Raw genomic sequence first — 112,811 nt, 5'->3', positions numbered from 1 at the left:
GAGATTGCCGGACCCACATTTCTATCTGTGGGCAGGACTACCATTGAGGTAGTCACAGATGTGTTTGAATTTACCCATATTGACTGCAGGAGGGCAGCTGGGTTAGGGTGGGTCTTCCCAATGACTGTTTTATAGGGAAGCTCAGGGTGCCTGACGAGGACAAGCCATGGACATCAGAGTGTACTGTCCTTGTCCATTCCACTTTGATACGTTTCGCTAAGAGAAAAAAATAAAATAAATAGAGACTTCTGTTTAGGAGCCAAACAGAAAGTATATTGGCCTACGGGCATATATGCCTCGCGACTGGCATGTCTGTCCAGGTTGCATCCTGCAGGAGGTCTCTTAGACTCCTTTTGAGTGACATTTTAGTCAGTTGGTTAGTTAGTCTGTATATTGTTTTGTCTTCTCTTAGGAAACTCTGGGATGTGACGGCTGTCTATCCTCATCGATGGAAACAGATGAAGACCTGCGGTAAGCAGAGTATTCCTCCCCCAGGGGCAATGCTCTGGTTTTGCTTGTATGGAATGTTAGTTGTAGGGACTTACAGCTAGGTTGTGTTAAATGTACAGAATATATGTTTGTGTCATTTGTACTTTACTTACTGATGTTATTCCTGTATTCCCCATTTTCACTCAGGAGTATATTAGGAAAAGAACAACAGGAACGGTCTGCAGTGAAATCTAGCTCCACAGGATACAGTACTCAATATATACTGCAGCTAACTGAATCAACTGCCTGCCTGTAGTATATTAGGAACAGAACAACAGGAACGGTCTGCAGCGAGATCTAGCTGCACAGGATACAGTACTGAATATACTGCAGCTAACTGAATCAACTGCCTGCCTGTAGTATATTAGGAGCAGAACAACAGGAACAGGCTGCAGCGAGATCTAGCTAAACTGGATACAGTATACTGAATATACTGCAGCTAACTGAATGAACTGCCTGCCTGTATTATATTAGGAACAGAACAACAGGAACGGTCTGCAGCGAGATCTAGCTGCACAGGATACAGTACTGAATATACTGCAGCTAACTGAATCAACTGCCTGCCTGTAGTATATTAGGAAGAGAACAACAGGAACGGTCTGCAGCGAGATCTAGCTAAACTGGATACAGTATACTGAATATACTGCAGCTAACTGAACTGCCTGCCTGTAGTATATTAGGAACAGAACAACAGGAACAGGCTGCAGCGAGATCTAGCTGCACAGGATACAGTACTAAATATATACTGCAGCTAACTGAATTAACTGCCTGTAGTATATTAGCAACAGAACAACAGGAACGGTCTGCAGTGAGATCTAGCTGCACAGAATACAGTACTCAATATATACTGCAGCTAGCTGAATCAACTGCCTGCCTGTAGTATATTAGGAACAGAACAGGATCGGTCTGCAGCGAGATCTAGCTGCACAGGATACAGTACTGAATATACTGCAGCTAACTGAATGAACTGCCTGCCTGTAGTATATTAGGAACAGAACAACAGGAACAGTCAGCAGTGAGATCTAGCTAAACTGGATCAAATGCCTGCCTGAAGTAGATTAGAAATAGTACAGCAGGAACGGGCTGCAGTGAGACATACCTAACTGAATAAACTGCCTGCAAAAAGTAAATAAAATGACACACTCTCTCTCTCTATAATGCCAGAACACACTACACAGGGCCGACGTGCAGGCGGCCTTATATAGCGTGGGGCGTGTACTTAACCCCCTGAGCCACAATTGGCCAAAGGCACCCTGCCTTTGGCCAATTATGGCTCTGTTTGCTTACGGCGCTGTTATTGACCAAAGCATGCAGGTCATAGTGCATGCTTGGCCAATCATCAGCCAGCAAACCACTGCGCAGTGCATTATGGACCGTGACACGACCGCTTGAATTTGGTGCGAATGGCCCATGATCTTCGACGAACGATCAAACAGCCGATGTTGGACTCGAACTTACGTTCGACTCAAACTCGAAGCTCATCCCTATTTACCACCAATGTAAGGAGCATTCTTCCCACTGGCCACTAATGTAAGGGGCATTCTTCCTACTGATCACCAATGTAAGGGAAATTGCTCTGATTGACATTCTTGCCAGTGATCATTAATGTAAGGGACGTTTTTTTCGACTGGCCACCAATGTAAGGGACATTTTTCATTGATCACCAATAAAGGGGACATTGTTGCCCCTGACCACAAATATAAGGAACATTTTTTCTACGGACCACTAAGGGATTGTGCTCATTGACTACCAATGTAGATGACATTCTTGCCAGTGATGTAAGGGATGTTCTTCCCAATGGCCACCAGTATAAGGGACATTTTTCCACTGGCCACCAATGTAAGAGACATTCTTGCCACTGGCCATCAATATAAGGGGCATTCTTGCCACTGACCACCAGTGTAAGGAAGAACATTCTTCTCACTGACCACTAATATAAAGGAGACTGCACTTATGGACTACAAATGTAGTAGACATTCTTGTCAGTGATCATCAATGTAAGGGACATTCTTCCCACTGACCACCAATATAAGGGGTATTCTTCCACTGACCTCCATTGTAAGGGACATTCTTGCCAGTGGCCAGCAAAGTAACAGGCCTTTCTCTACTGAGCACCAATATAAAAGGGACAGTACATTTGTGTGTCCCCATTTGACTATGTGACCCTGAAATATTCCTTAGGCCACCAAGGAATCATTGATGAAGTCAATGAAAATGAAATGATGTAGCCTATGGCCACGAGGAGGAGAACCAAGATGGCAGCAATGGGAATATCCTGTGTGAAAGCTACACGTGTCTTTAAAACATAAGCCGATACACATGAGGAACCGAACCTTCTGGACTCTCCTTCTCACCAATGGAACCCCAATGGACGACTCTCTATGAACCGAGCCTATTCTAATCACCAATCTTCCAACAAGGATGGTCATTTGCAACCAAAGAAAGGGAGTCAGAACAGAACATTGTAAAGAATGGAGCCTTCTTATTTATTTCGTAAAATCAGAATATATATATATATATTTTTTTTTTATTACAGGTATTTATACCAAATGAACACACAATAAAATGGAGCTTTAATGGAAGCCAAACCTTGCACAATTAAAGTGAAAAATATTTAGATTTTATTTTTAAACTTATAAAAAGTTCCATTGATGCAGGAGAAGTCATGATTGGGTTGGACGTTCCATTATTCGTCTCCGCTACGTTTTGCCATTGCTTCTTTGGTGTATTGCTACGGTTGTATCGGCATTGTCATGGTTTCCATTATGTTACTCACCCTTGTTGCCTATCTGGCTGTCAGGATTGCTCATGTGTTGCCATATTGCCCATGGATTACCACAATTAGTGTGTCATTGGAATGGGTGTGTTTTTCTGAGGGACCATATAACTATAATTCATTCCCTGAAGGACACATAGCCGTCGAATCACAATTTAGTATTTTTAGGGCACTCAGAGGGGAACGCCTGAGTATCTACCCACCCAGATAATAATCTGAGGTTGAGGGAATTACAAAAAAAGTTTCCTGGTGTACCTATATCTCGAGGCCTTCTAGGTCTACAAACCCATCACGCCTGTTTTGAGGGTTTCCCACTCTCCCCGCCCTTCCCCTTCCCCTTGCCCTGTAAGCCAGTGTGAGTTTTCTGATGTCTGAGAATGTCTACTCTCCGAACAAAAGATTTCTCGCACTCCGAACATGGAAAAGGGCGCACGCCCGTGTGAATTGTCCGATGTCTATCAAGGCCTCCTTTTTCATAGAATTTTTTCCCACAATCTACACATGAAAAAGGACGCACATCCGCGTGACGCCGCTGGTGTCTATCGAGGCTTACTTTCTCAGTAAAGCATTTACCGCACTCGGAGCACGAATAGGGGCGCTCACCCGTGTGATATCTCTGGTGTCTAAGAAGGCTCGCTTTCTGACTGAAAGATCTCCCGCACTCTGAGCATGAAAAAGGACGCTCACCCGTGTGAATTTTCTGGTGTGTAAGAAGGTTTCCTTTGCAAGTGAAACCTTTGCCACACTCCGAGCACGAATAGGGATAGTCGCCTGTGTGAATTCGCTGATGTAAAAGAAAGTCTGCTTTTAGAACAAAACATTTCCCGCACTCTGGACATGTATGGGGACGCTCACCCGTGTGAACTCCTTGGTGTCTAAGGAAGGAGGTTTTCTGACTGAAGCATTTCCCGCACTCTGAACATGAATAGGGACGCTCACCCGTGTGACTCCTCTGGTGTACGAGAAGGTATGATTTCTTTATGAAACCTTTCCCGCACTCTGAACAGGAATAGGGGCGCGCCACCGCGTGTACTTTATGATGCCTAAGAAGGTCTACTCTCTGAGGGAAACTTTCCCCGCATTCTGAACATGAATATTGACGTTCCCCTGTGTGAATTCTTTGGTGTGTAAGAAGTACTTGTTTATTACTGAAACTTTTCCCGCACTCTGAACATAAATGGGGACGCTCACCCGTGTGACACCTCTGGTGTGAAACCAGGCTTCCTTTCTGATTGAAACACTTCCCACACTCTGAACATGAATAGGGCTGCTCACCCGTGTGACTTTTCTGGTGACTAAGAAATTCTTCCTTCCTAGTGAAAGAATTCCCGCACTCTGCACACGAATAGGGACGCTCACCTGTGTGACTTTTCTCGTGTCTAAGAAGTGCACTGCTTTTAGTGAAACATTTCCCGCACACCGAACATGACAATGAACTCTCTCCCGTGTGAGCTCCTTCATGTCTCGAGGATGATTCCTTGGGATTAGATAGATCTGTTGATCGCTCCATACTTTGAGATCTTGGATGAGTATCTGAAGTTACAGCAGATGCCTCCCGGAGATTGGAGGGATCCATTGCTCTCTGTTTTTTCTGAGCAATAAAGTTTTCTCCCGGAAACTGTTGCGTGATGTCATCGGTTGCATTGCAAGATAAATTAGGATTTCCTTCAGAGATATTCTGGAGATCGAATCCACCTGTTGGAAAACAATTTTTTTATGTTTTAGAAGTGTTCTTCATACCTTACATTCAGAAATCATGTGCGTTCATCTAGGACTAAACATCTGACCACAAAATGTTGAGTTTGCATTTTGTAGTCGGTTGCTGTGGTCTCTCAAGATTGAGATCCGAAGAGCTGAGAAATCAAACCTAACCCATCACAGAGACACCAGAAATGTGAGGAGAGGCCAAAATCAACGAAGCCTAAAAAAGAAAGAATGATCTGGTGAGCTCGGCATCACCGAAAGACCTGGAGAAGACCTGGAGAGGACCTGGAGAAGACCTGGAGAAGACCTGGAGAAGACCTGGAGAACTTCAGAAGACAACTCTTATATAGGATTGCAGAGGTCCTTTAAATGTTGAAGATAAACTCCTTCAGGACGTCTAGCCAAGTCAAGAACACTCTCCAGGTGGTAGGAGGGTCATTGTCAAAGTCTACAACCAAGAGAAGACTTCATGAAAGCCAATACAGAAGGTTCACCACAAGTTTCCTACAAGTTGGTAAGCCTTGAGAATAGGAAGGTAAAAAGTTTGCAGGAAATGTTCCCCAAAAGCTTATCCACCTTATCGGGTTCATCTGTCCAGAGAACATGTATGAGAATGACTGGAAGAGAAGAATATGGAGAAATGGCTCGTGACCCGAAGCATTCTGCAGCATATGTGGAACATGATGGAGGCTGGGCTATATATGGATACCAGAGAGGTTATTCGTGTTTATTGATGATGATGACGATGATGATGACGATGATGATGACTGCTGAGAGAAGCAGCAGAATTAATTATGAAGTGTATCTGCTCAGATTTAAGTAAATACTGGAAGTCACCCGACTTCGACCCAACTGAACATGCATTTCACTTGTGTGACAAAAGTGAAAGGTAGAAAGATCAACAAACAAGAAATAACTTGAGAGCCTCTCTAGGAAGGACAGTACTCCAAATTAAAAGGACATTTTCCCCACTGACTTCCAATGTAAGGGACATTCTTCCAATTGGCCACCAATGTAAGGGACATTCTCCCCACTGGTCATCAGTGTAAGGGACATTCTTCCCATTGATCACCAATGTAAGGGGACATTCTTCCCACTGACCTCCAATGAAAGGCACATTCTTCCCACTGATCTCCAATGAAAGGGACATTCTTCCCACTGACCTCCAATGAAAGGGACATTCTTCCCACTGACCTCCAATGAAAGGGACATTCTTCCCACTGACCTCCAATGAAAGGGACATTCTTCCCACTGACCACCAATGAGGCGGACGTTATTCACACTGATCAACAATGTAATGAACATCTTGCCAGTGGCTAGTAATGTAAGGGGACATTCTTCCCACTGACCTCCAATGAAAGGGACATTCTTCCCACTGACCTCCAATGAAAGGGACATTCTTCCCACTGACCTCCAATGAAAGGGACATTCTTCCCACTGACCACCAATGAGGCGGACGTTATTCACACTGATCAACAATGTAATGAACATCTTGCCAGTGGCTAGTAATGTAAGGGGACATTCTTCCCACTGACCTCCAATGAAAGGGACATTCTTCCCACTGACCTCCAATGAAAGGGACATTCTTCCCACTGACCTCCAATGAAAGGGACATTCTTCCCACTGACCTCCAATGAAAGGGACATTCTTCCCACTGACCTCCAATGAAAGGGACATTCTTCCCACTGACCTCCAAGGAAAGGGACATTCTTTCCACTGACCTCCAATGAAAGGGACATTCTTCCCACTGACCTCCAATGAAAGGGACATTCTTCCCACTGATCTCCAATGAAAGGGACATTCTTCCCACTGACCTCCAATGAAAGGGACATTCTTCCCTCTGATCACCAATGAGGCGGACGTTATTCACACTGATCAACAATGTAATGAACATCTTGCCAGTGGCTAGTAATGTAAGGGGACATTCTTCCCACTGACCTCCAATGTAAGGGACATTCTTCCCACGGACCTCCAATGAAAGGGACATTCTTCCCACTGACCTCCAATGTAAGGGACATTCTTCCCACTGACCTCCAACGTAAGGGACATTCTTCCCACTGATCTCCAATGTAAGGGACATTCCTCCCACTGATCTCCAATGTAAGGGACATTCCTCCTACTGACCTCCAATGTAAGGGACATTCCTCCCACTGATCTCCAATGTAAGGGACATTCCTCCCACTGATCTCCAATGTAAGGGACATTCCTCCCACTGATCTCCAATGTAAGGGACATTCCTCCCACTGACCTCCAATGTAAGGGACATTCTTCCCACTGATCTCCAACGTAAAGGGACATTCTTCCCACTGATCTCCAATGTAAGGGACATTCCTCCCACTGATCTCCAATGTAAGGGACATTCTTCCCACTGACCTCCAATGAAAGGGACATTCTTCCCACTGACCTCCAATGAAAGGGACATTCTTCCCACTGATCACCAATGAGGGGGACGTTATTCACACTGATCAACAATGTAATGAACATCTTGCCAGTGGCTAGTAATGTAAGGAGCATTCTTCTCACTGACCACCTATTTAACCACTTTAAGGACCTAATTGTTAGATGTGTTGTTTACAACATTTTTTTTTTGCTAGAAAACTACTTAGAAGCCCCAAGCCTATGGCCACGAGGAGGAGAACCAAGTACATTGAGCCTAATCACTCTGACCATGAGGAGGAGAACCAACATGGCAGCAATGGGAATATTCTATGATAACTTCACGTAATATAAGCCGATACACATGAGGAACCGAACCTTCTGGACTCTTCTTCTCACCAATGGAACCCCAATGGACGAACCCCTATAAGAGGACAATGCAATTTTTTGCCCCCATTTGAGAACCAGACTCATATTCGTTAAGTCACAGATGGAGATGGCCTCTAAATCACAGATGAAGACCAATGAATATGAAATAAGGGAGCCAATGGGAATATTCTATGTGATAACTTCACGTAATATAAGCCGATACACACGAGGAACCGAACCTTCTGGACTCTCCTTCTCACCAATGGATGAACCCCTATAAGAGGGCAATACAATTTTTTGCCCCCGTTTGACAACCGGACTCATATTCGTTAAGTCACAGATGGAGATGGCCTCTAAATCAAGGATGAAGACCAATGAATATGAAATTAGGAAGCCTAATCACTCTAACCATGAGGAGAACCAAGATGGCAGCAATGGGAATAGGAACCAAACCTTCTGGACTCTCCTTCTCACCAGTGAACCCCCAATGGACGACTCTCTATGATCTGAGCCTCTTCCAAATCACAGATCTTCCAAAATTTATGGTCATTTGTAACCAAAGAAATGGACTCAGAACAGAACATCAAGTAAGGTGAGGAGCTTTCTTATTTATTCTGGAAAATCAGAATATGTACAGCATTTATTTTTCATTACAGGTATTTATTACAAATCCACGCACAATAAAATGGTGCTTTAATTGAAACCAAATCTTGCATAATTAAAAAGTTTAAAATGCTTCGATTTTATTTTGAATTATACGAGGCGTGACAAATTAATTCCTGGAATGGACTGTAAAAATAAAATAATTTAAAAAAAAGTTAGCTTACCCGCACACTACCAGCTGTTGTCACTTTCAAAGTCGCCCACCTCCCCCTTTGTCACGGCACGCTGGATGTCCAAGAACATCATCGTATCTGTGTCCTTTGAGGACATTTCTTAACATTTGGAAATAGACAAAAGTTGCTGGGTTCTAAGACAGGGGAATAAGGTGTTTGGTCAAGTTTTGAAATGGATTGCTGGGTTCAGGAACTCGCAAACGCTTAACGCATCATGTGCAGGAGCACTGACGAGGTGGAGAATCCACATGGGCAGATATATACCTCGGTAGATGGAATGACAGAGTAAAAGAAGAGGAGGGAGGGGGGGGGGGGGGAACGAGACGGTGTAATGAGTATTATGCCGCGTACACACGATCGGAATTCCGGCGAGAAAAAGACCGATGAGAGCTTTTCATCGGAAAATGCGACCGTGTGTACACTCCATCGGAATTTAGCTGTCCGAATTTCCACCAGCCAAAAACTGATAGCATGTTCTCAATTTTCCCGACGGAAAAACTTTCTAGCAGTAATTCCCATCGTGTGTATGCAATGCCGACACGCCAAAAATCACGCATTGCTCAGATTCAACTATGAGACAGAAGCTATTGGCTGTTGAACTTCCTTTTTCTAGTCACGTCGTACATCACCGCATTCTAAATGATCGGAATTTGATGTGACCCTGTGTAGGCAAGACAGCTTGAGCCGAATTCCATCGGGAAAACCATCAGAGCTTTTTCCCCCCCGACGAGAATTCCGATCGCGTGTACGCGGCATTAGAGTAATAGATAATGATAACGAATTCGAACTCAAAAACACTGAAAAATTATGTGTGAAATATATGTGATCGTTGGTAATGGTAATGGATCGTTGGTGGGGGTGGGGTCAGATATGTGCTGGGAGGTGCTTTGGGAGGGGAGAGGGTTAGTGCTAGTGTGGGGGGTCAGATATGTCCTGGGGTTGCTTTGTGAGGAGAGAGGGCTAGTGCTGGGGGGGGGGGGGGCAGAGTCAGAAATGTGCTGGGCTTGCTTTGGGAGGGGAAAGGGCTAGTGCTAGTGAGTGGGGGGGAGGGTCAGATATGTGCTGGGAGGATGCTTTGGGAGGGGAGAGGGTTAGTGCTATCGGGGGTCAGATATGTGCTGGGAGGTGCTTTGGGAGGAGAGAGGGCTAATGATAGTGTGGGGGGGGGTGGGGTCAGATATGTGCTGGGGAGTGCTTTGGGAAGGGAGAGGGTTAGTGCTAGTGAGGGGGGGGGGGTCAGATATGTGCTGGGGGTGCTTTGGGAGGAGAGGGGGGTGCTTTGGGCCGGGGAGAGGGTTAGTGCTATCAGGGGTCAGATATGTGTTGGGGGGGGGGGAGTGCTTTGGGAGGGAAGAGGGCTGGGGGGGCGGGTTCAGATGTGTCTTGGGGGTGCTTTGAGAGGAGAGGGGGCTAGTGATAGTGGGGGGTGGGGTCAGATATGTGCTGGGGGATGCTTTGGGAGGGGAGAGGGTTAGTTCTATCGGGGGTCAGATATGTGCTGGGAGGTGCTTTGGGAGGGAAGAGGGCTAGTGATAGTGGGGGTGGGGTCAGATATGTGCTGGGGGGATGCTTTGGGAGGGGAGAGGTTTAGTGCTAGTGCGGGGGGTCAGATATGTCCTGGGGTGCTTTGGGAGGGAAGAGGGCTAGTGATAGTGGGGGGGTGGGGTCAGATATGTGCTGGGGGGTGCTTTGGGAGGGGAGAGGGCTAGTGCTAGTGAGGGGGGGGGGGTACACAGAGGGCAACGCCTGAGTATATACTCCCCCAGATAATCTGAGGTTAAGTTTCCCGATATACCTCTATAGATTTTCTAAGTCTACAAACCTATCACGCCTGTTTTTCCCACTCCCCCCGCCCTGTAAGCGGGTGTGAATTTTCTGATGTTTGAGAAGGTTCGCTCTCCTAATAAAAAATTTCCCGCACTCTGAACATGAAAAAGGATGCTCGCCTGTGTGAACTCTCTGGTGTTTATCAAGCTTTTGTTTTAGATCGAAAGATTTCCCGCACTCTGAACATGAATAAGGACGCTCATCAGTGTGACATTTCTGATGTCTATTAAGGTCCCCTTTATCACAAAATTGTTTCCCGCACGCTGAACATGAAAAAGGACGCGCACCCGTGTGACGTCTCTGGTGTGCAACAAGGTTTCCTTTCTCAATGAAGCCTTTCCCACACTCTGAACATGAATAGGGGCGCTCACCCGTGTGAGATCTCTGGTGTCTAAGAAGGCTCGCTTTCTGACCGAAACATTTCCCGCACTCTGGACATGAAAAAGGACGCTCACCCGTGTGAATTTTCTGGTGTTTAATAAGGTTTCCTTTGCAAGTGAAACCTTTTCCACACGTGGAGCATGAATAGGGACAGTCGCCAGTGTGAATTCTCTGATGTATAAGAAAGTCTGCTTTTAGAACGAAACACTTCCCGCACTCTGGACATGTATAGGGGCGCTCACCAGTGTGACTTGCTTGGTGCCTAAGGAGGCGTGCTTTGTGACTGAAACATTTCCCACACACTGAACATGAATAGGGACGCTCCCCTGTGTGAATTTTCAGGTGTACAATAAGGTTTGGCCTTTTAATGAAACATTTTCCGCACTCTGGACATGAATAGGGGCGCTCCCCTGTGTGAATTTTCAGGTGTACAAGAAGGTTTGGCCTCTTACCAAAACATTTGCCGCACTCTGGACATGAATAGGGACGCTCACCCATGTGAATTTTCTTGTGCTTAAGAAAGTCTTTTCTCTTAGGGAAACTTTTCCCACATTCTGAACATGAATAAGGACATTTTCCCGAGTGACTTCTCTGGTGTGTAAGAAGTACTTGTCTATTACTGAAACTATTACGTAAATAGGGACGCTCACCTGTATGACATCTCTGGTGTGTAACCAGGCTCCCTTTCTGATGGAAACACTTCCCGCACTCTGAACATGAAAAGGGACGCTCACCCGTGTGACTTTTCTGGTGACTAAGGAATTCTTTTTTCCTAGTGAAAGATTTCCCGCACTCCGGGCATAAATAGGGACGCTCGCCCGCGTGACTTTTCTCATGTCTAAGAAGCGCACTGTTTTTAGTGAAAGGTTTCCCGCACACTGAACATGACAATGAACTCTCTCCCGTGTGCGCTCCTTCATGTCTTGAGGACGATTCCTTGGGATTAGATGGATCTGTTGATCTCGCCATACTTTGAGATCTTAGATGAGGAGTCTCTGGAGTTCCATCAAGTGATACATCAGATGCCTCCTGAGGATTGGAGGGATCCATTGCTCTCTGTGTAGTCTGAACAATAAAGTTTTCTCCCGAAAATTGTTGTGTGACGTCATCATTTGCATCGCAATTTGAAGGTAAATTAGGGTTTCCCTCAGAGATGTTCTGGAGATCGCATCCACCTGTCGAAAAACAATTTTAAAATACGTTTTAGACGTGTTCTTCATACCTTACATTCAAAAAAATCACGTGTGTTCATCTAAGACTAAACATCTGACCACAAAATGTTGAGATTGCATTCGATAATCTGTTGTGGTCTCTCAATAAGAGCTCCGAAGAGCCACCAGTACAATCATTAGCCTGAGAAATCAAACCTAACCCATCACAGAGACAGCAAAAATGTGAGGAGAGGCCAAAAATCAACGATTCGGTAGAAGCTTAAAAAGAAGGCGGGAACTGGGGAGCTCGGCAACACAGAGAGACCTGGACAACCCCAGAAGACAACTGTTGCTAAAAGATTGCAGAATTCCTTTAACCACTTCAATACCGGGGGGGGCACTTAAACACCTTCCTGCCCAGACCAATTTTGAGCTTTCAGCGCTGTCGCACTTTGAATGACAATTGCGCGGTCGCGCTACACTGTACCCAAATGAAATTTGTATCATTTTTTTCCCACAAATAGAGCTTTCTTTTGGTGGTATTTGATCACCTCTACGGTTTTAATTTTTTGCTAAACAAATAAAAAAATACCGAAAATTTTGAAAAAAAAATTTTTTTTTTTGTTTGTTTCAAAACTTTGCAAATAAGTACGTTTTCTCCTTCACTGATGGGCACTGATGGGGTTACACTGATGGGCAATGATAAGGCGGCACTGATGGGCACCGATGAGGTGGCACCAATGAAGTGGCACTGATGGACACCGATATGTGGAACTGATAGGCGGCACTGATGGGTGGCACTGATGGGCGACACGGATGGGCACTGATAGGTGGCACAAATTGGCACGGATTGGCATGGATAAGTGGCACAGGTGGGCATGGGTTAGGCGGCACAGGTGGGCATGGGTAGGCGGCACAGGTGGGCATGGGTAGGCACTGATAGGCGGCACAGATGGGAACTGATAGGCGGCATTGTATTATAATATATTGTACTAATGGATGCCAATCAGTGCCAATCAATAATGCATGCCAATCAGTGATGCCCATTGTGGGCACTGATTGGCATCCATTATGGGCACTGATTGGCATCCATTGTGGCACTGACTAGAATCCCTGGTGGTCTAGGGTGGCATACATTGTCCTTGGCATCCCTGGTGGTCTGGTGGCGTCCCTGGTGGTCCAGTGTGGGCATCCTCGGGGGGGGGGGGGCTGTGCTGATAATCGATCAGCACAGACCCCCCCTGTCAGAGGAGCAGCCGATCGGCTCTCCTCTACTCGCGTCTGACAGACGCGAGTGAGGAAAAGCCGATCACCGGCTTTTCCTATTTACACTGTGATCAGCCGTGACTGGACACGGTTGATCACGTGGTAAAGAGTCTCCGTCGGAGACTCTTTACCGAGATCGTAGTTGCCGGGTGTCAGGCTGACACCCCGCAACAACGATCGCCGCGGGGCGCGCAGCGGCTCATAATCCTGATCACGTCATATGACGTCCGGTCAGGATTATGAAACCACTTTGCCGCCGTCCATTTGCTATAGGGCGGGCGGCAAGTGGTTAATATTGAAGATAAACTCCTTCATGACATCTAGCCAAGTCAAGAACACTCTCCAGATGGTAGAAGTATCGTTGTCAAAGTCTACAACCAAGAGAAGACTTAATGAAAACGAGAGTTAGACTTACCGGTAACTCTGTTTCTAGGAGTCGTCCAGGACAGCACTAGAGATAGGCTCCACCTCCAGAGGCAGGAAACACAAACCAGATCTTTAAAGGGCGGTCTCCGTCCCTTCCCCTTCAGTCTTGTAAACGAGAACTTCCCCGGAAACGGCTTCTGTAACGACAAAAACACTTGTCCAGCATTATAACAGCATATAGGGAGGGAATCCATGCTGTCCTGGACGACTCCTAGAAACAGAGTTACCGGTAAGTCTAACTCTCGTTTTCTCTAGTCGTCTGTCCAGGACAGCACTAGAGAGGATCAACGAGAACTTACCAGATTAGGGGGGGACTACCGCTTGAAGGACCTTTCTCCCAAACGCCTGGTCTTGCGCTGAGATAAGGTCCAATCTGTAATGCTTCATAAACGTCGAGTAGCTTGACCAAGTTGTTGCTCGACAAATTTGTTCTGGTGTTGCTCCAGCTCGCTCTGCCCATGAGGTCGATAGCGCCCGTGTGGAGTGAGCCATGGGGGAAAAAGGACATTCCATTTTCATTCCTTTGTAGGCTTCTACAATAGCTTGTTTGATCCACCTTGCAATTGTATTTTTTGAAGCTTGTGACCCCAATTTTTTACCCGCATGTAAAACAAATAATGCATCTGATTTTCTAATGTTTTTTGACATCTCCAGATATTGTAAGACACAGGCTCTCACATCCAGTTGGCTGAACTCAACCTCCTTAGGATTAGTGGGAGACCCACAGAACGAAGGCAAAACAATTTCCTGTGTTCTGTGGAATTTTGTCACTACTTTGGGTAAAAACCCAGGGTCCGTGCGCAACACCAGCCTATCCTCAAAAATTTGTAAAAACGGCTCTTTCACCGAAAGTGCCTGAAGCTCGCTAATGCGTCTGGCTGTGGAAATAGCCACTAGGAACACCGTTTTAAGCGTGATCCATCTCAAGGAAGGTTCTTCTTCCAGAGACTTTTTTACCCATCCCTGTAACACAATTGACAGGTCCCATTTGGGTAAAATTTTGAAAGGAACAGGTTTAATCCTGGTCAACCCCTTAAAGAACCTGCTAACTAGCGGGTCTATCGCCAGAGGTTGATCCAAAAAAACAGACAGGGCCGTAATTTGTACCTTTAAGGTACTAATGGCCAGCCCCTTATCCACACCGTCTTGTAAAAATTCCAAGACTGTCGGGATACTTATAGACACCTTTTTAGTGTCCAACCATGAACAAAAAACTTTCCAGTATTTAACATAAATTGCTTGGGTTACCTTCTTCCTACTAGCAAGAAGTGTTTTAATTACCCTATCTGAGAGTCCCTTAGACTTCAAGAGACTTTCTTCAGACGCCAGGCCGATAACTTTAGGGTCTGTAGTTCTTGTAGCAGAACTGGACCCTGAGACAGCAGATCCTCCCTCTCGGGCAGTATGAGGGGAGGTTCGTCTGTCAGGCCCAGCAGCACCGAGAACCATGGTCTCTTCGGCCAGTACGGAACCACTAGTATCAATGTGGTCTGTTCCTGCAAAAATTTCCTCAGGACTAGAGGAATTAACTTGAATGGGGGGAAGGCGTAGCAAATGTGAAAAGCCCAGCTTTGTGCCAAAGCATCTATCCCTTTTGCCCCTGCCTCCCTCTCTAGGGAAAAGTATACTGGGACCTGGGTGTTCGCTTTCCTGGCGAACAAGTCCACTTCCGGAAGACCCCATTTGCGCACTAACATCTGGAAAATCTCCCTGTTTAGTGACCATTCTGATTCGTACACCCGGTGTCGACTCAGAAAGTCCGCCAGGTGGTTGTCCACCCCTTTTAGATGGACCGCTGAAAGCGATTTTAGGTTTTCTTCTGCCCAATGCATGATCGTACTTGTTAGCTTGATCAAGGACGGGCATCTTGTTCCTCCCTGCTTGTTTAGGTAGGAAATCGTCACTATACTGTCCGAGAGGACCTGTACATGGTGGTCCTTCAGATCCCTGGCGAACACCCTTAAGGCTTCCCAGACTGCCTGCAACTCCCTCCAATTGGTTGACCTCTGGGACTGTGTCTTCCCCCAGCATCCTTGGGCTACCTTCGACCCCAAGTGGGCCCCCCAGCCCCAAGCACTGGCATCCGTGGTGATGCGAACAGACACTGGAGGAGACCACCAAAGACCCCGTACTAGGTTCTCTTCTCTCTTCCACCACCAAAGAGACCTTTTGGTCTTTGAGGATAGATGGATAGTCCTGTCCAGGGACTCTTGTGTCCCGTCCCAGCTGCCCAGAATATTGGCCTGGAGACACCTGAAATGAGCTCTTGCCCAAGGAACTGCAGGGATTGTTGCCACCAATAGGCCCAACCCTGCCATAGCTGACCTGATGGAAATTGTCTGATTGGACTGCAGGAAGGTTACCATGTCTTTCACCTTTATCACTTTTTCCTCCGTGAGGAAGACTTTCTGTGACACTGAATCCACCAGAAAACCTAGATACTGTAAGACCTGTGTTGGTATCAGGTGTGACTTCTCTTGGTTTATCAACCACCCCAACCTTTTTAGACAAGAGATAGCTACCCTCAGATCTCCCTGCAGTTGGAGCTTTGAGGGGGCAAAGAATAAAAGGTCGTCCAAGTACGGTATGACAGCGATCCCTTTCAGTCTTAGGGGAGCCAATGCTTCTGCCAGGACCTTGGTGAAAATCCTGGGGGAAGAAGACAGACCGAAAGGCAGAGCCCTGAATTGGAGGTATCGAATCTGACTTCCCCAAAGAATCGCTATCCTCAAATACTTTTGAGAGTCTTCTCGAATCGGGATGTGAAGATACGCGTCCCTTAGGTCGAGAGAGGCCATGAAACAATTTGGAGGGAGTACTGATCTCACTGTAAAAATTGTTTCCATCCGGAATTTCCTGTAAGTTACCCACTTGTTCAGTAACTTCAGATTCAAGATCAACCGGAATTTGCCTGACGGTTTCCTTACTACAAACACGTGTGAATAGAAACCCTGATTTATTTCCTGTGGCGGAACTGGCACTAGAACCCTCTGATCTATTAAATCGCCAATTTGCGACAGCAAAGCTGACGCTTTCTGGGGGTCTTTGGGAGGTTTGGTCAGACACATCCTTGCAGGTGGGACGTGTGTGAACTGTATTTTGTAACCCTCCCTGATGATCCTCCGGATAAAAGGACTTGGAGTAGTGTATTCCCACTGTGGGAGGAACTGCCCCAGTCTCCCCCCCACAGGAACCGTGTCACTGGGATTTAGTGGTTTTTTTAGAAGAGGAAAAGAGATTGCTTTTCTGTTTTCCTCCCATCCACTGTTTCTTAGGAGTTGACTCCTTAGAGGTCTGTCCTTGTGACTGTCCCTGTCTTTGAGGACGAAAAAAGCGTTTGCCTGTAGTCTTCTTAGGTTTGACAGGAAAAGCCTTTTTCTTGTCTGCAGTACGGTCCAGGACTTTCTCAAGATCCTGTCCGAACAGAAGGTCTCCCTCAAAGGGGATGCCACATAACCTCACTTTTGAGGCTGAGTCTCCCGACCAAGACTTCAGCCAAAGTGCCCTACGTGATGAATTTACGAGGGCAGCGGTCCTGGCTGACAATTTAACAGACTCCGCAGAGGCATCTGCTATATAGCCTGCTGCTTTATGTAGCATAGGAAGGGAATCCAGAATTTCCTTTCTGGAGGTCCTCCCTTCCAAGTGGCCCTGTAATTGTTCCAGCCAGACCTCCAAGTTGCGAGCCACTATTGTCGTGGCCATTGCAGGTTTTAAGTTATTCATGGTTACTTCCCATGACCTCTTTAACAGTACTTCCATCCTTTTATCCATGGGTTCCTTTAGAACACCCATGTCCTCAAAGGCGAGATCTGTTGACTTTGCACACTGGGAAAAAGCTGCGTCTACCTTGGGCACTTTATTCCAAACACAAGAGGGGTCCTCGCTGAAGGGGAATCTCCGCTTCATGCTTTTAGGAAAAAATAACTTTTTCTCTGGTTCCTCCCACTCTTTTTTGATTGAGTCTATCAGTGTGCTATGAACCGGAAAGACCCTAACTGAATCAGTTTTAAGGGTCTGATACATCCGGTCATGCAAGGACAGGGAGACTGGCTCCTCTCTGATTTCGAGCGTCTCATAAATTACCCCCAGTAAGGCATCAACCTCCTCGAGTGAGAGCCTGTATCTGGGAGAGCTTGACCCTTGAACAGGAACATCTCTGGATGATGCCGCCTCACTTAGGCCATCCAGAGAATCAAGTTCCTCCTCCTCTGATTCGTCACCTACAACTGGGGTGGAAGCAGAGGGGACTGCGGCTGGTTTTGGGGTTTCAAGGTTCGCTAACATTGCTTTGATGGACTCCATTTCTTTCTGTACTCCAGAAATCAAATCCTTACAAGCTCCCGTAGCTTCCTTATAGACCAATTTGTCTATGCATGGTTTACAAAGGGGCTTAGACCATCCTTCTTTTAATTTAGCCATACATGAAGGACATCTCTTCTTCCCCCCTGACCTCTCTGGTTCTTTGGGCAGAGCCTAAGGCAAAGAGAAGGAGAGAAGAAGGAAGGGAAAAAACAAACAAGCCAACGTCAGCGAAACCTTTAGCAAAATAGGACGCCTTCACCAAACACCTATGTGCACCCCACCAACCGCTAACAGGATTCGCAAGACTCTTTAGTCCGGATCCTGTTTTGAGAGAGAGAGGGAGGGGGGAAAAATACACCTGGACCATTTCAAAATGCCTTTGCATTGATTAGTCCATTACTCCCCCCCCCCCCCCTCTCTCCCAGCCCTGTAGGTACAAGACACCTCTGTGTTTGCCTACCTGAGCTGGTTCGGCTCCACTGCCACTCTCCACTGCATCCATTTCGTTCAGAGCACGCCTGAAGGCTTCCCCTCGTAACGGTGATGAAGCGATGCAGCACGAACGCTTGAAGCACGCGCTTAACCGCCTGGAGGTTTTCCTTCGTAATGGCGATAAAGCGATGCAGTGCGAACGCCTCGTGGCTGCGGCTTTTTATAATAGCCGCTAAGGTCCCGAACGTCCACGCTCGCCGCGCGACCCAGAACCGGTAGTGGATTGCCGGAAGTCCTCTATCCTCCTCCTGTGATGCACAGGCCGGAACTCGAAGCCTGTGCCCGCCCCCCGCCTGACTTCGCGCCAATTTAGAACCTATTGTCAGGCGGGGAAACGAACGCCCTCCCCGGGCTTCAGAAGGAGAACGCCGGTTCGAAGCTGCAGTCAACCCGACCGGAGGACTTCAAAAACGTCCGTTAACCAACAGGTAATCCGAACTCCTTCCCTGTCTCTTATGGGCTATCCCACCGTCAGGGGAAGGGGAGCTCCTGATCCAGCCTCCTCCTCCGGTGGAGGAAACACAAAGACTAAAGGGGAAGGGACGGAGACCGCCCTTTAAAGATCTGGTTTGTGTTTCCTGCCTCTGGAGGTGGAGCCTATCTCTAGTGCTGTCCTGGACAGACGACTAGAGAAAGTAAAAATACAGAGGGTTCACCAGAAGGACACCAAGGAACTCACACCGGGCACTTCACTTACGTTCATGTATAGTGGACCTGCCCAATTGGCTCATGGTCTATGGACCCAGGTCTACAATATGTTGTGAATACTTTTTGAGGCCGATATCCCGATGCTGGCTCTACGTAACCTGAGACCAGATGGACCCAGATGGACCCAGGTCTACATTATGTTGTGAATACTTTTTGAGGCTGATATCCCGATGCTGGCTCTACTTAACCTGAGACCAGATGGACCCAGGTCTACAATATGTTGTGAATACTTTTTGAGGTTGATATCCCGATGCTGGCACTACTTAACCTGAGACCAGACTAAATCAACGATTCGGTAGAAGCTTACAAGAGAGGGCAGCAACTGGTGAGCTTAGCAACACGGAAAGACCTGGACAAACCCAGAAGACAACTGTTGCTAAAAGATTCCTTTAATGTTGAAGATAAACTGCTTGATGACATCTAGCCAAGTCAATAACACTCTCCAGGTGGTAGGAGTGTCATTGTCAAAGTCCACAACCAAGAGAAGACTTCACGAAAGTAAATACAGAGGGTTCACCAGAAGGACACCAAGGAAGTCACACCGGGAACTTACGTTCTGGTGGACCTGCCCAGTTGGCTCGTGGTCTATGGATAATTTTTGAGGTTGATATCCTGATGCTGGCTCTACTTAACCTGAGACCAGATGGACCCAGGTCTACAATAAGTTCTGAATACTTTTTGAGGCTGATATCCCGATGCTGGCTCTACTTAACCCGAGACCAGATGGACCCAGGTCTACAATATGTTGTGAATACTTTTTGAGGCTGATATCCTGATGCTGGCTCTACTTAACCCGAGAGCAGATGGACCCAGGTCTACAATAAGTTCTGAATACTTTTTGAGGCTGATATCCCGATGCTGGCTCTACTTAACCCAAGACCAGATGGGACCAGACTAAATCAACGATTCGGTAGAAGCTTAAAAAGAGCGTGGGAACTGGTGAGCTCAGCAACATGGAAAGACCTGGACAACCCCAAAAGACAACAGTTGCTAAAAGATTCCTTTAATGTTGAAGATAAACTCCTTGATGACATCTAGCCAAGTCAAGAACACTCTCCAGGTGGTAGGAGTGTCATTGTCAAAGTCCACAACCAAGAGAAGACTTCATGAAAGTAAATACAGAGCGTTCACCAGAAGGACACCAAGGAAGTCACACCGGGAACTTACGTTCTGGTGGACCTGCCCAGTTGGCTCATGGTCTATGGACTCAGGTCTACAATATGTTGTGAATACTTTTTGAGGCTGATATCCTGATGCTGGCACTACTTAACCTGAGACCAGATGGACCCAGGTCTACAATATGTTGTAAATACTTTTTGAAACTGATATCCCGATGCTGGCACTACTTAACCTGAGACCAGATGGGACCAGAGGACCAGACCAAATCAATGATTCTGTAAAAGCTTAAAAAGAGGGCAGCAACTGGTGAGCTCAGCAACACGGAAAGACCTGGACAACCCCAGAAGACTACTGTTGCTAAAAGATTGCAGAATTCCTTTAATGTTGAAGATAAACTCCTTCATGACATCTAGCCAAGTCAAGAACACTCTACAGGTGGTAGGAGTGCCGTTGTCAAAGTCTACAACCCATAGAAGACTTATTGAAAGTAAAATACAGAGGGTTCACCAGAAGGACACCAAGGAAGTCACACCGGGCACTTACGTTCATGTATGGTGGACCTGCCCAAATGGCTCATGATCTATGGACCCAGGTCTACAATATGTTGTGAATACTTTTTGAGGCTGATATCCCGATGCTGGCACTACTTAACCTGAGACCAGATGGGACCAGAGGACCAGACCAAATCAACGATTTGGTAGAAGCTTAAAAAGAGGGCAGGAACTGGTGAGCTCAGCAACACGGAAAGACCTGGACAACTCCAGAAGACAACTGTTGCTAAAAGATTCCTTTAACGTTGAAGATAAACTCCTTGATGACATCTAGCGAAGTCAATAACACTCTCCAGGTGGTAGGAGTGTCATTGTTAAAGTCTACAACCAAGAGAAGACTTCATGAAAGTAAAATACAGAGGGTTCACCAGAAGGACACCAAGGAACACCGGGCACTTATGTTCACGTATAGTGGACCTGCCCAATTGGCTCATGGTCTATGGACCCAGGTCTACAATATGTTGTGAATACTTTTTGAGGCCGATATCCCGATGATGGCTCTATGTAACCTGAGACCAGATGGACCCAGATCTACATTATGTTGTGAATACTTTTTGAGGCTGATATCCCGATGCTGGCTCTACTTAACCTGAGACCAGATGGACCCAGATGGACCCAGATGGACCCAGGTCTACAATAAGTTGTGAATACTTTTTGAGGTTGATATCCCGATGCTGGCACTACTTAACCTGAGACCAGATGGACCCAGGTCTACATTATGTTGTAAATACAGAGGGTTCACCAGAAGGACACCAAGGAAGTCACACCGGGAACTTACATTCAGGTGGACCTGCCCAATTGGCTCATGGTCTATGGACTCAGGTCTACAATATGTTGTGAATACTTTTTGAGGCTGATATCTCCACACAGTCTCCAAACTGTTACTCAAGGGCCGGATGTGGCCCTTTGCTTGCTTTTATACAGCCCTAGGGGCCCCACTGATGCCAATGATGGGGCAACATTTCTCCCAATGCACCAACAATGGGGCACTATTCCTGCCACTGACAATGGGGCACTATTCCTGCCACTGACACCAACAATGGGGCACTATTCCTGCCACTGACAATGGGGCACTATTCCTGCCACTGACACCAACAATGGGGCACTATTCCTGCCACTGACAATGGGGCACTATTCCTGCCACTGATACCAACAATGGGGCATCCTGCCACCAGTGTTAATTTTGTCTACTAAAATGACTAAATGAATACTATTTTAGTCGACTAAAATACGACTAAAACAATTGAGATTACTAAAATACGACTAAAACTAAAATGGCATTTTAGTCAAAAGACTAACACTAAATTGAAATTCGACTTCAAAATTAACACTGGCCTGTAGTGCATGTTCATACCTCAATACCTTAAATAATAACATATGCCATTTTTTTCACTGCAGCAGCATATAAGGAGTTTTGAAATTGTAGAGAAATGTTAACTAATGCATTACAATTTAATTACACCCATTCGATTTCAGATGAGTAAAATGAGTTTTAGGTCGAGTAAAATGTACTGGAGATTTAGTTGACTAAATACGACTAAAACTAAAACAATTGCAGAAGACTAAAATGGGACTAAAACTAAAATGCCATTTTAGTCCTAAGACTAATGCCGCGTACACACGTAGCAGACTATCCGGCGGACTTAGTCTGGCAGACTTTCTGCCGGACTGTCCGTTGGACTTTCCGAACGAGCTACCTGCCCACACACGGTGCTTTTGCGGCGGACTAATACGGCGTACTAAGTCCGCCGGACTATCCGCCGTACTTTTTAAATGAACGGACTCACCCACACACGCGGAGGAAAGTCCGCTCATTTTGAATGCGTCTCCAGGTAGCCGGGGCCAGCGAAGGAGGCGTCGCTGGCCCCGTCACCTGGTATGGCCTTAAAGGGGAATCCCTACGCTGAAAAAAAACGGCGTGGGGGTGCCCCCCTAGGTCCATATCAGACCCTTATCCGAGCACGCTACCCGGCCGGCCAGGAAAGGGGATGGGGACGAGCGAGCGCCCCCCCCCCCCCCCTCCTGAGCCGTACCAGGCCGCATGCCCTCAACATGGGGGGGTGCCTTGGGGAAGCATCCTCTGGGACTGTGACATCATAATGGGCGGGGACATCATCCGGCGATGTCCCTATATAAGTCGCCGCGCGCCGCGTCCCTGCCATTGTGACCGGAGACAGCGACGAGGCAACAGAAGACCCCCTCTTTGGTTCTTCTTGCCGGGCCACCGCGCCTTCTTATAGCTCTTTTACAAGCGGTGGCCCGGCAAGAAGAACCAAAGAGGGGGACAAGACCCCCCGAAGTCGGAAGAAGAGGGCGGCGGCGAAGAAGAAAACCGGGCTCCTCCGCTAGTGAAAGAGCTAGCAAAAGAGCAGAAGATAGCGGAGGAGTCTGGCGAGAAGACCCCCGAAGACGGAAGAAGACCCCCGGAGCTGTGCAATAAACTATTGTAACCCTTGTGTGTTGTTTTTTTTTACTTTTTTTCACAGGTGAATGGGTAGGGGTACATTGTACCCCATACTCATTCACATAGGGTGGGGGGCCGGGATCCGGGGGCCCCCTTATTAAAGGGGGCTCCCGGATTCCGATAAGTCCCCCGCCCGCAGACCCGACAACCAACGGCCAGGGTTGTCGGGAAGAGGCCCTTGTCCTCATCAACATGGGGACAAGGTGCTTTGGGGTGGGGGGGCCGCACCCCCCCATGTTGAGGGCACGCGGCCTGGTACGGCTCGGTCGGGTAGCGTGCTCGGATAAGGGTCTGATATGGACCTGGGGGGGACCCCCACGCTGATTTTTCGGCGTAGGGATTCCCCTTTAAGTCCATACCAGGTGATGGGGCCAGCGACGCCTCCTTCGCTGGCCCCGGCTACCTGGAGACGCGCTCAAAATGAGCGGACTGTTCTCCGGGCGGGAAAAGGCTGTTCATTTCAAAAGTACGGCGGACTGGCACACACACGGCCGTACTGTCGGCCGAAATGCGAGTCTGGTGGACAGATTGGAATGCAAAAATACTTTTAGTCCGCCGGACTTTTGGGTAAAAAAAAGTCCGCCGGAGCCCACACACGGGCGGATTGTCTGCCGGACTTGAGTCCACCGGATTGTTTGATCGTGTGTATGAGGCATTAGACTAAAACTAAATCGAAATTTGCAGCCAAAATTAACACTGCCTGCCACAATGGGGCACTATTCCTGCCCACTGACACCAACAATGGGGCACTAGTCCTGCCCACTGACACCAACAATAGGGCACTTCTTACTCCCACAGAAGGCAGAGCATTTTCTACTCCCACCAGCCACTGTCTGGCCCCACTAAAGCCTGAAGGACAGTAAACTGGCCCTTTGTTTATAAAGTTTGGAGACCCTTGATATAAAAGGAATGGACAACACAGAAAAAGTTAAAAAGAAAACCAAATCAATTATAAAATCAGTTCTCTCAGATTTGTATTGCCTACAGCCCACTTAAAAATACAATACTAGGACCACGTTTAATGGATCTTGGTGAGAGAAATATTAAGGAGGATCAAAGAGAAAGAGCACATAAGTGTATAAAGGAATGGACAATAGATAAAGAAAAAAAGAAAAAAAAAAGAAACAAAATCAATTCTCTCACTCAATCAATTAAAAAAATCAGTTCTCTCAGGATTTGTACTCCCTACAGCCCCAGTAAAAAAAAATAAAAAAAAAAAAGAAAATTGTTAGGACTATATTTGATATTCCTCTCAGCAAGATCATTTAAGAAAGATCAGAGAAAAGAAAAACGCATAAGAGTATAAACGAACGGACAACAAAGAAAAAGTAAAAAAAAAAAAGAGAAACAAAAATCAGTTCTCTCCGATTTTTATTCCCTACGGCCCACTTAAAAGGGGCTGAAGGGCAACAAAGCTAATAAAGGGTCTGGAGGATATTAGTTATGAGGAAAGGTTGCGAGCTCCGAACTTATTCTCTCTGGAGAAGAGACGCTTGAGAGGGGATATGATTTCCATATACAAATACCGTACTGGGTGACCCCACAATAGGGATAAAACTTTTTTGTGGAAGGGAGTTTAACAAGACACATGGCCACTCATTAAAAATGAGAAGAAAAGAGGTTTAACCTTAAACTACGTAGAGAGGTTTTTTTTTTTACTGGAAGAGCGGCAAGGATGTGCAATTCCCTTCCACAGGCGGTGGTCTCAGCGGGGGGCATCGATAGTTTCAAGAAACTATCCCCTGAACGACCTCAACATACAGGGATATACAATGTAATACTGACATATAATCACACACATGGGTTGGACTAGATGTCTTTATTCGACCTCTCCTACTATAACTATAAATGTAAAGATGAGGAATAGCCTTCCAAAGAGACTTGTTCCTAGCTGACTGGAAGCGTTTCTGATATTTGTAGGAAGAACCCCCGTAGAATGTGGATTTGGGGAGTTATCTGACTGTCTTTTGGGGATTCTTTGAACCTGAAGAAAATTGGGACAAAACTTTACGTGGCTTTTCTGCCCTCCTTTTGATCAACTGGCACTTTGGATTTTTCTTTTGTAGGTGAACTCCGTAGAAACGTCTTGGATATCAACCTAACAATGTAAATACATACTTTATACAGGAAGGAGAATAAAAATGTGGAAGGTTTTTGCATTCAGTGTTTATGACTTACTTGTGTCCTCATGTAGAGAAGGTTCCTCCGGTTTACTTTCCATAATCATCTCCCCCTCCTCCATAGACTGCTGATCTCCACTCACCAACCTCTCTTCTTCTTCCTCTTTATCCTCAACTTTGATGTCTTTCCGTTCTTCATTCTAAATTCCAGAGATGATAGAATAGATTTGTAAAAAGTAACACGAGATTACATAGAAGAATGTCCTCTCATAGCTTAGAACACTTTTTTTAGGTTGGTCCCACCTACCTGATGATGGTGGGGGATGGTGTGACCTTCCTGTGTGGAATCCCGGGGATACAGAGGAAGGGGCCATCTCTCTGGTGGGTTCCCATTACTGGATCCATCTGTAGGAAACACACACACTGACTGAATACATTGTTTCTATGTGTTTATCAGATGATGGGGGATCTAGGTGGAGCCTCCGTACTGCTCTCTCCTTTACAATAAAGTCTCCTGAGTGCCTCTTGTGCTTCAGACTGTGGGGGTACAGACTGGCTTCTCGGACCTGTCTGTTCCTGCACCAGAGAGGTAAGCCACCAAGGATCAGGGCCCTGATGACCGCCAACCCCCCAGGACAAGGTTTGCAGTATACCAGGCCTGGTGAGTGGATCCTTCTGTGTTTTTTTTTCCACTGCTAGTAATCCATTACAACTAGAGATTAACAGCCCTAAAAGTAGTTCATTGCATGCAGTCCTAAAGAGACTGTAACGTGCACCACCGTACAGTTTGGGCCCCACAGTTATCCTGGAATACAGAGGATGGGGATCTCCCTGGTGGGTTCCTGCTACTGAATCCATCTGTAAGAAACACACACACTGACTGAATACATTGTTTCTATGTGTTTATCAGATGATGGGGGATCTAGGTGGAGCCTCCGTACTGCTCTCTCCTTTACAATAAAGTCTCCTCTTACCCGGTGATGTGAGGGGCGGCTGATTGTCCATCATGACGTCCTTGTAGAGATCCTTGTGTCCTTCTAAATACTCCCACTCCTCCATGGAGAAATAGACAGTGACATCCTGACACCTTATAGGAACCTGACACACACAATGATACAGTCACCATCCAGACACATCCCTTGTCTGTTACTGGATAATGTCCCAGAATTCCCAGCACCACTCACCTCCTCTGCCAGCAGCTCAGTGATCTTCTTAATTACTTCTAGAATCTTCTTTTCTTTGCTCTCAGGCTTCAGGCAGTGAGGTGGAGGCACTGTGATGGGTGATGCCCCACGAAGACAGCTGCTGTGTGTTAAAGGCTCACCAGAAATGTTCTTCACTACTTTGTAATCCTAAGTAAAAAAGAAAGTAATCACTAAAGACATCCCAGAATCCTCCTAACCTCAGGTCTGTGTTTTATCAATAGAGATAAGAGTGATGTCATGTGACCTCCCAGAATCCTCCTCACCTCTTTGGTCAGGTCTGTGTTTTATTAATAGAGATAAGAGTGATGTCATGTGACCTCCCAGAATCCTCCTCACCTCTCCGGTCAGGTCTGTTTTATTAATAGAGATAAAAGTGATGTCATGTGACCTCCCAGAATTCTCCTCACCTCTCCGGTCAGGTCTGTGTTTTATTAATAGAGATAAGAGTGATGTCATGTGACCTCCCAGAATCCTCCTCACCTCTCCGGTCAGGTCTGTGTTTTATTAATAGAGATAAGAGTGATGTCATGTGACCCTCCAGAATCCTCCTCACCTCTCCGGTCAGCAGGTAGATGATCTCCAGGGTGAGGTCTAATATTCTCTCAGTCACCTGGCTTTGGTCTTGGTCCATCGTTATTGATTGGGTTAAGTTATCCAAACAGGACATTCCTCCCTGTCAACGAATAACAAACCGATAATTAATTGCACTGTACTGGGATGAAGGTGTCACCACAACATTCCTCCTTCATAGTTCTCATGGGTACCTCTTGGACCTTTTTGTTATACTATATTACAGACACCCTTCAGCTATTTTTCAGTTGATAAGTTGCACTCTTACATAGCTAAGATCAAGTGTAGTATCTGTTCTTATCAGTTGGGAAGCCTTCTGATGAGGATGGAGAACCACTGGTCGAAGCCAGGGGAGGGGACCCTGGCCTTCTGGCTTGGATTGTGGCAGCTTTAGCTCTGGTCAGTTTTTCGGGAGGGAACGTTTGTTCCCCTTTTTGCCTTCGTGGGGGAACGGCCAGTACTTCCCGAATGTAATTAGGTAGGAGTGACGGGAGCGAGGGTGTGACCTGATGGTAAAGGGTCTCACTAAGCTCCTGGATCTCCATGCCTTCCTGACTGGGGTGGGGGCTGTCGTGGTCTGGGTTGGGGGGTCAGGGATGCTTCTGTTGAAAAGCCCATGGTGATGTGCCCCTGGAGTGGCAGTCCAGGGGTGCCTTATGTTCACTGTGCTCGCACTTTGATATTCGGCACCTTGGTCACGTCACCAGACCACACGCTTTTTCACACCTGCCTCTAGGGCTCGGCCTTTTGGCTAGGACCAGAGGAATTTTTGATTCCTGGCCGGAGGGCCTGGCCATTGTATTACACAATGGTCACATTTTCACTCTCTTCTTCACTATCCATTTCCTCACTATTTATTTATTTTATTTGTGTTGTGTGTGTCACGTTTGTCACTTTCACGTTTTTGATGAGTAGGGTGTCGGTCCTCGGACCAATCCTGAAAGTCTTGTGGGAGGGCGGACATAGGCCTTCTGGCTTGGTCCAACCTCCATTGGGGGGCCTACCTTGGGGGAAGCCCCATAGTACCTAGGAGGTTCTGTTTCGGCAGTCCTCCCGGGGAAAGGCGGTCATCTGGCTTCGGCTAGATGAGTCTGGTACCTCAGTCCCTGTCAGGAGCCTAACGCCCCGGGGGATCAGGGCATGGTCCTTCCTAGTGGAGGACATCAGACACCTGTCTGCACTTTTTAGTGTGTCACTCCTGATGTGTGTGCATTTTTTTTATGCACCGGGTGGAAGTTTTTTGGGTGTGTTTGCACGCCATTGGCTTTTTCAAAAAAAAAAAAAAGAAGTTGCACTCTTACATAATTTTACCAGAGCAATCCCTAATAACCTTTGGAGGAACTCTAGGCTTCCAGGAAACCCTTGCTGAGAAAGACTGATGTAGTAGATTGAAAAAGTGGTCATTATTTCCCCGAAGCTGATCTGTAGGCAACTACTTGACCATACAGCAAGACCAGATATAAAAACATTTTTTATGCATATTTCATTATTTCTCTGAGTGTCCAATTTATCCACCATGAACAATCTAAACATAACCTTCTTATAATCCTCTAAGTAGAAGTGGTATGCTGGCCGTAGGCGGTTTAAATCTCGGCTGGTTCAGCAGCCATAATTTGAACCATGTACTGTATGAGCAGGCTGATTGTACCCAAGTGGCTCCATCTACCTGTGTCCCCTCATTCACCTTCGAAGGATAATGTAATAAGCACATACATGGGCACAGAAACGTAGAGGTCCTCTATATAGTATTCACAAATTGTATAATATTTTGCCTCTATTATCCAGCACTGCCACAATAAATTAATCAAATTAGGTTTATCAAGAATCTTGGAGAACTGAAAAGCTCCCCCCTGCAGTCCAAAGCACAGATGGGGCACTGCAGTTCAAACATGCTTGACTAGGCTAACAGAATCTGATCAGAAAACGTAAGGTGGAAACGTCTCACAACGGAACCCAACCACTGTATAGAGAGGTAAATATACGGCTTTAACCTGAACTCCTCCTGGCTATGCTCCTCTGACATGTTTCGCCCCACCTACGGGGCTTAATCATAGCTTATGATTAAGCCTCGTAGATGGTGCGAAACATGTCAGAGAGGCACAGCCAAGATGAGTTCAGGCTGAAGCCATATCTTTACCACTTTATATAGTAGACATGTGCATACCAGAAATTTTTGTTCTGTTTTGGGTGAATTTGCTCATTAAATTTAGTTTCCTCATACTCCTTATATAGAACCGATTTGTTTTTTGGAATGCATTTCGTGCCTTCGACATTCGCTTCGTGTGGATTTGAGGTGACATTGAGGTTGGTGATTTATGAACAAAACTAAATGCCTGATGGTAGAAAGAGCTAGATGCCCACTGCTCAAAGCCACCTGTGAGAATCTGATGAGCTGCTGGAAAAAAATCAGGGTGCCTGCCTGGTCTGCAGACATAGAAATCCAGGTAAAAAACAAAGAGCAATGGTGGCACATCCAAAAAACAAAAAAGTTTATTGGAGATCCCTAAATTCAAGGAACATGACATATGTACATCAATCTAAAAAGGTGCTCAATGGACAAGTTTCACACAAACGTGCTTACTCAGTGATGATCCAAAAAGATGCTCAGTGGATGAGTTTCATACAAACGTGCTTACTCAGTGATGATCCAAAAAGATGCTCAGTGGATGAGTTTCATACAAACGTGCTTACTCAGTGATGATCCAAAAAGATGCTCAGTGGATGAGTTTCATACAAACGTGCTTACTCAGTGATGATCCAAAAAGATGCTCAGTGGATGAGTTTCATACAAACGTGCTTACTCAGTGATGAGTAAGCACGTTTGTGTGAAACGTGTCTACTGAGCACCTTTTTGGACTGATGTACATATGTCATGTTCCTTGATTTTATGGATCTCCAATAATCTTTTTTGGTTTTACTCCTGGATGTGCTTCCATTTTTCTTTGTTTTACCTAAATGCCTGATGGGCTCTATGAAAATGTTTAAATTGAATCTCTCTCCAAATTTCACTCATTTGGCTTTATTACAACATTTTCAACCATACTGGATACAGGACCATGCTCCCTCTGGTGGCATACTCAAAACACTGTCCATATGGCTATGAATCCTGAGCTTAATGGAGAATCCGACCCTTGCCTTCCTCCGAAAAATGATAAAACCCCAATAGTCCACACTTTTCAGATAGCTTATCCAATAAACGTGCAAAATGTGGATGGGGCTTTAACAAAAATGTATTTCCCAGAACCGAAATATGGAGATTCCCAAGTTGTGTGTATTGTAGAACATGTACTCCAAAATACGATACTTCTGATGAAGTAAGGAGAATGGTAACAAGGATATAGGACCAGGCTTCTTCTGGTGGAATACTCAAAACCCTTCTCATATGGCTATAAATCCCGAGTTTAATGGAGGATCCAAACCCTTGTTTTTCCTCAAAAAATGATAAAACCACAATAGTCCGCACTTTTCAGATGGCTTATCCAATAAATGCATAAAATTCAGATGTGGCTTTGATGAAATTGTATTTCCCAGAACTTAAATAGGGAAGCTCCTAACTTATGTATATTGTAGAACGTTTAACTCCAAAATACGATACTTCTGATGAAGTAAGGAGAATGGTAACAAGGATATAGGACCAGGTTTCCTCTGGTGGTATATTCAAAATCCTTTCCCATACGGCTATAAATCCCAAGTTTAATGGAGGATCTGAACCCTGGTCTTCCCTCAAAAAAAAATTATAAAATCAGTAAAGTCAACACTTTTTAGATCACTTATCCAATAAATGCATAAAACCGAAATTGGGAAACTCCTAAGTCGTGCGTATTGTAAAACATGTAGCTGCAAAATACGATACTTCTGATTAAATCTGGAAAACGGCAACAAGGAACTATCAGGACGTAACACGTTTCGTAGATTCACCCTACCAGCTTCTTTTCAAACATGGAAATCTCAAGTTTGCCCCCCCCAAAGAAAAGACCAAAACCGGTAACAAGGAACTATCAGGACATAACACGTCTCGTAGATTCACTCTACCAGCTTCTTTTCAAACATGGGAAGCTCAAGTTTGCCCCCCCCCCAAAGAAAAGACCAAAACTGGTAACAAGGAACTATCAGGACGTAACACTTCTCGTAGATTCACTCTACCAGCTTCTTTTCAAACATGGAAAGCTCGGGGGGCGTGGCTAGCCGGCGGAGCGGATGGACGCTCAGTGAAGAGCTCCTCGCACACACGGGCCAAAAGGGGGAGATTATCCGGTTTACAAGCCTCGTTGCCTGGCGAAATTCACCTCAGGAGGAGCGGGCAAGCCTGGAGATGCCTCAGCGCAAAAGAAAAAGCGGTGGAAAACCGAAAAAGTTGCCAGACTACTTCCTTACACAGCGGAGGCAGACGGAGCAAGATGGCGGCGGTGCACGAGGTGGAAAAGAGCATGGCGCTTACACAGCGTCCAACAGACAGGTACCAACTCCGAACCTCCCAGACCATCCACACCGCTACTCAGGGAAAATCACTAGCACTCCCCCGTTGTGGGGGATGACTAGCCCTGCCAAAAGCAAGCCGAGGCTGGATAGTGGTGACAGAGAGGAGGCTGAAGCAAGTTTGGATTCCTCTCTGGAAGACACCAGAGAGCTGCAGGATTCCCTGTCAGAATTCCCCACAGCGAATGCCCCTATTCTGGACACAACATTGAAAGACATGCTGGTGTCACTGCGCTCCACGATCCATGCTGACATTCAGACTCTCACTAGGAACTTTAAATCAGAATTATCCTCAGTGTCGCAGAGAGTGGCTCATGTTGAATCTAAAATGGGTGAATTTGCTACAACTTTCAATGACCTGGTGGATGCCCATAATGACAGGGATGAAGAAATGATGCTCATGAAACTGAAATTAGCAAATTTGGAGGATAGGTCTAGGAGGAATAATATTAAAATTCGCGGCATTCCTGAATCCGTTAAACCTCCAGACCTGAAACATCACTTTTTACAGATTGCTAAAACAATCCTCCCAGAGGCACCGCTGGAAGACTTACTTGTGGACCGCATCCATAGACTTCCCAAACCTAAACATGTGGCTGCCCATCTTCCGAGGGATACCATCGTCCGTATCCATTTCTACCACATCAAGGATCAGTTTATGGCAGCAACAAGACGCAGAGAATCCCTACCAGAAGATTTGCAGGATTTATCCTTCTTTGCTGATCTGTCGGCGTTTACGATGCAACAACGCAGGCAACTATCCACCATCACGAAAGCGTTACATAACCATCGCATTCTTTATAGGTGGATCTACCCTGCTCGCTTACAAATTGTTCGTGAGGACACTACTCATACCATCTCTACCTTGAAAGAAGGTCTGCGGCTCCTAAAGGACTGGCAAATCCTAGAACCAGAACGCGCGGACGAATCAGATTAAGGATGAGTATGCTTATTGCCAAGTGTTCAAGAAAAGGACACGAGCTCAATAGTTTCTAAGTTCTTTTTTATATTCTCCCCCTGATGGCCCGACCGCCATGTAGCCGTTTCAGTTGTTCTACGTTTATTTTGTTAGATTTCTATTTCTGTTTGCAGAATTTACTGCCTTTTGAGTCCCCTGTAAGTTGAGCGGTAAATCTTACTGCACTGGTCTGCAAGTAGTTCGCTCACGTACGTGGCGAATTCCTTCCATTGACCGATCTACGCTGCACCATTTTGTGGTCAGTTAATAAGTTTATAATCTCTATTGCACTCTTATCTGTGTGGTATTGTACACGAGCCATAATTACAGTGTCCTAACCTTCTCTCAGGTGCTCATACGGACTCAGTTTTTTATTTTTTTTCTGTTTAACAGGTCCTCTTGAGTAGGGAAATAAGTCGTAATAAATTTTACTAGTTTGACTAAAAGAAGGTGATTCCCCTTCGACACCATGCCTTTTCGCATCTCATCACTCAATGTTAAAGGCCTTAATAGCCCTTTCAAACGTCAGTTGGCATGGAAAGAAGCTAAACGCTTACATAGCGATGTCATTTGCTTTCAAGAAACCCACTTTGCTACCCACAAAGCACCTGCATTCCAAAACCGGCAATTCCCCCATGTCTTTCTAGCGAATTTCTCTAAAAAGAAAAGAGGGGTGGCTATCGCTGTTAAGAATACAGTCCAATTTAAACTTATAGAGGTTCTCTTAGATGACTTAGGCCGTTATGTTGTGCTAGTATGTGAAATCAATAATATGACAATAACTCTGGTTAATGTGTATGCACCGAATGTCAAACAACTCTCTTTCTTGAACAAACTATGGAAAAAGGTGTCTGCAGTTAAACAGGGGAGGGTGGTGTGGTGCGGAGATTTTAATGTGGTTCCTGGGGGGGAGATGGATCTCTCCAGTACTGGTAAACGTAAAAAAAAAAAGGGTATCTCTGGGGAGCTTCATCTCTCGCTCAGAGCTTTTTGATGTATGGAGGTGTCAACACGCATCTGAAAAAGATTTTACTTTTTATTCAAATGTTCATCATAGTTACTCACGTATTGATATGTTCTTAGTGGATAAATTTACCTTACAGCAAATCTCCAAATCGGAGATTCACTGCATCACATGGTCTGACCATGCACCGATTTCGGTTGATGTGGGGGATACCCGATTGGAAACAAGGGCCAATAGATGGAGAAACGATGTCTATACGTTATCTCAACCAGAGCATAGGAAATATATTGAGGAGGAACTTGTAGCATTCTTTGACCGAAATGTACCCTCAGTGAGTGATCCCTTCGTTATATGGAACTCCCATAAAGCCTTCATAAGAGGTTTGCTTATTCAGTTAAACTGTAGGGTCAGGAAACAACGAACGGAAAAATTAGACAACTTGTTGAAAAAAATAAGTCAGTTGGAATCTGAAAACAAACGACAAACCACCCAATCCCTTAGGGAACAATTGTTTTTAACTAGACAGGAATTAAGATCCCTATTGGTAGCACAACATGACCGCCATTACCGATCTCTTAAAGCCCAGAACTATGGTTTTGGTAATAAGGCTAGTAAACTATTGGCCCAGCAAGTAAAGGACAAGGCAATTCGCCAAAAACTGCCCTACCTCTTACATCCCAGTACTAAAGAGAAACACACAAATCCACAAGAAATAGCTGACTTGTTTAGTGAGTATTATAAGACACTGTACAACTTACACTCAGATAAGGAAACGCACCAACCCACCGAGTCCTCCATAACGACATTTTTGGATTCGATTAATCTACCTAAATTATCCAATGATGACCTGGAGCACCTAAATACACCCTTCACGTTATCGGAAATAGAGAAAACTATAGCCAACCTTCCACGTAATAAGGCCCCAGGCCCCGACGGGTATTCGTCGGAATATTACCAACTTTTTTAGTTCCAACCTGGTTCCACATCTGTCCCGAGTGTTTGATGCCGCGACTGCAGCGGCATCCTTCCCTCCAGAAATGCTCACAGCGACGATCGTTACTCTTCCAAAACCGGGCAAAGACCCTAACATACCGCAGAACTTTCGTCCGATATCTTTACTGAATGTGGACGTAAAACTCCACGCGAAATTGCTAGCAAATAGATTGACTAAAGTTCTTCCCAAATTGATTAACTATGATCAAGTTGGGTTTGTTATGGGACGTCAGACTACAGATGCTACCAGGCGCATGATCAATCTCATACATATGGTGGAGTGCAGGGGGGAGCCTTCTCTGCTTCTTTCACTAGATGCAGAGAAGGCTTTCGATAGAATTCACTGGGGTTATCTGCGCGGAGTACTCTCCAAATTTGGGATAGAGGGTACGATACGTGACGCTATACTTGCCCTTTATTCACATCCTTCAGCCCATGTGTATACTGAGGGTTTATACTCTAAGCCCTTTGACATAACGAATGGGACCAGGCAGGGGTGCCCCCTGTCCCCAATTATTTTCGCCCTCGTGATGGAGCCCCTGGCGGAGAGATTGAGGGAGGACTTTCTGATAGAAGGCATACGGGTGAGCGGGCAACAGTACAAGATATCGCTGTTTGCAGATGACGTCATACTGTCCCTAACTAACCCCTCGGTCTCTCTGCCGGCGGCCCATTCGGCACTCCTGGAATTTAGCAAAATCTTTTTTTATAAAATCAATACTTCCAAATCCCTTATTTTAGGAATGAACATCAGTCCACCACTAACAAAATACCTTAAACATACCTTCCCATAGGTATGGGCTAACACCTCAATTAAATACTTAGGCGTGAACCTTACATACCCCACTGATAAATTATATAAAGAGAACTATGCTCCCCTAATTTCATCTCTACAACAAGATATTAGTAAGCTACAGAAATTTTATCTGTCCTGGTCAGGCTGGATTGCGGCATACAAAATGTTCATTTTACCCAAACTAACCTACCTTTTCAGAGCCCTACCAATCCCCCTTCCGCATTCCTTCCTCACTACCCTACAGAAACAGTTGCTGAATTTTGTGTGGGATGGGAAAAAAATCTAGGTGTTCCCCAAACATGCAACATAGACATAAATCAACGGGGGGCATGGGCATTCCAGTATTGCGAGATTACTACACAGCATTTCTTCTAGATCAACTGAGATATTGGTTTCTAGACTTAGATGTCAAACCGTGGTGTACATTGGAAAGGTCCTGGATGAGGGATTCCCCTCCCTTGGCTCTGCTTATGGCAGCTTGCGTTACTAAAAGGAACAACATCCCCAAACATCCTATTATCCAAGCTTCAATCGAAGCATGGAAAGAAATAATATCTGAAGGGAACGAATTCTACCCATCGCAAAAAATACCAATACCTTTAGGCATAGCTAAATGGAATATACCTAATATTAACTTATCTCAATGGGCACTGCATGAAGTGGTAAACTGGACAGATATAACTGCGGAGGGCAAAATACTCTCATTTAGTAAGATACAGGAGAAGTTTCATCTTCCCAGCTCGGAATTTCTAACATATACACAGTTAGCCTCTTATTTTCAGACATTTCAAGTAGTAAGGTTGCCAGTCACTGAAAAAATATGGCTTCATTTACGATCCAACTCAACCAAACCTAAAGGTGTCTCAGTGATATACCAATCCTTGCACTCTAAAGACGCCTTCTCCAAACCCACGCAATTATTAAATTGGGAAAAGGAAATAGGTCAGGAATTCACTGACCTCCAGTGGACAACGGCTATTAAACATATGGGCATGTATTCCAAGTGCTCGAATTATGACGATTTAATGCGGAAAATATGGCTAAGATGGTATTACACACCATACCTTACTGCTAAGTTTGCTGATGGCGCCTCAAACGTTTGCTGGAGAGGATGTGGGAATGTGGGGACATTGCTACATATGCTATGGGCCTGCCCAATTGTACATCCCTTTTGGGCAGCGGTATTTGATTTGATTTCAAGGATTACTATGCAAAGATCCCCACTCCGGAAAGAACAGGCCATTTTGGGTTTAAATTTAAACGACTTCCAACCAAAGTTTCGTTCAGTGATCATGCATACGTTCTTAGCGGCTAGATCACTGATCATGAGTAACTGGAAAACACCAGAACCCCCATCCATTATCAATGTCAAAGCTAAACTTAACTCCGTAATGACCTATGAGCAAATCTTGGCATATAGGGATGGCAATATACAAAAATTTGATAGGAATTGGCTCCCATGGAAACTGTATTGCAATAGAGTCTAAGGCTTATACATACTCTCAAATCAGAGTTTAAACAATTAAACAGGATGACTGTTTTATATATGACCTATAAGATTGTTTTCTTTCTTATGTTCTTGAAAGTGACTTTTTACTCGTTTATTACCAATGGATATGATTGTCATTATTTCCAGACCGTTATTGATTGGAGGTGATATGCATATGCTCATTGTAATCATATTTCAATTGTTCATTTTAAGATGATTTCCTACTATATGTACCACCACTGTTTTTTCTCAATAAAAAGATTTATTAAAAAAAAAAAAAAAAAAAACATGAAAAGCTCAAGTTAGCCCTCCCAAAGAAAAGACCAAAACCGGTAACAAGGAACTATCAGGACGTAACACGTCTCGTAGATTCACTCTACCAGCTTCTTTTCAAACATGGAAAGCTCGAGTTTGCCTCCCCAAAGGAAAGACCAGCGAAGAGGTCAACAGCAATAATGGCGTCAACGAGCCTGGGGTCATCAATCATTTTCACACCTCTCTCCACGTTATTGAAGTATCCCAACAAAAGCAAGTTATTCTTAACATGTCTAGGGAGAGATCAGAAAGGAGCATGCAAAAGACCTACAGTACCACAGTTGTACTTCTGAGACTCAACACTTGTCTTATTACCTTCTCCCAGTTCCAGCAATGTCTCCTCTCTACCTCCTCCAGACTCGCCCAGGAATTTACTGCCTTTATATTTTTTTTCACTTCCTGTTTTTTTTGTTGGATATCACTTCCTGTGTTTTGTTGGGTATCACTTCCTGTCCAAATATGACATCACTTCCTGTCCATATATGGCATCACTTCCTGTCCATATATGGCATCACTTCCTGTCTGTGTGTTCCATTAACAATAACCGAGCTCCCAACCACGACACAACCTGCCTGGAGTTTGCATGTTCTCCCTGTGCCTGCGTGGGTTTCCTCCCACAGTCCAAAGACATGCAGGTAGGTTAATAGGCTTCCATGCAAAATTGGCCCTAGTATAAAAAAAAAAAAAAAAAAAAAAAATAACCGAGCTCACCGCCTTGTGGAGATTTCTAAAACTGCAGCCTATTTTTTAAATACAATTACAGCTTCTTTTTTTTTGGTACATTACTTTTTTTTTTTGTATATTCTACACCTGAGTTGAAACCAAACAAAAAAGAAAAAATATAATGAAAAAAATTTGATTGTGTTTTTTTTTTTTTAACTCATAAATCGTTATGAGTGTTCAGTTGGCGGCTGAAATCCAAACATAGCGGCAGCCCCTATTAAAATCTATGAGGGCTGGACCGAAGGTTCATCGCATTTTCCAGAAGTTCACGGACCGCGAGTTACCATGCTCCCCCCGCATTCTTCTTCTTGAACCACCACAAGATCCCAAGTAAGATATATGGGAGGTCCATCCTACCTCTCCTACTCACAGCAGCGAAGAGCTGCATCCCACTGTTCTGGAAGCAGACGCAGCTGCCGACGGTGGCCGTTTGAAAATATTTTCTTCTACCTTTTCATGTGACAACACTGAGGCTACACTGCAGAGTGCATGAGCATCATGGGAAATGTAGTCCCAAAACATCTGGGGTGCCAAGGTTCGCCATCACTGGCCTAGGCTATAAGAAGATTGCCCAGACCCTGAAACTGAGCTGCAGCAAGGTGGCCAAGACCATACAGCAGTTTAACAGGACAGGTTCCACTCAGAACAGGCCTCGCCATGGTCCACCAAAGAGGTTGAGGTCACGTGCTCAGCGTCATACCCAGAGGTTGTCTTTGGGAAACAGACATCAATGCTGCCAGCATTGCTGCAGAGGTTGTAGGGGTGGGGGGGTCAGCCTGTCAGTGCTCAGACCATACACCACACACTGCATCAAATTGGTCTGCATGGCTGTCGTCCCAGAAGGAAGCCTCTTCTAAAGATGAAGCACAAGAAAGTCTGCAAACAGTTTGCTGAAGACAATTAGACTAAGGACATGGATTACTGGAACCGTGTCTTGTGGTCTGATGAGACCAAGATAAACGTATTTGGTGTCAGATAGTGACAAGCGTGTGTGGGGGCAACCAGGTGAGGAGGACAAAGGCAAGTGTGTCTTGTCTACAGTCAAGCATGGTGGTGGGAGTGTCATGGTCTGGGGCTGCATGAGTGCTGCCGGCACTGGGGGGCTACAGATCATTGAGGGGACCATGAATGCCAACATGTACTGTGACATACTGAAGCAGAGCATGATCCCCTCCCTTCAGAGACTGGGCTGCAGGGCAGTATTCCAACATGATAATCACCACAAACACACCTCCAAGCTGTGGGAAAAGGTGATGGACTGGCCAAGCATGTCTCCAGACCTAAACCCTATTGTTTAAGAGGACTCTAGTGGCAACCTGTGAAGCTCTGGTGACCTCCATGTCCAAGAGGGTTAAGGCAGTGCTGGAAAATAATGGTGGCCACACAAAACTTTGGGCCAAATTTGGACATTTTCACTTAGGGGTGTACTCACTTTTGTTGCCAGCGGTTAAGACATTAATGGCTGTGTGTTGAGTTATTTTGAGAGGACGGCAAATTTACACTGTTATACAAGCTGTACACTCACTACTTTACATTGTAGATAAGTATATATATATATATATATATATATATATATATATATATATATATATATATATATATATATATATATATACACATACACTATATTGTCAAAAGTATTGGGACACCTACCTTTACACACACAGGAGCTTTAATGGCATCCCAGTCTTAGTCTGTAGGGTTCAATATTGAGTTGGTCCACCCTTTGCAGCTATAACAGCTTCAACTCTTCTGGGAAGGCCGTCCACAAGGTTTAGGAGTGTGTTTATGGGAATGTTTGACCATTCTTGCAGAAGAGCATTTGTGAGGTAAGGCATTGATGTTGGATGAGAAGGCCTGGCTCGCAGTCTCCACTCTAATTCATCCCAAAGGTGTTCTATTGGGTTGAGGTCAGGACTCTGTGCAGGCCAGTCAAGTTCCTCCACCCCAAACTCACTCGCAAGGTGTTTACGGACCTTACTTTGTGCTCTGGTCAGCAGTCATGTTTGAACAGAAAGGGGCCATCCCCAAACTGTTCCCACAACGTGGGGAGCATGAAATTGTCCAAAATGTATTGGTATGCTGAAGCCTTAATAGTCCCCTTCACTGGAACTAAAGGGCCAAACCCAACCCCTGAAAAACAACCCCCACACCATAATCCCCCCTCCACCAAATGATTTGGACTAGTGCACAAAGCAAGATCCATAAAGCCACGGATGAAGCGGGTTTGGGGTGGAGGAACTTGACTGGCCTGCACAGAGTCCTGACCTCAACCCGATAGAAGACCTTTTGCATGAATTAGAGAGGAGACTGCGAGCCAGTCCTTCTCGTCCAACATCAGTGCCTGACGTCATAAATGTGTTTCTGGAAGAATGGTCAAATATTCCCATAGACGCACTCCTAAACATTGTGGACGGCCTCCCCAGAAGAGTTGAAGCTGTTATAGCTGAAAAGGGAGGGCCAACTCAATATTGAACTCTACAGACTAAGCCAGGGATGGCATTAAGGTTCATGAGCGTGTAAAGGCAGGTGTCCCAATACTTCTGAATATATATATTATATATATATATATATTATATTATATATATATTATATTATATATATTATATATATTATATTATATATATATATATATATATGTATATTATATTATATTATATATATATATATATATATATTACAGTTATATATCTGTCTGTCTATTGTTTAATGGGAAACTGGTTTCCCAAAACAGTTATGTTTGTTCAAGGCATGCTTTGTGATATGCAGGGTGAGGACTGATTTACACAAGTGGTTGGGGGCAGAAAAACTACGCAATTGAGATGTTTTCTTTTACCACCCAGTACATGCTACATGCATTTCATCAAGTATATTGAACCAAAAACGCACCGTGTTGCATTTAAAAAAGTCCCTGACCATGGTTTTCAAAAACGCAGCGGCTGAAAAACGCATAGATATGAGTGTGTACCGTAAGGAAACCATGTTAAATGGACTATAGTACGTTTCTGCAAAATGCACTAAAAAATTGCATTGATGTGAACGCAGCCTTGTAAGGTGTGGGAGGAGGAGCGTCAGGGTCTTTTACAAACTCTGAAAGCCGTAAGACAATTAATAAAAATAAAATTGCAAAAAATGGCCTGACCAGCGAAGGACAAAGCCGCATGCACACCTGTGCGTTTCCTAAACACGCAATAAAACACACAGAAAAGGCACACTTTTGCGGTGCCACCCAACCCAAACGCAGTTAGCGAACGCCACAAAACCCTCTACAAACGTGCGATGTTCTGCGAAACAAAGAAGGTTATGGAGCTACCTTGGGACATTTGCCTCGCGTTAACGTCCGTCACACATAGAGTATCCCATTCACTTGAAATGTGCTTTTTCAGAAATGACATGCTCAATTGTTAACGACAAACGCGGTTAGCAGACGGGACAAAATGCGCGCTGCTAAAAAAAAAAAAAAAATAAAAAAGAAAAGCGCGCGAGGCTCCATGACCAAAAAAGGTTCTGGAGCTACTTTGGAATGTTTCTGGCACGTGTAGGGCATCCTATTCACTTGTACGTTTTGCCGTGCGCTTGCGGTGCCATTAATTGTCAATGACAAACCGAAATGCGGGATAGCAGACGCAACAAAAACGTGAAAAAATGCGCGCAGCAAAAAAAAAAAAAAACGCACGTTGCTCCACGGCCAAAAAATAAATAAAATAAAGGGTCTGGAGCTGCTTTGGGTGGTTTGTGTCACGCATATAGGGCATTCCCATTCACTTGAACCGGCTGCCCTATGCACGTCAATGCGCAAAAAGAAACGCAAGCGAGAAAGGCGCGTTCCTGCTACGCCCAGCTGCAAATGGGGTCGAAAAAAGGGAAGCGCAGGGCCTGACAACAAAATGGGTTAAAGGGAGATTGACCTCATTTCTTCACCAGGCTTCGTTGGAGCCCATGGTGACCCCAATCTGCTTTCTGGGTGACAAATATTTCCCATCCATCGTAGCCATTTTAGACAAGATATGGTCTATATAGTGTATATATACTGTAAATATATATATATATATAGATAATTTTTAGGCCCGATCCCTACAGGAACCCGACACACACAACAACAACAGTCACCTAGTATCCTGGTTGCCCTCTTCTTCTCCTCGGTGGTCAGACGGTAAGATGGAGGCACCGTGGTACAGGGCGTTGTCCTCTGCTGATGGCTGCTTGGAGGATCTAATGGCCGACCAGATGTTTTCTTTACCACTTTATAGTCCTTTGTAAAGAGCAGAGCCTGGCACTTAACTTTATAGCCTTCCCAGAATCCTCCTGACTGCTCAGGGTAAGTTTACGTATTTTTTTATTACAGAGATAAGGATGAAGTCATGTGACCCTCTCAGAGTCCTCCTTACCTCCTCCTGAGCTATGCAGAACGCTCCTCTCTGTAGACGGATAATAAAATGAGAATCATCTGGACTGTACTGGGATGAATAACGTTCCTCCAGGGTTCCGACATCTCAGACTGCTTCTTGCATTATATTACAGGTCTTGTTAATCTCTCTTTAACCCTTTCCCTGTCAATGGTCAAAGGCCTACGGAGGAACAGAATGAGAACCACTTCCAGCTGGCCAGGTTAATAGGCCTTACATCAGCTGCATTATCTCTTCTACTCTAAGCAACGGCGTGAAGTTCCCTCAGATTCTAACAAAACATTTGGGTCTGGATTTTACGTAAGAACTCCATGGGGGAAAAAAAAAAAAAAGGACGGTGTCCTCTCTCAAAATCCATACCCAACTCTTATCTGAGCATGTAGCCTGGTAGGCCAGCATAGGAGAGGACAAGTATGTGCTCCCCCTTTCTGAACCATACCAAGCCACATGCCCTCAACATGTGAGGTTTCCCTGCCAGAAGTTAATCCCATGGCAAAGCACCTTGTCTCCATGTTGACCTGACTGTTGGTTGTGGGGGTCTGCAAGTGGGGGGCTTATCAGAATCTGGAAGCTTTCTTTAACAAGGGGGGCAACTAGACACCATCCCCTATGTGAACGAGTAAGGGGTACAAAGGACCACATGCCCCCAACATGTGAGGTTTCCCTGCCAGAAGTTAATCCCATGGCAAAGCACCTTGTCTACATATTGACCTGACTGTTGGTTGTGGGGGTCTGCAAGTGGGGGGCTTATCAGAATCTGGAAGCTTTCTTTAACAAGGGGGGCACCTAGACACCATCCCCTATGTGAACGAGTAAGGGGTACAAAGGACCACATGCCCCCAACATGTGAGGTACCCTGCCAAGAAGTAGTCCCATGGCAAACTATCTTGTCCAAAATGTTAGCTGAGGACAAGAGCCTCTTCCCTACAACCCTGGCCCAGTGGTTGTGGGGGTCTGCAAGTGGGGGGGCTTATCAGAATCTGAAAGCTTTCTTTAACAAGGGGGGCACCTAGACACCATCCCCTATGTGAACGAGTAAGGGGTACAAAGGACCACATGCCCTCAACATGTGAGGTACCCTGCCAGGAAGTAGTCCCATGACAAACTATCTTGTCCAAACGTTAGCTGAGGACAAGAGCCTCTTCCTTACAACCCTGGCCCAGTGGTTGTGGGGGTCTGCAAGTGGGGGGGCTTATCAGAATCTGGAAGCTTCCTTTAACAATAAAGGGGCACCCAGACACCACCCCCCCATGTGAATGAGTAAGGGGTACAAAGGGCTACATGCCCTCAACATGTGAAGTGCCCTGCCAAGAGGTAGTTTAATGGCAAAGCACCTTGCCCAAACATTGAGGAGGACAAGGGCCTCTTCCTTACAACCCTGGTCCAATGATTGTGGAGGTCCGCAAGTGAGGGCTTATCAGAATCTGGAAGCTTCCTTTAACAATAAGGGGGCACCCAGACACCACTCCACATGTGAATGAGTAAGGGGTACAAAGGACCACATGCCCCTGAACATGTGAGGTACCCTGCCAGGAGGTAGTCCCATGGCAAAGCACCTTGTCCCTATGTTCATAAGGGCAAAGGCTTATCAGAATCTGAAAGCTTCTTTTAACAATAAGGGGGCGTCCAGATACCAACCCCCATGTGAATAAGTAAGGGGTACAGAGGGCCACATGCCATCCACATGTGTGGTGCCCTGCCAGGATGTAGTCACGTGCCCCCTACCTGGAAGAGTAGAATATATACAGTGTGTGATCAGCAAGTGGATAATATAAGCTGTTGAATTCAAATAAATGTATACAATATGTAAATAAACGGTATAAGCCCAAAAATACAACGTGCAAGTGAGGGTGTTCCACCACCACTGTAATGTCGTACATGTAATATACAAGTCATAAAATCCAGACCAGTGACTTAATTAGCAGTCTAAGGTGTTCCACTTTCACCAACATGACCAATCTTCTGAATACCGAAGGGCTGTAGAACAGGACATGAAGGAATGTTTGCAGAAAACATTGAAGGTTCCCTGAAGGGTTTTTAAATGGAGTAGATGGGCAAGACATTTGGAGAAAATGGCATCCCAGTTTCCCAGTATCCTCACATACAGTGGTGTGAAAAAGTGTTTGCCCCTTCCTCATTTCCTGTTCCTTTGCATGTTTGTCACACTTAAGTGTTTCGGAACATCAAACCAATTTAAACAATAGTCAAGGACAACACAAACACAAAATGCAATTTGTAAATGAAGGTGTTTATTATTAAAGGTGAAAAAAAATCCAAACCATCATGGCCCTGTGTGAAAAAGTGATTGCCCCCCTTGTTAAAACATACTATAAGGCTCCATGCACACTGAAGCTCAAAAAAGCTATTTCTGGACGCCAGATTGCTGGCAGAAAACGCTGGTTGAAAAACCTGCTTTTAACAGCGTTTTATACTACCGTTAATGAGCGTTAATGAGCGTTTTACAGCGTTAGCGTTAATGGGCGTTTTTTATAAAAATACACAGAGGACACTCCAAAAATCCCACAATGCATTGAAAAATAGAATGCCGAACACTAATGAACGAGCGTTAATGAGCGTTAATGAGCGTTTGTCGTTTTTTGCCGCTGAAAAACGGCACTTTGAACGCGAATTTCTGGCATTCAGAAAAAAGCCCATAAACTCCACTGCTCATTAAAGCTGAAAAACGTCCATGTGTGCATGGACACATAGGCTAACATAGAGTGGAGTTTATGGGCTTTTACAAAAAACGCCCAAACTCCAATAAACTGCAGTTTATCAGCTTCAGTGTGCATGGAGCCTAACTGTGGTTGTCCACACCTGAGTTCAATTTCTCTAGCCACACCCAGGCCTGATTATTGCCACACCTGTTCACAATCAAGGCATCACTTAAATAGGAGCTGCTTGACACAGTAAGGTCCACCAGAAGATCCTTAAAAGCTACACATCATGCCGAGACCCAAAGAAATTCAGGAACAATTGAGAAAGAAAGTAATTGAGATCTATCAGTCTGGAAAGGGTTATAAAGCCATTTCCAAAGCTTTGGGAATCCAGCGAACCACAGTGAGAGCCATTATCCACAAATGGCGAAGACATGGAACAGTGGTGAACCTTCCCAGGAGTGGCCGGCCGCCCAAAATTACCCCAAGAGCGCAGCGACGACTCATCCAAGAGGTCACAAAAGACCCCACAACAACGTCCAAGGAACTGCAGGCCTCACTTGCCTCAGTTAAGGTCAGCGTTCATGCCTCCACCATCAGGAAAAGACTGGGCAAAAATGGCCTGCATGGCAGAGTTCCAAGGAGAAAAACACTGCTGAGCAAAAAGAACATCAAAGCTCGTCTCAATTTCTCCACAACACATCTTGATGATCCCCAAGACTTTTGGGACAACATTCTGTGGACCGATGAGACAAAAGTGGAACTCTTTGGAAGGTGTGTGTCCAAGTATATCTGGCGTAGAAGGAACACTGCATTTCATAAAAAGAACATTATACCAACAGTAAAATATGGTGGTGGTAGTGTGATGGTCTGGGGCTGTTTTGCTGCTTCGGGACCTGGAAGACTTGCCGTGATAAAAGGAACTATGAATTCTGCTGTCTACCAAGAGATCCTGAAGGAGAATGTCCGACCATCTGTTCGTGTACTCAAGCTGAAACGAACTTGGGTTCTGCAGCAGGACAATGCTCCTAAACACACCAGCAAGTCCACCACCGAATGGCTGAAGAAAAACAAAATGAAGACTTTGGAGTGGCCTAGCCAAAGTCCTGACCTGAATCCTATTGAGATGTTGTGGTATGACCTTAAAAAGGCCGTTCATGCTCGAAAACCCTCTAATGTAACTGAATTAGGACAATTCTGCAAAGATGAGTGGACCAAAATTCCTCCAGGACGCTGTAAAAGCCTCATTGCATGTTATCGCAAACGCTTGGTTGCAGTTGTTGCTGCTAAGGGTGGCCCAACCAGTTATTAGGTTTAGGGGGCAATCACTTTTTCACACAGGGCCATGATGGTTTGGATTTTTTTTCACCTTTAATAATAAACACCTTCATTTACAAATTGCATTTTGTGTTTACTTGTGTTGTCCTTGACTATTGTTTAAATTGGTTTGATGTTCCGAAACACTTAAGTGTGACAAACATGCAAAGGAACAGGAAATGAGGAAGGGGGCAAACACTTTTTCACACCACTGTAACTTCTTCAGCTGGTAGTAGCACATGTACCCTCAGCTCAGAATCAGGATGAACCAGTGCAGAGCCAACCAGTTGACCCCAACCAACCCCTCTGAGGTTCAGTACCAGGCCCAAATCAAGACAACTTGTTTGTTCCAGCCCAGTTGACCCTGGAGTTTCTGACTCACCAGCTATCGGCCTTCGTAGACTCCGATTCTGCCAGTAACTTTATGGACAAGGGTCTTGGGATGTGCATCCAGATACCTCTGGCTATCCTACGGAACCCTTTTTCTATTATCACCATGGATGATCCCCCTCTGTCCTCAGGCCTGGTCACTCAACGTACCTCCCCCATCACCTTGATCATTGTGAATACATTAGCTTCTATCTGATAACATCCCCTGCTGGGGACACGGGGCTAACCAAGTGGCCCCATGGGACTTGTCACCCCCTACAACCAACCCCTCTGAGGTTCAGTACCAGGCCCAAATCAAGAAAACTTGTTTGTTCCAGCCCAGTTGACCCTGGAGTTTCTGACCCACCAGCTATCGGCCTTCGTAGACTCTGATTCTGCCAGTAACTTTATGGACAAGGGTCTTGGGATGTGCATCCAGATACCTCTGGCTATCCTACGGAACCCTTTTTCTATTATCACCATGGATGATCCCCCTCTGTCCTCAGGCCTAGTCACTCAACGTACCTCCCCCATCACCTTGATCATTGTGAATACATTAGCTTCTATCTGATAACATCCCCTGCTGGGGACACGGGGCTAACCAAGTGGCCCCATGGGACTTGTCACCCCCTACAACCAACCCCTCTGAGGTTCAGTACCAGGCCCAAATCAAGAAAACTTGTTTGTTCCAGCCCAGTTGACCCTGGACTTTCTGACCCACCAGCTATCGGCCTTCGTAGACTCAGCTCAGAATCAGGATGAACCAGTGCTGAGCCAACCAGTTGACCCCAGCGGAGAAAAGAAAACCAGGAGGATACAGGGACACTGCCTATATCGGGATGGCTAGGGCCTATTTGCTTCGAGACTCCCCAACAAACCACAAAGTCTAGAAAAAGCCAGGGCCTGCTTCGGTAGACAACTCGATACCAGGCCCAAATCATAACAAGGTGTTTGCTCCTGCCCAGTTGATCCTGGACTTTCTGACCCACCAGCTATCAGCCTTCGTAGACTCTGGTTCTGCCAGTAACTTTATGGACAAGGGTCTTGGGATGTGCATCCAGATACCTCTGGCTATCCTACAACCAACTCATCTTTTTCCTTGCTGTATTGTCTTCAATGGCTAACAGCTTTAATTGAATTAGCACAATAAAGGGTAGCAAATTTTTCTGCTGGCTTTCTCCGGTCCTGAGACTCCTTCCCCCACCCCCGCCTCAAATCCTGCTCACTGTCACTGATAAGCAGGCACAGAAACCAGCTATTGCCAGGAGATCCTCACTGCTTTGATCCTGGACAGATAAAAAAAAAACAAAAAAACAACAACAAAAGATACTAAACCACTTCTCTCTCACATGTAAAAATCTGCATTTTTTTTTTGCTAGAAAATTACTTTAGAACCCCCAAACATTATACGTATTTTCAGCAGAGACCCTAGAGAATAAAATGGTAGTCATTATAATTTATATTATATGTCACATGGTATTCGCACAGCGATTTTCAAACGCAATTTTAAAAAAAAAATATACACTTTAATGACTTTTAATGCAAATAAAAACATTATCTAACACGATTTTTTGGGGGTAAAATTTAAAAGATGATTTTACGGCGAGTAAATAGATACCACACATGTCACACTTTAAAATTGCACACGCTCGACACATGGCGCCAAACTACGGTACTTAAATATCTTCATAGGCGATGTTTTAAGATTTTTTTTTATAGGTTACCGGTTTAGTGTTACAGAGAAGGTCTAGGGCTAGAATTATTTCTCTCACTACAACGTTCGCGGCGATACCTCACATGTGTGTTTCGAACACAGTTTACATAGGCGGGTGCAAATTACGTATGCGTTCGCTTCTGAGTGCGAGCACAAGGGGACAGGGGGAGTGCTTTAAAGAAAATAAACTTTTTTTTCCTGTCCCTTCAAATTTATTTATTTGTGATCACTTTTATTCCTATCACAAGAAATGTAAACATCCCTTGTAAGACATCTGGAGGTCTACAAAACCACACATACACTATATTGCCAAAAGTATTGGGACACTTGCCTTTACACGCACACAAACTTTAATGGCATCCCAGTCTTAGTACATAGGGGGTCAATATTGAGTTGGCCCCGCCCTCTGCAGCTATAACAGCTTCAACTCTTCTGGGAAGGCCGTCCGCAAGGTTTAGGAGTGTCTATGGGAATGTTTGACCATTCTTCCAGAAGAGCATTTGTGAGGTCAGACACTGATGACCACCAGGTATGCCACCCATGGTCACCAGGGATGCCATTATGTTCCCAAAAATGATGCCAATCTGTACCCACCAGTGCCTCCTTTACAGTGATGCCCATCCATGCCACCCATAAGTACCCATCAGTGCAGCTTTTCAGTGCCCAGTGTCGCCTATCAATGCCACCCATCAGTACAACCTTCCGGTGCCCATCAGTGTCACCTCTGAGTGCCCATCAGTGCCACTTATCAGTGCCCATCCATGCTCATCATTCCCTCCTACCAGTGCCGCCTACAAGTACCCATCAGTGCAGCCTTTCGGTGCCCATCAGTGTCACCTATGAGTGCCCATCACTGCTGCCTAGAAGTCCATCTATGCTCATCGGTGCCACCTATCAGTGCAGCCTTTCAATGCCCATCCAGGCGCATCAGTGCCACCCATAAGTACCCATCAGTGCAGCCTTTCAGTGCCCAGTGTCCCTATCAGTGCCAATCAATGCCCATCAGTGCCACCTCTAAGTGTCCATCCATGCTCATCATTCCCACCTATCAGTGCCGCCTACAAGTACCCATCAGTGCAGCCTTTCGGTGCCCATCAGTGCCGCCTATCAAAGCCCATCTATGCTCATTGGTGCCACCTATCAGTGCAGCCTCTCAGTGCCCATCCAGGAGCATCAGTTCCACCTATCAATGCCCACCAGTGCAACCTATCAATGCCACCCATAAGTACCCATTAGTGCAGCCTATTGGTGACCATCAGTGTCGCCTATCAATGCCCATCAATTTTGGTTTTAATGCCCATCAGTGCCACCTATCAGTGCTGCAGATTAGCGGCCATCATTAATGCCACCTCATCGATGGCGCCTTATCAGTGAAGGAGAAAACTTACTTATTTACAAAATTTTACAGCAAAAACAAAAGAAAAACGTATTTTTTTTTTTCAAAATGTACGGCCTTTTGTTTTATTGTATTTGCAAAAAAAAAAAAAAAACCTGCAGAGGTGATCAAATAGCACCAAAATAAATCTCTATTTGTGGGGTCAACGTGATAAAAATGTCATATGGGTACAGTGTGGCACGACAACGCTCTGCCCCGTCTCCAAGTTGTCCTCCCGTGTTGTCACCCTGGTACTTGTCCAGACTTCTGTTAGAAACTACAAATAGCCATTTCCACGCACACCTTACGTAGTGCCTTGGTCCACTCTGGTTATCATCAGGAAACCCCCCCCCCTGAGAAATGCCATATAACCACCGCTCTAATGCCTGCAAGCAAGAAGTGGCTGCAAAGAGGATGCATGAGACCAGCAGCAACAAGACAGAACACAGGAGGAACATATGTTACAACAAGGACTTTATTTTTTTTTACAACTGTCATTTGTTTCTGATACACGGGCCACATAGCCAGCTACATAGGATAGAGATGAACTTTAAGTCTTCTTTAATCCTTCCTTCCGTGTTCAGTCACCATAAATCTTCTCTCTGCCTTCCTGGTCCATGCAGGACCGGGGCAAGGGGTGGGCAGGAGGGTCAGATGCCCCAGGCACTGTGGTATCATGTGAGATGGGGAGGCCCACAAGGAGATTGGGGGGGGGGGGGTTGTCGGAGGGGGCAAGAATTGTTCTAGGAGGGGAAATTTGGGAAGATGTGCTAGAAGTGGTGATTTGGGGGGATTTTAGTTGCATGGGGGAGGGAGGGTTGATTTGTGTTAGGAGGGAGGATTTTGGGAGCTTGCGCTAGAAAAGGGGATATGGCAGAGGGGAAATGGGATGTATGGTAGGAGGGGAATTTATTTTTTTGGGGTGGGAGAGGGATTGTGCTAGTAGGGATGATGGGGGGGGGGGGGCATTTTTTGCTCGGTGGGGAAGTTGGGGGGTTTGTTCTAGAATGGGGAATTGAGGGAGGTTTTATGCTTGGGGGGGGGGGATTTGGAGTGGTGTGGGGGGGGGGGGGGCTGTGCTCAGAGGGGAAATTTGAGAGGTTGATGATTTGTGCCAAGATGGGGAATTTTTCTGGGGGCATATAGAGAGAGAAGACTTGTGCTAAGGGGGAGATGGGGGGCAAAGATTTCTGTTGGAAAGCGATATTTTTAGGGGGGAGGGCGAGAATTGTTCTAGGAGAGGAAATTTCGGGAGGTGTGCTAGAAGTGGTGAGTTGGGGGGAGGGATTTGTGTTAGGAGGGAGGATTTGGGGAGTTTGTTAGAAAAGGTGATATGGCAGAGGGGAAAGGGGATGTGTGGTAGGAGAGGATTTTTTTTTTTTGGGGTGGTGGGGGGGGGAGGATTGTGATAGTAGGGATGATTTAGGGGGGGGGGTTTGTCCTAGAATGGGGGATTGAGGGAGGAGATTTTGTCTCAGGAAGGGGGGGGAATGGAGTTGATGGGGGACTGTGCTCGGAGAGGAAATTTGAGGTGTTGATTTATGCTGGGGGAGGGGGATTTGGAGTGGTGGTGGGGCTCTGTGCTCTGAGGGGAAATTTGAGGGGTTGAGTTTGGAGGAGAAATTTGACGGCTTGATGGTTTGTGCTGGGGGGGGGGGGGGATTTGGAGTGGTGGGGGGGCTGTGCTCAGAGGGGATATTTGAGGGGGTTGATAATTTGTGCTGTGAGGGGGCTCGGTTTCTGAGATATTAAACTTTCAATTTAAAGCAAGCCCCACCCACTTTGCACCCCATGTTGCTGAATTTAAAAAAACAAAAACACTACATTCATTTTGTGCTGCAAAAATAAACGTTTAAGCCGCTTTGGTTTCGGAGATATTGTGCTTTATATGTTGCCAAACCTCGCTGACTTTACACCTCGTTAAATCTTACATACAACTAGTTGTATTTGTTCCGGGTTTGTGCACATTTGGTGGATATGTTACATGATGTTTTACTTCACATGTGTAGTTTTGAACACAGGCTGTATACAGCACATGGGGACATCACTTATTGACACAACCAGGTTGCCACCTGACCACTCTATTGGGTTGTCTTGCTGGTGCTGGTATTGCAAAAAAAAAAAAAAAAGTTGTTTGTATACACACTAGGGTTGCCACCTGTCCGGGTTTCACCCGGACAGTTCGGGTTTGGAATCATGCTTCCGGGTTTCAGACTGCTTGAAACCCGGACACATTATTCAGACCAGACTATGACTTCCAGCTGCATCTGGATGAGAGGTGCTGACTGCCAAGGGGTGAGTTAGCTCACCATCCATCCCGGTCTGTGACTGAAGTCTCCCCCTTCTCTCTCCTGCCTCTGAGTGAGTTCACTGAGGTAAATCAGGGTTCTCAGAGCACCCCTTACATCAGAGGTCACAGTGTTCCCCCCTACATCAGAGTACTCCCTTAAATCAGGGTTCCCAGAGTTCTCCCTTACATCAGAGTCTGCAGAGTCCCCCCTTAAAGTGAAAGGGAACTCTGCAAATTTAGATGTAAAAGGTGAACTCTGTGGACTCTGATGTAAAGGGTGACTCTTGTTATTAACTTCATATGATTAGAAATAGAGTTTATACTATGGCACAAGGCCGCCAGGAAGCTGACACTGCACTAATCACAGGCAGTGAGACATTTCCCAATCTGCGCAGCTGCACATGGCGGGATGCCTCACTCCCTGTGATTAGCGCTGTGCAGCGGTCAGCTTCCTGGCGGGGTCGGGCACGTGGGGTTGAAAACACGCCAGAGCCCATCCTTAGTCATGATTGCTCATTTGTTGCCCCATGTATTGTCACAATTGCCCATTTGTTGCTCCATGCATTGTCACGATTGCCCATTTGTTGCTCCACATATTTGCCCATTTATTTTCAGGATTACCCATTTGTTGTCCCAGGTAATGTCAGGATTGCCCATTTGTTTCTCCATGCATTGTCATAATTAAGTATGGGCTCAGGCATGTTCGCAACCCCACATGCACGAGCCCGCCAGGAAGCTGACACTGCACTAATCACAGACCGTGAGACATTTCTCGTGCAGCTGCGGATCAGAAAATGTCTCACTACCTGTGATTAGTGCTGTGCAGCGGGCAGCTTCCGGTGAGCTTGGGCACATGGGGTTGCGAACACGCCCGAGCCCATCCTTAGTCATGACTGCCCATTTGTTGCTTCATGCATTATCATGATTGCCCATTTATTGTCATGATTACCCATTTGCTGCCCCACGTAATGTCATGATTGCCCATTTGTTGCTCCATGCATTGTCATGACTGCCCATTTATTGCAACATGTATTGTCACGATTACCCATTGGTTGCTCCATGTAATGTCATGATTGCCTATTTGTTGCTCCATGCATTGTCATGATTAAGGATGGGCTCGGGTGTGTTTGCAACCCCACATGCACGAGCGCATCAGGAAGCTGACACTGCACTAATCACAGGCAGTGAGACATTTCCCAATCTGTGCAGCTGCGGATCAGGAAATGTCTCACTGCCTGTGATTATCGCTGTGCAGTGGTCAGCTTCCTGGTGGGCTCGGGCACGTGGAGTTGCAAACATGCCTGAGCCCATCCTTTATCATGCTTGCCCATTTGTTGCCCCATGTAATGTCAGGATTGCCCACTTGTTGCCCCATGTAATGTCAGGATTGCCCACTTGTTGCTCCATGCATTGTCATGATTGCCCATTTGTTGCTCCATGTAATGTCACAATTGTACACTTGTTGCTCCATGTATTGTCACGATTGTCCACTTGTTGCTCCATGTATTGTCACGATTGCCCATTTGTTGCTCCATGTATTGTCACGATTGCCCAATTATTACTCCATCTATTGTCACGATTGCCCAATTATTGCTCCATGTATTGTCACGATTGCCCAATTATTGCTCCATGTATTGTCACGATTACCCATTTGTTGCCCCATGTAATGTCACAATTGCCCACTTGTTGCTCCATGTATTGTCATATTAGATTATCAAATCATCATCTGGGTGAGTGTATTCTCTATGTGAGTGTGGGACCATATAACTATCCTTTAATCCCTTTAACCGTCAAATCATACCCTGCAAAATTGAAGTATTTTTGTCATGCCTTTAATACTTTGCACCACACAGGGGGCACCACTTCAGCCCATCACCCCCCAGATAATATGAGGCTCAGAAGGTTACAATAGTTCCCTGGTATACTTCTTTCCCTATACTTCTAGGATCTGCTCACTTACCATGCCTGTTATGAGGGGCCCTCACTCTCCCTGTAGGCCGGTGTGAATTTCCTGGTGCCCGACAAGGCTTCCTTTCTCAGTGAAGCATTTACCGCACTCTGGACATGAATAGGGACCCTCAACTGTGTGAGTTCTCTGGTGTCTAAGAAGGTTTGCTTTCTGAGTGAAACATTTCCCGCACTCTGAACATGAATAAGGACGGCTGCCCGTGTGGATTTGCTGGTGTCTATGAAGGCTTTCTATCTGACTGAAACATTTCCCACACTCCGTACATGAATAGGGCTGTACACCCGTGTGACCTCTCTGGTGTTTATTCAGGGATACTTTCTTAGTGAAACCTTTCCCGCACTCTGAACATGTAAAGGGACGCTCGCCTGTGTGAATTCTCTGATGTCTAACAAGGCTTCCTTTCTCAGTGAAGCGTTTACAGCACTCTGCACATGAATAGGGACACTCACCAGTGTGAGTTCTCTGGTGTCGAAGAAGGTCCCCTCTCTTAACAAAACATTTCCCGCACTCTGGACACGAATGAGGACGCTCATTTGTGTGAAATTTCTGGTGTACAACAAGGCTTCCTTTCTCAGTGAAACATCTCCCGCACTCCGAACACGAATAGGGACGCTCACCTGTGTGACAAACCTGGTGTTTGAGAAGGCTTTCTTTCTGAGTGAAATGTTTCCCGCACTCTGAGCGCGAATAAGGACGTGCACCCGTGTGAGTTTTCAGGTGTTTACCAAGGCTGTATTTGAGAATGAAGCATTTTCCACACTCTGGACATGAATGGGGACGCTCACCTTTGTGAATTTTCAGGTGCACCCGAAGCCTTCTTTTCTCACTGAAACATTTCCCGCACTCTGAACACGCATAGGGACAGTCAGCCTTGTGAATTTTCTGATGCCTAAGGAAGTATCTCCTCTAAGTGAAACACTTCCCACACACTGAACACGGATACGGATGCTCCCCTGTGTGAATTCTCTGGTGCACAAGAAGTCGTCGGCTCTTAGCGAAGCATTTCCCGCACTCTGAACACGAATAAGGACGCTCACCTTCGTGACTTCTCTGGTGCGTGAGAAGGTCTTTTTTCTGACTGAAACATTTCCCGCACTCTGGACATGAATAAGGACGCTGTCCGGTGTGAATTTTCTGGTGTTTAAGAAGTTTTCCTTTCTCATTGAAACATTTCCCGCACCCTGAACATGAATAGGAATGCGTGGTCTGGTGCTCAAGAAAGTCTTCTCTCTGAGTAAAACCTTTCCCGCACTCGAAACATGAATAAGAACGCTCACCCCTGTGACTTCTCTGATGTCTAAGAAGTGCACTCTTTTTAGTGAAAGGTTTCCCGCACCCCGGACAGTTGTGAGCTCTTTCTTGGCTTAATGAAGATTCCTCGAGTTTAGATGAATCTGCTGATCTCTCCAGAGGGAGAGATCTTAGAGGAGTCTCTGGAGTCACATCACGTGATGTATCAGAGGAGTCCTGAGGATTGGAGGGATCCATTGATCTCGAGGGATTCTGAGGAATGACATTTTCTCCTGGAAAGTGTTGTGTGATGTCATCAGATTTTACATCATCATCTGGAGATGACATCAGACGTCCCTCAGAGACATTCCAGGTACAGCGTCCGCCTGTGGGGAAAAGCATATTTAAAAAATAAAAAGGTTAGGAGTATTCTGCATACCGAATATTGGCCAATCCGATGTGCCGATTAACTGCCCGCCGCCCCCCCGCCCACCGCCAAATGATGGAGGACAGTGTGGCTCTCGTTCTGGGAGGACACCATATGATGGCGTCCCAGAGGGGCCGAGGGGGGGGGGGGGGGGTGTGCAGGGCGACGAGCGCGGCTAGGACACGGAGCGACCCAGATCTCTGTAAAGAGCTGCGGCACTTTAACCATGTGATCGGCTGTGTCCAATGACAGCAGGTCACATGTAAACATGGAAGCGCCGTGTATCGGCTCCTTGCCTTAAGCGGACAGAGTGTGTGGCGAGGAGAGCCGATCAGCGGCATCTTCTTGCAGGGGAGACCTGGGCAGGTAATCAGGGCACTGATTACAGGCAAGCACCAGCAGTGCCCATAAGTGATGCCAGTCAGTGCCACCCATCAGTGTCCACCAGTGCCGCCCATCAGAGCTGCCTATCAGTGCCCATCAGAGCTGCCTATCAGTGCACACCAGTGCGGCATATTAGTGCTGCCCATCAGTGCCCACCACTTCCGCCTATCAGTGCCACCTATCTTCCCCTCCAGTGCCCACCACTGCCGCCTATCAGTGCCACCTATCATTGCCCCCCACCAGTGCTGCCTATCAGTGCCACCTATCTTCCCCTCCAGTGCCCACCACTGGCAGCTATTAGTGCCCACCAGTGTGGTATATTAGTGCCCACCACTGCCGCCTATCAGTGCCCACTAGTGCCCCCTATCAGTGCCCATCAGAGCTGCCTATCAGTGCCACCTATCTTCTCCTCCAGTGCCCACCACTGCCACCTATCAGTGCCCCCCACCAGTGCTGCCTATCAGTGTCCCCCACCAGTGCTGCCTATCAGTGCCCCCACCAGTGCTGCCTATCAGTGCCCCCACCAGTGCTGCCTATCAGTGCCCCCACCAGTGCTGCCTATCAGTGCCCCCACCAGTGCTGCCTATCAGTGCCCCCACCAGTGCTGCCTATCAGTGCCCCCACCAGTGCTGCCTATCAGTGCCACCTATCTTGACCTCCAGTGCCCACCACTGCCAGCTATTAGTGCCCACCAGTGTGGTATATTAGTGCCCACAAGTGCCACCTATCAGTGCCACCTATCTTCCCCTCCAGTGCCCACTACTGCCACCTATCTTCCCCTCCAGTGCCCACTACTGCCACCTATCAGTGCCCACTACTGCCACCTATCAGTGCCCACCAGTGCCCACTACTGCCACCTATCAGTGCCCCCCACCAGTGCTGCCTATCAGTGCCACCTATCTTGCCCTCCAGTGCCCACCACTGCCAGCTATTAGTGCCCACCAGTGTGGCATATTAGTGCCCACAAGTGCCACCTATCAGTGCCACTTATCTTCCCCTCCAGTGCCCACTACTGCCACCTATCTGTGCCCACCAGTGCCATCTATCAGTGCCCACCACTTCCACTTATCAGTGCCATCTAAATTCCCCTCCAGTGTGGCATATCAGTGCCCATCAGTGCCACCTATCACTGCCTACCAGTGCAGCATATTAGTGCCACCTCATCAGCGCACATCAGTGAAGGAGAAAAATTACTTACTTACAAAATTTACTGGCAGAAAAAGAAGGAAAAACTAATTTTTTTTTCAAAGTTTAGTCTTTTTTTTTTTGTAAAAAAAAATAAAAATCTGAGCAATGATTAAATACCATAAAAAAAATAAAAATAAAAAAAACTGCGAAGAAAAAAAGATAAAAAAAAAAAAAATTTGGGTGCAGTGTAGCATGACCGCGCAATTGTCATCCAAAGTGCGACTGTTCTGAAAGCTGAAAATTTCCCTGGGCAGGAAGGGGTGGGTGGGGGGGGGGGGGGGGGGGTGAAAGTGCCCGGTATTGAGGCGGTTAAGCACTAGAGAGTCCTGGTGCCCATTTCTGCTACAGCAACACAGGGGCATTTTTGATGCCTTCCTCCTTCCATTTCAATGCAAGTCAATGGGGAGGTGCACTTCACTGACCGAAAATAAATCAAGAAGGAAGCAAGCGGGGCTTTAAACACTGCATCGAAAAGGTGACGATACCGGCAGTCATTTAAATTCGATATAAATTAAAAAATTGAATAGAAATACAATTATTTATGAAAATTATATATTTTTTTTAAATAATAATATTAATAGTAATATTATAATAATAATAATATAATAATAATAATATAATAATAATATTATAATAATAATAATATTATAATGATAATAATATTATAATGATAATAATATTATAATAATAATACTATAATAATAATATAATAATAATATTATAATAATATAATAATAATAATATAATAATAATAATAATAATATAATAATAATAATAATAATATAATAATAATAATAAAATAATAATATAATAATAATAATAATAATAATAATATTATTAATAATAATATAATAATATAAAAATAATAAAATAATAAATAAAATAATAATAATAAATAAATAATAATAATAAATAAAAATAAAATAAAATAAAAATAAAATAAAATAAAAATAATAAATAATATATAATTTACGTTACGTCGGTTTCGTTTTCAGGTACAGCCTGAATTTTCTGTTTCAGCACCAGAATTTCCATTTTCGGTGTACCACTAGTTAATCTGGAAAACAGAGTGTTGTGTCACCCCCAGACCCCCCACCCCCCAAGATACAGCCATGTGGATGTACGCTGCCCTCTTTTACTTTCATCATAAAAAATATATTACATTAAAATGCAGTTTTATTACTCAGATAGGTACATTATCTATATCAGCGATCATTCATGTATTTAATATGTGGCCCAAGACAATTCCTCTTCATCCAATGTGGCCCCCGGGAGGTCCAATGGTTGGACACCCCTGATCCAGATCAAATGCTTCCTGGCAATCCTTTTCTGTTTTTATTTGAACATGATTTAAAATCCATACTTTACTCATAAAAGTAAAATAAAATATAAAGTGTTTCTGAATTTAGTGTTTATGACTTACTTGTGTCCTCCTGTAGAGAAGATTCCTCCGGTTTACTTTCCATAATCATCTCCCCCTCCTCCATAGACTGCTGATCTCCACTCACCAACCTCTCTTCTTCTTCTTCCTTTATATCCTCAACTTTGATGCATTTCTGTTCTTCTCCCTAAACCCCAAAAGATGAGAGAAAACACTTAAAAAAAAAAAAGGAACAAACAAATTTACATAGAAGAACGTCTACTTATAGAATAATTCTCAAGTTCTTTTGGGCCAGTTCCATCTACCTGATCATTCTCTTTATAATTATGATCTTCCTGGGTGGAATCCCGGGGATACAGAGGACAACCCTCCTCCATAGACTGCTGATCTCCACTCACCAACCTCTCTTCTTCTTCTTCTTCATTCTCAACTTTGATGTCTTTCCGTTCTTCATTCTAAATTCAAGTGATGGTAAAAAAAAATATAAAAACTGGAAAGACTACTTCAAATATAAAAGAGATTTTAAAATATCTTATATATATTTTAAGGTTCTCTCGTATTTGTTAATTTTTTTGCTGCCCAGTCCCATCTACCTGATCATACTCTGTATAGTTGTGAACTTCCTGGGTGGAATCCTGGGAACCCAGCAGAAGACAACTCTCCTCCATAGACTGCTGATCTCCACTCACCAACGGCTCTTCTTTTTCCTCCTTACTCTCAACTTCAATGTCTTTTCGCTCATCATCCTAAATTTCATAGAGGAGAAAATATGTGACATCTGGAAAAGTTGCTGTCAATGACACGGGATTACGTAGATGAATGTCTTCTCAGAGAATTAATTTTAAAGTTTTTTTTGCCCAGTTCCATCTACCTGATCATTCTCTGCATGGTTGTGATGTTCCTGGGTGAAATCCTGAGAATTCAGAAGACAACCCTCCTCCATAGAGGCGCCAGACCCCGCCCTTCTTTTGACCCCTCCCATTTCTCATAAGCCACACCCCTTATAGAAACCACCCACTCCGTCCCCTGTATTCCACTTGCTTCCACCTATAGCGTCAGCAGTATAAAGCTCGGCATCACAGATCAGGGTATATACACAGCTCGGCATCACAGATCAGGGTATATACACAGCTCGGCATCACAGATCAGGGTATATACACAGCTCGGCATCACAGATCAGGGTATATACACAGCTCAGCATCACAGATCAGGGTATATACACAGCTCGGCATCACAGATCAGGGTATATACACAGCTCGGCATCACAGATCAGGGTATATACACAGCTCGGCATCACAGATCAGGGTATATACACAGCTCGGCATCACAGATCAGGGTATATACACAGCTCGGCATCACAGATCAGGGTATATACACAGCTCGGCATCACAGATCAGGGTATATACACAGCTCGGCATCACAGATCAGGGTATATACACAGCTCGGCATCACAGATCAGGGTATATACACAGCTCGGCATCACAGATCAGGGTATATACACAGCTCGGCATCACAGATCAGGGTATATACACAGCTCGGCATCACAGATCAGGGTATATACACAGCTCGGCATCACAGATCAGGGTATATACACAGCTCGGCATCACAGATCAGGGTATAATACAGCTCGGCATCACAGATCAGGGTATACACAGCTCGGCATCACAGATCAGGGTATATACACAGCTCGGCATCACAGATCAGGGTATATACACAGCTCAGCATCACAGATCAGGGTATACACAGCTCGGCATCACAGATCAGGGTATATACACAGCTCGGCATCACAGATCAGGGTATATACACAGCTCGGCATCACAGATCAGGGTATATACACAGCTCGGCATCACAGATCAGGGTATATACACAGCTCGGCATCACAGATCAGGGTATATACACAGCTCGGCATCACAGATCAGGGTATATACACAGCTCGGCATCACAGATCAGGGTATATACACAGCTCGGCATCACAGATCAGGGTATATACACAGCTCGGCATCACAGATCAGGGTATATACACAGCTCGGCATCACAGATCAGGGTATATACACAGCTCGGCATCACAGATCAGGGTATATACACAGCTCGGCATCACAGATCAGGGTATATACACAGCTCGGCATCACAGATCAGGGTATATACACAGCTCGGCATCACAGATCAGGGTATATACACAGCTCGGCATCACAGATCAGGGTATATACACAGCTCGGCATCACAGATCAGGGTATATACACAGCTCGGCATCACAGATCAGGGTATATACACAGCTCGGCATCACAGATCAGGGTATATACACAGCTCGGCATCACAGATCAGGGTATATACACAGCTCGGCATCACAGATCAGGGTATATACACAGCTCGGCATCACAGATCAGGGTATATACACAGCTCGGCATCACAGATCAGGGTATATACACAGCTCGGCATCACAGATCAGGGTATATACACAGCTCGGCATCACAGATCAGGGTATATACACAGCTCGGCATCACAGATCAGGGTATATACACAGCTCGGCATCACAGATCAGGGTATATACACAGCTCGGCATCACAGATCAGGGTATACACAGCTCGGCATCACAGATCAGGATATACACAGCTCGGCATCACAGATCAGGGTATACACAGCTCGGCATCACAGATCAGGGTATACACAGCTCGGCATCACAGATCAGGGTATACACAGCTCGGCATCACAGATCAGGGTATACACAGCTCGGCATCACAGATCAGGGTATATACAGCTCAGCATCACAGATTGGCGCAAACCAACTGAAAAATGACACTGTTAGTAATGAAGGACATAGGCATTTATCAGGTGATTATGTGTCATTACTGCTAGATAAACATTAACATTTTCTATATTTTAAGTCAACTGTTAAAGAATGCAATAAATGTACCACGAATCAGTGAATCCCCTGTATTCCACTTGCTTCCACCTATAGTGTCAGCAGTATAAAGCTCGGCACCAGAGATCAGGGTATATACACAGCTATATACACAGCTCTGCACCACAGATCAGGGTATATACACAGCTCTGCACCACAGATCAGGGTATATACACAGCTCGGCACCACAGATCAGGGTATATACACAGCTCGGCACCACAGATCAGGGTATATACACAGCTCGGCACCACAGATCAGGGTATATACACAGCTCGGCACCACAGATCAGGGTATATACACAGCTCGGCACCACAGATCAGGGTATATACACAGCTCGGCACCACAGATCAGGGTATATACACAGCTCGGCACCACAGATCAGGGTATATACACAGCTCGGCACCACAGATCAGGGTATATACACAGCTCGGCACCACAGATCAGGGTATATACACAGCTCGGCATCACAGATCAGGGTATATACACAGCTCGGCACCACAGATCAGGGTATATACACAGCTCGGCATCACAGATCAGGGTATATACACAGCTCGGCACCACAGATCAGGGTATATACACAGCTCGGCACCACAGATCAGGGTATATACACAGCTCGGCATCACAGATAAGAGATTACGTAGATGAATGTCTTCTCAGAGAATTAATTTTAAAGTTCTTTTTGCCCAGTTCCATCTACCTGATCATTCTCTGCATGGTTGTGATGTTCCTGGGTGAAATCCTGAGAATTCAGAAGACAACCCTCCTCCTACAGAGCGGCGACAGACCCCGCCCTTCTTTTGACCCCTCCCATTTCTAATAAACCACACCCCTTATAGAAACCACCCACTCCGTCCCCTGTATTCCACTTGCTTCCACCTATAGTGTCAGCAGTATAAAGCTCGGCATCACAGATCAGGGTATATACACAGCTCGGCATCACAGATCAGGGTATATACACAGCTCGGCATCACAGATCAGGGTATATACACAGCTCGGCATCACAGATCAGGGTATATACACAGCTCGGCATCACAGATCAGGGTATATACACAGCTCGGCATCACAGATCAGGGTATATACACAGCTCGGCATCACAGATCAGGGTATATACACAGCTCGGCATCACAGATCAGGGTATATACACAGCTCGGCATCACAGATCAGGGTATATACACAGCTCGGCATCACAGATCAGGGTATATACACAGCTCGGCATCACAGATCAGGGTATATACACAGCTCGGCATCACAGATCAGGGTATATACACAGCTCGGCATCACAGATCAGGGTATATACACAGCTCGGCATCACAGATCAGGGTATATACACAGCTCGGCATCACAGATCAGGGTATATACACAGCTCGGCATCACAGATCAGGGTATATACAGCTCGGCATCACAGATCAGGGTATATACAGCTCGGCATCACAGATCAGGGTATATACACAGCTCGGCATCACAGATCAGGGTATATACAGCTCGGCATCACAGATCAGGGTATATACACAGCTCGGCATCACAGATCAGGGTATATACAGCTCGGCATCACAGATCAGGGTATATACAGCTCAGCATCACAGATCGGCGCAAACCAACTGAAAAATGACACTGTTAGTAATGAAGGACATAGGCATTTATCAGGTGATTATGTGTCATTACTGCTAGATAAACATTAACATTTTCTATATTTTAAGTCAACTGTTAAAGAATGCAATAAATGTACTACGAATCAGTAAATCCCCTGTATTCCACTTGCTTCCACCTATAGTGTCAGCAGTATAAAGCTCTGCACCACAGATCAGGGTATATACACAGCTCGGCACCACAGATCAGGGTATGTACACAGCTCGGCACCACAGATCAGGGTATGTACACAGCTCGGCACCACAGATCAGGGTATGTACACAGCTCGGCACCACAGATCAGGGTATATACACAGCTCGGCACCACAGATCAGGGTATGTACACAGCTCGGCACCACAGATCAGGGTATGTACACAGCTCGGCACCACAGATCAGGGTATGTACACAGCTCGGCACCACAGATCAGGGTATGTACACAGCTCGGCACCACAGATCAGGGTATATACACAGCTCGGCATCACAGATCAGGGTATATACACAGCTCGGCATCACAGATCAAGGTATATACACAGCTCGGCATCACAGATCAAGGTATATACACAGCTCGGCATCACAGATCAAGGTATATACACAGCTCGGCATCACAGATCAAGGTATATACACAGCTCGGCATCACAGATCAAGGTATATACACAGCTCGGCATCACAGATCAAGGTATATACACAGCTCGGCATCACAGATCAGGGTATCTACACAGCTCGGCATCACAGATCAGGGTATATACACAGCTCGGCATCACAGATCAGGGTATATACACAGCTCGGCATCACAGATCAGGGTATATACACAGCTCGGCATCACAGATCAGGGTATGTACACAGCTCGGCATCACAGATCAAGGTATATACACAGCTCGGCATCACAGATCAGGGTATAATACAGCTCGGCATCACAGATCAGGGTATATACAGCTCGGCATCACAGATCAAGGTATATACAGCTCTGCATCACAGATCAGGGTATATACAGCTCCGCATCACAGATCAGGGTATATACAGCCCCGCATCACAGATCAGGGTATATACAGCCCCGCATCACAGATCAGGGTATATACAGCCCCTCATCACAGATCAAGGTATATACAGCTCCGCATCACAGATCAGGGTATATACAGCTCAGCATCACAGATCAGCGCAAACCAACTGAAAAATGACACTGTTAGTAATGAAGGACATAGGCATTTATCAGGTGATTATGTGTCATTACTGCTAGATAAACATTAACATTTTCTATATTTTAAGTCAAATGTTAAAGAATGCAATAAATGTACTACGAATCAGTGAATTTTTTTAAACAGTAAACAAACTTTATTGTACAACAAAAAAAAAAAAAAAAAAAAAAAAACCTCTGAATCAGAGTAAAAGGGGACTGAATACAAAATGCACGCCACATTCACATTAGCGCCAGTAGAACTATTTGAAAAGAAATTGCGCTCTCCTTTCTTTCTGGCTTGCAAATTTCTCAATGACCTTCTGGTTGAAGTCAGTCATCTCTGCCACCACTCTCTTTTCCAATGACAGCGTGGCCAACGCATTCAGCCTCTCCTGGGTCATGCTGTTTCTCAGAAAAGTCTTGATCCTTTTTAAGGTCGAGAAGCACCTCTCAGGTTCTGCTGTGGTCATGGGTGTGGTGATGAGGATCTTTAGCAGAGTGACAGTCTCTCCAAATACTTTTTCAAGATTGTTCTTCATAAAAAGCTGGAATAGGGCCACGGCACCATTACACCTTCTGAACTCTTCTGTGCCGTAGATGAGACGAAGCTCGGTCTTTAACTTACTCTCATTGAGCAGTGGGTAGGCCTTCAAAGTCTCACTCAGTGCATCCTCCGGAAACTCCATTGCGTACTGTTCAAACCTGTCTGCTTGAAGCAAGGTGGCACTAACGAGGTGGTTTGTGAAGGAGAAACGTCGCAGGGTGTGTAAGAGTATGGCATCACAGACCTATAGAGCGAAGGATAAAAATAAAAAATGATGTAGTGATGACAAAACGTCAATGTCATCTACCGTTAGCTCCCTGAGCATCAGAAATGCATGAAACTTGACTTATTTACCAAGAAGGTCTTGTCCATGTGTACGGAGTTCTGAGAAATGATGGATTCAAACACTGAAACTGATCTCCCTTCATAACTTAAAACTGGTCGTTTTAAAATATTCAGTTTTAAGTAGAACTGGGCGATTTTCGCAGACTAGGCCAAAGCTCCGGTCTCACCTACAAACTCCTGCCCGCAGCTCCTCAGGACCGGCGCGGTGTCAGCGGCGGTCCTGCGGAGCTGCAGGCAGGAGTTTTTTTTTTTTTAAGGAGAGGCTGCGGCTTCGGCCTAGTCTGCGGTGTCTGGCCTTGTGGACTAGGCCAAAGCTGCGGCCTCGCCTAAAAACCCCTTCCCGCAGCACCGCGCCGGACCTGGTAGAAAAAATAAATAAATCGATTTGCTGAAGTTTTGAATCGATTTGACCTCTCAACTCGATTCATATAAAAAAAAAAAAAAAAAAAAAAAAAAAACACGATTTTTTTCCCCAGCCCTAGTTTTAAAGCGGGAGTCCGCCGGGACTCCGCGTTTTTTTTTTTTTTTTTTAAAGCCAGCAACTACAAATACTGCAGCTGCTGACTTTTAAAATAATGACACTTACCTGTCCAGCGCGCCCGCGATGTCGGCACCCGAAGCCGATCTCTAGATCGTCTGTAAGGTGCTGCCGCCGCCATCTTGCGTATGGGAATCAGGAAATGGAGCCTTTCGGCTTCATTTCCCGGTTCCCTACTGCGCATGCGCGAATCGCGCTGCGCAATAAGGACGGTCCCCGCTGCCTCTGGGATCTGTGTGTTTCCCAGCAGGCATCGCGGCACTTGCGGAAAGGGGCGGGCACTTGCGGAAAGGGGCGTAATCTACGCCCCTTTCCGCAGAGAGCTATCCCGGAAGTGGGTGCAGAATACCTGTACTGTACAGGTATCTGCACCCCCCTCCCCCCTGAAAGGTGCCAATTGTGGCGCCGGAGGGGGGGGGTTCCGATGAGCGGAGGTCCACTTTAGGGTGGACCTCCGCTTTAAGTTATAAAGGTAGATTAGTTTCAGTGGTTTTGAATCCATAACTTCTCAGAACGCCATATACAGGGACAAGACATGCTTAGTAAATATGTCAAGTTTCATGCATTTCTGATGCAGCTAACAGAGATGAAGGCTGTAATACTAATGTTATCCACTAGAGCAGTGGTCTCCTAACTGTGGCCGGGGGGGCAGATGTGGCCCTTTGCTTGATTTTTTCCGGCCCTTAGGGCACTATTTCATTAATGGACACCAACAAAGGGGCACACAGTTCCTCCCAAAGACACCAACAATGAGGCCCAATGATGGGGGGGGGACCATTCTTCCCAATGACTCCAAGATGGGGCACAATTCCACCAAAGACGGGGTACCATTCTTCCCAATTATATAAAAAAATGGGGTCCAATGACACAAACACCAGTGATGGGGGACAATTTCTAACAATGACACCAACGTAATTCCCCTCACTGACACCAAAGATGGGGTATTATTTACTCCAACTGATGTTGGGACTTTTTCTGCTTCCGATGGCCACAATCTGACCCTCCTAAGGCTAGGTTCACACCATAGCGATGCGGGAACGCCGCGAATCCGCGGCGTTTTCCCGCATTGCATGCCTCCTGTCGGCAGTTCACACTGCCCTATGCGGACTGCTGGGAGTGTCAATGAAATCTTAATGACACCCCCAGACCAGTCCGCATATCGCAGTGCGATCTGCAAACTCGGACAGGAATCGGATCCGATTCTGCTGCGGACCAAAAAAAGGGTCCTGTGCGAGTTTGCGGCGGGTGTGATGCGAATTCAGCCATACTATCTGTATGGCTGAACTCGCATCACACAGACAGATCGGATGTGATTTGCACTGCAGTGCGGTGCGAATCACATCCGGATCTCTCACCCGCAGCGGTGTGAACCCAGCCTAAAGTCTAAGCCCACGTACACACGGTCGGAGATTTTGCCAACCAAATCCGTCGGATTTTGCCCGTCGGATTTAGTCCGAAACTGTTGCATACACACGGTCGGGCCAAGTTGGCGAAAAATCCGATCTTTCAGAACGTGATGACGTAATTTCGTTACGATGGGACTACATTCAGGCTAGTAGCCAATAGCTTTGATGTAGGAATTTGATCTGAGCATGCGTGGCACTTGGTCCGATGAAAATGCTCTACACATGATCGGATTAGGTCCTTCCGGCCCAGTTGGTTGGGAAATATTTCCAACATGTTGGAAAATTGGGTCGGACGGAGATTCGGACGGAATCAGTCCGATGCATACCACACACAGTCGGATTATCTGACGACACGGTCCGAAAGAGACTCATTCCGACAGATTCTCCGACCGTGTGTACGGGCTTAAAGGACAGTAAACTGGCCCTTTGTATAGAAAGTTTGGAGACCCCTGCACTAGAGGGAATAACGAATCCTTTTAGATCACGTCATTTTTATATGAATATTGTAAGAAAAATATTTCTTTCCAATCTTCATATCTATAAAAGGAGGGAGCTATCAAAAAGACAAATATTGCAACAAATAAAAAATAAATAAAAAAACTCACCTCGGTTGCAATGCGTTGACGTTCTCCTGGATTCAGCGAACACTGCCTCGTTGGTTGAGAGCCACCTTCACTGCTTTGGTCGACCAGGGATGGGATAGAATCTCTGCAAAATGTATGAGAAATAATAATAATAATAATAATAATAATAAAAATAATAGCAACAACAACGCATGGAAAAGGAGGAATACAGCTGCTACCTGATCTTCTGCATGTCCTGCTGGAACTGCTGGATGCTCCCCTTAATGTGGGCTGAGTCTATGTCCTTCTTCTGGAGTTTGGCATCGAGGAGGTCCACATGCGGCACGATGTTGTGGAAAAGTGTCAGAAAAAAATTAAAGTCCTGATCCTCCAGCAGCACGGCAAAGCCTGCTGCCTCTCTCATGGTTTCAAGGTCAACGTCAACCGAGTCTTGCATAATTTCAAAACAGCGGATGAGGTCCTCTCTGTGCTCAAACACTGTATTGACGGCACGGCTGCGGAAGTTCCATCTGACGCGGCTTGATGTCGGTAGTCTGTGGGCAGCTACTTGATCGAGGACATCTGTGCGCTCGGGTGATCTTGCAAAAAAGCCGGCAAATCCTCCAAGGTTAGCAAAAAAGAGACTCACTTTGGGCATTTGAGAAGTGGCCTGTTGCATTATCAGATTGAGCCGATGTGCATAGCAGTGGATGTAATGGGCATTTGGGTACACGTCTTGTATCTTTTGAACCCCTGCAGTGGTACCCCTCAGCACGCTGGCTCCAACATACGCTTGGGAGATGAGTTTATGCTTCTGATCCCCTGGAAGGATGACAGCGAGACGCTCTTGTAGTGCTGTAGCGATGGAATCCTTTGTGGTCGAATGCAGAGGAATAAACTCAAAAAACCTCTCCTGTACGTTGCTTTTGGCATCAATGTAGCGCAGTACAAGCACAAGTTGGCACTGTGTGGCAATATCGGTGGTATCGTCGGCCTGGACTGAGATAAAATCGCTGCTCCGTGCTTCTTGGATAATGTGCTCCTTCACGACAGACGACATACATTCCAACAGCTCGTCCTGCACGGTTTTCGAAGTTCCCTCAAAAACAGTGGCCTTCTTGAGGTGCTCTTTCAAAACTCCATCAAGAGAAGCAACAAAGTCAACCGAGCCACAGAAATCCGGATTATACAATCTCTCACTCTCATCGTGGCCACGCAAAGCCAGCTCGAACGCACCACAACATTTCACAGAGTCTATTATTCTAGACAGGACCTGTCGATTTTTGGTGACCTCTTCGTTGTGTCTTCTAATGCCAGTTCTGTAGCCTGCATCTAGCTGTTCACCAATGCTACGCTTCCCAAAAAACTCCAGCCTCATAATGTTGTCAAGATGGCTTTGGGTAGTTTCATGCCGCTTGCACTTTGCAGTGAGATGCTTTAGGTCGCAAACCCCTGTTGATATCCACAACGTGTTGGTGCCAGGACTTTGAAACAGCAAACAGGGAAAACAATAATAGGCATGAGTCACGTCACATCCAGCCAGCCAACTCCATTTACTATAAGGAGCGGCGGAAAAGCTTCGAGTGTAAACTTGACCGCGGTCACTTGACCTCTGCTGAATTTGCAATTTGGGTTGATGTGGTCCAAGCTCTTTTACCCTCTTTTTTTCTTCATCTGAACGCCTTGTGAAGGGAAATAGTTTCAAAGATGGAACTGAATTTTCATTCATTTTGGAAACATTTTCCACCGTGATTGGTACCTATGAGTCAAATGACAATCTGGGTAAGTTTAAAAGAGAGATAGGTATGGCATTGCCAAATGCAAGTGTCCATTTCATCAAAAGCAGCCTCACTGTGCCCATAATGAGGGGTTCCCACCATGCCTGTGCTGAATTCCCAGATCTGTACACCTGCAGACTGCTGTGCCCATTATGAGAGGTCCCCACCATCCCTGTGCTGAGTTCCTGGGTCTGTACACCCGCTGTGTGCATTATCAGGGGTTCCCACCACGCCTGTGCCGAGTTCCCGGGTCTGTACACCTGCTGGCTGCAGTGCCCATTATAAGGGGTTCCCACCATCCCTGTGCCGAGTTCCTGGGTCTGTACACCAGTAGTGCCCATTATGAGGGGTTACCACCATTCCTGTGCTGAGTTCCTGGGTCTGTACACCTGCTGTGCCCATAATGAGGGGTTCCCACCATCCCTGTGCCAAGTTCCTGGGTCTGTACACCAGCTGTATGCATTATTGGGGGTTTCGCCATCCCTGTGCTGAGTTCCTGGGTCTGTACACCTGCTGTGCCCATAATAAAGGGGTTCCCACCATCCCTGTGCTAAGTTCCTGGGTCTGTACACCAGCTGTATGCATTATTGGGGGTTTCGCCATCCCTGTGCTGAGTTCCTGGGTCTGTACACCTGCTGTGCCCATTATGAGGGGTTCCCACAATGCCCATGTTGAGTTCCCAGGTCTGTACACCTGCTGGCTGCTGTGCCCATTATAAGGGTCCCCACTAGCGCTGCAACTAATGATTATTTCCATAATCGATTAATCGGCCGATTATTTTTTCGATTAATCGGATAAAATCATATTAAAAAAAAAATAAAAAAAAAATAAAAAAAAAAACGCACAATATGAAAAATAAACGCACAATGTAAAAATGAATCAATTATCAAATGTTGATCTATAAATTATACCACGTGATGAATATATATCTCAGAGCGCACAATGACTAAATAAAAAAGCCAATACTATTAAAAATATATATATGAAAGAACGCTTGTCACAATTGAATTTAAATTGTGCAGATACATTAATGCAAATATTAGTCCTCTAATTAACAAGATTTGCACATTGCACAGATTTTACAAAAACACACCCACTAATTTCATTTTAATTTTTGTATATTTTACATTTCCTGGGGTTATAAAACATCAGAGTAGAGCGCTTTTACTACCTGTATTTATAACATTGGTATACTGTTCCAACTTTTTGTTGCGAGCCTGGGGTAGTGGCAGCCCTCTTATATCCACCGTTCTTTTGCAGCTTATCCATAGCGCAAACCCCCTTTTTTCTGTTATTATCTGTCCAACTCCGCCCGCCCGCAAGTCTCCGCCCGCTTCAGTCCATACTTTTTCTCTGCCGCTAAAGAAATATCCTGCGCATGCGCTGTTAATAGCATTGAAGTGGCGCATGCGCGGTAAAGGGCCGCCGTCAGCTGTTTCAGTGACGGTGTAGTGTCATATTTTGCTGCCTATCACAGAATGCTACGGAAGTGACGTTGCCGCCAGAAATTGCGTACTGCGTAAGCGCATAGCGTTCCAAACACTCGCGCCGTGCGTTCCAACATAGTTTCGGCAATGCGGTTCAGCGAAACCATCACATAATGTTACGGAAGTGACGTTACAGACAACACAAACACTGGGCCGTGCGTTACAACACTAATACTTCCCTTGTTACCTCGTATCATTATTTACCAACCATGCTGAGCTACGTGCCGTGTTAGGTTCTGCATTGCTGGGACTTGTAGTGCCTATCCTGAGCTACCTGCTTCAATGTTCAGTGTCCTCATCCCTATCCCCCTGCTTCAATGTTCAGTGTCCTCATCCCTATCCCCCTGCTTCAATGTTCAGTGTCCTCATCCCTATCCCCCTGCTTCAATGTTCAGTGTCCTCATCCCCATCACCGAGCTTCAATGTTCAGTGTCCTCATCCCCATCCCCGAGCTTCAATGTTCAGTGTCCTCATCCCTATCCCCGAGCTTCAATGTTCAGTGTCCTCATCCTTATCCCCCTGCTTCAATGTTCAGTGTCCTCATCCTTATCCCCGTGCTTCAATGTTCAGTGTCCTCATCCTTATCCCCCTGCTTCGATGAGGACACTGAACATTGAAGCTCGGGGATAGGGATGAGGACACTGAACATTGAAGCAGGGGGATAAGGATGAGGACATTGAACATTGAAGCCTGGGGATAGGGATGAGGACACTGAACATTGAAGCACAGGGATAAGGATGAGGACACTGAACATTGAAGCAGGGGGATAAGGATGAGGACACTGAACATTGAAGCAGGGGGATAAGGATGAGGACACTGAACATTGAAGCACGGGGATAAGGATGAGGACACTGAACATTGAAGCACAGGGATAAGGATGAGGACACTGAACATTGAAGCATGTAGCTCAGGATAGGCACTACAAGTCCCAGCAATGCAGAACCTAACACGGCACGTAGCTCAGCATGGTTGGTAAATAATGATACTAGGTAACAAGGGAAGTATTAGTGTTGTAATGCACGGCCCAGTGTTTGTGTTGTCTGTAACTTTATGTGATGGTTTCGCTGAACAGTATTGCCGAAACTATGTTGGAACGCACGGCGCGAGTGTTTGGAACGCTTTGCGCATGCGCAGTACGCAATTTCTGGCGGCAACCTCACTTCCGTAGCATTCTGTGATAGGCAGCAAAATATGACACTACAACGGAGCCGCACCGGAAGTGACGGGGTTACAATTCACAACACCGCCGCCGGGTGTGCCAAGATGGCCGCCAGCTCCGGAGCTAGGCCGAAGCCGCGGCCTTTCCTAAGGCCGCAGCCACGGACCGCTCTGCGGATCGCATGGTGCGGACCAACTAATCAATAATGAAAATTGTTGACAACGATTTTCATTATCGATTATTATCGATGATGTCGATTAATTGTTTCAGCCCTAGTCCCCACCATCCCTGTGCCCAGTTCCCGGGTCTGTATACCCTCTGTGTGCATTATCAATGGTCCCACCAGCCCTGTGCTGAGTTTCCGGGTCTGTATAACCTCTCTGTGCATTATCAGGGGTCCCACATCCCTGTGCAGAGTTCCCGGGTCTGTACACCCTTTGTGAATGAATGAATGAATGAATGAATGAAATACTTATATAGCGCACAATGCGAACTGAATCGCCTCTAGGTACCCATTATGGAGGGGTTCCCACCATCTCTGTGCTGAGTTCCCGGTTCTGTACACCCTTTGTGCCCATTATGAGGGGTTCTCACCATCACTGTGCTGAGTTTCAAGGTCTGTATACCCTCTGAGTGCATTATCAGGGGTCCCACCATCCCTGTGCCGAGTTCCCGGGTCTGTACACCCTTTGTGCCCATTATGAGAGGTTCCCACCATCTCTGTGCTGAGTTCTCGGTTCTGTACACCCTTTGTGCCCATTATGAGGGGTTCCCACCATCCCTGTGCTGAGTTCCAGGGTCCGTATACCCTCTGTGTGCATCAGGGGTCCCACCATCCCTGTGCTGAGTTCCCAGGTCGGTACACTCGCTGTACGCAATATGAGGGGTTCCACCATCCCTGTGCCGAATTCCTGGGTCTGTACACCCACTGTACGCATTATCGGTGGTTCCACCATCCCTGTGCCGAGTTCCTGGCTGGCTTTTATACTGTGGCAATAGACTTAACAGGACACATTATGTCGGTTCAATCTGATCACCGCATTTTTCCAGCTGTTCTGGATGCATGTTTATTCAATATTGCCATGTGAAAAACACAGCCAGAAATTTTCAGTTTATCTTGGAAAAACAATAGCCATCAGTTGTTATTATTTCAGGGTATTTCCCTTTAGATTGCACACTTGAAAGGCAGTATAGACAAGGGATCTCCAAACTATGGCACGAGAACCACATCCAACCCACTACAAGATTTTACCCAGTCTGCAGCAACTCCGATACGCTGGGGGCTTCTTACATAAAGGGAGGAGGAGTGGCTCTTGGATGTGATGAGGGGGCTTCTAATGTGAAAGGGGGATTCTGATGTGATTAGGGGTGCCTGGTGTGAAAGGAGGGACTCCTATGTCATGGGGAGCATCTGATATGAAAGAGGTATTATGATAGAAGTGGCTTCTGATGTAAAAGGCTGGACTGATATTTTCATCCCACAAATCTATATGTGATGTACAGAGCCCGGTGTATAATGTAGAGCCTGGTATGATGTACAGGGCCCTGTGTATAATGTAGAGCCTGGTACATGATGCACAGAGCCCTATGTATAATGTAGAGCCTGGTATATGATGTACTACACAGGGCTCTGCACATCATATACCAGGCTCTACATTATACTCTGTACATCATACACCGGGCTCTACATTATACACAGGGCTCTGTACATCATATACCAGGCTCTACATTACACACAGGGCTCTGTACATCATATACCAGGCTCTACATTACACACAGGGCTCTGTACATCATATACCAGGCTCTACATTACACACAGGGCTCTGTACATCATATACCAGGCTCTACATTACACACAGGGCTCTGTACATCATATACCAGGCTCTACATTACACACAGGGCTCTGTACATCATATACCAGGCTCTACATTACACACAGGGCTCTGTACATCATATACCAGGCTCTACATTACACACAGAGCTCTGTACATCATATACCAGGCTCTACATTACACACAGGGCTCTGTACATCATATACCAGGCTCTACATTACACACAGGGCTCTGTACATCATATACCAGGCTCTACATTACACACAGGGCTCTGTACATCATATACCAGGCTCTACATTACACACAGGGCTCTGTACATCATATACCAGGCTCTACATTACACACAGGGCTCTGTACATCATATACCAGGCTCTACATTACACACAGGGCTCTGTACATCATATACCAGGCTCTACATTACACACAGGGCTCTGTACATCATATACCAGGCTCTACATTACACACAGGGCTCTGTACATCATATACCAGGCTCTACATTACACACAGGGCTCTGTACATCATATACCAGGCTCTACATTACACACAGGGCTCTGTACATCATATACCAGGCTCTACATTACACACAGAGCTCTGTACATCATATACCAGGCTCTACATTACACACAGGGCTCTGTACATCATATACCAGGCTCTACATTACACACAGGGCTCTGTACATCATATACCAGGCTCTACATTACACACAGGGCTCTGTACATCAAATACCAGGCTCTACATTACACACAGGGCTCTGTACATCATATACCAGGCTCTACATTACACACAGAGCTCTGTACATCATATACCAGGCTCTACATTACACACAGGGCTCTGTACATCATATACCAGGCTCTACATTACACACAGGGCTCTTATATGGGCGAAGGGTTAAGGGACTTTAAGTGAAATGTGACCTGGTAAGGTCATCTATTTCCATCCCTTGGGACTTAATATGAAACACTGACCTGGTAAGGTCAAGTATTTCCATCCATGTAGTGGTCAAAAAAGGGGGGAGAGCAACAGGGGCGGGACTTTAAATGAAGTGCGAAATTTATGATAGAATAGTGTAAATTGGCGAACAATTGAGAAATTTTAATAAGTTCATAAAAATATAACATAAACATGATTAAATCATTTACAATGGATAAGAGATAAACATGATTAAATCATTTACAATGGATAAGAGATACTAGCAATACATAATAATAATAAATTCATAAAGAATATAATATGTACACAATTAAATCCGTTGTAGTTGATGCGAAGCATTAACAATACGTCGTAGCAGCATATAAGTAAAATATGAACGTAACAAAATTCCACAGTTCACCAAATAGAGTTGGTATAAAACCATAAAGCAACAAATAGTGCCTGCATAACGGGTAGCCTCAGTATTCTATGAACAGTATTTGGACAGAGCAACTGTAAAAAGTTGAATGCGATTAGGAAAAACACGACTTCAATAGCTCTACGCGTTTCGTGGCTGATCGCCACTCATCAGGAGCAAGCGTGTACGGTAGCTACAATGAAAAAGAGGATATCAGTATAATATAATAATAGTAACAAGCATGGCATAACGGTGGGGTAATAGGCCAAACCCCACATAAAGTACATGCTTACAAATTATGATTCCCTTGGTGGTGACTGTCAGTCGGGCTCCACCAGCCGAATCGGGGACACTTCCCCCCGGGGAAGTGATCACTAATCACTATCCTGTCCTGGTTCTTCCCACACAGGTTTATCTCGTGGGTGTTTATCTGCCTTGGTTGGCGCCCTGTGGGTAGCCCTCGCGGCTCTGCCCATCTCAGCTCCCCGGGGGGAAGTGTCCCCGATTCGGCTGGTGGAGCCCGACTGACAGTCACCACCAAGGGAATCATAATTTGTAAGCATGTACTTTATGTGGGGTTTGGCCTATTACCCCACCGTTATGCCATGCTTGTTACTATTATTATATTATACTGATATCCTCTTTTTCATTGTAGCTACCGTACACGCTTGCTCCTGATGAGTGGCGATCAGCCACGAAACGCGTAGAGCTATTGAAGTCGTGTTTTTCCTAATCGCATTCAACTTTTTACAGTTGCTCTGTCCAAATACTGTTCATAGAATACTGAGGCTACCCGTTATGCAGGCACTATTTGTTGCTTTATGGTTTTATACCAACTCTATTTGGTGAACTGTGGAATTTTGTTACGTTCATATTTTACTTATATGCTGCTACGACGTATTGTTAATGCTTCGCATCAACTACAACGGATTTAATTGTGTACATATTATATTCTTTATGAATTTATTATTATTATGTATTGCTAGTATCTCTTATCCATTGTAAATGATTTAATCATGTTTATCTCTTATCCATTGTAAATGATTTAATCATGTTTATGTTATATTTTTATGAACTTATTAAAATTTCTCAATTGTTCGCCAATTTACACTATTCTATCATAAATTTCGCACTTCATTTAAAGTCCCGCCCCTGTTGCTCTCCCCCCTTTTTTGACACACAGGGCTCTGTACATCATATACCAGGCTCTACATTATACACAGAGCTCTGTACATCACATACCAGGCTCTACATTATACACAGAGCTCTGTACACCATTCACCAGGCTCTGTACATCATATATGCTGTCAATGATAAGAGATCACGTAGATTAATGTCTTTGCAGAGAATTAATTTGGAGTTCTTTTTGCCCAGTTCCATCTACCTGATCATTATCTGCACAGCTGTTATGTTCCTGGGTGAAATCCTCAGAATTCAGAGAACAACTCTCCTCCATAGACTGCTGATCTCCACTCACCAAAGACTCTTCTTTTTTTACCTCAACTTTGATGTCCTTTAGATCTTCATCCTAAACCCCAAAAATTCCAAATCACAAAATAAAATTTTATTACATAATAGAACGTCCTCTCATATCTTAGAACACTTATTTCTTGGGTCTAAATTTTCAGTCCAACTTACCTGATGATGGTGGGGGATGGTGTGACCTTCCTGTGTGGAATACAGAGGACGGGGACATCTCTCTGGTGGGTTCCCATTACTGGATCCATCTGTAGGAAACACACACACTGACTGAATACATTGTTTCTATGTGTTTATCAGATGATGGGGGATCTAGGTGGAGCCTCCGTACTGCTCTCTCCTTTACAATAAAGTCTCCTCTTACCCGGTGATGTGAGGGGCGGCTGATTGTCCATCATGACGTCCTTGTAGAGATCCTTGTGTCCTTCTATATACTCCCACTCCTCCATGGAGAAATAGACAGTGACATCCTGACACCTTATAGGAACCTGACACACACAATGATACAGTCACCATCCAGACACATCCCTTGTCTGTTACTGGATAATGTCCCAGAATTCCCACCACCGCTCACCTCTCCTGTCAGCAGATCAATGATCTTCAGGGTGACTTCTAGAATCTTTTTGGCACTGGTTACCTCTGTTGTCAGGCAGTGAGGTGGAGGCACTGTGATGAGTCCAATGAAGACAGTGGTCGGTTGAATGACTCACCAGATATTTTCCTATAAAATCCTGTGTACAGAAAGTAATAGTTATCACAGCGGACTTCCCAAAATCCTCCTCACCTATCGGGTGAGGTCTGCATTCTATTAATAGAGATAAGAGTTATGACGGGAGTCACTTTGGGTGGGGGTCTGAAAAGTAAATTGAGCTTTGGCGCTAAAACCTTTTTGTGTACTATAAATATAAATGCTGATACTCTGAAGAGTTAAACGAGACCTAATGTGGAAGTCTCCCAAACTCCACTATATACGTGATATTTAACGAATTACGTGAAAAAAAAATATATATAAATGAAATGTGTGTCTATTATCTTACAACACAAACATGCACATGTGTAGTGAAAAATATGGTTAATCTGTCACAATTAAAAATATTAGGTGCTTTAGTGGAAAATCATATGCGAGCCAATAATTATGCTCAAAATCCTCAAAAGTGACAATCAGAAAAGCATTGTGAAAATACCAAGTAAAAACAACAAAAAAATCATATAATGTCCAACTAAAAATATTCAAAATCGCATCATCTAGTTGCTGGAAAAACGCATGGAACTTTTATCAGATGAGGAAGGTGAAGCAAGGTGACTGGTGTAAAAGGGTTGAATGCATTCCTCTCCGGTGCGCCACTCTGTGTTAGAAAAGAGATATATATATGCGCTCACCAGACACCAAACCCTCAATGGGTTAACCGAACAGTCACAGTATGAGCCACTGTGCAGCTTTCTTTGGGCTCTGCCTCTGCTGTGCTGTGGGGATATTTTGCACTCTTCCTTCCGTAAATGGTCCGTTTAGCGTTTATACATAAAGGGAAACAGAAGTACAGCCATAGTGCAATACTGTTGTATGAACGTTTTTGTTTATTTAAAATCAGGTTACTCACAAAGTCCGAAAAGACAAATCGCTATGAAATTGATTGCGCCGGCGTTGCTGCTTGAATAACAGTGTAAGGTGCACGTCCTAGGCCACGCCCAGGGCGTGGCCTAGGACGTGCACCTTACACTGTTATTCAAGCAGCAACGCCGGCGCAATCAATTTCATAGCGATTTGTCTTTTCGGACTTTGTGAGTAACCTGATTTTAAATAAACAAAAACTTTCATACAACAGTATTGCACTATGGCTGTACTTCTGTTTCCCTTTATGTATAAACGCTAAACGGACCATTTACGGAAGGAAGAGTGCAAAATATCCCCACAGCACAGCAGAGGCAGAGCCCAAAGAAAGCTGCACAGTGGCTCATACTGTGACTGTTCGGTTAACCCATTGAGGGTTTGGTGTCTGGTGAGCGCATATATATATCTCTTTTCTAACACAGAGTGGCGCACCGGAGAGGAATGCATTCAACCCTTTTACACCAGTCACCTTGCTTCACCTTCCTCATCTGATAAAAGTTCCATGCGTTTTTCCAGCAACTAGATGATGCGATTTTGAATATTTTTAGTTGGACATTATATGATTTTTTTGTTGTTTTTACTTGGTATTTTCACAATGCTTTTCTGATTGTCACTTTTGAGGATTTTGAGCATAATTATTGGCTCGCATATGATTTTCCACTAAAGCACCTAATATTTTTAATTGTGACAGATTAACCATATTTTTCACTACACATGTGCATGTTTGTGTTGTAAGATAATAGACACACATTTCATTTATATATATTTTTTTTTCACGTAATTCGTTAAATATCACGTATATAGTGGAGTTTGGGAGACTTCCACATTAGGTCTCGTTTAACTCTTCAGAGTATCAGCATTTATATTTATAGTACACAAAAAGGTTTTAGCGCCAAAGCTCAATTTACTTTTCAGATTTCTAGCCTATTCCCATTTATAGGGATAGGTTTCAAGCACAGGCAGCTTTAACCCCTTATAGTTCACTTCATTTTAGTTATTTTTAACCTGTCTGGTGAACAGGTAAATTTGTCCATAGCGCAATCTTATTTTTCCCTATTGCCACTTTGGGTGGGGGGTTTGTGGAACTCGGCTTACCTTGGAGTGCTCTGGAAACTCAGTTTGCAGCTCCCCTGGCCCCTCTTATGTGTAAATCACCCTGTGTCCATTAGGGGCACAGGGTGACTGAGAACCCCACTATGATCTGTGCTATTTATACACACTGTACAGCCACACTGGATTATATATCTATTGTAACATGTGCTTGAATAAAGAGAGTTTGATGTTTTTCACCCTACACTGAGTTACGGCTGGTGATTGGGTGTGCTAAAGCAGTGGTCATCAACCCCGTCTTCAGGGCCCACTAACAGGCCAGGTTTTATGTATTACCTTGGAGATGCAGACTAGAATACTGCAGTCACTGAGCAGCAAATTATATCACTTGTGATGTATTTCAGTCATCTTGCAAACCTGGCCTGTTAGTAGGCCCTGAGGATATGGTTGATGACCACTGTGCTAAAGGGTCTTGGATAGTGCTGGTTCTGGATAGAGGAAGCATTTACGGCGGACATAGTCCTGTTGAGGACAGGGGTTCGTCACAAGAGTGATGTCATGTGACCTCCCAGAATCCTCCTCATCTCTCCAGTCAAGTCTGCATTTCTATTTCAGAGACGAGTGATGCCATGTACAGGCTAATATTAAACCAGAGGCATGAATAGAATATTCAGGGCTCTGGTGCAAGAAACCATGAAGGGTCCCCACCAGGGGCATTGCTAGTTCTACAAAAGATCTCGAGCTGGAGCCCATAAGAGTGTAGCAAATAAAGAAAGTCATACGCTTCAATCCCCTGAGAGCCCCCCTCTTACATCAGGCAATGGGGGTCCCCAGACAGGCCCTCCCCCCTTGCAATGGGGGTCCCCAGACAGGCACTGCCCCCTTGCATCGGGGGGTCCCCAGACAGGCACTCCCCCCTTGCATCGGGGGGTCCCCAGACAGGCACTCCCCCCTTGCATCGGGGGGTCCCCAGACAGGCACTCCCCCCTTGCATCGGGGGTCCCCAGACAGGCCCTCCCCCCTTTGCATCGGGGGGTCCCCAGACAGGCCCTCCCCCCTTTGCATCTGGGGTCCCCAGACAGGCCCTCCCCTTGCATCTGGGGTCCCCAGACAGGCCCTCCCTCCCCTTGCATCTGGGGTCCCCAGACAGGCCCTCCCCCCCTTGCATCATGGTCCCCAGACAGGCCCCCCCTTGCATCATGGTCCCCAGATAGGCCCTCCCCCCTTACATCAGGGTCCCCAGACAGGCCCACCCTTACATCAGGGTTCCTAGAGAGCTCCCTCCTTCATCAGGGTCCCCAGACAGCCCCCCCCTACGTACATCGGGGTCACCATAGAGCACCCCCTCCAGAGGTTGCCTGTGTACCTGGCTGGTCTCCGCTGTCTGTTCACCTCCAACCCCCAGCACAGGGGGAGGTGGGAGGGGGCGATCGGCAGCTCTATGATGCCTGTGGAGCACGTGATCTCCCTGGGGCTTATAGTTCTCCTCCCGACTGTATACAGTGGAGAGGGTGAGGAGCCTCTGACCAAGGCAGATATCAGCTACAGTGTGTAAAAGAGTCACATGTACACTGAACAGTGAGACTGATACAGGACCCTCCTCTCTCCACTGTATACATATACTGATATGGAAGACAAAGACAACATACTGAGAAAACACATAAATTATCTCACTACCTTCTATCACCAGTCTTCAAATCTCTCACTCTCGTGTATGAACCTTACATCACTTCCTCTTTGTATTAGATCACTTCCGGTTTGTATCTTTTCACTTCCTATCTGTGGCTTAAATTACTTCCTGTCTGTTTATATACTGACAATAAGTGAGAGCAACACCGTGTGGAAAGTATATAAACTGCAGCCATTTTTCACTAATGACAGCTGCTTCTTGTTCCAGCTCTAAATTTTGTTGAAAAAAAATGGAACCATGGTAAAAAAAACAAAAAAACAATTAAGCATTATAAAAGAAACGGTTCTATTGCATAGTAAAATGAATAGGTAAATGAAACTGCAGCATGACCTAAGCTACAAATACTCCAATTCAAGATCACCTCTCCATCATCCACACTACATTCTCCGACAGATCTCCTCCACCATCCACACTACATTCTCCGACAGATCTCCTCCACCATCCACACTACATTCTCCGACAGATCTCCTCCCACCATCCACACTACATTCTCCGACAGATCTCCTCCACCATCCACACTACATTCTCCGACAGATCTCCTCCACCATCCACACTACATTCTCCGACAGCTCTCCTCCACCATCCACACTACATTCTCCGACAGATCTCCTCCACCATCCATACTACATTCTCCGGCAGATCTCCTCCACCATCCACACTACATTCTCTGACAGATCTCCTCCACCATCCACACTACATTCTCCGACAGATCTCCTCCCACCATCCACACTACATTCTCCGACAGATCTCCTCCACCATCCACACTACATTCTCCCACAGATCTCCTCCACCATCCACACTACATTCTCCGACAGATCTCCTCCACCATCCATACTACATTCTCTGACAGATCTCCTCCACCATCCACACTACATTCTCCGACAGATCTCCTCCACCATCCACACTACATTCTCCGACAGATCTCCTCCCACCATCCACACTACATTCTCCGACAGCTCTCCTCCCACCATCCACACTACATTCTCCGACAGATCTCCTCCACCATCCACACTACATTATCCAACAGATCTCCTCCCACCATCCACACTACATTCTCCGACAGCTCTCCTCCCACCATCCACACTACATTCTCCGACAGATCTCCTCCACCATCCACACTACATTATCCGACAGATCTCCTCCACCATCCACACTACATTCTCCGACAGATCTCCTCCACCATCCACACTACATTCTCTGACAGATCTCCTCCACCATCCACACTACATTCTCCGACAGATCTCCTCCACCATCCACACTACATTCTCCGACAGATCTCCTCCACCATCCACACTACATTCTCTGACAGATCTCCTCCACCATCCACACTACATTCTCCGACAGATCTCCTCCACCATCCACACTACATTCTCCGACAGATCTCCTCCCACCATCCACACTACATTCTCCGACAGATCTCCTCCACCATCCACACTACATTCTCCAACAGATCTCCTCCACCATCCACAGTACATTCTCCGACAGATCTCCTCCACCATCCACACTACATTCTCCGACAGATCTCCTCCACCATCCACACTACATTCTCCGACAGATCTCCTCCACCATCCACAGTACATTCTCCGACAGATCTCCTCCACCATCCACACTACATTCTCCGACAGATCTCCTCCACCATCCACACTACATTCTCCCACAGCTCTCCTCCACCATCCACACTACATTCTCCGACAGATCTCCTCCACCATCCACACTACATTCTCCGACAGATCTCCTCCACCATCCACACTACATTCTCCGACAGCTCTCCCCCCCACCATCCACACTACATTCTCCGACAGATCTCCTCCACCATCCACACTACATTCTCCGACAGATCTCCTCCCACCATCCACACTACATTCTCCGACAGCTCTCCTCCACCATCCACACTACATTCTCCGACAGTTCTGCTCCACCGTCCACACTACATTCTCCGACAGATCTCCTCCCACCATCCACACTACATTCTCCGACAGATCTCCTCCACCATCCACACTACATTCTCCGACAGATCTCCTCCACCATCCACACTACATTCTCCGACAGATCTCCTCCACCATCCACACTACATTCTCCGACAGATCTCCTCCACCATCCACACTACATTCTCCGACAGATCTCCTCCACCATCCACACTACATTGTCCGACAGATCTCCTCCATCATCCACACTACATTCTCCGACAGATCTTCTCCACCATCTACACTACATTCTCCGACAGATCTCCTCCAACATCCACACTACATTCTCCGACAGATCTTCTCCACCATCCACACTACATTCTCCGACAGATCTCCTCCATCATCCACACTACATTCTCCGACAGATCTTCTCCACCATCCACACTACATTCTCCGACAGATCTCCTCCCACCATCCACATTACATTCTCCGACAGATCTTCTCCACCATCCACACTACATTCTCCGACAGATCTCTTCCACCATCCACACTACATTCTCCGACAGACCTCCTCCATCCACACTACATTCTCCGACAGCTCTCCTCCACCATCCACACTACATTCTCCGACAGATCTCCTCCACCATCCACACTTCATTCTTCGACAGATCTCTTCCACCATCCACACTACATTCTCCGACAGATCTCCTCCACCATCCACACTACATTCTCCGACAGCTCTCCTCCACCATCCACACTACATTCTCCGACAGATCTCCTCCACCATCCACACCACATTCTCCGACAGATCTCTTCCACCACCCACACTACATTCTCTGACAGATCTCCTCCACCATCCACACTACATTCTCCGACAGATCTCCACCACCCACACTACATTCTCCGACAACTCTCCTCCACCATCCACACTACATTCTCCAACACATGTCCTCCCACCATCCACACTACATTCTCAGACAGATCTCCTCCACCATCCACACTACATTCTTCAACAGCTCTCCTCCCACCATCCACACTAAATTCTCCGACAGATCTCCTCCACCATCCACACCACATTCTCTGACAGCTCTCCTCCACCATCCACACTACATTCTCCGACAGATCTCCTCCCCCATCCACACTACATTCTCCGACAGATCTCCTCCACCATCCACACCACATTCTCTGACAGCTCTCCTCCACCATCCACACTACATTCTCCGACAGATCTCCTCCACCATCCACACTACATTCTCCGACAGATCTCCTCCACCATCCACACCACATTCTCTGACAACTCTCCTCCACCATCCACACTACATTCTCCGACAGATCTCCTCCACCATCCACACCACATTCTCCGACAGATCTCCACCACCCACACTACATTCTCCGACAACTCTCCTCCAGCATCCACACTACATTCTCCAACACATGTCCTCCCACCATCCACACTACATTCTCCGACAGATCTCCTCCCACCATCCGCACTACATTCTCCGACAGATCTCCTCCCACCATCCACACTACATTCTCAGACAGATCTCCTCCACCATCCACACTACATTCTCCGACAGCTCTCCTCCACCATCCACACTACATTCTCCGACAGATCTCCTCCACCATCCACACTACATTCTCCGACAGATCTCCTCCACCATCCACACTACATTCTCCGACAGCTCTCCTCCACCATCCACACTACATTCTCCGACAGCTCTCCTCCACCATCCACATTACATTCCCCCGACAGATCTCCCCCCACCATCCGCACTACATTCTCCGACAGATCTCCTCCCACCATCCGCACTACATTCTCCGACAGATCTCCTCCCACCATCTACACTACATTCTCCGACAGATCTCCTCCACCATCCACACTACATTCTCCGACAGCAATCTAAGAATTTTGGTGATTTGTGAAAAAATGAGGGAACATGTATCTAAATAGTAGAACTTTCTTCTTTATTTCAGAGCATAAAACAGAACTTTATTTGAAATCCAATATTGTATAGTTGAAGTTCAAATGTATTAGTTATGCATAGTCTGTACCAATGAAAAGCCAGCTACTACAGTAAAGCAAACAGCAAGGACATACAGCAACTAATTGCAACTTTGAGATCCATTAATAAGAGTTATATGTTTGTTTATCTTTAGTAGTTTTTACCATTGCTTTTTTTGGGATCTGTGTATTGATGCAGTTGTCCTTGTAGTGGCATGATTGCCCATTTGGTGCCAATTGTATCACGATTGCTAGTATGTTACATGCCTTTGTAGCCCACCTGTTGTCACAATTGCCCATGTATTGTTATATTTGTCAATGGATTACAACAGTTATGGCATCATCTGGGTGAGTTAGCCACATTTGTTGCCCACCTGCTATTAGAATTGCTGGTATGTTGCCCAGTTTTTTCCATACTTGCCTAAAGATTAGCACAGTTTTATCTAAGTGGGTGTGTTTTCATTGTCAGCGAGGGACCATATTACTATAACTCAGTGGTCTCCAAACTGCGGCCCTTTGCTTGCCTTTATCAGACCCTTGGCTCTCTATTCCTCCCTACTGACACCAATGATGAGGCACTATTCCTCCCAATTACACCAATGATGGGGGAACTATTCCTCCCATTTACACCAATGATGGGGGAACTATTCCTCCCATTTACACCAATGATGGGGGAACTATTCCTCCCATTTACACCAATGATGGGGCACTATTCCTCCCATTTATACCAATGATGGGGCACTATTCCTCCACTATTATCAATGATGGGGAAAATGTATTTTCCCAGCAACGTTAGGGAATTTTCTACTCCCACTTACCATAGTCCGGCCCCCCTAAAGTCTGAAGGCCAGTAAACATACACCTCTGTTCAGAGAGATTTGAGACCACTGCTATAATTTAACCTTCAGGCCCCATAACTGTTAAATCACACAAGGAAAATCAAATATTTTAGCTATGCTCTAAACCCTTTCACTGCTACCGACGTAGAAAGTACATTGGTGGCTTTGGGGTGTTTTACACACTCTTCCAACAGCTGCAGCCACCGGGGGTGTCTGTAAATCTGACTGTCAGCTGTAAGGCACTAGATCTTTTCCACAGACCCCCAACAATCCTGCCCCCCCCCCCCCCCCACGAGCTCCTCCATCATGTTTTCCAGGCTCCAGCTGCCCATCGCCATCGGGTGCCATCAGGTAGAAGGGAGGAAGACCCCTTCTCTGTTACTGACCTAGTAGAGGTAAAGAAAAAGGGGAGCCTCCTCCCCTTTATTTCTACCTCTACAAGTACACAAATGACCTCCGTTTTGGGGGGTACAGGACACTACAGTGAGGGGGAGGGTGATATGAAGGGGGGCAGAGGACACTTTTCTGGGGGGTACAGGACACTACAGTGGAGGGGGGGTGATGTAAAGGGGGGCAGAGGACACTGTTTTGGGAGGTACAGGACAGTGGGGAGGGGGGCAGAGGACAATATTTTGGGGGATATGGGACACTACGGGGGGGGGGGGGGTGATGTGAAGGGGGGCAGAGGAAACTTTTTTGGGGTTACAGGACACTACAGTGGGGAGGGGGGCAGAAGACACTATTTTGGGGGGTGCGGCACACTACAGTGGGGGTTGATGTGAAGGGGGGGCAGAGGACATTGTATTGGGGGCACAGGACACTACAGGGGGGGGGTCGATGCGAAAGGGGGCAGAGGACACTATTTTGGAGGTGCAAGACAATACAGTGGGGGGGAGGGGTGATGTGAAGGGAGGCAGAGGACACTTTTGGGGGGTACAGGACACTACAGTGGGGGTTTGATGTGAAGGGGGCAGAGGACACTATTTTGAAGGGTATGGCACACTACAGTGGGGGGGGGGGGGGGGGGTTGATGTGAAGGGCCAGAGGATATTGTATTGGGGGGCACAATGCGAAAGGGGGCAGAGGACACTATTTTGGGGGTACAGGGCACTACAGTGGGGGGTAATGGAAAGGGGGGCAGAGGATGCTGCTTTGAGGGGACATCACTGTGGTGTTAGGGGGGCAGAGAACACTGCTATGGGGGAAGAAGACACTACAGTGGGGAGGGTGATGTGAAGAGGGGCAGAGGACATTATTTTGGGGGGTACGGGACAGTACAGTGGGGGGGGGGGTTTGAGGGTAGAGGACATTGCATTGAGTGGTACAGGACACTACAGGGGCGTGGGTGATGTGAAGGGGGCAGAGGACACTATTGGGGGGTACAGGGCACTATAGTTGGGGGGTAGAGAACACTGCTATGGGGGCAGAGGATACTATTTTGGGGGGTTCAAGACATTACAGTGGGGGGGGGGGGTTGATGTGAAGGGGCAGAGGACATTGTATTGGGGGCACAGGACACTACGGGGGGGGGGGTCGATGCGAAAGGGGGCAGAGGACACTATTTTGGAGGTGCAAGACAATACAGTGGGGGGGAGGGGTGATGTGAAGGGAGGCAGAGGACACTTTTGGGGGGGTACAGGACACTACAGTGGGGGTTTGATGTGAAGGGGGCAGAGGACACTATTTTGAAGGGTATGGCACACTACAGTGGGGGGGGGTGGTTGATGTGAAGGGCCAGAGGACATTGTATTGGGGGGCACAGGACACTACAGGGGGGTTGATGCGAAAGGGGGCAGAGGACACTATTTTGGGGGTACAGGGCACTACAGTGGGGGGTAATGGAAAGGGGGGGCAGAGGATGCTGCTTTGAGGGGACATCACTGTGGTGTTAGGGGGGCAGAGAACACTGCTATGGGGGAAGAAGACACTACAGTGGGGAGGGTGATGTGAAGAGGGGCAGAGGACATTATTTTGGGGGGTACAGGACAGTACAGTGGGGGGGGGGGGTTTGAGGTTAGAGGACATTGCATTGAGGGGTACAGGACACTACAGGGGCGTGGGTGATGTGAAGGGGGCAGAGGACACTATTGGGGGGTACAGGGCACTATAGTTGGGGGGTAGAGAACACTGCTATGGGGGCAGAGGATACTATTTTGGGGGGTTCAAGACACTACAGTGGGGGGGGGGGGGGGTTGATGTGAAGGGGCAGAGGACATTGCATTGGTGGGTACAGAACACTGCTATGGGGGCAGAAGACATTACAGTGGGGGGGAGGGTGATGTGAAGGGGGGCAGAGGACATTGCATAGGGGGTACAGAACACTACAGTGGGGGGGGGGGGGTTATGTGAAGGGGGGAAGATTAAATTTTTTGGGGGGGAGGCATGTGAAGGGGGGCAGAGGGCACTGTTTTGGGGGTAGTCAGGTAATTTATTGTGTGTGTGCGCCTTAAAATTCTTTTCTTTTACTGAAATCCTGCATTTCCTAAACCATTGCGCTAAGATCATGTGAAAAAATTGGAACGACCACCATTTTATTCTCCGGGGTGTCTGCTTTCAGGACAAATTTTTTTTGGGGGTTTTATTTAATCTTCAGGCCTAAAATTATTATTTTTTTAATACAAAAAAAGCTCTGGCTACAAAAGGGTTGGCATTTTGCGGCACACGGGGGGGCGCCACTTAAGGAAATCACCCCTCAGGAAATCGGAAGGCGAGGAGCTCCTGAAAGGTCTCTGATGTCCTATCTCCATAGTTCTTGGATCTTCGGGGTCTGCCTAGTGCTGGTGATGAGGGGCTCTCACTCTCCCTGCCCTGTGAGCCAGTGTGAATTTTTCTGGTGCCTGACAAGGCCTGTTTTCTCAGTGAAACATTTCCCGCACTCTGAACATGAATGGGGCCGAGTACCGGCGTGGCTCCGCTGGTGTCTAAGAAGGTGTATCTTCTGATTGAAACATTTCCCGCACTCTGTACATAAATAGGGCTGTTCGCCCGTGTGACATCTCTGGTGTCTAACAAGGGTTCCTTTCTGAGTGAAACCTTTCCCGCACTCTGAACATGTATGGGGACGCTCACCCGTGTGAATTTTCTGGTGTACTGTAAGGCTTCCTCGCTCCATGAAGCTTTTATCGCACTCTGAACAAGCATAGGGACGCTCCCCCGTGTGAGTTCTCTGGTGTACGAGAAGGTCCTGTTTATTAATAAAACTTTTCCCGCACTCAGGGCATGAATGAGGACGGTCATTTTGGTGAATTTTCTGGTGTTTAATAAGGGTTCCTTTCTCAGCGAAACATTTCCCGCACTCTGAACACGAAAAGGGACGCTCGCCCGTGTGGCAAGTCTGGTGCCTAAGAAGGCTTTCCTTCTGAGTGAAACATTTCCCGCACTCCGAGCACGAATAAGGACGCTCACCTGTGTGAGTTTTCTTGTGCTGACCAAGCCTTCCTTTGCCAGCGAAACGTTTTCCACACTCTGGACAAGAATAGGGGCGCTCGCCAGTGTGAATTTTCCGGTGCACAACAAGCCTACTTTTCTGTGTGAAACATTTCCCGCACACTGAACATGCATACGGACGCTCCCCCGTGTGGTTTCTTTGGTGCACCAGAAGTAATTTTTTCTCAGTGTAACATTTCCCGCACTCCGGACATGAATAGAGACCAGCGCCGGTGTGAAGTTTCTGGTGTACAACAAGCCCTCTGTTCTCGCTGAAACATTTTCCGCACTCCGAACATGAAAAGGGACGCTCACCCGTGTGAGTTTTCTGATGCCTAAAAAGGTCTCCCCTCTGAGTGAAGCATGTCCCACACACCGAACATGGATAGGGACGCTCCCCTGTGTGAATTCTTTCGTGTACGAGAAGTGACGCTTTCAAAGCGAAACCTTTCCCGCACGCCGAACATATATAGGGGCATTCGCCCGTGTGACGTTTCTGGTGCGAGCTGAGGTTTGATTTCAGAGTGAAAGATTTCCCGCACTCCGAACACGAATAAGGATGCTTGACCGTGTGAATTTTCCAGTGCGTAAGAAGTTTTTCTTTCTGGTTGAAACATTTCCCGCACTCTGAACATGAAAAGGAATGCGTAGCCTTGTGAATTTTCTGGTGCTCTAGAAAGTCTTTTCTCTGAATAAAACTTTTCCCACACTCGAGACACGAATAAGAACTCTCAGCCGCGTGACTTCTCTGATGTCTAAGAAGTTCCCTGTTTTTAGCGAAAGATTTCCCGCACACCGGACAGGAAAATGAGCTCTCTCCTGTGTGAGCTCCTTCTGGGCTTGAGGAAGATTCCTGGAGTTTAGATGGATCTGCTGATCTCTCCGTAGCGCGAGATCTCAGATGAGTCTCTGGAGTCACGTCATGTGATTTATCAGAGGAGTCCTGAGGATTGGAGGGATCCACTGATCTCCCTGTATGTTCAGTTATTGGATTATCTCCTGGAAAGTTCTCAGCGATGTCATTGGATTTTGCATTAAAATCTGGAGATAAAACAAGTTGTCCCTCAGAGACATTCCAGACACGGCGTCCATCTGATGGAAAAACACGTTCATAAAGAAACGTTAAAACCACTCTTCATACTTTACATTTAGAAATGAGCTGATCTACCACTAAACATCTCTAGATTACTATAAACATGAGGAATGCCACACTCCCAACCCAACCAGAGTGTACCTATGGATGTTAAATGGCCTCAGCCTGTGCTACTCTACCAACCACATCCCCAACGCGTTTCTCGGGAACATGGACGTTATATTGAGGAATGGAGATGGACCTTTCATATGGAGTACAGTATCTCCTCCTCATTTGTTGGGAACATGACGTTATATTGAGGAATGGAGATGGACCTTTCATATGGTGTACAGTATCTCCTCCTCATTTGTTGGGAACATGACGTTATATTGAGGAATGGAGATGGACCTTTCATATGGTGTACAGTATCTCCTCCTCATTTGTTGGGAACATGACGTTATATTGAGGAATGGAGATGGACCTTTCATATGGAGTACAGTATCTCCTCCTCATTTGTTGGGAACATGACGTTATATTGAGGAATGGAGATGGATCTTTCATATGATGTACAGTATCTTCTCCTCATTTGTTGGGAACATGACGTTATATTGAGGAATGGAGATGGACCTTTCATATGGTGTACAGTATCTCCTCCTCATTTGATGGGAACATGACGTTATATTGAGGAATGGAGATGGACCTTTCATATGGTGTACAGTATCTCCTCCTCATTTGTTGGGAGCATGACGTTATATTGAGGAATGGAGATGGACCTTTCATATGGTGTACAGTATCTCCTCCTCATTTGTTGGGAACATGACGTTATATTGAGGAATGGAGATGGACCTTTCATATGGAGTACAGTATCTCCTCCTCATTTGTTGGGAACATGACGTTATATTGAGGAATGGAGATGGACCTTTCATATGGTGTACAGTATCTCCTCCTCATTTGTTGGGAACATGACATCATAGTGAGGAATGGAGATGGACCTTTCATATGGTGTACAGTATCTCCTCCTCATTTGTTGGGAACATGGACGTTATATTGAGGAATGGAGATGGACCTTTCATATGGTGTACAGTATCTCCTCCTCATTTGTTGGGAACATGACATCATAGTGAGGAATGGAGATGGACCTTTCATATGATGTACAGTATCTCCTCCTCATTTGTTGGGAACATGATGTTATATTGAGGAATGGAGATGGACCTTTCATATGGTGTACAGTATCTCCTCCTCATTTGTTGGGAACATGACGTTATATTGAGGAATGGAGATGGACCTTTCATATGGTGTACAGTATCTCCTCCTCATTTGTTGGGAACATGACATTATATTGAGGAATGGAGATGGACCTTTCATATGGTGTACAGTACCTCCTCCTCATTTGTAGGGAACATGACGTTATATTGAGGAATGGAGATGGACCTTTCATATGGTGTACAGTATCTCCTCCTCATTTGTTGGGATCATGACGTTATATTGAGGAATGGAGATGGACCTTTCATATGGTGTACAGTATCTCCTCCTCATTTGTTGGGAACATGACATCATAGTGAGGAATGGAGATGGACCTTTCATATGGTGTACAGTATCTCCTCCTCATTTGTTGGGAACATGACGTTATATTGAGGAATGGAGATGGACCTTTCATATGGTGTACAGTATCTCCTCCTCATTTGTTGGGAACATGACGTTATATTGAGGAATGGAGATGGACCTTTCATATGGTGTACAGTACCTCCTCCTCATTTGTAGGGAACATGACGTTATATTGAGGAATGGAGATGGACCTTTCATATGGTGTACAGTATCTCCTCCTCATTTGTTGGGATCATGACGTTATATTGAGGAATGGAGATGGACCTTTCATATGGTGTACAGTATCTCCTCCTCATTTGTTGGGAACATGACGTTATATTGAGGAATGGAGATGGACCTTTCATATGGTGTACAGTATCTCCTCCTCATTTGTTGGGAACATGACATCATAGTGAGGAATGGAGATGGACCTTTCATATGGTGTACAGTATCTCCTCCTCATTTGTTGGGAACATGACGTTATATTGAGGAATGGAGATGGACCTTTCATATGGTGTACAGTATCTCCTCCTCATTTGTTGGGAATATGACATCATAGTGAGGAATGGAGATGGACCTTTCATATGGTGTACAGTATCTCCTCCTCATTTGTTGGGAACATGACGTTATATTGAGGAATGGAGATGGACCTTTCATATGGTGTACAGTATCTCCTCCTCATTTGTTGGGAACATGACGTTATATTGAGGAATGGAGATGGACCTTTCATATGGTGTACAGTATCTCCTCCTCATTTGTTGGGAACATGACGTTATATTGAGGAATGGAGATGGACCTTTCATATGGTGTACAGTACCTCCTCCTCATTTGTAGGGAACATGACGTTATATTGAGGAATGGAGATGGACCTTTCATATGGTGTACAGTATCTCCTCCTCATTTGTTGGGATCATGACGTTATATTGAGGAATGGAGATGGACCTTTCATATGGTGTACAGTATCTCCTCCTCATTTGTTGGGAACATGACGTTATATTGAGGAATGGAGATGGACCTTTCATATGGTGTACAGTATCTCCTCCTCATTTGTTGGGAACATGACATCATAGTGAGGAATGGAGATGGACCTTTCATATGGTGTACATTATCTCCTCCTCATTTGTTGGGAACATGACGTTATATTGAGGAATGGAGATGGACCTTTCATATGGTGTACAGTATCTCCTCCTCATTTGTTGGGAACATGACATCATAGTGAGGAATGGAGATGGACCTTTCATATGGTGTACAGTATCTCCTCCTCATTTGTTGGGAACATGACGTTATATTGAGGAATGGAGATGGACCTTTCATATGGTGTACATTATCTCCTCCTCATTTGTTGGGAACATGACGTTATATTGAGGAATGGAGATGGACCTTTCATATGGTGTACAGTATCTCCTCCTCATTTGTTAGGAACATGACGTTATATTGAGGAATGGAGATGGACTTTTCATATGGTGTACAGCAACCGTCATTAAATGGCGGCCCGCGGTCTGAGTCCGGACCGAGCGGGGCTTCTGCCCGGACCGCTATGCCGCCTGTGTAGTGAATTACAGCAATCACTGGTTTGCTGGGACCGCGGGTTTCCCTAGCAACCAGTGACGCTGTGCGCATGCGCCCACCCCCTGCTCCTGGCAGCGTCTCTCGGAGCTGTGTTTTACTCACGCTCACAGGCAGTAGGGGGTGTGACGTCACGTGCGCGCCCCGCCCCCCCATGCTGCCTGCGGTTCCCGATTCCCGGGTCCTGGCTCTCCCTGAGGCAGCTTCAGTTGTGCCCTTCCTCCTGCAGTTGAGGTATGTGGGCACATTAGCTTTCATGCACACTGTTGGGCATATTGTAAGGGGCACACTGATAGGTATATTTGTAATTTGCACAATGCTGGGCTTTTTTTGTAAGGGGCACGCTGATGGGTATATTTTTTATATGCACCTTAACAAAATATGCCCATCAGTGTGCACTTAAAAAATATACTCATCAGCATGCCCCTTAAAATAAAATGTGTCCATCAGAGTGCCCTTTAGCATAAAATAAGGGTCACGCTGATGGGCACCTTTTATGTTAAGGGGTACTCTGATGGACAAATTTAATTTTACGGGGCACGCTGATGGGTATATTTTTAATGTGCACATCGATGGGCATATTTTGTTAAGGGGCACGCTGACAACAAAATGTGCCCTACAAAATATGCCCATTGATGTGCACATTAAAAATATACCCACCAGCATACCCCTTAAAATAAAATTTGTCCATCAGAGTGCCTCCTAACATAATAGGCGCCCATCAGTGTGACCCTTATTTCATGTTAAGGGGCACTCTGATGGGCGTATTTTATTTTATATTAAAAGGGGCACTCTGATGGGCAAATTTTAAGTTAAGAGGCACATTTTGTTGTTCATCAGAGTGCCCCTTAATATAAAATGTGCCTATCAGCATGACCCTTATTTTATGTTAAGGGGCACCCTGATGTGCACATATTATGTTAAGGGGGACTCTGATGGCTACATCTTATGTAAGGGGATGCTGACAGGAATGTCAGTGATGTAAATGGACACTGTGATGGGGACACCTGATGTAAAGGGGCACACTCATGGGCACATTTTATTTTAAGAACAACACTGATGGGTACATTTTATATTAAAGGGGCACTTTGATGGGCAAATTTTACGTTAAGGGGCACATTTTGTTGTGTCCATCAGAGTGCCCCTTAATATAAAATGTGCCCATCAGCGTGACCCCTAACATAAAATTTACCCATCAGTGTGACCCTTATTTTATGTTAAGGGACACCCTGATGGGGACATCTGATGTATGGGGACACTCTGACAGGAAGGTCTGATGTAAAGGGGCACTGTGATGGGGACACCCGATGTAAAGAGGTACTGTGATGGGGACACCCGGTGTAAAGGGGCACTGTGATGGGGACACCCGGTGTAAAGGGGCACTGTGATGGGGACACCCGGTGTAAAGGGGCACTGTGATGGGGACACCCGGTGTAAAGGGGCACTGTGATGGGGACACCCGGTGTAAAGGGGCACTGTGATGGGGACACCCGGTGTAAAGGGGCACTGTGATGGGGACACCCGGTGTAAAGGGGCACTGTGATGGGGACACCCGGTGTAAAGGGGCACTGTGATGGGGACACCCGGTGTAAAGGGGCACTGTGATGGGGACACCCGGTGTAAAGGGGCACTGTGATGGGGACACCCGATGTAAAGGGACACTGTGATGGGGACACCCGATGTAAAGGGACACTGTGATGGGGACACCCGATGTAAAGGGACACTGTGATGGGGACACCCGATGTAAAGGGACACTGTGATGGGGACACCCGATGTAAAGGGACACTGTGATGGGGACACCCGATGTAAAGGGACACTGTGATGGGGACACCCGATGTAAAGGGACACTGTGATGGGGACACCCGATGTAAAGGGACACTGTGATGGGGACACCCGATATAAAGGGACACTGATGGGGACACCCGATGTAAAGAGACACTGTGATGGGGACACCCGATGTAAAGGGACACTGTGATGGGGACACCCGATGTAAAGGGACACTGTGATGGAGACACCCGATGTAAAGAGCAAATGTAAAGCTATCCTAGTTCCAACTGTCCACATGTTTAATATTGTAACTGAAACTTGACAATTAAATATTGTGGAAATGCTAAGGAAATTGTACATTTCTCATGTTTTTGATAGATATACAGTGACTACAATCTTTCTGAGTCATAGCACAGACTTGAGATTCGGACCTCGGGCCAAAGAAAATTTTGGCGACCGGACCTCCTTGAAATTTAATTCATTACCCCTGGTGTACAGTATCTCCTCATATGTTGGGAACATGACGTTATATTGAGGAATGGAGATGGACCTTTCATATGGTGTACAGTATCTCCTCCTCATTTGATGGGAACATGACGTTATATTAGGAATGGAGATGGACCTTTCATATGATGTACAGTATCTCCTCCTCATTTGTTGGGAACATGACGTTATATTGAGGAATGGAGATGGACCTTTCATATGGTGTACAGTATCTCCTCCTCATTTGTTAGGAACATGACGTTATATTGAGGAATGGAGATGGACCTTTCATATGGTGTACAGTATCTCCTCCTCATTTGTTGGGAACATGACGTTATATTGGGGAATGGAGATGGACCTTTCATATGGTGTACAGTATCTCCTCCTCATTTGTTAGGAACATGACGTTATATTGAGGAATGGAGATGGACCTTTCATATGGTGTACAGTATCTCCTCCTCATTTGTTGGGAACATGACGTTATATTGGGGAATGGAGATGGACCTTTCATATGGTGTACAGTATCTCCTCCTCATTTGTTAGGAACATGACGTTATATTGAGGAATGGAGATGGACCTTTCATATGGTGTACAGTATCTCCTCCTCATTTGTTAGGAACATGACGTTATATTGAGGAATGGAGATGGACCTTTCATATGGTGTACAGTATCTCCTCCTCATTTGTTAGGAACATGACGTTATATTGAGGAATGGAGATGGACCTTTCATATGGTGTACAGTATCTCCTCCTCATTTGTTGGGAACATGACGTTATATTGAGGAATGGAGATGGACCTTTCATATGGTGTACAGTATCTCCTCCTCATTTGTTAGGAACATGACGTTATATTGAGGAATGGAGATGGACCTTTCATATGGTGTACAGTATCTCCTCCTCATTTGTTGGGAACATGACGTTATATTGGGGAATGGAGATGGACCTTTCATATGGTGTACAGTATCTGCTCCTCATTTGTTGGAAACATAACGTTATATTGAGGAACGGAGATGGACCTTTCATATGGTGTACAGTATTTCCTCCTCATTTGTTGGGAACATGACGTTATATTGAGGAATGGAGATTCATATGGTGTACAGTATCTCCAGTTAAGATATCAAGCTCTTTCCTATACGGAAACAAGTAAAGATCTCCATCTTGGAGAAGGATAGCATAGACTGTACATAACTGGTGGAAAAATGGTTTCACCTCTATATACAGAAATGGTTATTTGCTGTAAATCAATACAAATTACTTGAATTGGAACAGTCTAGCTAACTGGAATTGTTTGCAAATATAAAACACTACAAAAGGCTACTAAAGTTCTGTAATAAAAATAATAAAAAAATGTTTAGTCCAAGATTTTTTGCCTTCATCTGGATCAATTGCTTCCTTGCAATGTTTATATTTGAACATATATGTTATATTTTAACCTATACAATGGTTATTAAAAAATCTATACGTCATACTCATACAGCAATCTATGGTGAGGTAAGCACCAACGTTTTTACTGTTTATTATTAAACTTTATACTTTTTTAAATATATCATTTCATATTTGAGTCTGCCTTGAAAGTCCCACAGTACCAGGGGGTACACTCTTATTTTCTATACTATATACTCATAGAAACATTGCCTTCCTCTGGATCAACTGTGGGTATATGATTGGGTATATGGGATTGTATGATATTTTTTATTTTTTTATGGTTAAACTAGATGGACTTGTGTCTTTTTTCAACCTGACCAACTACTGTATTCAACTATAAAAACAAAAAAAAAAACGAAATAAAACCTTGCTCAACTAAGCTTTGACAATAAAATCTGGAAGCCGATTGGTTTCTACGCAGAGCTGCAGCGGATTTTGCACTCTCCAGCTTCAGTAAATATTCACCTTGGTGTCTTTTACTTACTTGTGTCCTCATGTAGAGAAGATTCCTCCTGTTTACTTTTAATAATCCTCTCCCCCTCCTCCATAGACTGCTGATCTCCACTCACCAACCTCTCTTCTTCTTCTTCTTCCTCTTTAACCTCAACTTTGATGTCTTCCTGTTCTTCATTCTAAATTCCAAAGATGATAAAAACATACAATTTTGAGACAATGCTTCCAATAATAAAAGGTTACGTAGAAGAATATCCTGTCATAGAATTATTTTTCTAATTTTACCCAGTCCCATCTACCCGATTAGTTTCTGTATAGTTGTGATCTTCCCGTGTAGAATTCTGGGAATACAGAGGACAACCCTCCTCCATAGACTGCTGATCTCCACTCACAGAAGTATCTTCTTCCTCTTTACCCTCAACTTCATTGTCTTTTTGTTCTTCATCCTAAATTTCATAGAAGACTACATTTAACTTCTGGAAAAGTTGCTGCCAATAATTTGAGATTGTCCTCTCATGGAATTATTTTTGAGTTCTTTTTGCCCAGTTCTATATACCTGATCATTCTCTGTATATTGGTGATCTTCCTGTGTAGAATTCTGGGAATACAGAGGACAACCCTCCTCCATAGACTGCTGATCTCCACTCACCAACATCTGTTCGTCTTCCTCTTTTATCTCAGCTTTGATGTCTTTCAGTTCTTCACCCTAAACCCCAAAGATGACAGAATACATTTATAAATAAATAAATAAAATTACATAATAGGAATGTCCTCTCATAGCTTAGAGTACATGTTTATGCCTACATGCCTAGTTCCCACCTACCTGATGATGGTGGGGGATGGTGTGACCTTCCTGTGTGGAATCCCGGGAATACAGAGGACGGGGACATCTCTCTGGTGGGTTCCCATTACTGGATCCATCTGTAGGAAACACACACACTGACTGAATACATTGTTTCTATGTGTTTATCAGATGATGGGGGATCTAGGTGGAGCCTCCGTACTGCTCTCTCCTTTACAATAAAGTCTCCTCTTACCCGGTGATGTGAGGGGCGGCTGATTGTCCATCATGACGTCCTTGTAGAGATCCTTGTGTCCTTCTAAATACTCCCACTCCTCCATGGAGAAATAGACAGTGACATCCTGACACCTTATAGGAACCTGACACACACAATGATACAGTCACCATCCAGACACATCCCTTGTCTGTTACTGGATAATGTCCCAGAATTCCCGGCACCGCTCACCTCTCCTGTCAGCAGATCTTGTTGGTTATTTCCAGAATCTTCTTACCACGGTTTGATAGAGAGGTGGAGGCACTGTGATGGGTGATGTCCCATGAGGACATGTACTGAATGTTAATGGATCACCAGATGTTTCCTTCACTGCTTAATAATTCTGTGCAAAGAGATGAATTAACAATTATCACTACAGACTTCCCATAATTCTTCTCACCTCTCCAATCCGGTTTGTACTTCTATTTCAGAAATAAGAGTGATGCCATGTGTCCCTCCCTGATTCCTTCTCGCCTCCTCCTGACTTATCCAGGACATTCCTCTACGGCGGATAGCGGGAGAGAAGAGAAGAGAAGTGTGGGGGTTATATGGGAATGAAAACTGAAGAGTACAGTGCAGGGGGCAAGGAAACACAGTACAGGGGAGGGGTCAGGAGATCACGGTATGGTGGGGGGGGGGGGGTTTAGAAGAGTACAGTACAGGGAGGGGTAGGATAGCACAGTAGAGAAAAAATCAGGAGAGTACAGTAGATGAGAGATAAGAGGGGTTCAGAAGAGCACAGTATAGGGGGGGAGTCAGGAGAGCACAGTGCGGGAAAGGGGTCAGGAGAGCACAGTACGGGGAGGGAGGTCAGGAGAGCACAGTACGGGGAGGGAGGTCAGGAGAACACAGTACGGGGAGGGGAGGTCAGGAGAGCACAGTACGGGGAGGGAGGTCAGGAGAGCACAGTACGGGGAGGGGAGGTCAGGAGAGCACAGTACGGGGAGGGATGTCGGGAGAGCACAGTACGGGGAGGGGAGGTCAGGAGAGCACAGTACGGGGAGGGATGTCGGGAGAGCACAGTACGGGGAGAGATGTCAGGAGAGCACAGTACAGGGAAGAGATGTCAGGAGAGCACAGTACGGGGAGGGATGTCAGGAGAGCACAGTACGGGGAGAGATGTCAGGAGAGCACAGTACGGGGAGAGATGTCAGGAGAGCACAGTACGGGGAGGGGATGTCAGGAGAGCACAGTACGGGGAGGGATGTCAGGAGAGCACAGTACGGGGAGGGGAGGTCAGGAGAGCACAGTACGGGGAGGGAGGTCAGGAGAGCACAGTACGGGGAGGGATGTCAGGAGAGCACAGTACGGGGAGGGAGGTCAGGAGAGCACAGTACGGGGAGGGAGGTCAGGAGAGCACAGTACGGGGAGGGATGTCAGGAGAGCACAGTACGGGGAGGGAGGTCAGGAGAGCACAGTACGGGGAGGGAGGTCAGGAGAGCACAGTACGGGGAGGGAGGTCAGGAGAGCACAGTACGGGGAGGGAGGTCAGGAGAGCACAGTACGGGGAGAGATGTCAGGAGAGCACAGTACGGGGAGGGAGGTCAGGAGAGCACAGTACGGGGAGGGAGGTCAGGAGAGCACAGTACGGGGAGAGATGTCAGGAGAGCACAGTACGGGGAGAGATGTCAGGAGAGCACAGTACGGGGAGGGAGGTCAGGAGAGCACAGTACGGGAAGGGAGGTCAGGAGAGCACAGTACGGGGAGGGAGGTCAGGAGAGCACAGTACGGGGAGAGATGTCAGGAGAGCACAGTACAGGGAGGGAGGTCAGGAGAGCACAGTACGGGGAGGGAGGTCAGGAGAGCACAGTACGGGGAGGGAGGTCAGGAGAGCACAGTACGGGGAGAGATGTCAGGAGAGCACAGTACGGGGAGGGAGGTCAGGAGAGCACAGTACGGGGAGGGAGGTCAGGAGAGCACAGTACGGGGAGGGAGGTCAGGAGAGCACAGTACGGGGAGGGAGGTTAGGAGAGAACAGTACGAAGAGGGAGGTCAGGAGAGAACAGTACGAAGAGGGAGGTCAGGAGAGAACAGTACGGAGAGGGAGGTCAGGAGAGCACAGTACGGGGAGGGAGGTCAGGAGAGCACAGTACGGGGAGGGAGGTCAGGAGAGCACAGTACGGGGAGGGAGGTCAGGAGAGCACAGTACGGGGAGGGAGGTCAGGAGAGCACAGTACGGGGAGGGAGGTCAGGAGAGCACAGTACGGGGAGGGAGGTCAGGAGAGCACAGTACGGGGAGGGAGGTCAGGAGAGCACAGTACGGGGAGAGATGTCAGGAGAGCACAGTACGGGGAGGGAGGTCAGGAGAGCACAGTACGGGGAGGGAGGTCAGGAGAGCACAGTACGGGGAGGGAGGTTAGGAGAGAACAGTACGGAGAGGGAGGTCAGGAGAGAACAGTACGGAGAGGGAGGTCAGGAGAGCACAGCACGGGGAGAGATGTCAGGAGAGCACAGCACGGGGAGAGATGTCCGTCGAGCACTGTACGGGGAGAGATGTCAGGAGAGCACAATACGGGGAGGGAGGTCAGGAGAGCACAGCACGGGGAGAGATGTCAGGAGAGCACAGTACGGGGAGAGATGTCAGGAGAGCACAGTACGGGGAGAGATGTCAGGAGAGCACAGTACGGGGAGGGAGGTCAGGAGAGCACAATACGGGGAGAGATGTCAGGAGAGCACAGTACGGGGAGGGAGGTCAGGAGAGCACAGTACGGGGAGAGATGTCAGGAGAGCACAGTACGGGGAGAGATGTCAGGAGAGCACAGTACGGGGAGAGATGTCAGGAGAGCACAGTACGGGGAGGGAGGTCAGGAGAGCACAGTACGGGGAGAGATGTCAGGAGAGCACAGTACGGGGAGGGAGGTCAGGAGAGCACAGTACGGGGAGAGATGTCAGGAGAGCACAGTACGGGGAGAGATGTCAGGAGAGCACAGTACGGGGAGAGATGTCAGGAGAGCACAGTACGGGGAGGGAGGTCAGGAGAGCACAGTACGGGGAGGGAGGTCAGGAGAGCACAGTACGGGGAGGGAGGTCAGGAGAGCACAGTACGGGGAGGGAGGTCAGGAGAGCACAGTACGGGGAGAGATGTCAGGAGAGCACAATACGGGAAGGGAGGTCAGGAGAGCACAGTACGGGGAGGGAGGTCAGGAGAGCACAGTACGGGGAGAGATGTCAGGAGAGCACAGTACGGGGAGGGAGGTCAGGAGAGCACAGTACGGGGAGGGAGGTCATGAGAGCACAGTACGGGGAGGGAGGTCAGGAGAGCACAGTACGGGGAGAGATGTCAGGAGAGCACAGTACGGGGAGGGAGGTCAGGAGAGCACAGTACGGGGAGGGAGGTCAGGAGAGCACAGCACGGGGAGAGATGTTAGGAGAGCACAATACGGGGAGAGATGTCAGGAGAGCACAATACGGGGAGGGAGGTCAGGAGAGCACAGCACGGGGAGAGATGTCAGGAGAGCACAGCACGGGGAGAGATGTCAGGAGAGCACAGCACGGGGAGAGATGTCAGGAGAGCACAGTACGGGGAGAGATGTCAGGAGAGCACAGTACGGGGAGAGATGTCAGGAGAGCACAGTACGGGGAGAGATGTCAGGAGAGCACAGCACGGGGAGAGATGTCAGGAGAGCACAGCACGGGGAGAGATGTCAGGAGAGCACAGTACGGGGAGAGATGTCAGGAGAGCACAGTACGGGGAGAGATGTCAGGAGAGCACAGTACGGGGAGAGATGTCAGGAGAGCACAGTACGGGGAGAGATGTCAGGAGAGCACAGTATGGGGAGGGGAGGTCAGGAAAGCAGAATACTAGAGTCTGTAGTAGGTAGTGCAGCAGTGGTTTCCTGGTTTCAGAGCAGTGCAGGAAATATGCTTGTATTGTATCTGATGTGCTGATCCCTGCCTGCCCTCCCCTCTCATCCATCCCATATGATGCCACATACAGGCACTTAGCATGGAAGGGAGGGAGGGCTGGCGGGGATTAGTGCAGGACAACGATGCAGCATGTTGCTTCCCTAGGCAGCAATGCAGTGGGAGTGGCAGATAGACTGTCAGTTATGCGGGAACACGATCTACCAATCACCTGCCTGGGATGGAATCCCTGGGGACTTCCCATGGAATCTCGGTTGACAAACCCTTTTCTATATAATAAATACGTGTAATATTATTAAAGCACAACTCTCTATACAATTGGAGAAGCATCTGCTGCACATAAAAGACATCACTGTTAACCACTTGCCGACCGCCTAACGCCGATGTACGTCGGCAGAATGGCACGGGCAGGCATAAGCACGTACATGTACGTGATTTGCCTCCCGCGGGTCGGGGGCCCGATCGGGCCCCCGCCCGGTGCCTGCGGCGGTCGGTTTTCGTTCGGGAGCGATCCCGGACGAGGGGACGGCCATTCATTCATGGCCACCCCCTCGCGATCGCTCCCGACGAATAGAAATCCCCGGTGACATCACTTCCTCTCCTGTAATGTAAACACAGGAGAGGAAGTGATGTATTCTCTCCTCCGTGTCGGTATTTTTCGTTCCGACACGGAGGAGAGCGGATCAGTGAGTTGCACCAACACATCCCACACACAGTAGAACATGCCAGGCACACTCACACCCCCCCTTTACCCCCCGATCACCCCCCCAATTACCCCTGCCCCCCAGTCACAGTGACACCAATGTCATTTTTTTTTTTTTTTTTTTTTTTTTTTGCATTGGTGTCATTTGTGACTGTAATAACTGTTAGGGCAGTTAGAGTTAGCCCCCTTTAGTTCTAATGTACCCCCCTAACCCCCCCAATAAAGGTTTAACCCCGTGATCACCCCCCGTCGCCAGTGTCACTAAGGCTGGGTTCACATTGCAGCGGTTTATGAGAACGAATGTGATTCGCACCGCACTGCAGTGCAAATCACATCCGATCTCTGTGCGATTCGAGTTCAGCCATTCGCCGCACCCGCCGCACCCGCCACACCCGCCGCACCCGCCGCAAATTCGCACGGGACCCTTTTTTTGGCCCGCAGCAGAATCGGATCGCATGGGTGTTCACACCATGCGATCCGAGTTTGCAGATCGCACTGCGATATGCGAACTGATCTGGGGGTGTCAGTAACATTTCACTGACACTCCCAGCAGTTCGCATAGGGCAGTGTGAACTGCCGCCGGGAGGCATGCGATGCGGGAACCCGCCGCGGATTCGCGGCGTTTCCGCATCGCTCCAGTGTGAACCCAGCCTAATAAGCGATCATTTTTCTGATCGCCGTATTAGTGTCCCAGGTGACGCTAGTTAGGCAGGTAGGTATTTAGGTTCGCCGCAGCTTTTTATAGCGCCAGGGACCCCCATATACTACCGCATAAAGCCCCCTGATTGCCCCCTAGTTAACCCTTTCACCAGTGATCACCATATAACTGTTACAGGTGACGCTGGTTGGTTAGTTATTTTTTTATAGTTTCAGGGCACCCGCCATTTATTACCTAATAAAGGTTTAACCCCCTGATCACCCGGCGGGTGTCATTTGTGACTAATAACTGTTAGGGCAGTTAGGGTTAGCCCCCTTTAGTTCTAAGGTACCCCCCTAACCCCCCCAATAAAGGTTTAACCCCGTGATCACCCCCCGTCGCCAGTGTCACTAAGGCTGGGTTCAGATTGCAGCGGTTTGAGAACGGATGTGATTCGCACTGCAGTGCAAATCACATCCGATCTCTGTGCGATTCGAGTTCAGCCATTCGCCGCACCCGCCACACCCGCCGCACCCGCCGCAAATTCGCACGGGACCCTTTTTTTGGCCCGCAGCAGAATCGGATCGCATGGGTGTTCACACCATGCGATCCGAGTTTGCAGATCGCACTGCGATATGCGAACTGATCTGGGGGTGTCAGTAACATTTCACTGACACTCCCAGCAGTTCGCATAGGGCAGTGTGAACTGCCGCCGGGAGGCATGCGATGCGGGAACCCGCCGCGCATTCGTGGCGTTCCCGCATCGCTCCAGTGTGAACCCAGCCTAATAAGCGATCGTTTTTCTGATCGCTGTATTAGTGTCACAGGTGACGCTAGTTAGGCAAGTAGGTATTTAGGTTCGCCGCAGCTTTTTATAGCGCCAGGGACCCCCATATACTACCGCATAAAGCCCCCTGATTGCCCCCTAGTTAACCCTTTCACCAGTGATCACCATATAACTGTTACAGGTGACGCTGGTTGGTTAGTTATTTTTTTATAGTTTCAGGGCACCCGCCATTTATTACCTAGTCTCACTAGTGTACCCCTAAATTTAGGGGTGTCTACTTTCCAAAATGGGGTCATTTGGGGGGGGTTTGTGCCATCTTGGCATTTTATGGCCTTCAAAACTGTAACGCCCTTAGAAAGCCTGAAGGCGGTGCTTGGTTTTCGGGGCCCCGTACGCGGCTAGGCTCCCAAAAAGTCCCACATATGTGGTATCCCCGTACTCAGGAGAAGCAGCAGAATTTATTTTGGGGTGTCATTTCACATATGCCCATGGCATGCGTGAGCAATATATCATTTAGTGACAACTTTGTGAAAAAAAAAAAAAAAAAAAAAAAGTTTGTAATTTTCCCGCAACTTGTGGCAAAATATAAAATATTCCATGGACTCAACATGCCTCTCAGCAAATAGCTTGGGGTGTCTACTTTCTAAAATGGGGTCATTTGTGGGGGTTTTGTGCCATCTTGGCATTTTATGGCCTTCAAAACTGTAATAGGTAGTGAGGAGTGAAGTCAAATATTTACGCCCTTAGAAAGCCTGAAGGCGGTGCTTGGTTTTCGGGGCCCCGTACGCGGCTAGGCTCCCAAAAAGTCCCACATATGTGGTATCCCCGTACTCAGGAGAAGCAGCAGAATTTATTTTGGGGTGTCATTTCACATATGCCCATGGCATGTGTGAGCAATATATCATTTAGTGACAACTTTGTGAAAAAAAAAAAAAAAAAAAAAAAGTTTGTAATTTTCCCGCAACTTGTGGCAAAATATAAAATATTCCATGAACTCAACATGCCTCTCAGCAAATAGCTTGGGGTGTCTACTTTCTAAAATGGGGTCATTTGTGGGGGTTTTGTGCCATCTTGGCATTTTATGGCCTTCAAAACTGTAATAGGTAGTGAGAAGTGAACTCAAAAATTTACGCCCTTAGAAAGCCTGAAGGCGGTGCTTGGTTTTCGGGGCCCCGTACGCGGCTAGGCTCCCAAAAAGTCCCACATATGTGGTATCCCCGTACTCAGGAGAAGCAGCAGAATTTATTTTGGGGTGTCATTTCACATACGCCCATAGCATGTGTGAGCAATATATCATTTAGTGACAACTTTGTGTAAAAAAAAAAAAAAAATTTTTTTTTTGTCATTATTCAATCGCTTGAGGCAAAAAAATAAAATATTCAATGGGCTCAACATGCCTCTTATCAATTTCCTTAGGGGGTCTACTTTCCAAAATGGGGTCATTTGGGGGGGTTTTGTACTGCCCTGCCATTTTAGCACCTCAAGAAATGAGATAGGCAGTCGTAAACTAAAAGCTGCGTAAATTCCAGAAAACGTACCTTAGTTTGTAGATGTGACAACTTTTGCGCAAACCAATAAATATACAATTATTGACTTTTTTTTTACCAAAGACATGTGGCTGAATACATTTTGGCCTAAATGTATGACTAAAATTGAGTTTATTGGATTTTTCTAATAACAAAAAGTAGAAAATATCATTTTTTTTCAAAATTTGCGGTCTTTTTACGTTTATATCGCAAAAAATAAAAATCGCAGAGGCAATCAAATACCATCAAAAGAAAGCTCTATTTGTGGGAAGAAAAGGACGCAAATTTTGTTTGGGTACAACATTGCATGACCGCGCAATTACCAGTTAAAGCAGCGCAGTGCCAAAGTGTAAAAAGACCTCTGGTCATTTACCAGCAAAATGGTCCGGTCTGAAAGTGGTTAATATGGAAGAAGAAGATGGATATAAAAAAATATATTTTATATTTATTCCCAGTAATCTCAACGTCTTTATTACCTCCTGTTGCCTATTTCAGCAAAGTCCTCTTCCTGTCACACAAGACTTCCTGTATGCTTCTTATATCACTTCCTGTCTGTATCTTTTCACTTCCTGTCTGGACGTCAACTAACAAAGTGACATCAACGCCACGTGGAAAGTATAAAAACTGCAGCCTACATTTGTTTTTCAATGCTTGGACAGCTGCTTCTTGTTCCTTTTCTAAATGTTATTCTATAAATGAAAGCATAATAAATACCGAAACAATTACAAATTCTAATGAAAAGCATGCATATAAAATTATTGAAGTAAAGTATAAAATAGATAAATGAAACTACAACATTAAAAGACCCCAAGGTTTGCTAACCAAAATACATTCTCCAACATCTCTCCTCCCACCATCCACACTACATTCTCCGACATCTCTCCTCCCACCATCCACACTACATTCTCCGACAGATCTCCTCCCACCATCCACACTACATTCTCCGACAGATCTCCTCCCACCATCCACACTACATTCTCCGACAGATCTCCTCCCACCATCCACACTACATTCTCCGACAGATCTCCTCCCACCATCCACACTACATTCTCCGACAGATCTCCTCCCACCATCCACACTACATTCTCCGACAGATCTCCTCCCACCATCCACAATACATTCTCCGACAGATCTCCTCCCACCATCCACACTACATTCTCCGACAGATCTCCTCCCACCATCCACACTACATTCTCCGACAGATCTCCTCCACCATCCACACTACATTCTCCGACAGCTCTCCTCCACCATCCACACTACATTCTCCGACAGCTCTCCTCCACCATCCACACTACATTCTCCGACAGATCTCCTCCACCATCCACACTACATTCTCCGACAGATCTCCTCCACCATCCACACTACATTCTCCGACAGCTCTCCTCCACCATCCACACTACATTCTCCGACAGATCTCCTCCACCATCCACACTACATTCTCCGACAGTTCTCCTCCACCATCCACACTACATTCTCCGACAGATCTCCTCCCACCATCCACACTACATTCTCCGACAGATCTCCTCCCACCATCCACACTACATTCTCCGACAGATCTCCTCCCACCATCCACACTACATTCTCCGACAGATCTCCTCCCACCATCCACACTACATTCTCCGACAGTTCTCCTCCACCGTCCACACTACATTCTCCGACAGATCTCCTCCCACCATCCACACTACATTCTCCAATATCTCTCCTCCACCATCCACACTACATTCTCCGACAGATCTCCTCCACCATCCGCACTACATTCTCCGACAGATCTACTCCCACCATCCACACTACATTCTCCGACAGATCTCCTCCACCATCCACACTACATTCTCTGACATATCTCCTCCCACCATCCACACTACATTCTCCGACAGATCTCCTCCACTATCCACACTACATTCTCCGACAGCTCTCCTCCACCATCCACACTACATTCTCCGACAGATCTCCTCCACCATCCACACTACATTCTCCGACAGATCTCCTCCACCATCCACACTACATTCTCCGACAGATCTCCTCCACCATCCACACTACATTCCCCAACATCTCTCCTCCACCATCCACACTACATTCTCCGACAGCTCTCCTCCACCATCCACACTACATTCCCCAACATCTCTCCTCCACCATCCACACTACATTCTCCGACAGATCTCCTCCACCGTCCACACTACATTCCCCAACATCTCTCCTCCACCATCCACACTACATTCTCCGACAGCTCTCCTCCACCATCCACACTACATTCTCCGACAGATCTCCTCCCATCATCCACACTACATTCTCCGACAGATCTCCTCCACCATCCACACTACATTCTCCGACAGCTCTCCTCCACCATCCACACTACATTCTCCGACAGCTCTCCTCCCACCATCTACACTACATTCTCCGACATCTCTCCTCCACCGTCCACACTACATTCCCCAACATCTCTCCTCCATCATCCACACTACATTCTACTCCACCATCCACACTACATTCTCCGACAGCTCTCCTCCACCATCCACACTACATTCTCCGACAGATCTCCTCCACCGTCCACACTACATTCCCCAACATCTCTCCTCCACCATCCACACTACATTCTCTGACAGCTCTCCTCCACCATCCACACTACATTCTCCGACAGATCTCCTCCCATCATCCACACTACATTCTCCGACAGATCTCCTCCACCATCCACACTACATTCTCCGACAGCTCTGCTCCACCATCCACACTACATTCTCCGACAGCTCTCCTCCCACCATCTACACTACATTCTCCGACATCTCTCCTCCACCGTCCACACTACATTCCCCAACATCTCTCCTCCATCATCCACACTACATTCTACTCCACCATCCACACTACATTCTCCGACAGCTCTCCTCCACCATCCACACTACATTCTCCGACAGATCTCCTCCCACCAATCACACTACATTCTCCGACAGATCTCCTCCACCATCCACACTACATTCTCCGACAGATCTCCTCCACCATCCACACTACATTCTCCAACAGATCTCCTCCCATCATCCACACTACATTCTCCGATATCTCTCCTCCATCATCCACACTACATTCTCCGATATCTCTCCTCCACCATCCACACTACTTTCTTCGACATCTCTCCTCCACCATCCACACTACATTCTCCGACAGCTCTCCTCCACCATCCACACTACATTCTCCCACAGATCTCCTCCCATCATCCACACTACATTCTCCGACAGATCTCCTCCACCATCCACACTACATTCTCCGACAGAGCTCCTCCACCATCCACACTACATTCTCCGACAACTCTCCTCCACCATCCACACTACATTCTCCGACAGCTCTCCTCCCACCATCTACACTACATTCTCCGACATCTCTCCTCCACCGTCCACACTACATTCCCCAACATCTCTCCTCCACCATTCACACTACATTCTACTCCACCATCCACACTACATTCTCCGACAGCTCTCCTCCACCATCCACACTACATTCTACTCCACCATCCACACTACATTCTCCGATATCTCTCCTCCACCATCCACACTACATTCTCCGATATCTCTCCACCATCCACACTACATTCTCCGATATCTCTCCTCCACCATCCACACTACTTTCTTCGACATCTCTCCTCCACCATCCACACTACATTCTCCAACAGCTCTCCTCCACCATCCACACTACATTCTCCGACATCTCTCCTCCACCATCCACACTACATTCTCCGACAGCTCTCCTCCACCATCCACACTACATTCTCCGACAGCTCTCCTCCACCATCCACACTACATTCTCCGACAGCTCTCCTCCACCATCCACACTACATTCTCCGACAGCTCTCCTCCCACCATCCACACTACATTCTCCGACAGATCTCCTCCCACCATCCACACTACATTCTCCGACAGATCTCCTCCATCATCCACACTACATTCTCCAACAGCTCTCCTCCCACCATTCACACTACATTCTCCGACAGCTCTCCTCCACCATCCAAAATACATTGCGGTTTCAAAGGATGCTTTGAAAACAACCTGTGGACAGGAGAAAACCGATCAGGTGACCACAGGTGGTGACATAATTTCCGGCCAGCCACTTCCGGTTTTACAATGCTTTAATACGAGTGTATTATCTGGAATTTCTAATTTTACACAATAAATTTACAGAATTTCACTATATCTATAGCTTCTTTTGCTATTTGTACCCATCAATGGAGGTTTGCCGAGGACAACGCCTTTTGTAGCTGGAGTTACAGCCTGTGGGACCACAGAGCCGAGCAGTCCTCATAACATTTGCACACTGTCAGAAACCATGAATCAGACTGAGGCAGAAATACAGTTAAATCTCACTTATTTAATAATAATAAAAAAAAAGGTAAACATAGCAAACATAGTCAAAACATAGCCAGAGTTCAGGAACCGTAATTGATAGTCAGACAAGCCAAAACATCAGGGAGCCAGAGAACAGCGTAGTAGAACAGCAAGCAGGATCTGGAGCCAGAAGGAACATCAGCCAAGCAAGTCTTTAACAGGAACACAGGAGAGCGTCTCTAGAGATGTGACCAAGGTGAAGGCAGCAATCATCTGGGCTGGACGGCTTAAGTAGGCAGGACTGACGAGCAGGATATCAACAGGTGAGTCACTGGGGAGAGATAGGAGCTGGCAATTAGCCGACAGCTGAGCGGCCAGCTCAGAGAAGGAAGGGCTGAGCCCAGCCCTGACGCACACTTCTCAGCGGGATTCCCGGGATTTCTGATGTCTAAGTGAGGACGCAAGTTGCAGTGACGCAGCCAGTGGGACTACTAAGCTCAGCCACCCTTTCAAAGCGCAGCGCAGGAATTCACGGTGTTATACACTATTTACTTATCAGTTAAATATAGTTTTTATGCCCCTATTTGATAACCCGAATTACTCTTTAACCACTTCAGCCTCGGAGCAATTGGCCGCTCAATGACCATGCCATCTTTTTTTGTGATACGGCACTGCGTCACTTTAACTGACAATTGCACAGTCGTGCGACGTTGCACCCAAACAAAATTGACGTCCTTTTTTTCTCAAAAAATATTATTATTATTACTATACAGGATTTATATATCGCCAACAGTTTACGTAGCGCTTTACAACTTGAGGGTAGACAGTGCAAATACAATACACTAATACAGTAGGAATCAGAGGGCCCAGCTCACAAATAGAGCTTTCTTTTTTGTGGTATCTGATCATCTCCACGGTTTTATTTTTTTAGCCATTTTGAAAAAAAAAAAACACACAATATTTTGTATTTTTTGCTGTAATAAATATCCCCATTTTTTTTTTAAAGCTAACTTTTTCCTCAGTTTAGGCCTATATGTATTCTTCTACATATTTTTGGTAATAGGGAAAAAAAAAAAAAATAAAATAAAATAATCGCAAAAAAGCGTATATTGATTGGTTTTCGCTAAAGTTATAACGTCTACAAAATTGGGGATAGATTTATGGCATTTTTATTATTTTTACTAGTAATGGCGGCGATCTTCATCGGGACTGCGACATTATGGCTGACAGTTCGGACATTTTTGACACTATTTTGGGACCATTGCCATTTATACAGCGATCAGTGCTATAAAAAGGCACCGATTACTGTGTAAATGCCACTGGCAGGGAAGGGGATAAAACTGGGGGGTGGGGGGGGGGGGCGATCAAGGGGTTAAAGAGGAAGTAAACTCTCCCCCTCTGATGCTTCTTTTCATTTAGTCCATTATAATACGCAATGATCAAACTATAGCCACTGTAATCCAGCCCAAATCGCATATTACTTACTGTTTAAAGAAACTTAAAAAAAACTTGTTTCCAGGGGTTAGGCAGCGCCATCTTAAAGAGGAAGTAAACTCTGATGGAGTTTACTTCCTCTTTCATTCCCTGCAAAAGTAAAGCATAATGGACTACTATGCGTCACATAGTAGTCCATTATGTGTCACTTACCTGACACAGGAGCCAGCGATGTCACCGCTGTCCCCTGTAGTCCGGCGCATCCATTTTCTCGTGGGTCTTGCTGCTCCGCCGCTGTCATTCAGCGAAGCCGCGATGACGTCACTCCCGCGCATGCGCACGGGAGCCGCCGCACGCGGCATATTCGCCGTTGATGGTGCCGCGCTCAGTGCACCTGCGCGCCGCTGTCTACGGCGCATGCGCCGTAGACAGCGGTGCCTGTCTTTTGGCAAATATCTCCTAAACCGTGTAGGTTTAGGAGATATTTCTTAGACCGACAGGTAAGCCTTAATCTAGGCTTACCTGTAGGTCAAAGTGTGTTGTAAGGGTTTACAACCACTTTAAGTATTGTATTCTGAGTCCACAGTGGGGTGTATTTCCGCTAGGGTTGCCACCTTTTCTTCAAGTCAAACCCGAACACTTTAGCGGCGCACAGCATTTTTTTTTTTATAGTATAAACTATACATATATTTTGCTATTAAATAACGTTTTCTAATCATTTGAAGTTAATAACAAGAGTCCCCCTTTACATCTGGATCCACAGAGTTCCTCTTTTACATCTGAACTTGCAGAGTTCTCTTTCACTGTAAGGGGGAACTCTGTAGACTCTGATGCAAGGAAGAACTCTGGGGCTTCTAACATAAAGGATGCTCTGGGAACCCTGATTTAAGGGGTAACACTGAGAACTCTGATGTACGGA

General features: G+C 46.2%; 4 protein-coding genes across 7 annotated transcripts; all 4 read right to left on the bottom strand.

Annotated features, from left to right (window-relative positions):
* Positions 1–2,951: 2,951 nt before the first annotated feature.
* Positions 2,952–81,226, bottom strand: LOC143955573 (zinc finger MYM-type protein 1-like). Of its 4 annotated transcripts, none has more exons than XM_077465652.1 (8): positions 41,960–42,181; positions 27,119–27,238; positions 26,545–26,712; positions 26,335–26,458; positions 25,668–25,765; positions 25,419–25,560; positions 11,409–11,933; positions 2,952–4,960 (listed from the first exon to the last, which is right to left on the bottom strand). In XM_077465652.1, exons 2-8 carry the CDS (start codon positions 27,230–27,232, stop codon positions 3,555–3,557), a joined length of 2,577 nt encoding a protein of 858 aa, XP_077321778.1. In that variant the 5' UTR covers positions 27,233–27,238; positions 41,960–42,181; the 3' UTR covers positions 2,952–3,554. The 4 variants fall into 4 exon arrangements, with proteins under 4 accessions (XP_077321778.1, XP_077321777.1, XP_077321780.1 ...); XM_077465651.1 differs by lacking the exon at positions 41,960–42,181 and adding an exon at positions 37,442–37,530; XM_077465653.1 differs by lacking the exons at positions 2,952–4,960; positions 11,409–11,933; positions 25,419–25,560; ... (3 more) ...; positions 27,119–27,238; positions 41,960–42,181 and adding exons at positions 64,432–65,043; positions 67,694–67,796; positions 67,891–69,410; ... (3 more) ...; positions 77,288–77,444; positions 81,050–81,226.
* On the bottom strand, positions 5,714–11,400 carry LOC143955391 (uncharacterized; the record flags this gene model as incomplete). Its single annotated transcript, XM_077465447.1, has 1 exon — positions 5,714–11,400. A coding segment is annotated over one exon (1,053 nt), but the record flags the coding sequence as incomplete, so codon positions are not given.
* Positions 13,628–15,592, bottom strand: LOC143955744 (uncharacterized). Its single transcript, XM_077465865.1, has 2 exons — positions 13,901–15,592; positions 13,628–13,738 (listed from the first exon to the last, which is right to left on the bottom strand). The coding sequence occupies exon 1, from the start codon at positions 15,465–15,467 to the stop codon at positions 13,905–13,907; it is 1,563 nt and encodes a 520-aa protein (XP_077321991.1). The 5' UTR covers positions 15,468–15,592; the 3' UTR covers positions 13,628–13,738; positions 13,901–13,904.
* Positions 53,341–98,823, bottom strand: LOC143956108 (uncharacterized). The gene is given in 7 exon segments (XM_077466243.1): positions 53,341–55,075; positions 88,633–90,325; positions 97,614–97,761; positions 97,882–98,028; positions 98,139–98,288; positions 98,406–98,503; positions 98,620–98,823. Coding segments are annotated over 7 exon segments (3,438 nt in total). The 5' UTR covers positions 98,705–98,823; the 3' UTR covers positions 53,341–53,958.
* Positions 98,824–112,811: the final 13,988 nt, after the last annotated feature.

This window comes from Lithobates pipiens, unplaced genomic scaffold (assembly GCF_037356315.1).
Source record: "Lithobates pipiens isolate NorthernLeopardFrog02 unplaced genomic scaffold, aLitPip1_a1.2 Scaffold_35, whole genome shotgun sequence".
In the NCBI taxonomy this organism is placed as follows: Eukaryota; Metazoa; Chordata; class Amphibia; order Anura; family Ranidae; genus Lithobates; species Lithobates pipiens.
The sequence above is the reverse complement of the archived record's forward strand: the minus strand, read 5'-3'. Positions and strand labels throughout refer to the sequence as shown.

What these genes read in the sequence shown, in the direction of transcription:
- LOC143955744 (XM_077465865.1), bottom strand. Translation starts at nt 15,467, where the DNA reads ATGCCCGTCCTTGATCAAGCTAACAAGTACGATCATGCATTGGGCAGA.
- LOC143955573 (XM_077465652.1), bottom strand. Translation starts at nt 27,232, where the DNA reads ATGTCCTGTTTGGATAACTTAACCCAATCAATAACGATGGACCAAGAC. An exon ending in CTGAGCTGCTGGCAGAGGAG is followed by an intron (nt 26,459 to 26,544) that starts GTGAGTGGTGCT and finishes TGTGTGTGTCAG; the next exon opens with GTTCCTATAAGGTGTCAGGA. An exon ending in GCCGCCCCTCACATCACCGG is followed by an intron (nt 25,766 to 26,334) that starts GTAAGAGGAGAC and finishes TGTTTCCTACAG; the next exon opens with ATGGATCCAGTAATGGGAAC.